Source organism: Oncorhynchus mykiss, chromosome 11 (genome assembly GCF_013265735.2).
Source record: "Oncorhynchus mykiss isolate Arlee chromosome 11, USDA_OmykA_1.1, whole genome shotgun sequence".
NCBI classification, from domain to species: Eukaryota; Metazoa; Chordata; class Actinopteri; order Salmoniformes; family Salmonidae; genus Oncorhynchus; species Oncorhynchus mykiss.
Window position 1 is genome coordinate 26711918 of NC_048575.1, and position 144179 is coordinate 26856096.

Consider the following 144179-nt stretch of genomic DNA (forward strand, 5'->3'; position numbering starts at 1 on the left):
AAGTCGAGGATCGGTAGGATAGTCAGTTTTACTGGGGTAAGTTTGGCGGCGTGAGTGAAGGAGGCTTTGTTGCGGAATAGAAAGTCCACTCTAGATTTGATTTTAGATTGGAGATGTTTGATATGAGTCTGGAAGGAGAGTTTACAGTCTAGCCAGACACCTAGGTACTTATAGATGTCCACATATTCTAGGTCGGAACCATCCAGGGTGGTGATGCTAGTCGGGCGTGCGGGTGCAGGCAGCGAACGGTTGAAAAGCATGCATTTTGTTTTACTAGCGTTTAAGAGCAGTTGGAGGCCACGGAAGGAGTGTTGTATGCCATTGAAGCTCGTTTGGAGGTTAGATAGCACAGTGTCCAAGGAAGGGCCAGAAGTATACAGAATGGTGTCGTCTGCGTAGAGGTGGATCAGGGAATCGACCGCAGCAAGAGCAACATCATTGATATATACAGAGAAAAGAGTCGGCCCGAGAATTGAACCCTGTGGCACCCCCATAGAGACTGCCAGAGGACCGGACAACATGCCCTCCGATTTGACACACTGAACTCTGTCTGCAAAGTAGTTGATGAACCAGGCAAGGCAGTCATTAGAAAAACCGAGGCTACTGAGTCTGCCGATAAGAATATGGTGATTGACAGAGTCAAAAGCCTTGGCCAGGTCGATGAAGACGGCTGCACAGTACTGTCTTTTATCAATGGCGGTTATGATATCGTTTAGGACCTTGAGCGTGGCTGAGGTGCACCCGTGACCAGCTCGGAAACCAGATTGCTCAGCGGAGAAGGTGCGGTGAGATTCGAGATGGTCAGTGATCTGTTTGTTGACTAGGCTTTCGAAGACCTTAGATAGGCAGGGCAGGATGGATATAGGTCTGTAGCAGTTTGGGTCCAGGGTGTCTGCAAAGCATCCCAACAGTGCACTGTACACCTGTCAACTTTCCTTCAATTCACAACTGTCTAACTGGAGAAAGTGTCCTTCTGTCTTATTAGGACTATATGTAACTCATGTATATTTACATTCTACATTTTAGTCTTTTAACAGACACTCTTATCTAGAGCAACTTACAATTAGTGACGAAATCGGCAGTTATCAGCAGCAACTGTCTTTTTACTAGAGAAATGCGTATTGTATCCCCTTAGAGTCTAAAGGCTCGAGGCTGGGTTTCTACTAAGCTAACATATGGAATTGTTTTAAGATGGTCATATCAAGGATAATTAGCTATTTGATTTTGAATCCCTGTAGTTATAAAAAAATATATATTAAAAAAACAATTTGATGAAACATTGAATTTGGCCTTACTGATATTAGCCAATAGAAACGCATTGAATAACAGATTAATTCATGGAAAAACAGATAGTCTAAATTTAAATCAAAAGTAAGTATCTTTTGAAGTGTCTGTCCTATATCTGAGCGATCTAAGGAAATGTAAAAATCTTTTCTTTTTTTTTCTTCTAGACATTTTTTTTTTTTTACGAGTGAATTACCCCTATACCTTTTGCATGCCTTATCCACTTCCATTCATTTTTCGGTAAGTACCAGGTTACCTTCAGACTAAAGGTAACCTGGTATATGTACACACAGTACAACTATACATACAGTACAAAGATTTTTAAAAGTGATATATATATATATATATAGTGTTGGCGTATATATATATATATATATATATATATATATATATATTAATTAAATACGCCAACACTTGTATACAACTAAATCGTAGACTGTATTTTTCTCTTTCTCAATGGAGTAACTGAATAAGGAATGACCTGCGGATGAGTAGTGAATTGACTGTGACTTTTCGCAGGAGGAGAAAGTAGCTCCCGTTGCCAACAAGACAATTGTTGCGGTGTCTACGCTGGGTAGCGGATCACGACGGGGATTCTGAAGAGGATACGTTTACTGTATGTATGTTGCCTCGGAAATAAATCACGCCGATAAGGTAAATATAATTGTATGAATCCTGTTTTTCATCCGTTCTTGATTACTCTCCAATACGTCTATGCATTTTCCACATGAGTGAAGGACTTGGATGATGAATATCTCAATGACAGTTCGACTTCTACTGAAGGGACTGGTATAACTCATGTCATGAAAACACCCCCTTCTAGAGGTCTTCATGGATCCACCTGTACCCGAATCCCCGGGACCCGAGCGGGTCCAGATCCAGAATGACAAATATTGTCAAGGGTCTGATCTAATATGATTGGGTATATGTCATTTTAACCAACTTCTCCGGAAGGACCCGTACAGATCCGAACTTGACTGCTGCAGTAGAGAGAGAGAAAAGTGATGGGTGACTCTTTTTGAAATTATATTTTTGGTGAACGTCAGAACCGAATCGCATTGGTGAAAGAACCGTTCATTTTTTTTGCGTGCTGCTTATTAAGCTCTAAACAAAATAATGATCTAAAGAGGGTGAATCCTCCGCAGAAACAATAGACAACAGGGAGAGCGCACCAATCTGGTCCACAGTGATTTCTTTCTGTGCGTAAAAGAAATGTGCATGCCATTTAATCATTTGGCCAGGTAAATATGCATTTGAGCATGCATTTCACAATCTGACATAATGGTAGCCTTTTTAGCTTTACATTGGGGCTTAAAAATGGTTGTCAAGGTTCTAGGTCGATTCTTAAGCATTTTGAGAGAAGAGCTGTTAAGCATTTTGAAGGAAGAGCTGTTTGGGAGCCAAATGAGCTAGCTCTTTTACGTAAACGAAGCCAAACGAGCCGGAACACCGAAAATATTCAGAATGCGCATTGCTGAGAGCGGCAATAGGCTACGCCGCCGTGTGTGGCAAAAGTTAGGAGATATCTCATCAATGGAAGATGGAATTAAAAGTTAAAGGAGGAGGATAGGCTACAACGACCAAGAGCCAACAGGTAGACTTCTACTTAATATTCTGGAGTAGCCTCAATTAACTAGCTTCTCCCAGTTTGATGCAGTCATGACAGGTACTATGTAATCATATTGGATGATAGTCACAGTAGTAGCCTACACACACAGCACGGCCCTGCTAGAGCGTCGCCACGTTCTACCTCTTCTCTTTCGCGCTTGATCAGCTATGGTTAATAAAGTAGTCTATCTAAAAAAAAATAACCTTTCTGCAGCTTCCCTCACTCGGATCGGACTTGGTCCAGCCAGGTCTATACGGAACGGCTATATCCGTTCGGAACGGGTCTCTATATTTAAAACATCTATTTATGCATATTAGCTCCGGATGGGAAAGCCCCAGGTCAATTTCGGACCGGTGAAGGCCTCTTCCTCGCTTACCACCCAATGTAACACTCCCATTCTAATGTAAAACAAAACAAAAAAACACACGCACACAATTAAAGCTGCAATGTGTCATTTATTTTGCGACCCAACAAAATTCACATAGAAATGCGTGTTATAAATCTGTCATTCTCTTTGAAAGCAAGTGTAAGAAGCGGTATATCTGTCCTAAGATAGCTATTTCTATGCTTCCCATTCTTAAGTGTCTTTTAGCGTCTTTTACTTTTTACCTACTGGAAATACAATATTTTTGGTTATGTAAAATTATATTTCACAGCGGTTTACATGGTACATCTTTTTCTGTACACTATACTTACTTGTTTTGTCACTAGCAGAAATTAGGAAAACTATTAGAATTTTTGCAAATAAGAAATGGCGAAGCGATTTCTGCATAGTGCATCTTTCACTCAAAATAATGTTTACGACCACAAATAACAATTACTGTAGCGACCCTGTGTTTATAAACGTGGATATCGACTTTGCTACTTCAGTATGCTTTTATGGCACCGTAGATGCCACGCAATGGCACAGGCCATAAGGTTGAGGGTTTGCTGACCATCACGGACGAGCTCACTCTCCCTGCCTGTTTCATTGAGAAGGGTGCAACTGCAGCGCGCAATTTGGGGCGTTCCTGCATATGGACATTCCTGCATCTGCAGGAACCCCTCTTTATACTTCTATTTGTCCATTTTCTAAACTATGACTCCAGTATATAGGCAGGGGGCAGAGGTGCATGCATGAAGATGACATGCTCGGGGTCCTTCATGCACAAACCAATGGTGTGCTCGAGGTGAGGTGGGGGTTCATGCAGGAACCAATGGGATGCTCGAGGGCTGCAGTTGCACACTTTTGGTTTCATTAGACCTACACTACGATCAGAGCTGGCTGCAGACAATGATCAGCTAGGGGGAAATCAGATTTTCAACATTTTGATGTCATATTTATAATTATATAAAATATATTTAATGAATTTTCCAACAACAGGTTTATGTGCCAATTCACCCCACATCCAATAAACTAAGCATACCAACTTTGGGCCCTTCAATATCATGGTTTGCGTTTTCAACACCACAATAAATAGAAGACAGACAGAAAATACTTCCCTCCCTACCTTGTAGGCCTACCCACTATCGAAGGCTTGGCTTGACAATCCCTGAATGTCATTCATCTTTCTGGTGTTTTGTAACAGATGTCTCTTTCCATTCATCAAATGTCCGCTGCACAGTTTGGATTGAATAATTGATTACATTTGTCAGTTTAAAAAAAAAAAACGGATTCACACGGCACGAAGACTTTTAAAAGTGACCGGGATTGCACAATAAAGCCGGAGACTTATTTCCATTGTGGTCCCTATTTTCTTTACATACAGTCATACAGATACAGAGATACAGACAAAAATAGGTTCCACTGTTCACACATTAGCCAGCTTTTGACATTCTTTTTAAAAGTGGTTATGTTTGGCTTTGAGTTGCTGTGGTAGTTTGTTCCACTCAACAGCGCCAAGATATATAAAAATGTGTTCATACCAGATAGATTCTCATATTTAAAACAGAGAATATTAGAGTCTCTGGCTCTGGTGTTATGCTGGTGGACATCTTTAAGAAATGTAAAATAGTTGGATAGGTTCCTTTTTTTCCCCATAGATAGCCAGCCTAGCTGCTTAAAACGCTCAACCTCCAGATGAGTATGAGGGGGAAGTTTACGTACAATTCTTACAAGCTGTCACGCCCTGACCATAGAGAGCCTTTTTATTCTCTATTTTGGTTAGGTCGGGGTGTGACTAGGGTGGGTAATCTAGGTTGTTTTATTTCTATGTTGGCCTGGTATGGTTCCCAATCAGAGGCAACTGTTTAGCGTTGTCTCTGATTGGGGATCATATTTAGGCAGCCATTCCCCCACTGTGTTTTGTGGGGTCTTGTTTATGTGTAGTTGCCGGTGAGCACTCCATAGCGTCACGTATCGTTTGCTTTTTATTGTTTTGTGCCTTTCACGTCAATAAATATGTGGAACCCATATCACGCTGCGCCTTGGTCCGAATGTTATTTTGACGATCGTGACACAAGCTTGTTTTGGCTGGTCCGCAGCTTATTCTTTAGACGTTTGGGGCTGCTGGTGAACCATGATGTGCAGCCATAATCAAAGTGACACTGGACTAGCACACTTGCCAGAGTCTTGAGGGTGTCTTTAGCTATTGGCGATAGATGTTCATGTTAATATTGTAAAATCTGCATAAAAACAATAAGTGCACTTCTCCCGAAGTCGGTCCCTCTCCTTGTTCGGGCGGCGATCCACTTTTCATTTTCCATTTGTTTTGTCTTGTGTCTTTACACACCTGGCTTCACTCAACCAAATGACTTGTTTATTATTTAACCATCTGTTCCCATGTTTATTTTGTGAGTGATTGTTTTTTGTAATTCGGTCCGTGATTGTGGGCTATCATTGTTGCCTTATATATTTTTAATTTTTTGAGTAAAGTACTTTGATTACTCATATCTACTGTCCTGCGCCTGACTCCCTACACCAGCTACACATAGGACCATTACAGGTTTCCATCGCATTTTCAAGTCTAGGCCTACTAATTGTTTTGTCATTGAAAATGTTGCGTCGGTATAGAGAATGTGCCCACTCTGGTAATGGCACGTGCCCTCTAGCCAACAGCTCACAGATACAGTAAGGGTAAATGCCTACATGAGATTATTATGGACAAAAGTTCAAATTTTACTTGTTAAAGCATCAATCATCATGTCACCAGAATAAGACCCTCGATATTTATTGAAAGGAACATCATCACCATGCACTTTCACCACCCTGTGAAGTTCATCATAACACAACATATCATCGTGTGACTTCAAGTTTACTTCGATATTCGATATGATGGTTATTATATCAATATTTGCGCACAAAAGCGGTTCCAACGCTATTTTATGTGTGGTATGATTGCTAGTTAGCCTATTGCGGATCTGAAAAAATGATCCACCAACCACTATTGTGTTAGGGCGGCAGATTGCCTAGCGGTTAGAGCGTTGGACCAAAAGTTAGCATACGGAAAAGTGTAGTGCACCAGGGAAGTACCAAAACACCTTGATATAGGGGCAAGTGCATTCAAACAGGTGGGGAAATTTGGTTAGGATGGAAGAGAATGTATAGTAGAAGGCCTGCAAAAGAGCAAATGTAAATCAAGGGAAAAAACACTGTGCCCAATAAAAAAAACACACAACCCTCCCCAAAGCCAAAAAAAGTTAGGCAACCCTCCCTTATTTTGGACACGCCCACCCCAGTACATTTCTAACTGTCCCTTATCCAGATTTCTAGTTTTTCACAGACAGAGACAGTAGGATCTTGGCAGTCTTCGAACGTGGACCAGAATAAATATTTTGAGTGGAGAGGAGAGGGAATATTTGTTCCAGATGGATCTCAATCTGTCTTCTTTTTGAGCGTTGATGGAAAGGTTGAGTGTTCATAATCACTAATACAGATAAATATTGTTTGGGACAAGATATTGTTGTTAAATAGTGTTCCCGAACTTCATTTAATCTGACAATTTTGCGTTATTTTTCCTATTCAACAACAAACATGTAATTGTCATGTTTCCTGTAATGTTGATGTTGGACGTTTTTGTACATGCATTGCCTAGGTTACCTTGCTTGAGACCCTACAGTGGGCTCAACTCTAGGGCCACAGATCTATAATAGATAATATACACTATAATTGTTCACGTTTGAGGTATGAAGAAATCAGCTTCTTAGAATCTTATACAAGTTGGTCTCTGTCAAATTGACAATAAGGATGCTATGGACTAAAGACATGCAGCTGCTTCTGTTTATGGTCATCATCACGTTATCTAATGTGTGGTGGTATTGATCCTTGAGGGAGAGGTTTGTGTGTGTGGGGGGGGGGGGGGGGGGGGAGTAAACGTCTTGATGATATGTGTTGGCGTCATGACCTAAAGATAACATCAGGGCTAGGTGTGTCCCAAAGAACAACACAGCCTCTCTCCCTCCCTCTCAAATCAAATCGAATTTTAGTATTGGTAGCCATTTGATTAGGTGTTCAGGAGTCTTATAGGGAGTAGAAACTGTTTAGAAGCCTCTTGGACCTAGACTTGGCGCTCTGGTACCGAGTACAGGAGGGGACTGAGCACGCACCCCTGAGGGGCCCCTGTGTTGAGGATCAGCGTGGCGGATGTGTTGTTACTTACCCTTACCACCTGGGGGCGGCCCATCAGAAAGTCCACGATCCAGCTGCAGAGGGAGGTGTTTAGTCCTAGGGTTCTTAGCATATTGATGAGCTTTGAAGTCACTATGGTGTTGAACGCTGAGCTGTAGTCAATGAATAGCATTCTCACATAGGTGTTCCTTTTGTCCAGGTGGGAAAGGGTGGTGTGGAGTGCAATAGAGATGACATCATCTGTGGATCTGTTGGGGCTGTAGTCAAATTGGAGTGGGTCTAGGGTTTCTGGGATAATGGTGTTGATGTGAGCCATGACCAGCCTTTCGAAGCACTTCATGGCTACAGACGTGAGTGCTACGGGTCGGTTGTCGTTATGGTGGTCTGCTTAAAACATGTTGGTATTACAGACTCGGACAGGGAGAGGTTGAAAATGTCAGTGAAGACACTTGCCAGTTGGTCAGCGCATGCTCACAGTACAAGTCCTGGAAATCCGTCTGGCCCTGCGGCCTTGTGAATGTTGAACTATTTAGAGGACTTGAGGACTTGTGAGGCGTCTGTTTCTCAAACTAGACACTCTAATGTACTTGTCCTCTTGCTTAGTTGTGCACCGGGGCCTCCCTCTCCTCTTTCTATTCTGGTTAGAGCCAGTTTGCGCAGTTCTGTGAAGGGAGTAGTACACAGCGTTGTACGATATCTTCAATTTCTTGGCAATTTCTCGCATGGAATAGTCTTCATTTCTCAGAACAAGAATAAACTGACGAGTTTCAGAAAAAAGTTATTTGTTTCTGGCCATTTTGAGCCTGTAATCGAACCCACAAATGCTGATGCTCCAGATACTCAACTAGTCTAAAGAAGGCCAGTTTTATTGCTTATTTAAACAGAACAACAGTTTTCAGCTGCCCTAACATATTTGCAAAATGGTTTTCTTAAAATCAATTAGCCTTTTAAAATGATAAACTTGGATTAGCTAACACAACGTGCCATTGGAACACAGGAGGGATTGTTGCTGATTATTGGCCTCTGTACGCCTATGTAGATATTCCATAAAAAAATCTGCCATTTCCAGCTACAATAGTCATTTACAACATTAACAATGTCTACACTGTATTTCTGATCAATTTGATGACATTTTAATGGACAAAAAATGTGCTTTTCTTTCAAAAACGAGGGAATTTCAAAGTGACCTCAGAATCTTGAATGGTAGTGTATATATACACACAAATACATACATTTACACCTACAAAACGTACATATACTAATACAAAACTTTCAAAAAATATTACCCTCCAACCCAACCCCATTTGGAGAAAAGTAGTGAACAACAATGCTTAGGCCCGTATTTCCAGCTTATACATACTAAATACATTTTATGGACACAGTCTATTTTACTGCAGTTCTATTCTATTTGTTTTTACTCCTGTCCTTCCTCTATCCTCAACCTCTACCATCTATTTCTGATGTCCATCTGGTTTGATTTCTATTTGCCATATCTTTCAAACTGTCTTTCATGAAAGTTCTTAACCTTTACAGCTTTATTGGTATACGAAACTGATTCTTAAGTTAAGTTACTAATGGAGTTTAAGATGCAACTCCTTAAAAGCAATAATGTGTCTTCGATAGGGGTTAGACAGTACCAGTGTGTTGGTCTACATATCGTTCTGTCCACTAGTCCCATTCCCTCTGACAGTGGAGGACTTGAAGAACATTCCTGTCACCAGCTGCTAATCTTCATAGAATAGAAGCAGCCCTTTTGTTTTTCTAACTTGACCCCTCGCTGGCATTTTACAGGCATAGTTTCAGACATAATGGTTCCCTGGAACTCTGTGCTGGGCCAACAGAGGCTGTGGTTTTGGTTCTGTCCAGAGATCACAGATGTTTATTCTATCTGGGACAAAGGGTTTGCAGGGCCGTTTGTACAAATCGCTGTTGTGTGAAATTCAACTACTTTGCAGAAGGTTTTAGCGAAAGCAAAAGGCTGCCTTAATCTCTTCCTCTAAGACATTTGTGTCACGACTTCCTCCGAAGTCGGTCCCTCTCCTTGATTGGGCGACGTTGTGCGGTCAATGTCACCGGTCTTCTAGCCATCGCCGATCCACCTTTCATTTTCCATTTGTTTTGTCTTGTCTTCCCACACACCTGGTTCCAATTCCATTCATTACATGTTGTGTATTTAAACCTCTGTTCCCCCCATGTCCTTGTCCGGTATTGTTTATTGTAGTGCTTGTGCACGTTATGTCTGGTGTGCGTCGGGTTTTGGACCCATTCATTGATTGTTCTGGTTTTCGATGTTTTTTTATTATTAAACTGCACCGTTGGAAACACAGTTTTTTCTCTCCTGCGTCTGACTTTTCTGCCGCCAGTACGCACCCCTTACAATTTGTTTTGTCAACAACTCATCAATAACTGAATTATAGGCCGTCAGTCAGTCAGTCAGAGGCCCTAGTCCATCTGATCTAATCTGGGAGTTGAAGACTGGCTGTCTGTCCTGCTAGGCTCTATATAGAACATGATGGGACACACACACACACACACACACACACACACACACACACACACACACACACACACACACACACACACTAGGTAACAAGGAATGCTTCACTCAACACCATACAGTACTAACTGACAGAACTTTTTTCTCAACATGTACTGTGCTGAGAATGCACCAGCACTCTTTCTTACAAAAATTGTTTTACAAAACATACTCATACAAGCGACAACATTCAGACGTGCACAGCACCCTCAGGGCAGTAACTGTGTAGTGTTAGCTGTCATTGACAGGCCAGGGGTATATATTTTGGTAATTTGACATCTTCCCACCACTGTAAAATGGGGGAGAATTCCTCTTGAGCTTCCTCATCACTAGCCCTTCTATCCTTAATGTTAACCATGTGCATTGATGTTAGGACAGCATGCTGGTGATTAACAGTTCTGTGTTGGATGGATGGCCTCAGTAGAGAGACAATGTAGAGGATTGTCCTGTAGGCTACCAGCTGAAGTCTGCATCCCAAAGGAATAGGATGCCAATTAGGATGAGTCTCTACTCAACTCGCTAGGGTTGGTATGTCGTACTGAGACAGGAAGTTTCTAGTAAATTCTCCACATTGGTGCACTCTCAAACCCCTTCTCCACCTTAAGGGACTGTGTCATGGATGCTGTGCTTATCTCTTCTCCATTAGCGTAGTAGCATTGTCCCCTCCCCTCCCCCCATGTCTTCTGTTTAAGCTGTACCACTAAACATTGACGCTGATTTCTCTCTAGGCTGTAAACAGCCTGGTTATAATGGGAGGTAATAAACTATCTGATGGCAGGGAGGTCTGCTATTCTCAGTGTGTCACAGGATAACAGTCAGGAGCTAATTCAATAAAACAACCTCTCACATGGCATTCTTCTTCCTTCACTAGCCTGCAGTCCCCCCCCCCCCCCCCTCTCTCTCTCTCTCTCTCTCTCTCTCTCTCTCTCTCTCTCTCTCTCTCTCTCTCTCTCTCATTACCTCCTTCTCCATCACCCTCCCTCCTTCCCTTCCTACCTCCCTCCTGTAAATAGCCGAGCTAGGCTCTATAGGGTCAAAAGTCTTCCTGCAATGTATATCGATCCCCATCCGGTACACACACACAACCTTTGATGACTCAGGTCAATGAATCATTCTCCGTTTTACACTCAGTCAACCCTCCTTAACGACAGGGAGACTAAATACACTCTGACTTCCCTGGCTAAACGGACCATTAGAGAACCACAGCTTACATGGGACCATAAGGAGAGTAATGGCCCATGTCATGAGTTAATAAAGTTACTGATTATATCTATAATATATAGGCGTCCAGACCATGTGACCACCTGACCAGGAAGAACTCTAAGCCCTAAGGCTATATCAGTTAACTGGTCCTTTTTGTCAAGGGAAGGAGGAATGTATTCAATAGGTCACCATGCCTAATGGATTCTATGGTACTACATATGTAAATACATCCACAATGTCTGTCTTCTATGGTACAAGAAATGTAAACAAAAACACAGTATTCACCTCCATCTTTACTGTATCCCCACACATTTTATTTTTTTCAGATGGACCTGAAACTACTTCTGATTTCAACGTTGTTAGGATTCATTTGTTACAGCAGTGCTCAGCAAGGTAAGATTATTCTCCATCTTATCTCAAGTTTCTGATTTACTTACTGTAACTTCCACCTTGTTAGACCAAATCAACCCTCAACAGTAACACCAGTATTCTGTATCTGTACACTGACTACACAGTACATCATCTAATCATAATATATTTCTACTAAACCGCATCATAAATGTACAGAATAGTGATTAACTGCCTGATGTCCCGTAAGGGTGAGCCGACCCCAACTGAGCATGCTGCTGTAATGTAATGATGTCATTAGCCAGAAGAAGCAGCTCCACCTACACTGTAAACCCCAATACATTTTTACTCAAATACTTCAAGTAAGTTGATCTCAAAGTCAATGAAAAGTCATTATTTCTTGAAAATGTTTAAGTTGTCCTGACTCAACTAAACAAGGCAACAGTAAACGTGTCATCCCCCATGAATGATACAGCACCCCACTTTGAGCAAATTGAGATTGTGTGTGACTAACGCATTTCAGTTAATTACTATAGCTCCCGGTTTAGGCCAATCAGTGTAACTTTCTAGATGCCGTAGCTCTGTGGCTAGACACGTCATCCACCAAAGTTTCATCAAAATCGGGCCAGTGCTGTCTGATGTGTTACAGATCCACAGCTCCCTTCCCGATTTCATCGTGGGGGACAATGAGAAGTCACATCAACTAAACGTTTTTATTTATGATAACAAAATCTACTGCAGGTAGATAAAAAAATATATGTATGTGTGTTTTTGCATGTACAGTGCATTCGGAAAGTATTCAGTCCCCTTGACTTTTTCCATGTTTTGTCACATTACAGCCTTATTCTAAAATGTATTAAATAGATATTTTTCTTAATTAATCTACACACAATACCCGATAATGACAAAGCAAAAAACTTTTTCTTTTTTTTTTTTACATTTTAGCAAATTTATTTAAAAACATAACTGAAATATCACATTTAAGTATTCAGGCCCTTTACCTCGTACTCTTTTTTTTTTTAGGCGTTAGATCAGCTTTAATATTGCAGATAGATTGTAGTTTCCATCAATGTAATTGTCTGCATAATTTCCAATCCCCCATATATTTTTGGGGTAAATATATTTATGCATATACATCCACATACCCACATATACAGTTGAAGTCGGAAGTTTACATACACTTAAGTTAGAGTCATTAAAACTCGTTTTTTAACCACTCCACAAATTTCTTGTTAACAAACTATAGTTTTTGGAAGTCGGTTAGGACATCTACTTTGTGCATGACACAAGTCATTTTTCCAACAATTGTTTACAAACAGATTATTTCACTTATAATTCACTGTATCACAATTCCAGTGGGTCAGAAGTATACATGCACTAAGTTGACTGTGCCTTTAAACAGCTTGGGAAATTCCAGAAATTGATGTCATGATTTTAGAAGCTTCTGATAAGCTAACTGACAACATTTGAATCAATTGGAGGTGTACCTGTGGATGTTTTTCCAGGCCTACCTTCAAACGCAGTGTCTCTTTGCTTGACATGGGAAAATCAAAAGAAATAGCCAAGACCTCAGAAAAACAATTGTAGACCTCAACAAGTCTGGTTCATCCTTGGGAGCAATTTCCAAATGCCTGAAGGTACCACGTTCATCTGTACAAACAATAGTACACAAGTATTAACACCATGGGACCACGCAGCCTTCATACCGCTCAGGAAGGAGATGCGTTGTGTCTCCTAGAGATGAACGTACTGTGGTGCGAAAAGTGCTAATCAATCCCAGAACAACAGTAAAGGACCTTGTGAAGATGCTGGAGGAAACAGGTACAAAAGTATCTATATCCACAGTAAAACGAGTCCTATATCGACATAACCTGAAAGGCCACTCAGCAAGTAAGAAGCCAGTGCTCCAAAACCACCATAAACAAGCCAGACTATGGTTTGCAACTGGAGAAATGTCCTCTGGTCTGATGAAACAAAAATAGAACTGTTTGGCTATAATGTCCATCATTATGTTTGGAGGAAAAAGGGGGAAGCTTGCAAGCCGAAGAACACCATCCCAACCGTGAAGCACGGGAGTGGCAATATCATGTTGTGTGGATGTTTTGCTGCATGAGGGACTGGTGCACTTCACAAAATAGATGGCATCATGAGGCAGGAAAATTATGTGGATATATTGAAGCAACATCTCAAGACATCAGTCAGGAAGTTAAAGCTTGGTCGCAAATGGGTCTTTCAAATGGACAATGACGCCAATCATACTTCCAAAGTTGTGGCAAAATGGCTTAAGGACAACAAAGTCAAGGTATTGGAGTGGCCATCACAAAGCCCTGACCTCAATCATATAGAAAATGTGTGGGCAGAACTGAAAAAGTGTGTGCAAGCAAGGAGGCCTACAAACCTGACTCGGTTACACCTGCTCTGTCAGGAGGAATGGGCCAAAATTCACCCAACTTATTGTGGGAAGCTTGTGGTTCCAATCTTCTTGCATTTAAGAATGATGGAGATCACAGTGTTCTTGGGGATCTTGAATGCTGCAGAAATGTTTTGATACCCTTCCCCAGATCTGTGCCTCGACACAATCCTGTCTCTGAGCTCTACGGACAATTCCTTTGATCTCATGGCTTGGTTTTTGTTCTGACATGCACTTTCAACTGTGGGACCATATATAGACAGGTGTGTGCCTTTCCAAACATGTCCAATCAATTGAATTTACCACAGGTAGATTTCAATGATGTTGTAGAAACATCTCAAAGATGATCAATAGAAACAGGATGCACCTGAGCTCAATGACGAGTCTCATAGCAAAGGGTGTGAATACTTGTGTAAATAAGGTATTTCTGTTTTTTATTTTTAATACATTTGCAAAATATTGTAAAAACCTGTTTTCACTTTGTCATTATAGGGCATGGTGTGTAGACTACTGAGAATATAAATATATATATATTTTAGAATAAGACTGTAATGTAGAAAAACTCAAGGGGTCTGATTTCTTTCCGAAGGCACTCAAAATCACTTTAAGTAACTGTACTCAGATATATTAAGTGCAACAGGTTTCCTCAAAAGTTGTGTAATGACATCAAACTGGGGTTTACAGTGTATGTTTCTTTGAGCATTTCTTTGAGCATAGTAGTGAAGACATCATGCAACTATGGAACAGCGGAATATTCCATTCTGTCTCTGGCTCAATTTACTGTTCTCTCTGAGCCACACAGTTTTCCAAATTACACAATGTGTACACTCTGGCTTATTTCCTGGTTAGGTTTTAGGAGTCTATGATGAGTTTGAAAAGAAGCAATCTTTGTTTTTCCATTCCAGAAGGGAACGAGTGCATCAAGGCTATTGCTAAATCCTGTGGGGAGTGTATTCAAGTGGGAGTGAAATGTGGCTGGTGCATGGACCCAGTACGTGGATATGAATTTGCCAATAACATTGTTACTGCATTGATGCTACACAACCGTAATATTAACTGACTCAGCGTTACAACTTGCAGGTGTATGCAAATCATTGAAAGAATGATCTAAACTGTTCTTTGGAATTTTAAACACTAGTGTGTCAGGCAATATTGTTTGTAACCTTTATAACCTGCTTGGGAGAGTAGGAAATACATTTTCAGAAAATAAGGACCTTACAGTTTGGGTGGATTTCCTCTGAGTGCCATAATGCAATGTTTCATAATACTTATACCTCCTCTCTCCCAGGGGTTCCTGAAGCAGGGTGAGGCCACATCGACCCGCTGTGACGAGCTGGAGTCCCTGAGGAAGAGAGGTTGTAGCTCCACCAAGGTAGAGAACCCCCAAGGCAGCCAACGGCCCCTGAAGAACAAGGCTGTGACCAACCGCAACAAGGGAGCAGAGAATCTCAGAGCAGAGGACATCACACAGGTCCAGCCACAAAAAATCACCCTCAGCCTCAGATCGGGTAAAAACTTAAATGGAACTGCTATGTTTAATTGGGATGCATCCCAAATGGAGCCCGTTTCACTATTTAGTGCACTACTTTTGGGTTGGGTAGAAATTGGGTGCCATTAGGGATGTATTCTTAGTTAACTTTGCTTCAGCCAAAACATCTTGCTTGACAACCATTGTTGACGCAGCGTTGCTGGGGGTCTTTTTTGTTTATCCTGCTGTTCCTCCGTGGCCTTTCACTGTTATGTTGATTAGTTACAGTAGCCTCCATTTTCTTTGAGTGTTTTAGCTATTATTATTTGGAAGGAGTGTTCCTTATACTCTTTCATGTGAAGGCCAGCACCTTATTTGACAGGGAAGGTGCACATGAATCAAGATTTCAGTGTTCACATCAATGTAAATATGCCAGAGTTAGCCAGAGTTACCCGGCTTAACCTTGCCCATTTGTCTGTGTACTGCAGGTGAACCCCAGTCTTTTAACCTGAAGTTCAAACGGGCCGAGGATTACCCCATTGACCTCTACTACCTGATGGACCTGTCCTACTCCATGAAGGACGATCTGGAAAACGCCAAGAACCTGGGAACACAGCTCATGCTGGAGATGTCAAAGATCACGTCTGATTTCAGAATCGGTGAGCTTGAGAATCAGCCTGCTTGTATGAGGATTGAGGATGTCCATATTTCTTTGAACCTCTTCTCCATTTTAAATTGATCTCTTCTGCTTTCAGTTCTGGTTGGGTGCATATTGCATAGTTATACAATGGGTGGGTCTAATCCTGAGTGCTGATTGGTTAAAACCGCATTCTAGCAGGTGTCTATTCCACAAGTTACCACGGGCTATGACTTTAAAATGACTATTTACTCTGTTCCATCTGACTGCACAATCCACTGTCTCATCAGCCCAGCCAGGCACTTTATAAACTTGATCTCCACTATGAAAAGCATCTAGACATTATCTCACATTTCTTTTAGACTAACATTTAGTTTTCATAGACCTTGCTGTCTGCCTCTCGGACATTTGCAACATTGTTTCAATATTCAAATTCCATCTCAAGCTGTCCCATAATTATGTACGTGTCGGGACGAGACAGACACAGGTAGCGTTTCTCAGCCAGTCAAAATCATGAATCAGCTTGCATCATTTTTATGGATATATATAAAGAAATGTAAATTGAAAAAAAGGTCAAACGAAAGTCTTTCCAGCTTCAGTTTAACGTGATTGTGTTAGCTGTGTTGTTGGCTAGCACCTATGCCAGGAGAAATCACGCCTCATTATCTCATTGTTATGGCTGAATCCAAATAAATGTCACTAGAAAACAGCTTATGCAAATCCAGCAAGTTTGCTGTTATTCTGGATGCACTGTTTGACCATGACTGTAAGTTACCCGTAGTTGGCTAGCTAGAAAGCAAGGGATAAAAACGTTACCAGCCAGTATGGCAATGGAACATTAAGAACGAACGACTGGGTCGCATCCATACAGAACATAAAGACTGAACGACTGGATCAACGACCAGCCGGTTTAGGTAGCAACCCTAGATTTGTGTCTGGACTAGATCTTGTGGAAGGGTGACAGTACGAATGAATTCATTAAAAAAAAAACATTTTTAATGAAGATCTGTCAATCATTATTTGAATATGTTGGTAACCCCTGGTATAAAAGTGATGATGCCCTCAAAGCCGGTGTTGAGAGGATATATTGCCAATAACAACACCCGTGCCAATATATCCTCCAAACACCATTGTACTACAATACCCATAATGCCCATAAAGATTTCCGGTTTGATCTTAGTATAGACGTTTTGAAGCTAACAAATTGGTGTCCCGTCTCCCTAAAAATACAGTTTATGTATGGGATGGATCTCTTCTTCTTCTAGGTTTTGGTTCCTTTGTAGAGAAGAAGTTGCTGAACCCCTGTACTGGGGACCAGAACTGCACCAGTCCCTTCAGCTATAAGAACCTCCTGACGCTGACCAGAAATGGACAGGAGTTTAACACCCTGGTTGGTCAACAGCAGATCGATGGAAACCTGGACTCACCAGAGGGAGGCTTCGATGCCATCATGCAAGTGGCTGTGTGTGGTGTAAGTAATATGTTTTATATCATATTTAGGGATAGTTTCCCGGACATAGATCAAGCCTAGTCCAGGACTGAAAATAATTCTCCATTGAGCTTAGTTTATACTCCAGGACTAGGCTTGATATCTATCCAGAAATCCAGCCCATAAAGTTCCAATAATACTTTTATCAGGGCTTTATATTGCCTTTCTCATGGTACCAGACCTCAAGACCCTACTTTCATTTTAGAATGGCTGGAGTCAAGGCTTAATTTGTATATGCTTAGAGAAGTCCTTTTTATAAATGTTTGAAAGTTAATTCACTCTAGGGCGCTAAACTGCTATTTTAAGAGGGTAACCTTTCACATAGTTGTTCATAGTTTTTGATATATACTTCCTGAATCTTTTGTAAGTCTTGTAATTTTGTTCTCTGGTATTTCTGTAGGCTGTGTCCATTTTCTGTATGTGGTTAATTTGTACATGTTTTAATAGTCCTCCCTCCCTTCCCCAGGAGCACATTGGCTGGAGGAACGTCACCCGTCTGCTGGTGTTCTCCACTGACGCTGGCTTCCACTTTGCTGGAGACGGGAAACTGGGAGGAATAGTTTTGCCCAACGATGGGAAATGTCACCTGGAGAACAACATGTACACAGTGAGCCACTACTATGTATGTATGGTAATATACTATGTACATGTAATGTAATAATGCATTAATGCATTAATAATGTATTATTGTAATGCACTATGTAGTATAATAATACACTATGTAGTATAATAATGCACTGTGTATTATAGTAATTTACTATGTAGTATAATAATACACTATGTAGAATAATAATGCACTATGCATTATAGTAATACACTATGCAGTATAATAATGCACTATGTATTATAGTAATGCACTATGTAGTATAATAATGCACTATGTAGTATAATAATGCACTATGTAGTATAATAATACACTATGTAGTATAGTAATGCACTATGCAGTATAGTAATGCAATATGTAGTATACTATTACACTATGTATTATAGTAATGCACTATGTAGTATAATAATGCATTATAGCAATACACTATGGAGTATAATAATACACTATGGAGTATAATAATACACTATGTAGTATAATCATGCACTCCTATGTACTGTATGTATTGTGACTTTTCTTTCTAGTCTTCTGTGTGGTCTGTATTTTGAATTTGACAAGATTTGAAGGGAATGGGCTACTTGCCCTTAGTGATGTCTTCAAAGGGCTTGCCTGATACCTGTACTTCCTCATTGTCTCCCTGTAACAGGACCACCCCTCCATCGCTCACCTGGTTCAGAAACTTAGCGACAACAACATCCAGACGATCTTTGCCGTCACAGAGGAGTTCCAGCCTGTTTACATGGTCAGTTGTGTGTGTGCGTGCGTGCGTGTTTGCGTGCGTGGACGTGTGTGTGGAAAACATTTTATTTTTATCAATTTCCTGTGCTTGTCTGTTGTAGGTTAGAAGAAGCCCAACTCTTTGAAGAGCAGTATCTGCTCCTTGTTACCAGTAGCATCTCTTTGGATCTCTGGTTGTTCCCCAAATGGCACCATGTTCCCTAAAAAGTGAACTACTTTTGATGAGATCCCTATGGGCCCAGGTCAATAGTACTGCACTTTGTGGGGAATAGGTTTCCATTTGGGTAGCAGCCTTTGAATGTTCCCTGCTGCCCTCTAGTGCTTTTCAAGCCAATTAGAAGTCTGCCTGGAGTTCCGTAATGACCTTTTATCATATCCCCATCAGTCCAATGTTTGGACAATATTTGCAATCTGTCAACCTCGGTAGAATGGCGTTCTCATTTAGTTGATTACACGATGCGTCCCAAATGGCACCCTATTCCCGATATTAGTAGTGGATTATGTAGGGATTGAGTGCCATTTGGGACGCAGCCTTGGATCTCTGAATTTATAACCTCACAACACTTCAAAAAGTTGTAACTTTAGATTGACTTTACCACTATGTGATGCAGACCACAATCAAACTACTCAGCAATCTTAACGGGTCAGGCAAAACATGACAAAACTGTTTTGCTCTAGACTTTTCTGGTGAGTATTTAGAGATTGACAGGATTCCAATTGACATACTAGTGATGATCATACTACATGATCATTTAGTGTATTGTGTTTTCTCTCTCAGGAGTTAAAGAATCTAATTCCTAAATCTGCAGTGGGGATACTCTCTGCTAACTCCAGCAACGTTATCAACCTCATTATTGATGCCTACAATGTAAGTATAGATTGGATTGGTTTAGTTACTGGAGAAGATGCACTTCTGCACACTAACTTTCATCCTTAAAATAGTTGGCAAAACCATGCTGCTGCTACTGTTAAGTCATCACATTTCTCTTTCTGAACTGATCTTTCTATGGGAATAGTAAAAAATATGCATTTCTGCTTTTGTAAAACTGAAGCCTACTGAAAGTGTTGTATATAGTGTACAAAGGGCTAATTGTTGTTCTTTATGTGCTAGTCTCTTTCCTCAGAGGTGATTCTGGAGAACAGCAAGCTACCAGAGGGAGTGACCATAATGTATCAGTCTGTAACGATTCTCTTCTTGTGAAGTAGAGGCGGACCAAAGCGCAGCGTGGTGGTTGTTCATTGTAATTTATTGACGACACTATACATGAACAAACTAACGAAAAAACAAGAAACGTGAGAACTCAAAACAGCTCTGTCTGGTGCAAACACAAAAACAGGAACAATCACCCACAAACACACAGTGAAACCCAGGCTACCTAAATATGGTTCCCAATCAGAGACAATGACGAACACCTGCCTCTGATTGAGAACCATATCAGGCCGAACATAGAACTAGACAAACTAGACATGAAACATAGAATGCCCACTCAGATCACACCCTGACCAACCACAACATAGAAATATACAAAGTAAACTATGGTCAGGGTGTGACAGTACCCCCCCCCCAAGGTGCGGACTCCGGCCGCAAAACCTGAACCTATAGGGGAGGGTCTGGGTGGGCATCTGTCCGCGGAGGCGGCTCTGGCGCTGGACGTGGACCCCACTCCATAATAGTCTTTGTCCACCTCCTTAGCGTCCCTAGATAGGTGACCCTCCTAAGAGACAGCTCGGGACAGAGGGACAGCTGCTCGGGACAGAGGGACAGCTGCTCGGGACAGAGGGACAGCTGCTCGGGACAGAGGGACAGCTGCTCCGGGCGGAGGGGCTCTAGCGGCCCCTGGCTGACTGGCGGCACTGGCGGCCCCTGGCTGACTGGCGGCCCCTGGCTGACTGGCGGCACTGGCGGCCCCTGGCTGACTGGCGGCGCTGGCGCTGGGCTGACTGGCGGCACTGGCGGCCCCTGGCTGACTGGCGGCACTGGCGGCCCCTGGCTGACTGGCGGCACTGGCGGCCCCTGGCTGACTGGCGGCACTGGCGGCCCCTGGCTGACGGGCGGCACTGGCGGCCCCTGGCTGACGGGCGGCGCTGGCGGCCCCTGGCAGACGGGCGGCGCTGGCGGCGCTGGGCAGACGGGCGGCGCTGGCGGCGCTGGGCAGACGGGCGGCGCTGGCGGCGCTGGGCAGACGGGCGGCGCTGGCGGCGCTGGGCAGACGGGCGGCACTGGCGGCGTTGGGCAGACGGGAAGCTCCGATGGCGCCGGGCAGACGGGAAGCTCCGGCAGAGGCGCCGGGCAGACGGGAAGCTCCGGCAGAGGCGCCGGACAGGCGGGAGGCTCCGGCAGAGGCGCCGGACAGGCGGGAGGCTCCGGCAGAGGCGCCGGACAGGCGGGAGGCTCCGGCAGAGGCGCCGGACAGGCGGGAGGCTCCGGCAGAGGCGCCGGACAGGCGGGAGGCTCCGGCAGAGGCGCCGGACAGGCGGGAGGCTCCGGCAGAGGCGCCGGACAGGCGGGAGGCTCCGGCAGCGGCGCCGGACAGGCGGGAGGCTCCGGCAGAGGCGCCGGACAGGCGGGAGGCTCCGGCAGAGGCGCCGGACAGGCGGGAGGCTCCGGCAGAGGCGCCGGACAGGCGGGAGGCTCCGGCAGAGGCGCCGGACAGGCGGGAGGCTCCGGCAGAGGCGCCGGACAGGCGGGAGGCTCCGGCAGAGGCGCCGGACAGGCGGGAGGCTCCGGCAGAGGCGCCGGACAGGCGGAAGGCTCCGGCAGCGACGGAGAGGAGGAAGGCTCTGGTAGCGCCGGAGAGGCGGGAGACTCCGGCAGCGCTGGAGAGGAGGAAGGCTCTGGACGGATGGGCCGGAGAGACAGCCTGGTACGGGGAGCTGCCACCGGAGGGCTGGGGTGTGGAGGTGGTGACGGATAGACCGGGCCGTGCAGGCGCACTGGAGCTCTTGAGCACCGAGCCTGCTCAACCTTACCCGGTTGAATGGTCCCGGTCGCCCTGCCAGTGCGGCGAGGTGGAATAGCCCGCACTGGGCTATGCAGGCGAACCGGGGACACCGTGCGCAAGGCTGGTGCCATGTAAGCCGGCCCAAGGAGACGCACTGGAGACCAGATGCGTAGAGCCGGCTTCATGGCACTTGGCTCGATGCCCACTCTAGCCCGGCCGATACGCGGAGCTGGAATGTACCGCACCGGGCTGTGCACCCGCACTGGGGACACCGTGCGCTCCACAGCATAACACGGTGCCTACCCGGTCTCTCTAGCCCACCGGTAACCACAGGAAGTTGGCTCAGGTCTCCTACCTGGCGTAGCCATACTCCCTGTTAGCCCCCCCCCCAAGAAATTTTTGGGGCTGACTCCCGGGCTTCCATCCACGACGCCGCGCTGCCTCCTCATACCAGCGCCTCTCCGCTTTCGCCGCCTCCCGTTCTTCCTTGGGGCGGCGATACTCTCCTGGCTGAGCCCAAGGTCCTTTACCGTCTAATTCGTCCTCCCATGTCCATACCTCCTCGCGCTGCTCCTGCTGCTGCTTTTTCCTTTGCCCATTACCACACCGCTTGGTCCTGTTGTGGTGGGTGATTCTGTAACGATTCTCTTCTTGTGAAGTAGAGGCGGACCAAAGCGCAGCGTGGTGGTTGTTCATTGTAATTTATTGACGACACTATACATGAACAAACTAACGAAAAAACAAGAAACGTGAGAACTCAAAACAGCTCTGTCTGGTGCAAACACAAAAACAGGAACAATCACCCACAAACACACAGTGAAACCCAGGCTACCTAAATATGGTTCCCAATCAGAGACAATGACGAACACCTGCCTCTGATTGAGAACCATATCAGGCCGAACATAGAACTAGACAAACTAGACATGAAACATAGAATGCCCACTCAGATCACACCCTGACCAACCACAACATAGAAATATACAAAGTAAACTATGGTCAGGGTGTGACACAGTCACGCTGCAAGAACGGAGTGACTGGTGAGGGAGAGATGGGAAGAAAATGCTCCGATATCTCCATCGGTGACGAGGTGAGAAACCAAAACAACATGACATTGAATGTTTTCTATTCCAAATACATATGTATTTATTTTAGATTTTTTTAAAATCTTTCTGGTTCAGTTATTTTAGCTTTCTGATCAAGTAAATATAATGTTTTCAGTATCTGTAGGTGTCTGAGTTGTCAAGGTCATTGTTTTTATTACAAAATGTGATTATTATGCCTTATGTGTGAATGCATCCCTTCATCCCTGATCTGTAGGTGTCTTTCACCATAAGCATCACAGCTAAGCAGTGTCCTAAAATGGGCAAACCAGAGACCATCAAGATCAAACCCCTAGGGTTCAATGAGGAGGTGGAGATCACTCTGAACTTCATCTGCGAGTGTGACTGTCACAAAGATGGCATTGAGAACAGTGACATCTGCCACAACGGCAACGGGACTTATGAATGTGGAGCCTGCAGGTAAGGCACTTGTGTTTCACTAGCAGAAGATCTTAACTCTTTATTCACCTTCCATATTGTAATAATTTCCATGGCATAGAGATACATCATGATATTTGATACCGTATATACAGTGCATTCGGAAAGTATTCAGACCCCTTTACTTTTCCACATTTTGTTACGTTACATCTTTATTCTAAAATGGATTACACATTTTTTCCCCCTCATTAATCTACACACAATGCCCAATAATGACAAAGCAAAAACAGGTTTTTAGAAATGTTTTACATTCATTAAAACAAAAAAACAGATACCTTATTTACATTAGTATTTAGACCCATTGCTATGAGACACACAAAATTGAGCTCAGGTGCGCCCTGTTTCCATTGATCATCCTTGAGATGTTGACTGGACATGATTTGGAAAGGCAGACACCTGTCTATATAAGGTCGCACAGTTGACAGTGCATGTCAGAGCAAAAACCAAACCATGAGGTGGAAGGAATTGTCCGTAGAGCCCCAAGACAGGATTAAGTCGAGGCACAGATCTGGGGAAGGGTACCAAAAACGTCCAGTGAAGGTCCCAAAGAACACAATGGACTCCATCATTCTTAAATGGAAGAAGATTGGAACCACCAAGACTTTTCCTATAGCTGGCCGCCCAGCCAAACTGAGCAATCGGGGAAGAAGGGCCTTGGTCATGGAGGTGACCAAGAACCCGATAGTCACTCTGACAGAGCTCCAGAGTTCACCTGTGGAGATGGGAGAACCTTCCAGAAGGACAACCATCTCCGCAGCACTCCTCCAATCAGGCCTTTATGGTAGAGTGGCAAGACAGAAGCCACTCTTCAGTAAAAGGCACATGACAAGGCTTGGAGTTTACCAAAAGGCACCCAAAGGACTCTCAGACCATGAGAAACAAGATGATCTGGTCTGATGAAACCAAGATTGAACTATTTGGCCTGAATCCCAAACGTCACGTCTGGAGAAAACCTGGCAGCATCCCTTCGGTGAAGCATGGTGATGGCAGCATCATTCTGTGGGGATGTGTTTCAGCGGCAGGGACTGGGAGACTACTCAGAATCGAGGGAAAGATTAATGGAGAAGAGTTCAGAGAGATCTTTGAAATTATTATTACATTTACAAGAATGTCTAAAAACTGTTTTTTGGTTTTGTCATCATGGGGAATTGTGTGTAGATTGATGAGGGGGGAAAAACTATTGAATCCATTTTAGAATAAGACTGTAGTGTGGAAAAAGTCAAGGGAATACTTTCCGAATGCACTTTATAATGGGCCATTAGCATGTGACTGTTTGTATGTGAATATTTTTACATAGGCAGTCTTTTATGCAGTCCTCCCTTGTTGTTAATAACATTACATTTCCTTTATTATCTGTCAGGTGCAATGAGGGCCGTATTGGTAGACAGTGTGAGTGCAGCACCAACGAGGTGACCAGCGAAGACCTGGATAAGAGATGCCGTAAAGACAGCGGTACAGACATCTGCAGCAACAACGGAGACTGTGTGTGTGGAACCTGTGAGTGCAAGAAGAGAGAGAACCCAGAGGAGCGCTACAGCGGGATGTTCTGCGAGTGTGACAACTTCAACTGTGACCGCTCCAACAACAAACTCTGTGGAGGTACGCGAGTTCAGTTCATTGGATGATCAATAAAGATTTAGCTTGCTGTGAAATGACGGTCAAGACCTGTGTTACATCTGAAGACCTGTGGAACATATTCCTCAGAACACAAACTACCTCTAGTGTTTGTGGCATAATGGGTGATTTCCCAGTTAAATTAGAGATCAGTTGATAAAATCAGACATGGCCTTTTACGAAATTAGATTTCCCGTGTTCAATTTAGCTTAATTTCATCTCTAATCTAGAATATTATCTATAATATGAAATTATGTTTGAACTATAGAGGATCATCTCTGACCCTGTGTGTTGTGTTGTGGCAGGACATGGTCACTGTGAGTGCAGGGTGTGTATATGTGATGCCAACTGGATTGGCAGTGCCTGTGACTGTTCTCTGGACACCACGACCTGCCTGGCTTCCAACAAGCAGATCTGTAACGGACAAGGCACCTGTGAGTGTGGCACCTGCAGGTGTACTAACCCAAAGTTCCAGGGCCCCAGCTGTGAGATCTGTCCTACCTGTCCAGGGGTCTGCGCAGAACACAAGTGAGTTGAATAAAGGAATGAATTAATTGTATTTGTTTATTTTATTCTGTTTTAACTATGCAGAAAACAACAATATACAACGAGTTTATTTCCAAAATGCTCTTCATGCGTTTTTACATCAGAAATTATTCCTTATGTGTGTGTAAAATATTACTGTTCTCTGATGTTTTTATTCATAGATTTTAGATGAAAAATGTTATTTTTTTGTAAACCACAATGCAAAATGTATGCTTTAGTCTCAGGTCCTGTCTGTCCATTGTTTAGCATGAATGGAATGTTCGTATCCTGTATATTTGACTGCGATACATTGCATTCGGAAATTATTCAGGCCCCTTGACTTTTTCCGCATTTTGTTATGTTACAGCCTTATTCTAAAATTGATTAAATGTTTTTATTTCCTCATCAATCTACACACAATAATCCATAATGACAAAGTTTTTTTAGCACATTTATTGAAGATAAAAACTGAAATCTCGCGTTTACGTAAGTATTCAGACGTTTTACTCAGTACTTTGTTGAAGCACCTTTGGCAGCGATTACAGCCTCAAGTCTTTTTGGGGATGATGCTACAAGCTTGACAAACCAATATTTGGGGAATTTCTCCCATTCTTCTCTGCAGATCCTCTCAAGCTCTGTCAGGTTGGATAGGGAGCATCGCTGCACAGCTATTTTCAGGTCTCTCCAGAGAGGTTTGATCAGGTTCAAGTCCGGGCTCCGACTGGGCCACTCAAGGACATTAAGAGACTTTTCCCGAAGCCACTCCTGTGTTTTATTGGCTGTGTGCTTAGGGTTGTTGTTCTGTTGGAAGGTGAACCTTAGTTTCAGTCTGAGGTCCTGAGCTCTCTGGAGCAGGTTTTCATCAAGGATCTCTCTGTACTTTGCTCCGTTCATCTTTCCCTCAATTCTGAATTGTCTCTGTGTCCCTGGCAAAAACATCCCCACGGCATGATGCTACCACCACCGTGCTTCACCAGGTTTCCTCCAGACGTGAAGCTTGGCATTCAGGCCAAAGAGATCAGTCTTGGTTTTATCCGACCAGAGAATCTTGTTTCTCATGGTGTGAGTGCTTTGGGTGCTTTTTGTCAAACTCCAAGCAGGCTTTCATGTGCCTTTTTACTGAGGAGTGGCTTCTGTCTGGCCACTCTACCATAAAGGCCTGATTGGTGGAGTAGTGCAGGGATGGTTGTCCTTATGGAAGGTTCTCCAATCTCCACAGTGGAACTCTGGAGCACTGCACCAATCAGGCCTTTATGTTAGAGTTGCCAGACGGAAGCCACTCCTCAGTAAAAGGCACATACAGTGGGGAGAACAAGTATTTGATACACTGCCGATTTTGCAGGTTTTCCTACTTACAAAGCATGTAGAGGTCTGTAATTTTTATCATAGGTACACTTCACTTCAAAAATCCAGAAAATCACATTGTATGATTTTTAAGTAATTCATTTGCATTTTATTGCATGACATAAGTATTTGATCACCTACCAACCAGTAAGAATTCCGGCTCTCACAGACCTGTTAGTTTTTCTTTAAGAAGCCCTCCTGTTCTCCACTCATTACCTGTATTAACTGCACCTGTTTAAACAAAACACACCTGTCCACACACTCAATCAAACAGACTCCAACCTCTCCACAATGGCCAAGACCAAAGAGCTGTGTAAGGACATCAGGGATAAAATTGTAGACCTGCACAAGGCTGGGATGGGCTACAGGACAATAGGCAAGCAGCTTGGTGAGAAGACAACAACTTTGGCGCAATTATTAGAAAATGGAAGAAGTTCAAGATGACTGTCAATCACCCTCGGTCTGGGGCTCCATGCAAGATCTCACCTCGTGGGGCATCACTGATCATGAGGAAGGTGAGGGATCAGCCTAGAACTACACAGCAGGACCTGGTCAATGACCTGAAGAGAGCTGGGACCACAGTCTCAAAGAAAACCAGTAGTAACACACTACGCCGTCATGGATTAAAATCCTGCAGCGCACACAAGGTCCCCCTGCTCAAGCCAGCGCGTGTCCAGGCCCGTCTGAAGTTTGCCAATGACCATCTGGATGATGCAGAGGAGGAATGGGAAAAGGTCATGAGACAAAAATAGAGCTTTTTGGTCTAAACTCCACTCGCCGTGTTTGGAGGAAGAAGAAGGATGAGTACAACCCCAAGAATACTATCCCAACCGTGAAGCATGTAGGTGGAAACATCATTCTTTGGGGATGCTTTTCTGCAAAGGGGACAGGACGACTGCACCAACTTGAGGGGAAGATGGATGGACATGTATCGCGAGATCTTGGCCAACAACCTCCTTCCCTCAGTAAGAGCATTGAAGATGGGTCTTGGCTGGGTCTTCCAGCATGACAACGAACCGAAACACACAGCCAGGGCAACTAAGGAGTGGCTCCGTATGAAGCATCTCAAGGTCCTGGAGTCTCCAGACCTGAACCCAATAGAAATCTTTGGAGGGAGCTGAAAGTCCGTATTGCCCAGCGACAGCTCTGGAACCTGAAGGATCTGGAGAAGGTCTGTATGGAGGAGTAGGCCAAAATCCCTGCTGCAGTGTGTGCAAACCTGGTCAAGAACTACAGGAAACGTATGATCTGTACCAAAGGTTTCTGTACCAAATATTAAGTTCTGATTTTCTGATGTATCAAATACTTGTCATGCAATAAAATGCAAATGAATTACTTAAAAATCATACAATGTGATTTTCTGGATTTTTGTTTTAGATTCCGTCTCTCACAGTTGAAGTATACCTGATACAAATTACAGACCTCTACATGCTTTGTAAGTAGGAAAACCTGCAAAATCGGCAGTGTATCAAATACTTGTTCTCCACACTGTATAAACCCACTTGAAGTTTGCCAAAAGGCACCTAAAGGACTCTCAGACCATGAGAAAGAAGATTCTCCGGTCTGATGAAACAAAGATTGAACACTTTGAATGCCAAGCTTCACGTCTGGAGGAAACTTGGCACCATCCCTATGGTGAAGCATGGTGGTGGCAGCATCATGCTGTGGGGATGTTTTTCTGCGGCAGGGACTCGGAGACTAGTCAGGATCAAGGGAAAGATGAACATAGCGGCAGGGTAGCCTAGTGGTTAGAGTGGTGGACTTGTAACCAAAAGGTTGCAAGTTCAAATCCCCGAGCTGACAAGGTACAAATCTGTTGTTCCCAGCAGGTAAGGTCTGCAGCAGGTCTGGGACAGGTAGCACGTCCGGTAAACAGGTCAGGATTCACAGTTGAAACTGGAGCAGCAGCACGGCCAGGTGGACTGGGGACAGCAAGGAGTCATCATGCCAGGCATTCCTGGGGCATGGTCCTGAGAGAGAGAGAGAGAGAGAGAGAGAGAGAGAGAGAGAGAGAGAGAGAGAGAGAGAGAGAGAGAGAGAGAGAGAGAGAGAGAGAGAGAGAGAGAGAGAGAGAGAGAGAGAGAGAGAGAGAGAGAGAGAGAGAGAGAGAGAGAGAGAGAGAGAGAGAGAGAGAGAGAGAGAGAGAGAGAGAGAGAGAGAGAGAGAGAGAGAGAGAGAGAGAGAGAGAGAGAGAGAGAGAGAGAGAGAGAGAGAGAGAGAGAGAGAGAGAGAGAGAGAGAGAGAGAGAGAGAGAATACTTAAATCCACACAGGACACCGGATAAGACAAGAGAAATACTCCAGATATAACAGACTGACCCTAGCCCCCCGACACTACTAAACTACTGGAGGATGAGACAGGAGGGGTCAGGAGACACTGTGGCCCCATCCGATGATACTCCCGGACAGGGCCAAACAGGCAGAATATAACCCCACCCACTTTGCCAAAGCACAGCCCCCAAACCACTAGAGGGATATCTTCAACCACCAACTTACCATCCTGAGACAAGGCCGAGTATAGCCCACAAAGATCTCCACCACTTCACAACCCAAGGGGGGGGGCGCCAACCCAGACAGGAAGATCACGTCAGTGACTCAACCCACTCATGTGACACACCCCTCCTAGGGACGCCATGGAAGAGCACCAGTAAGCCAGTGACTCAGCCCCTGTAATAGGGTTAGAGGCAGAGAATCCCAGTGGAGAGAGGGGAACCGGACAGGCAGAAACAGCAAGGGCGGTTCGTTGCTCCAGAGCCTTTCTCTTCACTCCTGGGCCAGACTACACTCAATCATATGCTTGACTGAAGAGATGAGTCTTCAATAAAGACTTAAAGGTTGAGACCGAGTCTGCGTCTCTCACATGGGCAGACCATTCCATAAAAATGGAACTCTATAGGAGAAAGCCCTGCCTCCAACTGTTTGCTTAGAAATTCTAGGGACAATTAGGAGGCCTGCGTCATGTGACCTTAGCGTACATGTAGGTATGTACGGCAGGACCATGTAATGCTTTGTAGGTTAGCAGTAAAACCTTGAAATCAGCCCTTGCCTTAACAGGAAGCCCATGTAGGGAGGTTAGTCATGTGACCTTAGCGTACATGTAGGCAGGACCAAATTGGAAAGATGATCAAATGTTTTGGTTCTAGTCAGGATTCTAGCAGCCGTATTTAGCACTAACTGAAGTTTATTTAGTGCTTTTTATTTAGCCGGAAAGTAGAGCATTGCAGTAGTCTAACCTAGAAGTAACAAAAGCATGGATTCATTTTTTTGCATCATTTTTGGACAGAAAGTTTCAGATTTTTGCAATGTTACGTAGATGGAAAAAAAGCTGTCCTTGAAACAGTCTTGATATGTTCATCAAAAGAGAAATCAGGGTCCAGAGTAACGCCGAGGTCCTTCACAGTTTTATTAGGTCTAGGAGCACGAGGACAGATGCAGAGCCTCGGTCTGACACCATTAAAAGGTAATTTACCACCTTCACAAGTGCAGTCTCAGTGCTATGATGTGTTCTGAAACCAGACTGAAGCATTTCGTATACATTGTTTGTCGTCAGGAAGGCAGTGAGTTGCTGCGCAACATCTTTTTCAAAAATGTTTGAGAGGAATGGAAGATTTGATATAGGCTGATAGTTTTTTACATTTTTTCTGGGTCCAAGTTTGGCTTTTTCAAGAGAGGCTTTATTACTGCCACTTTTAGTGATTTTGGTACACATCCGGTGGATAGAGAGCCGTTTATTATGTTCAACATAGGAGGGCCAAGCACAGGAAGCAGCTCTTTCAGTAGTTTAGTTGGAATAGGGTCCAGAATGCAGCTTGAAGGTTTAGAAGCCATGATTATTTTCAGCATTGTGTCAAGAGATATAGTACTAAAATACTTGAGTGTCTCCCTTGATCCTAGGTCCTGGCAGAGTTGTGCAGACTCAGGACAACTGAGCTTTGGAGGAATACGCAGATTTAAAGAGGAGTCCTAAATTTGCTTTCTAATGATCATGATCTTTTCCTCAAAGAAGTTCATGAATTTATTACTGCTGAAGTGAAAGCCATCCTCTCTTGGGGAATGCTGCTTTTTAGTTAGCTTTGCGACAGTATAAAAAATACATTTCGGATTGTTCTTATTTTCCTCAATTAAGTTTGGAAAAATAGGATGATCGAGCAGCAGTGAGGGCTCTTCGATACTGCATGGGACTGTCTTTCCAAGCTAGTCGGAAGACTTCCAGTTTGGTGTGGCGCCATTTCCATTCCAATTTTCTGGAAGCTTGCTTCAGAGCTCGGGTATTTTCTGTATACCAGGGAGCTAGTTTCTTATGACCAATGTTTTTAGTTTTTAGGGGTGCAACTGATTCTAGGGTATTGCGCTTGGTTAAATTGAGTTCCTCAGTTAGGTGGTTAACTGACTTTTGTCCTCTGACGTCCTTGGGAAGGCAGAGGGAGTCTGGAAGGGCATCAATGAATCTTTGGGTTGTCTGAGAATTTATAGCATGACTTTTGATGGTGCTTGGTTGGTGTCTGAGCAGATTATTTGTTGCGATTGCAAACGTAATAAAATGGTGGTAGTCCAGGATTGTGAGGAAAAACATTAACATTTATTCCATGGGACAAAACTAGGTCCAGAGTATGACTGTGGCAGTGAGTAGGTCCAGAGACATGTTGGACAAAACCCAACCCTGAGTCGATGATGGCTCCGAAAGCCTTTTGGAGTTGGTCTGTGGACTTTTCCATGTGAATATTAAAGTCACTAAAAATTGGAATATTATCTGCTATGACTACAACGTCTGATAGGAATTCAGGGAACTTAGTGAGGAACGCTGTATATGGCCCAGGAGGCCTGTAAACAGTAGCTATAAAAAGTGATTGAGTAGGCTGCATAGATTCCATGACTAGAAGCTCAAAAGATGAAAACGTCGGGGGGTGTTTTGTAAATTGAAATTTGCTATCGTAAATGTTAGCAACACCTCCGCCTTTGCGGGATGCATGGGGGATATTGTCACTAGTGTAACCAGGAGGTGAGGCCTCATTTAACACAGTAAATTCATCAGGCTTATGCCATGTTTCAGTCAGGCCAATCACATCAAGATTATGATCAGTGATTAGTTCATTGACTATAACTGCCTTTGAAGTGAGGGATGTAACATTAAGTAGCCCTATTTTGAGATGTGAGGTATCACATTCTCTTTCAATAATGGCAGGAATGGAGGAGGTCTTTATTCTAGTGAGATTGCTAAGGTGAACACCGCCATGTGCTCAACCTAGGTCGAGGCACAGACACGGTCTCAATGGGGATAGCTGAGCTGACTACACTGTGCTAGTGCAGACACCACTGCACGCGGGCAGGCTGGCTAACAGCCTGGTTAAACAAACACATGGTTGTCATTGATCAACCCTGTGCCATGATTAGATAGTGAAAATACACACCAATCTCTTTCAGAATTTCTGAAAACAATAAAAGCTACTTTACCAATATTTCTGAAAATGTACTGTGTATATATAGCAATTTGGATTGAAACTCTTCATATGCTGTATTTGTCAAACCCTGATCTGTTTCACCTGTCTTGTGCTTGTCTCCACCCCCCACCAAGTGTGCTATTTTTCCCCATTATCCCCTGTGTGTTTATACCTGCGTTTTCTGTTTGTCTGTTGCCAGTCTGCCTTGTTTTGTCAGCTCTTACCAGCGTGTTTCCCATTTCTCCTGTTCACAAGTTCTTGTTTTCTAGTCTTCCCCGTTCCGACCTTTCTGCCTGCCCTGAACCTGCCTGTCGGTCTGTCCCTTTTTGACTCTGCCTTGGACTACGAACCTCTGCCTGCCCTCGACCTGTCCTTTTGCCTGTCCCTTGGTGGTCCTAAGTCATGATAGTATTTCCTTCTGGGAATGTTATGGGTGGATTACATAAAGGTTTGTTGTGATGGTTGAAATTAATTCTGCTTTTTATTTTTGTTAATCTGAGGGACCGGTTCCTTGTCTCTTTCCTCAGCCTGAGTTTAATGCCTCTTAACCTTTTAAAGTAGGCATAAAGAGATGTCTTCCTTTATCCGTCTTAACCTCAATTATTATTTTGACCTTTGTTTACTTTCTTCTGATAATTCCAAGATAGGGGACCAATGAAAAATCTAGACACAACTGTGATATCTAAAACCAGTAGTGGTGGCAAGGGTACAGCATTGTCCACTACAAACACCTGCATGTGGAGTGGAACCTCAATATCCAGCTTTCTTGCATTCCAGTAGACTAGTGAATATGTCACGAGTTTATCAAGCATCACAATGCGAGACTACCTCCGCGTGTTACTCCATCTGTACAGAGTTACATGTCGATGTCCTGTCTTCCACAGGGAGTGTGTTCAGTGCAGGGCCTTTGGGACGGGGGAGAAGAAGGACACGTGTGAGAGAGACTGTAGCTACTTCAACCTGATCAAGGTGAAGAACAGGGACAAGCTGCCTCAGCCAGGACAGGCCTTCCCCCTGATGCACTGTAAGGAGAGGGACGCCAACGACTGCTGGTTCTACTACACCTACGCTGTCAACAAAAAGTCAGAGAAGGAGGTCCATGTGATGGAAACACTAGGTGAGAGCATATTACATACAGCCTGCTATGTCATTGTGACTGAGGATATTACATACAGCCTACTATGTCATTGTTACTGAGCATATTACATACAGCCTGCTATGTCATTGTGACTGAGCATATTACATACAGCCTGCTATGTCATTGTGACTGAGGATATTACATACAGCCTACTATGTCATTGTGACTGAGCATATTACATACAGCCTGCTATGTCATTGTGACTGAGCATATTACATACATCCTACTATGTCATTGTGACTGAGGATATTACATAAGGCCTACTATGTAATTGTGACTGAGCATATTACATACAGCCTACTATGTCATTGTGACTGAGGATATTACATAAGGCCTACTATGTAATTGTGACTGAGCATATTACATACAGCCTACTATGTCATTGTGACTGAGGATATTACATACAGCCTACTATGTCATTGTGACTGAGGATATTACATACAGCCTACTATGTAATTGTGACTGAGCATATTACATACATCCTACTATGTCATTGTGACTGAGGATATTACATACAGCCTACTATGTAATTGTGACTGAGGATATTACATAAGGCCTACTATGTAATTGTGACTGAGCATATTACATACAGCCTACTATGTAATTGTGACTGAGGATATTACATACAGCCTACTATGTCATTGTGACTGAGGATATTACATACATCCTACTATGTCATTGTGACTGAGCATATTACATACAGCCTACTATGTAATTGTGACTGAGCATATTACATACAGCCTACTATGTAATTGTGACTGAGGATATTACATACAGCCTACTATGTAATTGTGAATGAGGATATTACATAAGGCCTACTATGTAATTGTGACTGAGCATATTACATACAGCCTACTATGTAATTGTGACTGAGGATATTACATACATCCTACTATGTCATTGTGACTGAGGATATTACATAAGGCCTACTATGTAATTGTGACTGAGCATATTACATACAGCCTACTATGTCATTGTGACTGAGGATATTACATACAGCCTACTATGTAATTGTGACTGAGCATATTACATACATCCTACTATGTCATTGTGACTGAGGATATTACATACAGCCTACTATGTAATTGTGACTGAGGATATTACATACAGCCTACTATGTAATTGTGACTGAGCATATTACATACAGCCTACTATGTCATTGCGACTGAGGATATTACATACAGCCTACTATGTCATTGTGACTGAGGATATTACATACAGCCTACTATGTAATTGTGACTGAGCATATTACATACATCCTACTATGTCATTGTGACTGAGGATATTACATAAGGCCTACTATGTAATTGTGACTGAGCATATTACATACAGCCTACTATGTCATTGTGACTGAGGATATTACATAAGGCCTACTATGTAATTGTGACTGAGCATATTACATACAGCCTACTATGTCATTGTGACTGAGGATATTACATACAGCCTACTATGTCATTGTGACTGAGGATATTACATACAGCCTACTATGTAATTGTGACTGAGCATATTACATACATCCTACTATGTCATTGTGACTGAGCATATTACATACATCCTACTATGTCATTGTGACTGAGGATATTACATACATCCTACTATGTCATTGTGACTGAGGATATTATATACATCCTACTATGTCATTGTGACTGAGCATATTACATACATCCTACTATGTCATTGTGACTGAGGATATTACATACATCCTACTATGTCATTGTGACTGAGCATATTACATACAGCCTACTATGTCATTGTGACTGAGCATATTACATACATCCTACTATGTGATTGTGACTGAGGATATTACATACATCCTACTATGTCATTGTGACTGAGCATATTACATACAGCCTACTATGTCATTGTGACTGAGCATATTAAATACAGCCTGCTATGTCATTGTGACTGAGCATATTACATACAGCCTGCTATGTCATTGTGACTGAGCATATTACATACAGCCTGCTATGTCATTGTGACTGAGGATATTACACACAGCCTACTATGTCATTGTGACTGAGGATATTACATACATCCTACTATGTCATTGTGACTCAGGATATTACATACAGCTTACTAGGTCATTGTGACTGAGCATATTACATACAGCTTACTAGGTCATTGTGACTGAGGATATTACATACAGCCTACTATGTCATTGTGACTGAGGATATTACATACAGCCTACTATGTCATTGTGACTGAGGATATTACATACAGCCTACTATGTCATTGTGACTGAGGATATTACATACAGCCTACTATGTCATTGCGACTGAGGATATTACATACAGCCTACTATGTCATTGTGACTGAGGATATTACATACAGCCTACTATGTCATTGTGACTGAGGATATTACATACAGCCTACTATGTCATTGTGACTGAGGATATTACATACATCCTACTATGTCATTGTGACTGAGGATATTACATACAGCCTGCTATGTCATTGTGACTGAGGATATTACATACAGCCTACTATGTCATTGTGACTGAGGATATTACATACAGCCTACTATGTCATTGTGACTGAGGATATTACATACAGCCTACTATGTCATTGTGACTGAGCATATTACATACATCCTACTATGTCATTGTGACTGAGGATATTACATAAGGCCTACTATGTAATTGTGACTGAGCATATTACATACAGCCTACTATGTCATTGTGACTGAGGATATTACATAAGGCCTACTATGTAATTGTGACTGAGCATATTACATACAGCCTACTATGTCATTGTGACTGAGGATATTACATACAGCCTACTATGTCATTGTGACTGAGGATATTACATACAGCCTACTATGTAATTGTGACTGAGCATGTTACATACATCCTACTATGTCATTGTGACTGAGCATATTACATACATCCTACTATGTCATTGTGACTGAGGATATTACATACATCCTACTATGTCATTGTGACTGAGGATATTATATACATCCTACTATGTCATTGTGACTGAGCATATTACATACATCCTACTATGTCATTGTGACTGAGGATATTACATACATCCTACTATGTCATTGTGACTGAGCATATTACATACAGCCTACTATGTCATTGTGACTGAGCATATTACATACATCCTACTATGTGATTGTGACTGAGGATATTACATACATCCTACTATGTCATTGTGACTGAGCATATTACATACAGCCTACTATGTCATTGTGACTGAGCATATTAAATACAGCCTGCTATGTCATTGTGACTGAGCATATTACATACAGCCTGCTATGTCATTGTGACTGAGCATATTACATACAGCCTGCTATGTCATTGTGACTGAGGATATTACACACAGCCTACTATGTCATTGTGACTGAGGATATTACATACATCCTACTATGTCATTGTGACTCAGGATATTACATACAGCTTACTAGGTCATTGTGACTGAGCATATTACATACAGCTTACTAGGTCATTGTGACTGAGGATATTACATACAGCCTACTATGTCATTGTGACTGAGGATATTACATACAGCCTACTATGTCATTGTGACTGAGGATATTACATACAGCCTACTATGTCATTGTGACTGAGGATATTACATACAGCCTACTATGTCATTGCGACTGAGGATATTACATACAGCCTACTATGTCATTGTGACTGAGGATATTACATACAGCCTACTATGTCATTGTGACTGAGGATATTACATACAGCCTACTATGTCATTGTGACTGAGGATATTACATACATCCTACTATGTCATTGTGACTGAGGATATTACATACAGCCTGCTATGTCATTGTGACTGAGGATATTACATACAGCCTACTATGTCATTGTGACTGAGGATATTACATACAGCCTACTATGTCATTGTGACTGAGGATATTACATACAGCCTACTATGTCATTGTGACTGAGGATATTACAGTGAAAAGGGAGGTTATTTGTTTGTCTATTAAGTCGTTTTGTGATTAGAGCTAGGAGTTTTTGACCTGACTAGGAAAAATTCTAGGCTCTACTTGTAGTTTTTCCTAGTCAGCTTACAGGGTCAGGTAAAGTTCCTGGGCCTATATATAAGGCAAATCAGGAAGGACTTTATTGTAAATAAGCATTTGTTCTTACAGTAACTGACTTGCATGGTCAAATAAATAAATAAAAGTTGGGATAACTGAATGTTCCTGCCTGTGTTCCAGACTGCCCTACGGGCTCTGACATCATCCCCATTGTGGGCTGGCGTGGTGGCGGGCATCGTGCTGATCGGCCTGGCTTTGCTTCTCATCTGGAAGCTGCTCATGATCATCCACGACAGGAGAGAGTTCTCCAAGTTTGAGAAGGAAAAGATGAATGCTAAATGGGACACGGTAAGGGAGTGGAGATGATAGATACAGAACCAGGAAGCCATCTTGGAGAACTATTCGTTATGGCCCATAATGGGGATGATGATGATGTACTTTTGCAGGTCCTAGTTTGTATTCTCCCTGAATGTAATTTCAGTAGGTTGATTGAGATGTGGAAAACTGGTGTTATAGATATGGCCACTGTGTGAATCTCTTACACAGAGAACAGACTCCTGAAGGAACACAGAATTGGAAATATTTGACTCTCTCTCAACCTTTGATGACTATGACAGACCTGTTGCTTTTGACGATGACTTCGTAAGATGTCACACACATTTTTCCACAGTCCTACCCAACAGTTTGTTTAAAATGTTCATAAAACCCTGTAGTTTTAAGTAATCTCTGTGCAAAATACAGCTATGAAAAAAGGAAGCCTTTTTGGAATGCGAAGATCTGGACACACGTGTCTTTTCATGGGAGTGGCTACAGCAGCTTAGTTTGTTCTGTGTTATGCTTCAACCTAGTGGCGTGTTATCCACACAGCAGGAGAGGTTCAATTCCAGACAGCTGGCAGGGTTTGAAATGCTTAATGATTCAGCTCATCCTGATTACTCCCAGTCAGACCCGCCACATGTGATAGCCTCTCTGGTCTGGTGACATGGGCAGGGCACTGAGGCTTCTGGACCCTCTCATTATGGTACATGGAGAAGACACCAGACCTAAATGACTGTATGAGAGAGCAGACTGACCTGACTTGTTACATATTAAAGTGGAATATAACCAGCACTGTAAGATGATTTTCAAAGGGAGATGATTAACCTCCGAGTCCTGGATCCTGATGTAGAAACACCCCTTTTTCAGAGGATTCATTTTTTTCACTTCTTTGTCATATCATTGTTTCGTTCCTTCTCATTTGTCTTCACCCATGCTTTTCATTTCATTCTCTGTTTCCTGTTCTTGATTGTCTGTCCCACTCTCTCAACCCATAGCAAGAGAATCCCATTTACAAGAGCCCCATTAGAAAGTTCCAGAATCCAAACTATGGACATAAAGATGTGGTTCTATAAGTTTGTATTTACTTTCCCTCTCCTCTGTTTTCCTGCATGGGATTCCTGTTTGTTTATATGTATGTTTGTCAACTTACTGTAAACTGTCACTTCTTCATCCATCTCATTATTTCTGTCTTTCATTTGGTCTCTTTGAGCCAAATAAGACAGTTGATGAAACTGTGCAGAATGATCCATATGAGGGGATATTAAAACCCACAATATCTATTGTTTTGTTGGTCAACACAAGCTGTCTTGTCTGTTAGTAGTTTAAATGGAGTTAAGTATTAACAGGTGGTCACGTGTAGGCCCAGTACACTTCAGTTTAAGTCTAGTATTTATATCATATTTAATGCTACAGTATGATGGAAATGGCATGTTGTGACTGTGACATTTGTTGATATTTCTTCTAAAAGTGTTCCCTGGATGACAACACAAATGCTCACTCACAATGACAGCAACGTATCCAGGTGAAAGCACAATCAGTTGGAAAGATCTGTCCAAAGAATGCTTCATAATCATTTGATATTCTAAATGGATGGCTCTGATTTTGCTGTGGTGTTTTTTCCTAATAAATTGTCTCAGGTTGCAGCTGTTGTCATTCGACTGACATGTTATGTGACAGACATTATGACTGACTGTACATTACAATTCTAACGTTTTCTCCTTGTTTCTCTTGTGCCTTCCAGGGCGAAAACCCTATCTACAAGCAGTGGTGACCCCTTCATTCAGGGCAGGCAAAGCTCCACCTATTTGCCTGTTTTACATGTTATTTTGGCATTAATACATGTCACATATCAGTTTGCAAACAATGTACAGAAAATTGTCATTGAGTTAATAAAGCTGCATACAAACATGGTCTCTTTTTTGGTTTCTTGAGTAAGGCAGCTCCAAAATGTTGGTGCTTTCTGTGGTGGTACGGCAGGCAGTGGAAAATACGGAACGTAGGGTTTGGTAATGTTTTCCAGTTGTGCAGTGATTGGCTCAGTGTTCTGTCACTCATGGTGAGTGACAGAACAAAATCTACGGGTAGAGCTCAAAAATTCAAGCCCCTTGGGTGCTGTCATAGAGTTACATTAGAAGTGCGCATCCAAGAAGGCTCAAGGTCATTGGCCACAAATAAAATGACTTCAAATCACGTTACATCTACAGTAGCTTTGATTGGACTGATCATGTCAACATCACACTTTCTAAATCTTAGCTAGCAAGCTAGCAGTCATCATCATGAATCAAGTTGACAATCTACTGGCAAAACCTTTTCAATCCTTGTCATAATGAAGAGAAATTAGAGAACGTATCGGTGGTCATTGGCTATTGGACAAACATTTCACAAGTTGGAAATTGCACATTCAACAATGAGTGGTTTGGAGGGAATCAGTGGCTAACTGCAAAGCATTGCAAAGCAATGACTAGCCTGCTATTCAGTTGAGTGGGTGTGTGGTCCAAGTCTGGGTTTAAGGGTCTCTTTTCCAAGCTTGAAGGATAAACATTCAACATTGGCATAATTGTCAATCATAGAAAACCATTGGTTGATTCTAAACTTAAACTTACTCAGATAACATAATGCATGAAGAAGTGCAAATAACTTTTACATTGTTTTAAAAGTGATCATTGCACTATTGTGTTTCATGTTGATCAATGTAAAAAATTGTGAAATTTGTTCTAAAGACATACCGATACAAGTTTGTTTTTGAAATCACAGGGCTGATGACACAGTCAATTACATGGCACCCAACCTTTGGTTGATGCATGCAATGTCTGAGCAGGGGAACAGGACCAAAGTTAACCCGGTACCTCGGTTGAACCGGAACACAGACAAATACGATCATCCAATTGAAAAGCTGCAGCAGCCAATCGGAACAGCGAACAAATTTCATTCAAAATCAAGTGGGAAGACAAGGACACTATAGACAATTCAAACTCTCAAACCAATGTAGGTAGGTTGGCTAGGGTACAGCACTTACCTTGGTCGTGTTCCTCTGCCCAGACATTGCTGATGCAGGTCAGATCTTACAACGCCTGGATAGGTATTTTACATATCAGCTAACATTATGTTATAGCAATGTTGTGCCAGACTGCACAGTCGATGACGTGGCACCCAACCATTGGTTGCGCAACCTTTCTCTGTTGAAAGGTTCTTCAGCTTGTGTCCATCAGCGATCAACCTTTTTGCCTTGTCTTGCAGTCAGCAAAAAGGTGTAATAAAATAAATATTGAAACTGTGTTTCCAAAACATGAGTCACGAATATTTGAGAAGGGTGCAATTGCAGCCTGCATTTCGGGGCATTCCTGCATCTGCAGAAACTCCTCTTTATACTTCTATTGGTCTTGGACTCCCGTACACAGTTGGGAGGCGGGGGCGCTCCAGTACAGTAGGTGGCGGTAATGCACCTTATCGTTGGATGCAAACTGGCGATAAACCCCACAGAAGCAGAGGTGGAGGTTGACACGGTAGCTAGCTAGCTAGGAAAACGGTATGCAAAGGAATCTCAATTGCATACTATTCGCATCCTCTCTCCTCTCTCCTCGCATCCTTTTCAAAATCCATTGGAGGAGAAGGTCAGAGGGGAGGGACCTCTGGCTTGCTCATCAAATCAAATCAAAATCAAATTTATTTATGTAGCCCTTCATACATCAGCTGATATCTCAAAGTGCTGTACAGAAACCCAGCCTAAAACCCCAAACAGCGAGCAATGCAGGTGTAGAAGCACGGTGGTTCGGAAAAAAATCCCTAGAAAGGCCAAAACCTAGGAAGAAACCTAGAGAGGAACCAGGCTATGAGTGGTGGCCAGTCCTCTTCTGGCTGTGCCGGGTGGAGATTATAACAGAGCATGACCAAGATGTTCAAATGTTCATAACTGAACAGCAGGGTCAAATAATAATAATCACAGTATTGTCGAGGGTGCAGCAAGTCAGCACCTCAGGAGTAAATGTCAGTTGACTTTTCATAGCCGATCGTTAAGAGTGAGCGAGGAGTATGGCGGGCCACAAACTGCATAGTACAACAATGTGCAGAACGTCATCTCGGGAACTCAGAACTTGCCGAGCTTTGTCACGTATAGGCTATTGCAGCAGACGACCACACTGGGTTCCACTTCAAGCAGCTAAAAACAAGAAGAACTGGCTCCAGCGGGCACACGATCACCAAAACTGGACAATTGAAGAGTGGAAAAATATTGCCTGGAACATAACAGCGAGTTCAATTTACTTGAGTGGCCTGCACAGTCCCCAGATCTCAACCCAATAGAAGATCTTTGGGATGAGATGGAACGGGCTGTTCACAGCATGAATGTACCTCCGTCCAATCTGCAGTGACTGCATGATGCCGTCGCGTCGGCATGGACCATCCCTGTGGAACATTTCCAACACCTTGTAGAATAATGTAGAATTCTGGCTGTTCTGCAGGCAAAGGGGGGTCCGATCCGGTACTATACTGAACAAAAACATAAACGCAACATGCAACAATTTCAAAGATTTTGTTGAGTTACTGTCGGTCGCCCCCACCTGTCAGGCAATGTTTTCCTGAAGTTCTGTTAACGGTAGCGAGAGCAGGTGTTCGGCAGGTGCAATAGCAAAGGAAGCTAGCATACAGACAGTGAGTCTCGTGGCCTTATAAAGCAGGCATTGAGGCATTTACAGTAGTTACTGTTCAATTGAACGTTAGAATGTGCAAAACGAGTGACCAAAGCAACTTAGAGCGTGGTATGATCGTCGGTGCCAGGCACGCCAGATCCAGTATCTCAGAAACGTCCGCCCTTCTGGGCTTGTGTCTAGTGTTTACTGAAAATGGTGCACAACCAAAAAACATCCAGGCTGTTCTGGAGGCAAAGAAGGGTCCGATCCGGTACAATTCTGAACAAAAATATAAGCGCAGCATGCAACAATTTCAAAGGTTTTGCTGAGTTACAGTTCATATATGGAAATCAGTCAATTTAAATGAATAAATTATGCCCTAATCTATGGATTTCCTATGACTGGGCATGGGCGAAGCCATCAGTGGGCCAAGGAGGGCATAGGCCCACCCACTAGGGAGCCAGACCCAGCCAATCAGAATTAGTTTTGTCCCACAAAAGGGCTTTATTGCAGACATAAATACCCCGGTAGTCCAGTGTCCCATTGTGACATAGGTACCAGCTCATAGACCGCCATCTTTGGGGGACGCACAGCCCGAACACCCACCTCCCCCCAATTAGCCTACCAACCAAAAAATCTACCGGTACACATCTGTTCAATTGAATGTGTTGACAGTTGGAGAAATAAAATGAGCTGCACTGACAATTTGAAAGTATGAATGCCAACGGTCCAATATTCTAGAAGACTGCTGTGCATACACACCTTTGTTACTCTGATAGACCCTTAAGACTGATCCACACTGCCAAAAGCAACACGTACGTCACTGTGGGGGCTTGAGTCTGACTACTGAATGTCTTTCTGTATATGTTTCTCATGATTTCCATGGGATTGTGACCTGGGTCATTGTCAATTGCCTCTGTAGTAGTTTGGCTTCAAAATCCAGACAAGATGGCAGGTATTCATTTGTGTTTTTACTATGCAAAAAGTAGGATTAAAGAATAGACCAACTAAATCAGGACTTTTCAAAAAGCAACAATAACTTGGCATATGTTGCTGTTCCCCTGTGCAATGACTGAAAGGGCCACAAGGAGACTCAACAGAGTAAAAACATGTAAGTTTAAAGGAAAAATGTATAAACAACTATATCATTATATTTTTGCCTTTGATTCATTCACTATGACACAATGCTGAATTACAGCTCATAATAATCTGTGCATATACTGTAGGTGTGAATTTGCATTGGTGATAAATTAGATATGATAAAAAGGGATGTAGATAAGACTCAAACTAAACTCAGAAAAAAAAGAAACGGCCCTTTTTCAGGACCCTGTCTTTCAAAGATCATTCGTAAAAATCCAAATAACTTCACAGATCTTCATTGTAAAGGGTTTAAACACTGTTTCCCATGCTGGTTCAATGAACCATAAACAATTATTGAACATGCACCTGTGGAACGGTCGTTACGACACTAACAGCTTACAGACAGTAGGCAATTAAGGTCACAGTTATGAAAACTTAGGACACTAAAGAGGCCTTTCTACTGACTCTGAAAAACACCAAAAGAAAGATGCCCAGGGTCCCTGCTCATCTGCGTGAACATGCCTTGGGCATGCTGCAAGATGGCATGACGACTGCAGATGTGGCCAGGGCAATAATTTGCTATGTCCGTACTGTGAGACACCTAAGACAGCGCTACAGGGAGACAGGACAGACATCTGATCGTCCTCGCAGTGGCCGACCACGTGTAACAACACCTGCGCAGGATCGGTACATCCGAACATCACACCTGCGGGACAGGTACAGGATGGCAACAACAACTGCCTGAGTTATACCAAGAACCCACAATCCCTCCATCAGTGCTCAGACTTTCTGCAATAGGCTGAAAGAGGCTGGACTGAGGGCTTGTAGGCATTTTTAAAGGCAGGTCCTCACCAGACATCACCGGCAACAACGTTGCAACAACGTTGCCGCTGGACCAGACAGGACTGGCAAAAAGTGCTCTTCACTGACGAGTCGTGGTTTTGTCTCATAAGGGGTGATGGTCGGATTTGCGTTTATCGTCGAAGGAATGAGCATTACACCGAGGCCTGTACTCTGGAGCGGGATCGATTTGGAGGTGGAGGGTCCGTCATGGTCTGGGGCAGTGTGTCGCAGCATCATCGGACTGAGCTTGTTGTTATTGCAGGCAATCTCAACTCTGTGCGTTACAGGGAAGACATCCTCCTCCCTCATGTGGTACCCTTCCTGCAGGCTCATCCTGACATGACCCTCCAGCATGACAATGCCACCAGCCATACTGCTCGTTCGGTGCGTGATTTCCTGCAAGACAGGAATGTCAGTGTTCTGCTATGGCCAGCGAAGAGCCCGGATCTCAATCCCATTGAGCACGTCTGGGACCTGTTGGATCAGAGGGTGAGGGCTAGGGCCATTACCCCCAGAAATGTCGAGGAACTCGCAGGTGCCTTGGTGGAAGAGTGGGGTAACATCTCACTGCATCTCACCCCCCCCCCCTTTGTTCAGGGGCACATTATTCAATTTCTATCAGTCTCATGTCTGTGGAACTTGTTCAGTTTATGTCTCAGTTGTTGAATCTTGTTATAATCATACAAATATTTACACATGTTAAGTTTGCTGAAAATAAATGCAATTGACTGTGAGAGAACATTTATTTTTTTGCTGAGTTTATAAGAAGGAAATGAGAGCCAGAGTCTTCACGTCTGCATACCAGATAGCTTCAGGCATAGATTGTTTCCCAAGCTCAATCCTTGGCCTGCAAACTTGGCCACAGGTACTAAACACCTGGCAGTTCTTATGGATGTGCTTGGTTGGCTTTAGCTGATAAAAGATACTGCCTGGGGTTCATTTTCTATCTATTTATCCTGTATTTCGTTTGGAAGAAAGTTCCACAAGGCCTACTGTTTAGATATTTAAATACAATTTTTATTTTTATTTTTATTTCACCTTTATTTAACCAGGTAGGAAAGTTGAGAACAAGTTCTCATTTACAATTGCGACCTGGCCAAGATAAAGCAAAGCAGTTCGACACATACAACGACACAGAGTTACACATGGAGTAAAACAAACATACAGTCAATAATACAGTATAAACAAGTCTATATACGATGTGAGCAAATGAGGTGAGATAAGGGAGGTAAAGGCAAAAAGGCCATGGTGGCAAAGTAGATACAATATAGCAAGTAAAACACTGGAATGGTAGATTTGCAATGGGAGAATGTGCAAAGTAGAAATAAAAATAATGGGGAACAATCAAGACCTGATAATGTTCTTGATGAAAGGAAATCTGATGACAAACAGTTGATTACTAAACATAGACAATAAAATCCATCCCCTTGTAGTTGAATAAAGTTTTATAAAGAGTTGTATAAATTATTCTCTAATGTGACTAAAATTCTGTACAGTACAACATTTCCACAGTTGTGAATTATTATCATAGTCATTCAAGAGCCAGGAAGGATAGGTCAACATCTGGAATTGGGAGTGGACAATATGTACTGTAGAGTAGTTGCATGATTGGGCAAGGGGAATACAATATGGCAGTGATTAAGGAACTGTAATGACCCTGATGAGAGTGCTGAATGAAAATAAAGACGAAGAACAACATTCCTCTGGAAATAGATCCCAGGGATTAACCTCTATGGGATCAGTCTAAAACTTTGCACATACACTGCTTCCATCTAGTTGCCAGAATCTAAATTGCGCCTGGGCTGGAATAATACATTATGGCTTTTCTCTTGCATTTCAAAGACAAAGGTACAAAAAAGTTAACGAAAAAAACAACTTTTTTCCTTTGTTTTATCTTTTACCCAATCTAATGTGTTACATTCTGCTACATTCATTTCACATTTCCACAAACTTCAAAGTGTTTACTTTCAAATGTTATTAAGAATATGCATATCCTTGCTTCAGGTCCTGAGCAACAGGCAGTTCGATTTGTGAATGTCCTTTTTGGTGAACATTGAAAAAACCGGGTCCTATCCTTAACCTCTTAGTAGTTAGGGTGCATTTTTTCAACTTTTTGATAAAAAGCGTGCAAAATTTCAACGTCCTGCTACTCATGCCAGGAATATAGTATATGCATAACCCTAACCCTAACCCTAACCCAACACTTTGGTTGGATGCAGGGGCTACTTAGTGATTTGGAGGCTCCAGTCAGAGGCCAGTCTGACGCCCACCCCACCCCACCCGTCCTATTGGTGCTCATACAATACAGTGTATATGGGTTCCCAAACAATATATGGGTTTTATAGTGAAGACATGTAAAATTGTATTACCTTTTAATGTGTCATGAACACAACCAGTCATGATGTTTTCAGCTGACTATCAAACAAATCCCTTCAAAAAGTAGGTTACAGTAGGATGCACGTTCATCCAAATAATTCCAGCATCCGAACAGTGCACTGTGCACCCTCCAACTTTCCTTCAATTCAATAGAGGCTGAAACTGTCTTACTGAAGAAAGCATCCGAGCGAGCGAAACAGCGTCTTTCTGTCTTACTAGGACTGTATGTAACACATGTATATTTACATTTTAGTCATTTAACAGACGCTCTTATCTAGAGCAACTTACAGTTAGTGATAAAACATTGATTTTGGCCTCACTGATATTAGCCCATAGAAACGTATTGATTAACAGATTAATACATGGAAAAACAGAAATTTGTCTGAAATGAAATCAAAAGGAACTATGTTTTGAAGTGGCTGTCCTATATCTGAGAGTAATAAGAAAAATCTGGAAAATAAAATAAACAATTCAGTGGAATTACCTGCATACCTTTTACGTGGGAATGCCCTGTACCGGATACTTTCAGACTAGAGATATATGTACACACAGTACAAATATACACACAGTACAAATCTTTTTGAAAGTGACCAGGATTGCGCAATAAAGTCAGGGACTTTTTTCCATTGTGGTCCCTCAAACGGAGAACACCATCGTGTTCGTGAGAGTTTCACCTTTCCATAGAGTAGAGAAGACCAATTTTCGGGAATGTCATCCTGTCTGACAATCCGGTTGTCGCTAGTTACCACAGCCACAAAATAATTTACTTTGGCCATATTGTAAAAATGTGTTTTCTAGCAGAATATATATATATATATTATTCTTTTTCCCAGCTCAGGAGGCTCCTTGATGATGTGAGGCCTGAGGCAAGCACTTTGCCTAATGGTAACGCCAGTGGTTGTTTGACTGGAAAGTTCACCAATGTCTTCCATCCTGAAGAATAAATATTTTCTTAATAAAGAAAAATAAATTAAATACAAGAAGTATAGTTGAATACAAAATAACTTTCTTGCTTGCATTTTATTTTGGTCAAATCCAACCAAAACACATTTGGTAAGGAGCAAGGTGACCAGTCAAAGTACATTTTTCTAACATAAACAAATGAAAGTGGTGATTGAACAGTGAAAAGAGGCTGGACTGGGTTCAAACCCAAAACCATGCAGAACAGCAGTACAATTACAGGTAGCCAATTAAGTTGCTGTGTGAGTGTGAGTAGTCCAAATATGAGAAAGAATGAATCGCCCTTTGATTCTTTATACAGTAAGGTTTTCTGTAAAGCACAAACAGTGTCTTTGTGTCCCAGTCAGACCTGGGCAGCTTCAATGGAGCCTGTGTGGGTACACCCTAACCAGACTCTAACATCCACATGGAAACTGTTGTCAACCCCTCAGTCAGTCCACTCAGCAATATGTATTATAGCAGTACTAGATGTCAGCAATTCTCCCAAGAACCTCTTGCAAAGTCATTTAAAAAAAGCATACAATGTCCATTAAAAAGAGGGTAACCAATAAGGGATATAGACTGAACATGACCCTAAAAGGAAACACATCACAAACCCATCCATACATGACAAATGTATCTGATAAGAAGAGGCTATTCCAGTGTTAGCTTTGGTAGAACGTTCATTATTCTCGTGCATGTCATAATATTCACTGTAATAGAATATGGGCGTATCTTAAACGCATGACGTCATATGGAATTTCCTGTGGAGGCGGGGCTTAGCTTCAGAGGAGAGTCCTGCGGACTAATTTTGAAAATAAAAATAAATTCACGCGGCCAGGGGAATATTCTAAATATATATATATATATATTACATTTGATATATATATATATTACATACGCCAACACTTTTTTTACAACTAAACAGCATTTTTCCCTTTCTCAATGAAGTAACTGAATAAGGAGTGACCCGCGGGGGAGTGAATTGACCGTGACTTTTCGCAGAGGAGAAAGCTGTTACCAACAAAGCAATTGCTGCTGTGTCTACGGTGTTTAGAGGATCACAACGGGGATTTTGAAGAGCATACATTTATTTACGTATGTTGCATCGGAAATAAATCACGCCGATAAGGTAAATATTTATATTTTAATAATTGTATGAATCCTGTTTTTCATCCGTTATTGATTTACTCTCCAATAAGTCTATGAATTTTCCACATGAGTGAAGGACTTTTATGATGGATATTTTAAGGACAGTTCGACATTTACTGGGGGGTGGTGGTGTCAAAAAAAAACACCCCTGTCTATAGAGGTCTTCCTGGATCCACCTGTACCCTGATACCCGGGACATGAGCGGGTCCAGATCCAGAATTATAAATATTGTCACAGGTCTGGATCGGATCTGATATGATTGTCATGGGTCTTGGGTATATATAATTTTAACTGACTTGTCCGGAAGGACCCATACACATTGGAATGCGACTGCCGCAGTAGAGAGGGAGTAGTGATCGATGGCTCTTTTTGAAAGGATCTTTTTGGTGAACGTCAAAACCGAATTGCATTTCCTTTGGCTCCCAGATTTGCATACTCTTACTACTGCTTTTAGGCTCCAACGTTTTTTCTGCAGATAAATGACAAAATAATTCCTTAAAGAGGGTGAATCCTCACTGCAGAAACAATAAACAGCGGGAAGAACGTGTCAATCTGGCCCACAGTGATATTTACAGTGTGTAAAAGTAATTTGCATGCTATCTAATCATTTGGTAAGGTAAAAATGTACATTGGAGATTTACATTTTTTTCATGGTTCTATGTAGATTTTTAAGCATTTTGAATAAAGAGCTGTTTGGGATCCAAATGAGCAAGGTCTTCTACGCAAACAAAGCCAAATGTTTCGGATCACCTAAAAGACTCAGAAGGCCCATGGCTAAGAGAGAGAGAGAAATAAATTGTATCATTTGTGATACTGCTCTTGCTTTTCAGGAAAGTGGCGCATGTACAGTTGAAGTCGGAAGTTTACATACAGCTTAGCCAAATACATTTAAAATCAGTGCTTCACAGTTGGGATGGTGTTCTTCAGCTTGCAAGCCTCCCTTTTTTTCCTCCAAACATAACGATGGTCATTATGGCCAAACAGTTCTATTTTTGTTTCGTCAGACCAGAGGACATTTCTCCAAAAAGTACGATCTTTGTCCCCATGTGCAGTAGCAAACCGGCTGTTTTTTTTATGGCGGTTTTGGAGCACTGGCTTCTTACTTGCTGAGTGGCCTTTCAGGTTATGTCAATATAGGACTCGTTTTACTGTGGATATAGATACTTCTGTACCTGTTTCCTCCAGCATCTTCACAAGGTCCTTTACTGTTGTTCTGGGATTGATTTGCACTTTTTGTACCAAAGTACGTTAATCTCTAGGAAACACAACGCTTCTCCTTCCTGAGCGGTATGATGGCTGCGTGGTCCCATGGTGCTTATACTTGCGTACTATTGTTTGTACAGATGAACGTGGTACTTTCAGGCGTTTGGAAATTGCTCCCAAGGATGAACCAGACTTGTGGAGGTCTACAATCTTTTTTCTGAGGTCTTGGACAATTTCTTTCATGATTTTCCCATGATGTCAAGCAAAGAGGCACTGAGATTGAAGGTAGTCATTGAAATACATCCACAGGTACACCTCCAATTGACTCAAATGATGTCAATTAGCCTATCAGTAGCTTCTAAAGCCATGACATCATTTTCTGGAATTTTCCAAGCTGTTTAAAGGCACAGTCAACTTAGTGTATGTAAACTTCTGACCCACTGGAATTATGATACAGTGAATTATAAATGAAATAATCTGTCTGTAAACAATTGTTGGAAAAATGACTTGTGTCATGCACAAAGTAGATGTCCTAACTGACTTGCCAACACTATAGTTTGTTATCAAGAAATTTGTGGAGTGGTTAAAAAACGAGTTTTAATGACTTCAAACTAAGTGTATGTAAACTTCCGACTTCAACTGTAGCTTGTTGTTGGCCAATCATAAGTCATCAAAGTGGCAGCAGGCTACAGCCGTGTGTGGCAAAAGATAGGAGATATCTAATCAACGGAAGATGGAATTAAAATGATTGAATTAAAAGTTAAAGGGGGAGAGGATAGGTTACAACGAACAAGAGCCAACAGGTAGGCTTCTACTCAATATTCTGAATGGAGTTGTTGTTTGTAAATGTGTAGCACGAGAAAGCACATGAGGCCTCAATTAGCCTAGCTAGCTAGCTTAACTAGCTTCTCTCAGTTTGATACAGTCAGGACAGGTACTACGTAATCATATTGGATGATGAATAACCCAGCTATGGCAGCTATTATTCTACTATAGTGTGAGTCGGCCTGGTTGTTTGCTGTCTCTCCCTCCCTTCTCCATGTCACTTACTCACAGTAGTAGCTGAAAACACAATATTTTTGGTTATGGGAAATATATTTCACAGCGGTTTAGACGGTACAATGATTCTCTACATCAGTAGTTCCCAAACTTTTTATAGTCCCATACCCCATCAAACATTCAACCTCCAACATCCAACCTCCGGGGGGGGGGGGGGGGGGGGTCATGACCTAAAGATAACATCAGGGCTAGGAGTGTCCCAAAGAACAACTCAGCCTCTCTCTTTCTCTCCCTCTCTCTCTCTCTCTCTCTCTCCCACCTGATAAAGTCAATGTCATTTTATTCGATCGCCCACCTATCCTGTCTGCTCACAAACACTGTAGCGTCTGGCTTGCAGACATCAATAGCTCTTTATAATGTCAATATCCAGGGAGAATCCAATATCCACAGCAGAAGTCGTCCCCCAGAATAAGTAATCCATTTATTCTCAGGGAAGATATAATGTGTGTGCGTTTTCAATAACCTTGTAAATACGGGCGTCCGAGTCAAGCTGACTTCTCGGTGTTGCTAGAGTTTAATTAAGGGGATAGAGCTGTGGGAGGGATGGAGGGAGAGGGGAAGGAGGGATGAGGAGAAGGGGGTAGGGCTAATTGAGGGAGAAGAGGAGGAGGTGTGTGTGTGTGTGTGTGGAGGTAGGAGACGGTAGGTGGGATACGCTATGTTGCGGAGTTACCAGCTGAATGGATGTGACCTTCAACGCCAGATAACAGTGGTTGAAGAGCTGGCTTCTCATCTGATTGACAGGAGACCCCACCCTGCCGTTCTGGGGTACGTCTGACACAGACCATATGTGTTCTTCTGTCCCTCTGTGGTGGAAGTGATGAATCGGCTGTTACTCAAACACATTGTTTGTACTGAACGGGGCGATTTGTGTAGAAAACAAGTAGTACAATGACTGCCTGTTACAACCATTATGTTACCCTGACCCACAACAAGGAGTAGTATGAGCCCGTAACAAAGAGAGGCCACAGATGATCACAGTGTGGTTATCAGGTTTTGTTTGTCAGTAAATCACTGTCTGCTCTAACTAGCACATCATGGAATTCCCTAAGGACTTTCCTCAACCGTGTGAGAGTGGAAAAATAAGAGCTCATAATTAGACCTCATCCTGATTATCACAAGATTATTCCAGTCTAATTATGAAATCATCTTGTGCTGATGTTAGGAATCAAATGTGCTCTATTGCAAAGTACAGTACCAGTCAAAAGTTTGGGCACACCTACTCATTCCAGGTTTTTCTTTATTTGTACTATTTTCTACATTGTAGAATAATAGTGAAGACATCAAAACCTGTGGCGGTCCTCATGAGAGCCAGTTTCACTATTTCATAGTGTTGATGTCTTCACTATTATTCTACAGTGAGTGGGTGTGTCCAAACGTTTGACTGGTACTGTATATGAATGAGATAACGCTATGTAAACATTATAGTCGTTGATTACTGTGTTTAGCACATAGGATTACATATAGTCTTGAATTATAGGATCTCTATGGTCAAGCCTATATCAGATTCAGTTTCAGTCTTTCAAAAGTCTCTGTTTTCGAGGATGGATTTGTCATTCTTTAAGTTGAAATTGCTTTTTGGTTTTGGTTAAACCTGCTCAGTAGTTTATATGGAGGTTTGCCCTCCCACTCCCCTCGACCCTCAGACTCAGAGGCACTTTGTGATTTCATGGCAACTCCACATCCAGGTCTAAAAACAGCATCAAAGCCACATACAGGAATGGGGTGGTTTAGGCTTTTCAAATTGTGCCCTATTCCCTATGTAGTGCACTGCTTTTGACCGGAGCCCGATAGGAGTGCCATTTGGGATGCAGCCTTAGTTTAGGTGACCTCTGCAATGCTACAAGAGGTTGGTGTTGAAAACGGGACAAACTCCTTATATTGTTGGTAAATAGTAGATTGGGATGATCTGAGGAGGCTGACAATGATGATTGTTTTTATTAGCAACTGTGAAGACAGCCGGCAAAAGAAAGTAACGAACACTACCGATCAAAAGTTTGGACACACCTACTCATTCAAGGGTTTTTCTTTATTTTTACTATGTTCTACATTGTAGAATAATAGTGAAGACATCAAAACTATGAAATAACACATGGAATCATGGAGTAACCCAAAAAGTGTTAAGCAAATTGAAATATACTTTATATTTGAGATTCTTCATAGTAGCCACCCTTTGCTTTGGTGACAGCTTTGCACACTCTTGGGGTTTTCTCAACCAACTTCATAAGCTAGTCACCTGGAATGCATTTCAATTAACATGTGTGCCTTGTTAAAAGTTATTGTGAACCCAACTGTGGTTTGTAACTACTATGATTTCCTGTTGTAGCCTATTCAATTGTAGACACTTTGTTACCACATTTCGAGTTTGAATCACTTATCAATTCATAATGAAAATTGATATCAGTAAAAACACCATTTGATAACTATTTGATAGGTTACTATGTGAACTTTCATTATCCTCCCTCATGAAAATAGAAACTATCTGAAAGATACTTTGTTGGTTTTTGGTAATGGAATTTCAAGGCACAAGGCAATGTTTGTTAAACTTACAGAATGCAGAAATAATGATCCAGAACTAAATGTAACAGTATAGCTTCCCGTCCCTGTAACGGTTTTCTTTATGAGAAGGAGAGTCGGACCAAAATGCGGCGTGTAGATTACGATCCATGTTTATTGTGACTATAGCAACACGAATCTAAATACAAACAGTGCAAAATAATAAACGTAAATGAACGTAACGAAAACCTAAACAGCCTATCTGGTGAAAAAACACATAGACAGGAACAATCACCCACAAACACACAGTGAAACCCAGGCTACCTAAATATGGTTCCCAATCAGAGACAATGACGAACACCTGCCTCTGACTGAGAACCATATCAGGCTGAACATAGAAATAGACAAACAAGACATGAAACATAGAATGCCCACTCAGATCACACCCTGACCAATCAAAACATAGAAAATACAAAGTAAACTATGGTCAGGGCGTGACAGTACCCCCCCCCCAAGGTGCGGACTCCGGCCGCAAAACCTGAACCTATAGGGGAGGGTCTGGGTGGGCATCTGTCCGCGGTGGCGGCTCTGGCGCTGGACGTGGACCCCACTCCATGACAGTTTTAATCCCCCTCCTAAACGTCCCTAAATAGGTTACCCACCACAATGATAACATGGGACAGAGGGACAGCTCGGGACAGAGGTAACTCGGGACAGATGGGTAGCTCAGCCCTGAGAGGAAGCTCAGCACTGAGAAGAAGCTCAGCACTGAGAGGAAGCTCAGGCAGGTAGTAGAAACTACCAGAACCTGGCTGGCTGGCGGTTTCAGCAGATCCTGGTCGACTAGCAGATCTGGAAGAATCTGGTCGACTGGCGGATCTGGGAGAATCTGGTCGACTGGTGGATCTGGGAGAATCTGGTCGACTGGCGGATCTGGAAGAGTCTGGTCGACTGGCGGATCTGGAAGAGTCTGGTCGACTGGCGGATCTGGAAGAGTCTGGTCGACTGGCGGATCTGGAAGAGTCTGGTCGACTGGCAGATCTGGAAGAGTCTGGTCGACTGGCAGATCTGGAAGAGTCTGGTTGACTGACAGCTCTGGCTGCTCCGTGCTGACTGGCTGCTCCATGCTGACTGGCAGCTCTGGCTGCTCCATGCTGACTGGCAGCTCTGGCTGCTCCATGCTGACTGGCTGCTCTGGCTGCTCCATGCTGACTGGCTGCTCCGGCTGCTCCATGCTGACTGACTGCTCCATGCTGACTGGCGGCCCTGGCTGCTCCATGCTGACTGGCGGCCCTGGCTGCTCCATGCTGACTGGCGGCCCTGGCTGCTCCATGCTGACTGGCGGCTCTGGCTGCTCCATGCAGACTGGCAGCTCTGGCGGCTCCTTGCAGACTGGCAGCTTTGGCGGCATCCTGCAGAAAGGCAGCTCTGGCGGCTCCTTGCAGACTGGCAGCTCCTTGCAGACTGGCAGCTCCATGCAGACTGGCAGCTCCATGCAGACTGGCAGCTCCATGCAGACTGGCAGCTCCTTACAGACTGGCAGCTCCTTGCAAACTGGCAGCTCCTTGCAAACTGGCAGCTCCTTGCAAACTGGCAGCTCCTTGCAAACTGGCAGCTCCTTGCAAACTGGCAGTTCCGAACAGGCGGGAGACTCCGGCAGCGCTGTAGAGGCGGAAAGCTCTGACAGCGCTAAACAGGCGGGAGACTCCGACAGCGCTGAAGAGGAGGGAGGCTCTGGCAGCACTGGACAGGCGAGGCGCACTGTAGGCCTGATGCGTGGTGCTGGCACTGGTGGTACTGGGCCGAGGACACGCACAGGAAGCCTGGTGCGGGGAGCTGCTACCGGAGGGCTGGGGTGTGGAGGTGGTACTGGAAAAACCGGACCGTGCAGGCGCACTGGAGCTCTTGAGCACCGAGCCTGCCCAACCTTACCTGGTTGAATACTCACGGTCGCCCTGCCAGTGCGGTGAGGTGGAATAGCCCGCACTGGACTATGCAGGCGAACCGGAGACACCGAGCGCAAGGCTGGTGCCATGTAAACCGGCCCAAGGAGACGCACTGGGGACCAGCTGCGTAGAGCCGGCTTCATGGCATTAGGCTCGACGCTCAATCTAGCCCGGCAGACACGCGGAGCTGGAATATACCGCACCGGGCTATGCACCCGCACTGGAGACACCGTGCGCACCACTGCATAACACGGTGCCTGTCCGGTCTCTCTAGCCCCCCGGTAAGCACAGGGAGTCTGCCCAGATCTCCTACCTGGCATAGCCATACTCCCTGTTAGCCCCCCCCCAAGAAATTTTTGGGGCTGCCTCTCAGGCTTCCATCCGCGTCGCCGTGCTGCCTTCTCATACCAGCGCCTCTCTGCTTTCACCGCCTCCATTCTTCGGTAACCTTCCTCGCACTGCTCCAGCGAATCCCAGGCGGGCTCCGGCACTCTCCCTGGGTCGGCCGCCCACCTGTCAATCTCCTCCCAAGTAGTATACTCCATACTGTACTCCTCCTTGGGCTGTTCCTGTTGTTTCTTCTCCCGCTGCACCTTAGTGCGGCTACACTCCCCTGGTTTAGCCCAGGGTCCTCTCCCGTCGAGGATTTCCTCCCATGTCCAGAAATCCTTATTGCGCTTCTCCTCGCGCTGCTCCTGCCTGTTGACACGCTGCTTGGTCCGTTGGTGGTGGGTGATTCTGTAACGGTTTTCTTTATGAGAAGGAGAGTCGGACCAAAATGCGGCGTGTAGATTACGATCCATGTTTATTGTGACTATAGCAACACGAATCTAAATACAAACAGTGCAAAATAATAAACGTAAATGAACGTAACGAAAACCTAAACAGCCTATCTGGTGAAAAAACACATAGACAGGAACAATCACCCACAAACACACAGTGAAACCCAGGCTACCTAAATATGGTTCCCAATCAGAGACAATGACGAACACCTGCCTCTGACTGAGAACCATATCAGGCTGAACATAGAAATAGACAAACAAGACATGAAACATAGAATGCCCACTCAGATCACACCCTGACCAATCAAAACATAGAAAATACAAAGTAAACTATGGTCAGGGCGTGACAGTCCCTCTCCTCGCCCCAATCTGGGTTCGAACCAGGGACCCTCCTCTTTCCCTAATGTATTTATCTATTTATTTCGCTCCTTTGCACCCCATTATTTCTATCTCTACTTTGCACATTCTTCCACTGCAAATCAACCATTCCAGTGTTTTACTTGCTATACTGTATTTACTTTTTTTTTGCCTTTACCTCCCTTATCTCACCTCACTTGCTCACATTGTATAGAGACTTATTTTTCTACTGTATTATTGACTGTATGTTTGTTTTACTCCATGTGTAACTGTGTGTTGTTGTATGTGTCGAACTGCTTTGCTTTATCTTGGCCAGGTCACAGTTGTAAATGAGAACTTGTTCTCAACTTGCCTACCTGGTTAAATAAAGGTAAAATAAAATATATTTGGGTTGATGTTTCTGGTAGATGTTTTCTAAGACCCCTTTTTCCATCTGTTTAACCAGGAATCAAAGTCTTTGCTTATTCTAAATTTTTGCGATGTAAAATGGTTCAACAATTTATATATGCCTTCACTTCTCAAAAAAATATAGACTCTTCGCTTCATTTGACACCCAATTTGACATGCTCCTTTTACATGCTCCTTTTACATGCTCCTTTTACATTTGACATGCTCCTTTTACATGCTCCTTTTACATGCTCCTTTTACATTTTACATGCTCCTTTTACATTTGACATGCTCCTTTTACATGCTCCTTTTACATGCTCCTTTTACATTTGACATGCTCCTTTTACATGCTCCTTTTACATGCTCCTTTTACATTTTACATGCTCCTTTTACATTTGACATGCTCCTTTTACATGCTCCTTTTACATGCTCCTTTTACATTTTACATGCTCCTTTTACATTTGACATGCTCCTTTTACATGCTCCTTTTACATGCTCCTTTTACATTTTACATGCTCCTTTTACATTTGACATGCTCCTTTTACATGCTCCTTTTACATTTGACATGCTCCTTTTACATGCTCCTTTTACATTTGACATGCTCCTTTTACATGCTCCTTTTACATTTGACATGCTCCTTTTACATGCTCCTTTTACATTTTACATGCTCCTTTTACATTTTACATGCTCCTTTTACATTTGACATGCTCCTTTTATATGCTCCTTTTACATGCTCCTTTTACATGCTCCTTTTACATTTTACATGCTCCTTTTACATGCTCCTTTTACATTTGACATGCTCCTTTTACATGCTCCTTTTACATGCTCCTTTTACATTTTACATGCTCCTTTTACATGCTCCTTTTACATTTGACATGCTCCTTTTACATGCTCCTTTTACATGCTCCTTTTACATTTGACATGCTCCTTTTACATGCTCCTTTTACATTTGACATGCTCCTTTTACATGCTCCTTTTACATGCTCCTTTTACATTTGACATGCTCCTTTTACATTTGACATGCTCCTTTTACATGCTCCTTTTACATGCTCATGCTCCTTTTACATTTGACATGCTCCTTTTATATGCTCCTTTTACATGCTCCTTTTACATGCTCCTTTTACATTTTACATGCTCCTTTTACATGCTCCTTTTACATTTGACATGCTCCTTTTACATGCTCCTTTTACATGCTCCTTTTACATTTTACAGGGTCCTTTTACATGCTCCTTTTACATTTGACATGCTCCTTTTACATGCTCCTTTTACATTTTACATGCTCCTTTTACATGGAAATGAATTTATTTCCCCAACGATCCCTGGAGAAAGTAGTGTAGTAATGACTGCTTACTGTTTGCTGCCTGCAGAGATTTCACCCTGCTGTTGGAGGGAGAAATGGAGGCCCTCTTGTTCAAGTGTTGAGCCTGCAACCTAATGCCAATTTTACAGCGTTAACCGGCCTAAAGGTGTCCACAGCTGACCGTATAAAGCTAATGACTGTAGCATTACAAGTCTGATTAGAACACTACTTTAACTTGGCTGTCAGGAGAAAGCCAAGCAGTAAGTCCTCAACCTAGACCTAATAGAGTGAGTTGAGTTTTCACATGGGCTGCGTTCTGTAGGCCTAACACTTGTACAAAACAGCTTGACAATGCACTTAGTGAAGGTATCTTTGCCCTCAAAGGCTCACGTAACACAGAACTTCTGTTATTACTGGTATTAGACAGCTTTAGTAAATGAGTCCGTAGCTCAACTGGGAGCACGGTAGTGGGCAGTTAGCAGACTTTCCTACAGCAGGCTGAGGGACCTCGTTAAAGCTCTGAGCGTCTGTTTTGATCCTACTCCAACACCAAGGCTCTGAGAGCCTGATCAATCACTTCTCACTGTAAATATTTACTTGTTATAATGGTCGTCTTTTTCGCTGTGATGTTTCTACTAGCTATCCAAGTTATTATCTACTAGCTATCCAAGTTATTATCTACTAGCTATCCAAGTTATTATCTACTAGCTAAGGATATGCAATGTTTGGTTGTGGTATCTCTGAATATGCTTGTTGCGGTATTGCCGTGTTTTCCCAGGCCTTAAATGATTTGGGATGGATAGATTTAAAGGAGCAGGTCAGACACAGTCAATCCACATAGACAATCATGTGGCGTTACTGGCTCCCCTGGCCTCCCTTCCTCCAGAGGCTCTCTCTCCTATAACCCTAAAACATAGCTGTTAACTCTTATGGTGTTGATTACCATAGGAGTCATCTCCCCTGCAGTCTCGATGCAGCTTCCACAGAGGCTGTTGGCTGTGTCTGCTACTCAGCCACTACTGAAGCTTTCTCCTCTCCACCTTAAAGCTTCGTGTGAGTGTGCGTGTGTGTGTACTAGCTTCCCTGGATTGCTACTCTCCTCTCCAGCGTCCACAGAGGCTGGCCTCCCTGCAGTTGTATCTCCACGTTATGCGCCGGCCTTAAAGGGGGATTTGGCCCGTTTCCAGGCAGCACGCCGGCTGGCTTCCTCTGTGATTGAGATGAGCTTCCTGTGTTCCAACAAAGGAAGGGCCAACTCAGCAAACCAACGCTTAGGGATACGACTCACTGTACTCCTGCCAGACCTGGGTTCAAATACTATTTGAAATCATTTTTAACATGCTTGACTGAGCTTGCCTGGCTTAATTAACCAATAGAATAGTATTTAATTAATTTCAAGTAGTATTTGAACCCAGGTCTGACTACCGCTGCTGCTGCCTGTCTGAACTCCAGCTCAGAGAGCAAGCCCCTAGGCTTATAGTATTCATCTCCCCTATTTTATCTCTCAGTGCAGCTGAACTCATTAATATCATAGCCCAGCTGTTCATCGGGTGAATCTGGGGTCGTGTGCAACAGGAAATATTTTGTATGGAAGTGATTGGTGGCCGTTAGCTAAGATTCATATTAAATGTCTCTCTCTTCCCCCTTGCCTGAATAATGCTCATAGGCCTAGTCTGTGAGACTGTTGATTATTATCTGAGTGTTAACCATGTGGATGAGTCAGAAATAGTTAGTTTTCAACACAGTGACAGCCATGTTTCACACTCACCCCATATTTGAGAATATATGATATATGATATATTGTGCTTTAAACCTGACTCATGAGTAGGGGGGGGGGGGGGGGGGGGGGGGACTTAAGGAAAGCTTTGACTATGTACAGACTCAGTGAGCATAGCCTTGCTATTAAGAAAGGCCGCCATAGGCAGACTTGACTCTCAAGAGAAGACAGGCTATGTGCACACGGCCCACAAAATTAGGTGGAAATTGAGCTGCACTTCCTCACCTCCTGCCAAATGTATGACCATATTAGAGACACATATTTCCCTCAGATTATACAGATCCACAAAGAATTAGAAAACAAACCCAAGTTTGATAAACTCCCATATCTACTGGGTGAAATACCACAGTGTGCCATCACAGCAGCAAGATTTGTGACCTGTTGCCACAAGAAAAGGGCCTAACCTATATTTGTTTATTTATTTTCCCTTTTGTACATCATTACAACACTGTACATATACATAATGACATTTTACATTTTTTAATTATTTTATTTTTTATTCTTTTGGAACTTTTGTAAGTGTGATATTTACAGTAAAAAATGTATTGTCTATTATCTATTTCCCTTGCTTTGACAATGTAAACATGTTTCCCATGCCAATAATGCCCTTAAATTGAATTGGAATTGAATTGAATTGAAATTGAATTGAGAGAGTGATTCATGAATTGAGAGAGTGATTCATAAATAGAGCAAGAAAGGGGAGGGAGAGAGATGACTTATCTTGCAACTGATTTATATTTCAGCATCATTTCAGTTGAGATGTATTTCCTGTTTGTCAGGGGTCTGCGACTGTAGTAAACCAGAGTGTTTTTCCTTTTCCATTCTCTATTGTCACAACAGGAGAATGAGGAAAGCACAACCCGAGTCTCTATACGCTTCCCAAATTGCCCTCTATTCCCTATATAGTGCACTACTTTTGACCAGTGCTCTGGTCAAAAGTAGTGCACTATATAGGGAATAGGGTGCCATTTGGGACGTAATCTCTCTCTCTCTCTCTCTCTCTCTCGCTCTCTCTCTGGAGCACTGTCATAGTGGAGTACTGCCAAGTTCTCTCTCTGTTTTACCCAGAAAAGCAGCTAGCTTAGCGTTTGTGATTGTAATGTTACTGTTGCTGCTGCTGCTAGGAAGTATTTGCTGACATGTAGATATTTCTAAAGGAAGGAAGCCCCTAAACAAATAAAGCCATTCACTCAGTTGTGACTAAGACCTGCGAGTGCAACTCAATCTGAATCTGATGCTCAGCCGTTTTAACAATCTACACTAGACAGGAAGAGATTGTTTAACCCATCTGACTTTATACACAGTTGGTCTGCGTTTTTATTTATTTAACCTTTATGTATTCAGGAAGTCCTATTGAGGTCAGAAGACCTCTTTATAATGGCGATCGGGCCAAGAGGGCAGCTCAATAAAAATAACAGGGAGAGTGGTCAGAGTGGGCTGTGTATTTTTAGAAGGAAATGGGTGGTTATCATGGGAAATTATTAGGTAGGGGGTAATGCTGGGTATTGACAGGGACCTCACGATACAAGATTATCACGATACTCAGGTGCCGATATGACAGAGGTACTCTAGAACTATTTGAGAAGGTCCGGTCACACAATTTTTCTAGGTGGCAAAGATCCGGATGGATAATGTCATTTATTGGCGTGGTAATGAACCCCCACCTCACAACCCATGCTCCCCCAAACTGTTCACACCCCTCTTGTTGATAGAGATTAAATGTTGCCGTTTCAGAGCAATTTTCCTGCATTTCTATGCATTCTTTCATGTCTTGTGTGTTTATATGATATTTAGAATTTTTCTGGTCCGTATTGACCCCGTTCTGGATCCGTTCCGTAGTCCGCCAGTTGAGTACGGAGGCAATATGATATGTATGTATTCAATTCTGTGATTTTATTGCTCCTCAATGTAACATATTGCTCACAATATGTCTGCTGCAGAGAGACACGAGAGAGCATGACGAGCAAAACGAGTTTTGATCCGTCTTGGAAATTAAAGTGCTGATAACAAATTTGAGTTTTGGTGCATGTAAAGCCAACTAGCTCAAAAACAATATTGTGATGTTGGCAAAACAATACGATATATCGTCAAAAATAATATTCCGATATGTAACTGTAACGATTTTTTTCTCTCTCTCATCACTGGTAGGATAGGGGGTGGGGAGGGAGGTTGTGGTAGAAGGGAGGGGGCATGAAAGCTGGTGCCTGTCCAAATATGGCAGCTCTACTCCGCTCAGGAACATCGCTGTTCCTGAGCTGTTAATGGTGCAGAAGGAGATGGCTGCCGTTTTACGATCCCATAACCAATTTTTCTATTGTATATGGGTTTTTTTGTTGCATTATTTGTAACTTTGTACATAATGTTTCTGCCACTGTGTTTTATGACCGAAAAGAGCTTCTAGATATCAGGACAGTGATTACTCACCCCGTACTGGAGGAATACTATTTCTTCAACGAGTCGGACAAGGCGTCATTTGCAGAAGAAAGAGACGGAGGTATCGAGGACGAAGGCCCGGTGCCTTGTAAGGACCCGACGCCGAGAGGGTCATCTACCTTTACCATCGGTCCTACTAGCCAACGTACAATCAATCAATAATAAAATAGACATATATCCTACCAATGGGACATTAAAAACTGTAATATGTTACGTTTCACCAGGTCGTGGCTGAACAACGACATGAATAGCATACAGCAGGCGGGTTTAAACTTTTTTGACGGGATAGAACAGCGGCCTCTGGTAAGACGAGGGGTGACGGTCTATGTATATTTATAAACAACAACTGGTGCACAAAATCTAAGTAAGTCTTGAGGTTTTGCTCGCCTGAAGTAGAGTATCTCATGATAAGCTGTAGACCACACTATTTACATAAGCAAACAGGAAAACGCTCATCCAGAGGTGGCATTCCTAGTGGCCGGGGACATTAATGCAGGGAAACTCAAATCCGTTTGACCTAATTTCTGCCAGCATGTCACATGTGCAACCAGAGGGGGAAAAAAATCTGGACTACCTTTACTCCACACACAGAGACACGTATAAAGCTCTCCCTCGCACTCCATTTGTCAAATCATTACAAGCAAAAACTAAAGCAGGAAGCACCAGTGACTTGGTCAGATGAAGCAGATGCTAAGGTACAGGACTGTTTTGCTAGCACAGACTGGAATATGTTCCAGGGTTCTTCCAATGGCATTGAGAAGTGCACCACATCCGTCACTGGCTTCATCAATAAGTGCATCGATGACGTCATCCCCACAGTGACTGTACATACATACCCCAACCAGAAGCCATGGATTACAGGCAACATTCGCACTGAGCTAAAGACTAGAGCTGCCGATTTCATGGAGTGGGATGCCCTCCGACGAACCATCCAACAGGCAGAGCTTCCCAGTGACACGAGCCTACAGACAAGCTAAATTCGTTCTATGCTAGCTTCGAGGCAAGTAACACTGAAGCATGCATGAGAGCATCAGCTGTTCCGGATGACTGTGTTATCATGCGCTCCGTAGCCGATGTGAGTAAGACCTTTAAACAGGTCAACATTCACAAGTCCGCAGGTCCAGATGGATTACCAGGACGTGTACTCCGAGCATGCGCTGACCAACTGGCAAGGGTCTTCGCTGACATTTTCAACCTGTCTCTGACTGAGTCTGTGTAATACCAGCATGTTTCAAGCAGACCACCATATTCCCTGTGCCCAAGAACACTAAGGTAACCTGCCTAATTGACTCCCGACCCGTAGCACTCACGTCTGTAGCCATGAAGTGCTTTGAAAGGCTGGTCATGGCTCACATCAACACCATTATCCCAGAAACCCTAGACCCGCTCCAATTTGCCTACTGCCCCAACAGATCCACAGATAATGCATTCTCTATTGCACTGAACACTGCCCTTTCCCACCTGGACAAAAGTGGGAGGTCAGAGACCTGGCCATGTGTGGCAGGACAACAAACTCTCCCTCAATGTGATCAAGACAAAGGAGATGATTGTGGATTACAGGAAAAGGAGGACCGAGCACGCCCCCATTCTCATCCAAGGGGCTTTAGTGGAGCAGGTTGAGAGCTTCAAGTTCCTTGGTGTCCACATCACCAACAAACTATCATGGTCCTAACACACTAAAACAGTTGTGAGGGCACGACAAAGCCTATTCCCCCTCAGGAGACTGAAAAGATTTGGCATGGGTCCCCCTTTCAGGGTGTGTTGGGGGTTTCAGGGTGTGTGTGTGTGTGGGGGGGGGGGGTTCAGGGTGTGTGTGTGTGTGGGGGGGGGGGGGGGGTTCAGGGTGTGTGTGTTTGACAGTATATCCTATCACCTGGAGGGTTTTAAGGAATCTGCACTGTGCTGTCTACAGACCAGTGATCTATGTCTAATTTTGGACATAGTTTAGGTTTACTGAAGATCTCAGATTTATGTTGCCCTCCAAAAGGGGAAATACTTGAGAAATTTGGTTGTTTAGTCAAGTTACCATATCAGTCTCAGTCCCTCCCTCCAGCCCATTGGCCCTGTGCTGCATATCTGCCCAGTGAAAGATCTGGCCAGAAGATACTAATTCTTAAGTTATGTGTACGGTTCTCATCTTCAATAAGGGGTTGGACAGTACCAGTGTGTTGGTCTACATATCGTTCTGTCCACTAGTCCCTTTCCCTCTGACAGTGGAGGACTTGAAGAACATTCCTGTCACCAGCTGCTAAGCTTCATAGAATAGAAGCAGCCCTTTTGTTTTTCTAACTTGACCCCTCGCTGGCATTTTACAGGCATAGTTTCACACATAATGGTTCCCTGGAACTCTGTGCTGGGCCAACAGAGGCTGTGGTTTTGGTTCTGTCCAGAGATCACAGATGTTTATTCCATCTGGGACAAAGGGTTTGCAGGGCCGTTTGTACAAATCGTTGTTGAATTTCACACAACTACTTTGCAGGAGCTTTTTAGCTAAAGCAAAAAAACAACTCATCAATAACTGAATTATAGTCAGTCCGTCAGTCAGTCAGAGGCCCTAGTCCACCTGATCTAATCTGGGAGTTGAAGACTGGCTGTCTGTCCTGCTAGGCTCTATATAGAACATGATGGGACACACACACACACACTAGGTAACAAGGAATGCTTCACTCAACACCATACAGTACTAACTGACAGAACTTTTTTCTCAACATGTACTGTGCTGAGAATGCACCAGCACTCTTTCTTACATATATTGTTTTACAAAACATACTCATACAAGCGACAACATTCAGACGTGCACAGCACCCTCAGGGCAGTAACTGTGTAGTGTTAGCTGTCATTGATAGGCCAGGGGTATATATTTTGGTCATTTGACATCTTCCCACCACTGTAAAATGGGGGAGAATTCCTCTTGAGCTTCCTCATCACTAGCCCTTCTATCCTTAATGTTAACCATGTGCATTGATGTTTGGACAGCATGCTGGTGATTAACAGTTCTGTGTTGGATGGATGGCCTCAGTAGAGAGACAATGCAGAGGATTGTCCTGTAGGCTACCAGCTGAAGTCTGCATCCCAAAGGAATAGGATGCATCCCTACTAAACTCGCTAGGGTTGGTCTGTTGTACTGAGAAAGGAAGTTTCTAGTAAATTCTCCACATTGGTGCACTCTCAACCCCCTTCTCCACCTTAAGGGACTGTGTCATGGATGCTGTGCTTATCTCTTCTCCGTCAGCATAATAGCATTGTCCCTTCACCCATTTCAATCAATCAATCAATCAAATGTATTTATAAAGCCCAATGTCACAAAGTGCTATACAGAAACCCAGCCTAAAACCCCAAACAGCAAGCAATGCAGATGTAGAAGCACGGTGGCTAGGAAAAACTCCCTAGAAAGGCAGAAACCTAGAGAGGAACCAGGCTCTGAGAGGTGGCTGTGCCGGGTTGAGATTATAACAGTACATGGCCAAAATGTTCAAACGTTCAATGATGATTAGCAGTGGTTGTCAGTTGGATTATCATTGCCGAGCATTCAGAGTTAGAGACAGCAGGTGCGGTAGAGAGAGAGTCAAAAACAGCAGGCCCGGGACAAGGTAGCACGTCCGGTGAACCGGTCAGGGTTCCAAAGCCGCAGGCATAACAGTTGAAACTGGATCAGCAGCACGACCAGGTGGACTGGGGACAGCAAGGAGTCATCAGGCCAGGTTGTCCTGAGGCATGGTCCCAGGGCTCAGGTCCTCCGGGAGGGGAGAGGGAGAGAATTAAAGGGAGCATACTTAAATTCATAAAGGACAAGACAGGAGAAATACTCCAGATATAACAGACTGACCCTAGCCCCCTGACACAAACTATTGCAGCATAAATACTGGAGGCTGAGACAGGAGGAGTTGGGAGACACTGTGACCCCGTCCTACAATGGCCTCAGACAGGGCCAACCAGGCAGGCCATAACCCCACCCACTTTGCCAAAGCACAGCCATTAGAGGGATATCTTCAATCCACCAACTTACTACCCTGAGATAACAGCTTCTGTTAAAGCTGTACCATTAAATAGAGTTGAAACATTGAGGCTGATTTCTTTCCAGGCTATCTGTAAAAGGCCTGGTTATAATGGGAGGTAATAAACTATCTGATGGCAGGGAGGCAGAGGTCTGCTATTCTCAGTGTGTCACAGGATAACAGCCAGGAGCTAATTCAATAAAACAACCTCCTCTCACATGGCATTCTTCTTCCTTCACTAGCCTGCAGTCCCCCCCCCCCCCCCTCCCCTCTCTCTCTCTCTCTCTCTCTCTCTCTCTCTCTCTCTCTCTCTCTCTCTCTCTCTCTCTCTCTCTCTCTCTCTCTCTCTCTCTCTCTCTCTCTCTCTCTCTCTCTCTCTCTCTCTCTCTCTCTCTCATTACCTCCTTCTCCATCACCCTCCCTCCTTCCCTCCCTACCTCCCTCCTGTAAATAGCCGAGCTAGGCTCTATAGGGTCAAAAGTCTTCCTGCAATGTATATCGATCCCCATCCGGTACACACACACAACCTTTGATGACTCAGGTCAATGAATCATTCTCCGTTTTACACTCAGTCCCCAGCTCAACCCTCCTTAACGACAGGGAGACTAAATACACTCTGACTTCCCTGGCTAAACGGACCATTAGAGAACCACAGCTTACGTGGGACCATAAGGAGAGTGATGGCCCATGTCATGAGTTAATACAGTTACTGATTATATCTATAATATGTAGGCGTCCAGACCATGTGACCATCTGACCAGGAAGAACTCTGGGCCCAAAGGCTATATCTGTGATGTGGTAAGGTTGGACCCAGGTGCAGAGAAGAGGCCAGACGAGGAATCAGTGGTTAAGGATAAACACACCTCTTCTAACAAGGACACAATTATGAAATAATAAGAGACACCTGAGTCCATTAAAAGTCTCTAGGGTGCCTCCCAGATGGCGCAGTGGTCTAAGACACTGCATCGCAGTGCTAGCTGTGCCACCAGAGATTCTGGGTTCGAGCCGAGGCTCTGTCGCAGCCGGCCGCGACCGGGAGGCCCATGGGGTGGCGCACAATTGGGCCCAGCGTCGTCCGGGTTAGGGAGTGTTTGGCTGGCAGGGATATCCTTTTCTAATCGCGCACTAGCGACTCCTGTGTCGGGCCAGGCACAGTGCATGCTGACCCACATTGGTGCGGGCTGGCTTCCGGTTTGGATGTGCATTGTGTCAAGAAGCAATGAGGCTAGGTAGGGTTGTGTTTCGGAGGACGCATGGCTCTCAACCTTCGCCTCTCCCGAGACTGTATGGGAGTTGCAGCGATGAGACAAGACAGTAACTACTACCAATTGGTTACCACGAAATTGGGGAGAAACAAGGGGTAAAAAAAATATCTTGGGCGGTCAGGAGAAACCAACGACAGTAGCGGAGCAGGCGACATCATCGAATGAACGCCTCATCTGATGGCACCCCTGCTTCAGCCTCTTGTTCAGGAACCGGGGGGTCCTGGTAAGTCCGTGTAGTTGAAAGACATGGATAATCATGAGATCAGGGGTCTCCTTCGCTGAAGGCAACTTGGGTAAGGCGATGAAATGGACTGCCTTGAAGAACCGATCGACGACCACCAGGATAGTGGTAAGCCCTTGAGATGGAGGTAACCCTGTGATAAAGTCTACAGACAGATGAGACTAGGGCCGGCTGGGGATGGTTGGAGCAACCCGACCGGTCGCTGACGTGAAGATTTGCTTTAAGAACAGATGGAACAGGCTGCAACAAAGGATCTCATATCCTCCATCATGTTGGGCCACCAGAATTTCTGCCTCAGGAACTCCAGTGTCCGATTAACCCCTGGATGCCCAGTTAATTTAGATGAGTAGCGCTAGCCAGGATTACCCTACATTGGTTCCTCCTTTAAAAGTTGTGAGCTTGCACCATGGGACTTAGAAGTACCCAGCGTCATGGCTTCATTACTCCAGACCACCACAAGGGGTCGTTAGAGCACTCATTATGCATTTGGGTCCCAAGGTTTTTACATGACCAATCAGAGTGGTTCCAATGACGAACTTTGACACGAGCCACCCTTGCCTTGTAGCGTTCTACAAAGATGGACAAGAAAACATTACGGTGGAACCAGATGTAAGTTGTCATAATGAGTTCATCAAAAAATGTACAATTGAGGAATATGTTAGTTAACGTAGAGACAAACTTAATGCATGTTTTTTGGTCAGAGTTCATTTATGAAAATTGCTATTTAGCAAGCCAGCCAGCTAGCGTTAGGAGAATGAATTTGTAATTCATGTTTCTTTTAGGGACTCCTGAGAACCGGCACTCCTGGGGCGGCAGGGTAGCCTAGTGGTTAGAGTGTTGGACTAGTAGAAGGTTGCAAGTTCAAGCCCCCGTGCTGACAAGGTACAAATCTGTCGTTCTGCCCCTGAACAGGCAGTTAACCCACTGTTCCTAGGCCGTCATTGAAAATAAGAATTTGTTCTTGACTGACTTGCCTAGTTAAATAAATGTTTTTTAAAAAAAAGCTGTTGTTTTGTGAAACAGTGGATGTTAACAATCTAACTAGCTAAAGCATTTACTGCAAATTGAATGTACAATTGTGTCAGCTTTCCTTGCAATGCAGCTGAAGTAACAGAGCTAACTATTTACTTTCTTATTGTGTAGTGGAAGATAAAACTGTATGCCCATCTATGAACCTCAGCTATCATAGTCGTATCAACGTCAAATCTGAATGATATTAATGAAGCCTATGATAGAGTAGAATATAATGACTTTGTGTCAAGGATGCAACTCCTATATACACACACGTACTGTAGATATTACCACACATGAGATTCCCACATTGTAGCCTGTACATTGAATATATTCACTGATCATGTACTCTTCCTTGGCAAGTAAAGGTGCGATTCAGGTATGAATCTCAGACATTCTTTTTCAGTCATCAAACTCCATTATTTGAATGATGCTGTGCCTGCATTACAATTATATAGTGTTTAACACTCCTGCTCCTGGGACGTCAATGATTACACATTAACTATGCAATAGACTAGAAACATGATTGATTTGTAATTCATATATATACAGAAAAACTCTGCATATCTAACGCCATCTGTTAGAATCTGAGGACACAGGATAGATTGTATTACAATGAGATACTTCATTTCAACCAGTGGAGAATGTGAAACGCTTTATTGAAAAAGTTCATTATCCAGGTGTTATAAATACATTATTATGATAATTGTAATATTATAAATACAAGTTCAATCTGTACTTCAATGCACATATGGTGTGCATTATAAAATGAGGAAGACCGTCAAGGTGGGGAGAGAGGTGTAGAAGACAGAAAGGGAAAGGTAAGAACAGCAGCAGACAGCATAGGATTCATGAATTACAGTGCTACCCTAATATTCTCTCAGTTCATCAAAATTGTGGTGTCTCCTAACCAACCGTGGGACCCCTGTTGGCCCGAAGGTTATCTTAAGAGCAGGTGAGGTGGCGATGACGGGACTGGCTTCCTCTCTCACATCAAAACATACCTGCAGACGAGTGACAGAGAGAGCATGATTAAGCCCCTTTTATTTTAATTTATTCTTATTTCAATGTAAAGCATCTTTAATACTTCCTGTTGACCCGACCAAGTGACATCTCACCTATGATCATGATGTGCCCTCTGCCAGCCTGTTCAGATGCAAAAGGGGTTCACCAAAACAGCTCATATAACCTAAAGGATTTAGGGAGAAGGATGAAGTGAAGAAGAGAGGCTGTTATTGTGTGTGGTCTCATCTGGTGTCCACACTAAGTGGCTACAGAGTACTTTATGCTGAAAAACAAACACATGCGGATAAACAATAGAAGATACTGTATGTGACGCAGACACCTATTGGAGTGTACCTGAAACATTTAAATATAGGGGGCTGTGTGTCTCAGCACTTGGTTATTGCAAGGCTAACCCCCAGGGAAATCATGACTTGGCAGCAACAGAGTCCAGTGAAAATGGCTGTGTTCATGTGGTGTAAATCTGAAAATTAGCAGCTGACAACTTAAAGGTCTATTAATTAAATGCATGTAAGACAGGTTCCATGTACAACAAGACAGGCATAGATGGAGAAAAACACAGAACACTTTAATTACCTCTGGTTATGGATACTTTTGCCAGCAATAAAGCTTCCACGGCCTGTTCCTCGGACAGTGAACATCTGGCAATATCTACAGTTTCGACCATTTTCGAGTGCCCGCTTTGACTTCCTTTGTCGGGAAAAAAAAAAAGTTGCTTTCAGAACAATTATTTTTAATTAAAAAATAAGTTTTACTCGACAAAAAGAAACAAATGTACCTCCATAGCATATAATAATTTGCCTGTGAATAACCATACCTTCATATAAACGTGCTACTGTATGCAGAATTCTTGACACACAACCGAAGATACTGCCATATCCTGCCAGCACACCCACAAGAGAGCCACTCACGAGCAGAATGATGAGGGCTAATAGCTGAACAATAGACTATTCAACCTTTACTAAAGAATCGTCTAATAGCTGAGCTAGGTGTGAAACCCCCCCCCCCCCCCCCCCCCCCCCTATCACAGACCAGATGGGTAGCTTGCTACTCAATGTAATAAAGTAATGACTTTTCAAATAAGTTGCCTTTACAAGTTTTATGTTGGCTGACAATTTGTTAGCTACACTGTCCTTTACGAACCACATAGCATATCATTAAGCTTTCAGAACCGGTATGTTAGCTAGCTACCTAACGTGAGTAGTTATACAGCAAACTTGGCAGTATATTAACTATAGGCTATCTAACTACCCAAAATATATTGACTTGATTATTCTCATCTTTCTTAGCTTAGCTAAATGGTAGTCGTTGTGCTCTCTCAATGGACATTCGGGTGCTTTTATAAATTCGCTCTGGCTATCTATAGGCTGGACAATAGAACTAGTTCAAATTCACCCAAGGCTGAAAAACGGCTTAAAAGAACGTTGGCTAAACTGGAACACTATTACGAGCCCAAAGCAAATTGATGGAATCGAACGTTCTGTTTTGACTGGAATGATGCTTAAAATTCCATAAAAAAATGTATCCCTTTTTATTTTACCACTACAATCTGTTCGTCGGAAAAAACTGGAAACAAACTACTTGTGTAGAAAGTAAACATCCACACCTCGATGGTGTCAACTGTGCTTATGTCCACGTAATGAAAAAGTATGGAGAATTATTATTTTTAGACCATTTCTGGTCTACCGATCGATGACAAACGAGCTCGCTGCCCGTACTTACATAATTACAAAGAGGAGATTATTCTCCGGATTCAAATGGTGCCCGTGTAACAGTTTTGCTTCCGCCCCTTTCCTTGCCCCTACCTGGGCTCGAACCAGGGACCCTCTGCACAGACAACAGCCACCCTCGAGGCATCGTTACCCATCGCTCCACCAAAGCCGCGGCCCTTCGAGAGCAAGTGGAACAACTACTCAGGGTTTCAGAGCGAGTGACGTCACCGATTGAAACACTATTAGTCTTGTGCTGATGGTTGTCCTAGTGGAGGGTTGCGGGTAGTAACAGATGGTGACTGGTTAGCTGGGAGGTAACTGCACTGCTCGTCAGGGTCTCCCCCTGTCCTGGCGAGCCCGGATGTTTCCTGTCAGCTCTGGGCAGGTAGCACGGAGATGGCAGAGACAGCGGCCTTCACTCATTTGACTGGCACGCTCCTGTGGACTCAGACGTGTGCGACCCAGCTGCATGGGATCCTTTATGCTGGGCTCAGTGGGCTTTGGGAGCTCAGGAAACCGGAATGCTGGAGTGGTGTCAAAAGGGCGCTGTTGTCAAACCTGATTACTCAAGGTTCTCTCCCAGTTCCCGAGCGGCCAGTTCATCTCTGATGGAGTTAGACAGACCCTGGTGGAAAGCGGTAACCAGTGCCTCAGTATTCCACCCACTCTCGCTGGCGAGGGTGTGAAACTCAATTGCGAAGTCAGCCACTGGTCTGGCCAATTAGCGAATGTTGAACAGTCGGCTGGCCGCTTCTTGTCTGCCGACTTGTTGGTTAAAGACTCGTCGCAGCTTGGCAGTGAAGGCTCCTAATGGATCTGCAAGATGGTGGCTGCTGTTGCCACGCTGCCGTTGCCCACGCCAGGGCCTTGCCCGAGAGTAGAGAGATGATATAGGCGATCATGGCCCGATCGGTTTGGAACGAGGAGGACTGTGGCTCGAACACCAGAGAACACTGTGTGAGGAACCCCTTGCATCCTCCCGGGTGGCCGTTATACCGCTCGGGGTCTGGCGTCCTGGGTTCCCAGTGCAGGTTCCCTGGAGTAACCACCAGGCAACATCTGTAACACTGGGCATTGGCTCCTCCTGGGGTGGGGGCATGCCATGGTTGGAGGGACTCAGCAAGTGCCCGAAGTGTCCCGGAGATATGGGAGAGCTGTTCTTGCTGCCGTCCTGACAGTGCTCCTTGGTGAGCTACCACTTTCCAGATCTGGGGGATCTCTGCTGGGTCCATGTTGTGGCAGAAACTTGCTGTGACGTGGTAAGGTTGGACCCAGGTGCAGAGAAGAGACCAGACAAGGAATCAGTGGTTAAGGATAAACATAATATTTTACTGAGATACGGTAGCCACATTATCACAGCACACTTGAAAAAACAACAAACGCCAAGTCTCAAACGCACTCAAACACACACAGCAAACAATTCAAGTTTCTACAAAGGACTGCAGAAAACACACCTCTTTTAAAGGGACACAATCATGAAATTATAAGACATATAAAAGTCTCTAGGGCGGAAGCATGACAATATCAGTTAACTGGTCCTTTTTGTCAAGGGAAGGAATAATGAATGCATTAGATCGCCAAGCCTCATGCATTCTATGGTACTACAAATGTAAATACATTCACAAAACCAAATGCCTTCTGTGGTACTGAAATGTAAACAAAAACACAGTATTCACCTCCACCTTTACTGTATCTTCACACATGTTCTTTTTTTCAGATGGACCTGAAACTACTTCTGATTTCAACGTTGTTAGGCGTCATTTGTTACAGCAGTGCTCAGCAAGGTAAGATTATTCTCCATCTTATCTCAAGTTTCTGATTTACTTACTGTAACTTCCACCTTGTTAGACCAAATCAACCCTCAACAGTAACACCAGTATTCTGTATCTGTACACTGACTACACAGTACATCATCTAATCATAATATATTTCTACTAAACCGCATCATAAATGTACAGAATAGTGATTAACTGCCTGATGTCCCGTAAGGGTGAGCCGACCCCAACTGAGCATGCTGCTGTAATGTAATGTCATTAGCCAGAAGAAGCAGCTCCACCTACACTGTAAACCCCAATACATTTTTACTCAAATACTTCAAGTAAGTTGATCTCAAAGTCAATGAAAAGTCATTATTTCTTGAAAATGTTTAAGTTGTCCTGACTCAACTAAACAAGGCAACAGTAAACGTGTCATCCCCCATGAATGATACAGCACCCCACTTTGAGCAAATTGAGATTGTGTGTGACTAACAAATTTCTGTTAATTACTATAGCTCCCGCCTTGGGCCAATCGGTGTAATTTTGTAAATGCCGTATTTCTATGGCAAGACACATCATTCACCCAAGTTTTGTCACCAGTGCTGTCTGAGATATCGAGTATGACGTACGAACGAACAGACGCAGACAGATCCACAGTTCCCTCCCCGATTTCATCGTGGGGGACAATGGGAAGTCACATCAACTAAATATTTTAAGTTATGATAACAAATTTACTTTTTTCCCAGCATGCTCTACTGCAGGTAGATACAAAAAATATATAATTAATATCTGTGTTTTTGCATGTACATTGAGGGATTGATTGATTAATTGTATGCTGCACAAAGATAAATTATAGAGAGATATACAGTGCCTTTCGAAAGTATTCAGATCCCTTGACTTTTCCCACATTTTTAGATTACAGCTTTACTTTCAAATTGATTAAATCGTTTTTCCCTCATTTATCTACACACAATACCCCATAATGACAAAGCAAAAACATGTTTTTATAAATTTTTGCTAATTTATTCAAAGTAAAAGAATATATATTATATTTACATAAGTTCATTTACATATTGCTCTGACACGCACTCTCAACTGTGGGACCTTATAGACAAGTGTGTTCCTTTCCGAATCATGTCCAATCAATTGAATTTACCACAGATGGACTCCAATCAAGTTGTAGAAACATCTCAAGGATGTTCAATGGAAACAGGATGCACCTGAGCTTAATTTCGAGTCTCGTGGCAAAGGGTCTGAATACTTATGTAAGTAAGGTATTTCTGTTTTTTTATTTGTAATAGATTTGCTAACATTTCTACGAACATGTTTTCACTTTGTCATTATAGGGTATTGTGTGTAGATGATTTTCTTTTTTTGAATCCATTTTAGAATAAGGCTGTAACGTAAATGTTGAAAAAGTTAAGGGGTCGGAATACTTTCCGAAGGCACTATGTAATCGTATACAAATGTAAGCAAGGTTTGAAATGATTAAGTTTTAGTAAAATATTATATCAGTTTTGGCTTCTTGCAGTCAATTTGCAGTATAAAAATGATTTTTAAATATTTTCTGGCCCTCTGATCATCCTCTCAAAAATAAAATCGGCCCAATGCTGAACTATTTGATGAACCCTGCCTTCAAATCAAACGTTATTTGTCACATTCACCGAATACAACAGGTGCAATGCTGTGAAATGCATACTTACAAGCCCTTAACAAACAGTGCAGTTCAAGAAAGCGTTCAGAAAATATTTACCAAATAAACTAAAGTAAAAAATAATAAAATGTAACACAATAAAATATCAATAACGAGGCTATATACAAGGGATACCAGTACCGAGTCAATGTGCGGAGGAACAGGTTAGTCGAGGTGATTTGTATATATAGGTAGGGGTAAAGTGACTATGCATAGATAATACGTAGCGGGTAGTAGCAGTGTAAAAACTAATGGGGGGGGTGTCAATGTAAATAGTCCGGGTGGCCGTTTGATTAATTGTTCAGCGGTCTTCTGGCTTGGGGCTAGAAGCTGTTAAGGAGCCTTTTGGTCCTAGACTTGGCACTCCGGTACCGCTTGCTGTGCGGTAGCAGAGAAAACAGTTTATGACTTGGGTGACTGGAGTCTTTGACAATTATTTGGGCCTTCCACTGACACCGCGTAGCATATTCAATGGGAAGAAAAAGTATGTGAACCCTTTAGAATTACCTGGATTTCTGCATAAATTGGTCATAGAATTATAAATGATCTTCATTTAAGTCACAACTATAGACAAACACAGTCTGCTTAAACTAATAACACACAAACAATTCAAATTTTTCATGTCTTTATTGAACACGCTGTATTAACATTCACATTACAGGTTGGTAAAAGAATGTGAACCCTTGGATTTAATAACAGGTTGACCCTCCTTTGGCAGCAATAACCTCAACCAAACATTTTCTATTGTTGCGGATCAGACCTCCACAACAGTTAGGAGGAATTTTGGACGATTCCTCTTTACAAAACTGTTTCAGTTCCACAATATTCTTGGGATTTCTGGTGTGAACTGCTCTCTTTATGTCATGACACAGTATTTTAATCGGGTTGGGGTCAGAAATTACTGGGCCACTCCTGAATGAGTATTTTCTTCTGTTGAAGCCATTCTGTTGTTGATTTACTTCTGTATTTTGGGTTGTTGTCCTGTTGCATCACCTAACTTCTGTTGAGCTTCAATGCAAAATGTCTTGATTAACTTGGGAATTCATTTTTCAGTCGACGATAGCAAGCTGTCCAGGTCCTGAGGCAGCAAAGCCGCCCCAAACCATGATGCTCCCTCTACCATAGTTTACAGTTGGGATGAGGTTTTGATGTTGGTGTGCTGTGCCTTTTTTTTTCTCCACACATAGTGTTGTGTGTTCCTTCCAAAAAACACAACTTTAGTTTCATCTGTCCACAGAATATTTTGCCAGTACCTCTGGAACATCCAGGAGCTCTTTTGCGAACTTCAGACGTGCAGCAATGTATTTTCTTTGAACAGCAGTGGCTTCTTCCATGGTGTCCTCCCATGAACACCATTCTTGTTTAGTGTTTAACGTATTGTAGACTCGTCAACAGAGACGTTAGCATCTTCCAGAGATTTCTGTAAGTCTTTAGCTGACACTCTAGGATTCTTCTTAACCTCATTGAGCATTCTGCACTGTGCTCTTGCAGTCATCTTTGCAGGACAGCCACTCCTAGGGAGAGTAGCAACAGTGCTGAACTTTCCATCTATAGACAATGTCTTACCGTAGACTGACTTTTAAAGATACTTTTGTAACCCTTTCCAGCTTTATGCAAGTCAACAATTCTTTATCTTAGGCCTTCTGAGATCTCTTTTGTTTGAGGCATGGTTCACATCAGGCAATGCTTCTTGTGTATAGCAAACTCAAATTTTGTGAGTGTTTTTTAAATCGGCCAGGGCAGCTCTAACCAAAATCTCCAATCTCATGCCATTGATTCGACTCCAGGTTAGTTGACTCCTGACTTCAATTAGCTTTTGGAGAAGTCATTAGTCTAGGGGTTCACATACTTTTTCCAACCTACACTGTGAATGTTTAAATCATGTATTCAATATAGACAAGAAAAATACAATAATTTGTGTGTTATTAGTTTAAGCACCTTGTGTTTGTCTATTGTTGAGACTTAGATGATCAGATAAAATGTTGTCAAATTTATGCAGATATCCAGGTAATTTCAAAGGGTTCACATACTTTTTCTTGCCACTGCAGGTCCTAGATGGCAGGAAGCTTGGCCCCAGTGATGTACTGAGCCGTACGCACTACCCTCTGTACCACCTTACGGTCAGTTGCCGAGCAGTTGCCATACTAGGTGGTGATACAACCGGTCAGGATGCTCTCGATGGTACAGCTGTAGAACTTTTTGAGGATCTGGGGACCCATGCCAAATCTTTTCAGTCTCCTGAGGGGTAAAAGGTGTTGTCATGCTCTCTTCACGACTGTCTTGGTGTGTTTGGACCATGATCGTTTGTTAGTGATTTGGACACCAAGGAACTTGAAACTCTCGAGTCGCTCCACTACAGCCCCGTCAATGTTAATTGGGGCCTGTTTGTCCCGCATTTTCCTGTAGTCCACAATCAGCTGCTTTGTCTTGCTCACATTGAGGGAGAGGTTGTTGTCCTGGCACCACACTGCAGGTCTCTGACCTCCTCCCTGTAGGCTGTCTTATTGTTGTCGGTAATCAGGCCTCCCACGGTTGTGTTGTCAGCAAACTTAATAATGGTGTTGGAGTCACGCAGTCGTGGGTGAACAGGGAGTACAGAAGGGGACTAAGCACGCACCTCTGAGGGGCTCCAGTGTTGAGGATCAGCGTGTTGCCTACCCTTACCGCAGGGGGCAGTCCGTCAGGAAGTCTAGGATCCAGTTGCAGAGTGAGGTGTTTAGTCTCAGGGTCCTTAGCTTAGTGATGAGCTTTGAGGGCACTATGGTGTTGAATGCTGAGCTGTAGTCAATGAACAGCATTCTCACATAGGTGTTCCTTTTGTCCAGGTGGGAAAGTCGGTGTGGAGTGCGATTGAGATTGTGTCATCTGTGGATCTGTTGGGGCGGTATGCAAATTGGAGTGGGTCTAGAGTATCCAGGATGATGCTGTTGATGTGAGCCATGACCAGCCTTTCAAAGCACTTCATGGCTACCAACATGAGTAATCATTTAGGCAGGTTACCTTCTCTTCCATGGGCGCAGGGACTATGGTGGTCTGCTTGAAACATGTAGGTATTACAGACTCAAATCAAATCAAAGTTTATTTGTCACGTGCGCCGAATACAACAGGTGTAGTAGACCTTACAGTGAAATGCTTACTTACAGGCTCTAACCAATGGTGCGGGAAAAAAAAAGTGTGTGTGTGTGTTTAGGTAAGTAAGTAAAGAAATAAAACAACAGAAAAAATACATTTAAAAATAAGAGTAGCGAGGTTATATACAGACACCTGTTAGTCAGGCTTATTGAGGTAGTATGTACATGTAGGTATTGTTAAAGTGACTATGCATATATGATGAACAGAGAGTAGCAGAAGCATAAAAAGAGGGGTTGGCGGGTGGTGGGACATAATGCAGATAGCCCGGTTAGCCAATGTGCGGGAGCACTGGTTGGTCTGGCCAATTGAGGTAAAAGAGGGGTTGGGGGGGCACACAATGCAAATAGTCCGGGTAGCCATTTGATTACCTGTTCAGGAGTCTTATGGCTTGGAGATAAAAACAGTTGAGAAGCCTTTTTGTCTTAGACTTGGCACTCCGGTACCGCTTGCCATGTGGTAGTAGAGAGAACAGTCTATGACTGGGGTGGCTGGGGTCTCTGACAATTTTTAGGGCCTTCCTCTGACACCGCCTGGGGTAGAGGTCCTGGATGGCAGGCAGCTTTGCCCCAGTGATGTACTGGGCCGTACGCACTACCCTCTGAAGTGCCTTGTGGTCAGAGGCCGAGCAATTGCCGTACCAGGCAGTGATGCAACCGGTCAGAATGCTCTCGATGTTGCAGCTGTAGAACCTTTTGAGGATCTCAGGACCCATGCCAAATCTTTTTAGTTTCCTGAGGGGGAATAGGCTTTGTCATGCCCTCTTCACGACTGTCTTGATGTGTTTGGACCAATCTAGTTTGTTGTTGATGTGGACACCAAGGAATTTGAAGCTCTCAACCTGCTCCACTACAGCCCCGTCGATGAGAATGGGGGCGTGCTCGGTGCTCCTTTTCCTGTAGTCCACAATCATCTCCTTAGTCTTGGTTACGTTGAGGGATAGGTTGTTCTGGCACCACCCGGCCATGTCACTGACCTCCTCCCTATAGGCTGTCTCATCGTTGTCGGTGATCAGGCCTACCACTGTTTTGTCATCAGCAAACTTAATGATGGTGTTGGAGTCGTGCCTGGCCATGCAGTCATGGGTGAACAGGGAGTACAGGAGGGGACTGAGCACGCACCCCCGGGGAGCTCCAGTGTTGAGGATCAGCGTGGCAGATGTGTTGCTACCTACCCTCACCACCTGGGGGCGGCCTGTCAGGAAGTCCAGGATCCAGTTGCAGAGGGAAGTGTTTAGTCCCAGGATCCTTAACTTGGTGATGAGCTTTGAGGGTACTATGGTGTTGAACGCTGAGCTGTATTCAATGAATGAACAGCATTCTCACATAGGTGTTCCTTTTGTCCAGGTGGAGAAAGGCAGTGTAGAGTGCAATAGAGATTGCATCATCTGTGGATCTGTTTTGGCGGTATGCAAATTGGAGTGGATCTAGGGTTTCTGGGATAATGGTGTTGATGTGAGCCATGACCAGCCTTTTGAAGCACTTCATGGCTACGGACGTGAGTGCTATGGGTCTGTAGTCATTTAGGCAGGTTGCCTTTGTGTTCTTGGGCACAGGGACTATTGTGGTTTGCTTGAATCATGTTTGTATTACAGACTCAATCAGGGACATGGTGAAAATGTCAGTGAAGACACCTGCCAGTTGGTCAGCACATGCCCGGAGCACACGTCCTGGTAATCCGTCTGGCCCCGCAGCCTTGTGTATGTTGACCTGTTTTAAAGGTCTTACTCACGTCGGCTACGAAGCGCATGATCACACAGTCGTCCGGAACAGCTGATGCTCTCATTCATGCCTCAGTGTTGCTTGCCTCGAAGCGAGCATAGAAGTGATTTAGCTCATCTGGTAGGCTCGTGTCACTTCCCTTTGTCGTCTGTAATAGTTTGCAAGCCCTGCCACATCCGACGAGCGTCGGAGCCGGTGTAGTATGATTCAATCTTAGCCCTGTATTGATGCTTCGGCATTTTTGGCCGCCGATTTGCGATTAAATATTTTTTTATATACCTTTATTTAACTAGGCAAGTCAGTTAAGAACACATTCTTATTTTCAATGACGGCCTAGGAACGGTGGGTTAACTGCCTCGTTCAGGGGCAGAACAACAGATTTTCACCTTGTCGGCTCGGGGGATTCAATCTTGCAACCTTACAGTTAACTAGTCCAACGTAATAACGACCTGCCTCTCTCTCGTTGCACTCCACAAGGAGTCTCCACAGGAGACTGCCTGTTACGTGAATGCAGTAAGCCAAGGTAAGTTGCTAGCTAGCATTAAACTTATCTTATAAAAAACAATCAATCATAATCACTAGTTAACTACACATGGTTGATGATATTACTAGATATTATCTAGCGTGTCCTGCGTTGCATATAATCTAACTGAGCATACAAGTATCTAAGTATCTGACTGAGCGGTGGTAGGCAGAAGCAGGCGCTTAAACATTCATTCAAACAGCACTTTTGTGCGTTTTGCCAGCAGCTCTTCGTTGTGCGTCAAGCATTGCGCTGTTTATGACTTCAAGCCTATCAACTCCCGAGATGAGGCTGGTGTAACCGAAGTGAAATGGCTAGCTAGTTATTGCGCGCTAATAGCGTTTCAAACGTCACTCGCTCTGAGCCTTCTAGGAGTTGTTCCCCTTGCTCTGCATGGGTAATGCTGCTTCGATGGGGGCTGTTGTCGTTGTGTTGCTGGTTCGAACCCAGGTAGGAGTGAGGAGAGGGACGGAAGCTATACTGTTACACTGGCAATACTAAAGTACCTATAAGAACAGCCAATAGTCAAAGGTTAATGAAATACAAATGGTATAGAGGGAAATAGTTATTATAGGACTACAACCTAAAATTTCTTACCTGGGAATATTGAAGACTCATGTTAAAAGGAACCACCAGCTTTCATATGTTAATATGTTCTGAGCAAGGAACGTTAGCTTTCTTACATAGCACATATTGCACTTACTTTCTTCTCCAACACTTTGTTTTTGCATTATTTAAATCAAATTGAACATGTTTCATTATTTACTTGAGGCTAAATTGATTTTATTTATGTATTATATTAAGTTAAAATAAGTGTTCATTCAATATTGTTGTAATTGTCATTATTACAAATACATTTTAAATGGCCGTTTATCTGCTTTTTTGGTCCTCCAATAATCATTATCGGTATCGGCGTAGAAAAATCATAATCGGTCGACCTCTTGTATGTATGTACAGTCACTGTGGGGAAGACGTCCTCAATGCACTTATTGATAAAGCCAGTGACTGATGTGGTGTATTCCTCAATGTCATCGGAAGAATCCCGGACTCGGTCAGTGTCATGAACCGGCTCAAAGCCCGTAACAAAGGGAGACAACGTGGCGATAAGGCGTAACAAAATATATATTTATTAACTAAAGCAACTAAGGAAAAAATACAATGGTGTGTGTAATCAGTAATCAGTAGTGTAAGTGAGTGTTTTGCATGCATGAATGTGATAATGCAGGCTGTTGAAAGGTGCCAAAGCAAACAAACAAAAAAAAAGGCCACCAAGACCCACAACACAATCTACAAAGGTGTCTGCATTGAGAGAGTCTCTTCCATGAATGTGGAAGAGGTCTATTTATCCTGGGAGACACCTGGCCCAGGTGTTTCCCATGAAGCTGATGACCCTCCCAACTCCGCCCACCGGCATCCTGATAAGGAAACAAGAACAAAGACAGAATACGGCAGACAGAGTGGGAGGGTCGTCACAGTCAGGGAGAGATTGAATATGTCAGTGAAGACACTTTCCAGTTGGTCCGCGCATGCTTTGAGTACACGTCCTGGTAATCCCTCTGGCTCTGCAGCTTTGTGAATGTTGACCTGTTTAATAAAGGTCTTTTTCACATCGGCTACCGAGAGCCAGAACAGCTGGTGCTCTCATTAATGCTTTAGTATTGCTTGCCTCGAAGCAAGCATAACAGGCATTTAGCTCGTCTGTTAGGCTCGCGTCTGTAATAGTTTTCAAGCCTCACCACATCTGAGAAGTGTTAGAACCTGTATTGATGCTTTGCCTGTTTGATGGTTTGTCTGAGGGCGTAGCGGGATTTCTTATAAACGTACGGATTAATGTCCCGCTCCTTGAAAGCGGCAGCTCCAGCCTTTAGCTCGATGTGGATGTTGCCTGTAATCCATGGCTTCTGGTTGGGATATGTACATACGGTCACAGTGGGGACGACGTCGCCGCTGCACTTATTGATGTAGCCGATGATTGAGGTGGTATACTCCTCAATGCCATTGGCTGAATCCCGGAACATAGTCCAGTCTGTGCTATCAAAACAGTCCAGTAGCGTAGCATCCAATTCATCTGACCATCTCCGTATTGAGCAAGTCATTGGTACTTCCTGCTTTAGTTTTTGCTTGTAAACAGGAATAAGAAGGATATAATTATGGTGAGATTTGACAAATGGAGGGCAAGGGAGAGCGTTGTATGCTTCTCTGTGTGTGGAGTAAATGTGGTCTAGAGATGTGAGATGCTGGTAGACATGAGGTAAAACGGATTTAAGTTTGCCTGCATTAAAGGCCCCTGCCACTAGGAGCGCTGCTTCTGGGTGAGCATTTTCTTGTTTACTTATGGCCTTATACAGCTGGTTGAGTGCAGTCTTAGTGCCAGCATCAGTCTGTGGTGGTAAATAGATGGCTACAAATAATATAGATGAGAACTCTCTTGGTAGATAGTGTGGTCTACAGCTTGTCATAAAGTATTTTACCTCAGGCAAGCAATACCTCGAGACTTCTTTAATATTAGGCATTGCGCACCAGCTGTTATTGACAAATAGACACGCACCCCCGCTCCTCGTCTTCTCAGACGTAGCTTCTCTGTCCTGCCGATGCATGGAAAAATCTGCCAGCCATATATTATCCGTGTCGTCGTTCAACCACGACTCGGTGAAACATAAGATGATACAGTTTTTCATGTCCTGTTGATAGGACAGTCTTGATCGTATATCATTCATTTTGTTTTCCAATGATTTCATGTTGGCCAATAGAACGGATGGCAGTGGAGGTTTACACACTCGCCTACGAATTCTCAGAAGGCAGCCTGACCTCCGCCCCCTTTTTCTCTGTCTTTTCTTCACGTTCCCGAGAAAGCAGTATATCCTTCGCGTCAGACTTGGAAAAAATCTTTGTTCAGTTCGAGGTGAGTAATCGTTGTTCTGATGCCCAGAAGTTATTTTCAGTCATAAGAGACGGTAGCAGCAACATTATGTACAAAATAGGTAACAACGGCCAAAAAATAACGCCAAAACAACGCCAAAAAAATAACAAAATAGCACAGTTGGTTAGAAGCACGTAAAACGGCAGCCATCTCCTCTGGCGCCATTCTATAAAATCTGAGATATGTAATGTATTGTCATAAAGAGTTTAATTATAATAATAACATTCACCTAGGAACTCACTTGGTGAAGGCCAGAGGACTCACTCGAAAAGGCAAGGCACACTGGGAAATTATATTGGAGGTGTGGCTTAGTGGGGGCATTGCAACATTTTTTCAAGCTGATACAATTCAAATCTGAACCCCCCTACAGGGTAACAGTTACTCTATTGTTTTGAGTAAGGACTACAAATCACTTTAAGTAACTGTACTCAGATATATTAAGTTCAACAGGTTTCCTCAAAAGTTGTGTAATGACATCCCCCTGGGGTTTACAGTGTATATTTCTTTGAGCATTTCTTTGAGCATAGTAGTGAAGACATCATGGAACTATGGAACAGAGGAATATTCCATTCTGTCTCTGGCTCAATTTACTGTTCTCTCTGAGCCACACAGTTTTCCAAATTACACAATGTGTACACTCTGGCTTATTACCTGGTTAGGTTTTAGGAGTCTAATGATGAGTTTGCTTCTTTTCAACCTTTGTTTTTCCATTCCATTCCAGAAGGGAACGAGTGCATCAAAGCTAATGCCAAATCCTGTGGGGAGTGTATTCAAGTGGGAGCGAAATGTGGCTGGTGCATGGACCCAGTACGTGGATATGAATTTTCCAATAACATTGTTGCTGCGTTGATGCTACACAACCTTAATATCAACTGACTCAGCGTTACAACTTAAGAAATCTAAACTGTTCCTTGGAGTTAAAACACTAGCATGTCGGGCAATATTGTTTGTAACCTTTATAACCTGCTTGGGAGAGTAGGAAATACATTTTCAGAAAATAAGGACCTTACAGTTTGGGTGGATTTCCTCTGAGTGCCATAATGCAATGTTTCATAATACTTATACCTCCTCTCTCCCAGGGGTTCCTGAAGCAGGGTGAGGCCACATCGACCCGCTGTGACGAGCTGGAGTCCCTGAGGAAGAGAGGTTGTAGCTCCACCAAGGTAGAGAACCCCCAAGGCAGCCAACGGGCCCTGAAGAACAAGGCTGTGACCAACCGCAACAAGGGAGAAGGAAAACTCCGACCAGAGGACATCACACAGGTCCAGCCACAGAAACTCACCCTCAGCCTCAGATCTGGTAAAAACTTAAATGGAACTGTTACTTTTGATTGGGATGCGTCCCAAATGGAACCCTTTTCCCTATTTAGTGCTCTACTTTTAGCTCTAGTCAAAAGTGGTGCCTTATGTTAGGAATCGGTTGTCATTAGGGATGTAGTCTTAGTTAACTTTGCTTCAGCCAAAACATCTTGCTTGACAACCATTGTTGACACAGCGTTGCTGAGGGTCTTTTTTGTTTATCCTGCTGTTCCTCCGTGGTCTTTCACTGTTATGTTGATTAGTTACAGTAGCCTCCATTTTCTTTGAGTGTTTTAGCTATTATGATTTGGAAGGAGTGTTCCTTATACTCTTTAATGTGAAGGCCAGCACCTTATTTGACAGGGAAGGTGCACATGAATCAAGATTTCAGTGTTCACATCAATGTAAATATGCCAGAGTTAGCAAGTCAGTAGTCCCCGGCTTAACCTTGCCCATTTGTCTGTGTACTGCAGGTGAACCCCAGTCTTTTAACCTGAAGTTCAAACGGGCCGAGGATTACCCCATTGACCTCTACTACCTGATGGACCTGTCCTACTCCATGAAGGACGATCTGGAAAACGTCAAGAACCTGGGAACACATCTGATGCTGGAGATGTCAAAGATCACGACTGATTTTAAAATCGGTGAGCTTGAGAATCAGCCTGGTTGTATGAGGATTGAGGATGTTTATATTTATTTGAACATATTCTCCACTTCAAATTGATCTCTTCTGCTTTCAGTTCAGGTTGGGTGCATATTGCAGTTACACTGTACTACAATACCCATAATGCCATGTGTAAGATAACCGGTTTGATCTTAGTAAAGATGTTTTGAAGCTAACAAATTGGTGTCCCGTCTCCTTAACTATACAGTTTAAATATGAGATGGATATCTTCTTCTTCTTCTCTAGGTTTTGGTTCCTTTGTAGAAAAGACAGTGATGCCTTACATTAGCACCACCCCATCCAAGCTGCTGAACCCCTGTACTGGGGACCAGAACTGCACCAGTCCCTTCAGCTACAAGAACGTCCTGAAGCTGACCAGCAATGGACAGGAGTTTAACACCCTGGTGGGACAACAGCAGATCTCTGGAAACCTGGACTCACCGGAGGGAGGCTTTGATGCCATCATGCAAGTGGCTGTGTGTGGTGTAAGTAATATGTTTTTATATCATATTTAGGGATAGTTTCCCAGACATAGATCAAGCCTAGTCCAGGACTGAAAATAATTCTCCATTGAGCTTAGTTTATACTCCAGGACTAGGCTTGATATCTGTCCAGAAAACCAGACCATAAAGTTCCAATAATACTTTTATCAGGGCTTTATATTGCCTTTCTCATGGTACCAGACCTCAAGACCCTACTTTCATTTGAGAATGGCTGGAGTCAAGGCTTAATTTGTATATGCTTAGAGAAGTCCTTTTTATAAATGTTTGAAAGTTAATTCACTCTAGGGCGCTAAACTGCTATTTTAAGAGGGTAACCTTTCACATAGTTGTTCATAGTTTTTGATATATACTTCCTGAATCTTTTGTAAGTCTTGTAATTTTGTTCTCTGGTATTTCTGTAGGCTGTGTCCATTTTCTGTATGTGGTTCATTTGTACATGTTTTAATAGTCCTCCCTCCCTTCCCCAGGAGCACATTGGCTGGAGGAACGTCACCCGTCTGCTGGTGTTCTCCACTGACGCTGGCTTCCACTTTGCTGGAGACGGGAAACTAGGAGGGATAGTTTTGCCCAACGATGGGAAATGTCACCTGGAGAACAACATGTACACAGTGAGCCACTACTATGTATGTATAATTATGCATTATGGTAATGCACTATGTAGTATAATAATACACTATGCATTATAGTAATACACTATGTATTATAATAATACACTATGCACTATAATCATGCACTATAATAATGCACTGTGTAGTATAGTAATACACTATGTAGTATAATAATGCACTGTGTAGTATAATAATACACTATGCAGTATAGTAATACACTATGCAGTATAGTAATACACTATGCAGTATAATAATACACTATGCAGTGTAATAATACACTGTGTAGTATAATAATACAGTATGCACTATAATCATGCACTATAATAATGCACTGTGTAGTATAGTAATACACTATGTAGTATAATAATGCACTGTGTAGTATAATAATACACTATGTAGTATAGTAATACACTATGCAGTATAGTAATACACTATGCAGTATAGTAATACACTATGCAGTATAATAATACACTATGCAGTGTAATAATACACTGTGTAGTATAATAATACACTATGCAGTATAGTAATGCACTATGTAGTATAATAATACACTATGCAGTATAATAATACACTATGCAGCATAGTAATGCACTATGCAGTATAATAATACACTGTAGTATAATAATGCACAGTGTATTATAGTAATGCACTATGTAGTATAATAATGCGATATGTAGTATAATGATGCACTCCCATGTACTGCATGTATTGTGACTTTTCTTTCTAGTCTTCTATGTGGTCTGCATTTTGAATATGACAAGTTTGAAGGGAATGGGCTACTTGCCCTTAGTGATGTCATCAAAGGGCTTGCCTGATACCTGTACTTCCTCATTGTCTCCCTGTAACAGGACTACCCCTCCATCGCTCACCTGGTTCAGAAACTTAGCGACAACAACATCCAGACAATCTTTGCCGTCACAGAGGAGTTCCAGCCTGTTTACAAGGTCAGTCAGTTGTTCCATTACACTGTTTGTGCAATCTTAATGGGTCAGGCAAAACATGACAAAACTGTTTTGCTCTAGACTTTTCTGGTGAGTATTTAGAGATTGACAGGATTCCAACTGACATACATGAGTACATGATCATTTAGTGTATTGTGTTTTCTCTCTCAGGAGTTAAAGAATCTCATTCCTAAATCTGCAGTGGGGATACTCTCTGCTAACTCCAGCAACGTTATCAACCTCATTATTGATGCCTACAATGTAAGTATAGATTGGATTGGTTTAGTTACTGGAGAAGATGCACTTCTGCACACTATCTAACTTTCATCCTTAAAATAGTTGGCAAAACCATGCTGCTGCTACTGTTAAGTCATCACATTTCTCTTTCTGAACTGATCTTTCTATGGGAATAGTAAAAAATATGCATTTCTGCTTTTGTAAAACTGAAGCCTACTGAAAATGTTGTATATAGTGTACAAAGGGCTAATTGTTGTTCTTTATGTGCTAGTCTCTTTCCTCAGAGGTGATTCTGGAGAACAGCAAGCTACCAGTGGGAGTGACCATAATGTATCAGTCACGCTGCAAGAACGGAGTGACTGGTGAGGGAGAGATGGGAAGAAAATGCTCCAATATCTCAATCGGTGACGAGGTGAGAAACCAAAACAACATGACATTGAATGTTTTCTATTCCAAATACATATGTATTTATTTTAGATTTTTTTTTTAAATTCAGGTTCAGTTATTTTAGCTTTCTGATCAAGTAAATATAATGTTTTCAGTATCTGTAGGTGTGAAGGTCATTGTTTTTATTACAAAATGTGATTATTATGCCTTATGTGTGAATGCATCCCTTCATCCCTGATCTGTAGGTGTCTTTCACCATAAGCATCACAGCTAAGCAGTGTCCTAAAATGGGCAAACCAGAGACCATCAAGATCAAACCCCTAGGGTTCAATGAGGAGGTGGAGATCACTCTGAACTTCATCTGCGAGTGTGACTGTCACAAAGATGGCATTGAGAACAGTGACATCTGCCACAACGGCAACGGGACATATGAATGTGGAGCCTGCAGGTAAGGCACTTGTGTTTCACTAGCAGAAGATCTTAACTCTTTATTCACCTTCCATATTGTAATAATTTCCATGGCATAGAGATACATCATGATATTTGATACTGTATATATAATGTGTTTAAATCTATTTCTATTGGCCATTAGCATGTGACTGTTTAAGTGCATTGCATCTGTTTGCATGTGAATATTTTTTACATAGGCAGTCTTTTATGCAGTCCTCCCTTGTTGTTAATAACATTACATTTCCTTTATTATCTGTCAGGTGCAATGAGGGCCGTATTGGTAGACAGTGTGAGTGCAGCACCAACGAGGTGACCAGCGAAGACCTGGATAAGAGCTGCCGTAAAGACAACGGTACAGACATCTGCAGCAACAACGGAGACTGTGTGTGTGGAACCTGTGAGTGCAAGAAGAGAGAGAACCCAGAGGAGCGCTACAGCGGGATGTTCTGCGAGTGTGACAACTTCAACTGTGACCGCTCCAACAACAAACTCTGTGGAGGTACGCGAGTTCAGTTCATTGGATGATCAGTAAAGATTTAGCTTGCTGTGAAATGATGGTCAAGACCTGTGTTCCATCTGAAGACCTGTGGAACATATTCCTCAGAACACAAACTACCTCTAGTGTTTGTGGCGTAATGGGTGATTTCCCAGTTAAATTAGAGATCAGTTGATAAAATCAGACATGGCCTTTTACGAAATTAGATTTCCCGTGTTCAATTTAGCTTAATTTAATCTCTAATCTAGAATATTATCTATAGTATGAAATGATGTTTGAACTATAGAGGATCATCTCTGACCCTGTGTGTTGTGTTGTGGCAGGACATGGTCACTGTGAGTGCAGGGTGTGTATATGTGATGCCAACTGGACAGGCAGTGCCTGTGACTGTTCTCTGGACACCACGACCTGCCTGGCTTCCAACAAGCAGATCTGTAACGGACGAGGCACCTGTGAGTGTGGAACCTGCAGGTGTACTGACCCAAAGTTCCAGGGCCCCAGCTGTGAGATCTGTCCTACCTGTCCAGGGGTCTGCGCAGAACACAAGTGAGTTGAATAAAGGAATGAATTAATTGTTTATTTTAATCTGTTTTAACTATGCAGAAAACAACAATGTACAACAAGTTTATTTCCAAAACGCTATATTGAAAAAAATGCACATTTGTGTTTTTACATCAGAAATGATTCCTTATGGGTACCTTCATGTGTGTGTAAAATGTTACTGTTCTCTGATGTTTTTAGTCATAGATTTTAGATGAAAATGTTTCATTTTTGTAAACCACAATGCAAAATGTATGCTTTAGTCTCAGGTCCTGTCTGTCCATTGTTTAGCATGAATGGAATGTTCGCATCCTGTATATTTGACTGTGATATGTGGTTGTCTCAACTAGCAATCCTAAGATGAATTCACTTACTCTTATCAAAAGTGATTAACAGTATCTGCTAAATGACTAAATGTTTTTTTTTAATTACACACATCTCATATTACTGTATAGATTTCTGATGGCACAAATGTATCATTTGAACAGTTCTTTTAAAAAAAACATGATTATTTGTCTCTCTGAAATGAAACCATGATTTTTTTTAAACAAACACATGGTTGTCATTGATCAACCCTGTGCCATGATTCGATAGTGAAAAAACACACCAATCTCTTTCAGAATTTCTTTAAACAATAAAAGCTAACGTTTCTGAAAATGTATATGTAGATTTTTTTTTTAAAAGTATTATTATTTGAGGGACCGGTTCCTTGTCTCTTTCCTCAGACTGAGTTTAATGCCTCTTAACCTTTTAAAGTAGGCATAAAGATATGTCTTCCTTTATCTGTCTTAACCTCAATTATTATTGTGACCTTTGTTTACTTTCTTCTGATAATTCCAAGAAAGGGGACCAATGAAAAGTCTAGACACAACTGTGATATCTTAAAACCAGTAGTGGTGGCAAGGGTACAGCATTGTCCACTACAAACACCTGCATGTGGAGTGGAACCTCAATATCCAGCTTTCTTGCATTCCAGTAGACTAGTGAATATGTCACGAGTTTATCAAGCATCACAATGCGAGACTACCTCCGCGTGTTACTCCATCTGTACAGAGTTACATGTCAATGTCCTGTCTTCCACAGGGAGTGTGTTCAGTGCAGGGCCTTTGGGACGGGGGAGAAGAAGGACACGTGTGAGAGAGACTGTAGCTACTTCAACCTGATCAAGGTGAAGGACAGGGACAAGCTGCCTCAGCCAGGACAGGCCTTCCCCCTGATGCACTGTAAGGAGAGGGATGCCAACGACTGCTGGTTCTACTACACCTACGCTGTCAACAAGACAGAGAAGGAGGTCCATGTGATGGAAACACTAGGTGAGAGCATATTACATACAGACTGCTATGTCATTGTGACTGAGCATATTACATACAGCCTGCTATGTCATTGTGACTGAGCATATTACATACAGCCTGCTATGTCATTGTGACTGAGCATATTACATACAGCCTGCTATGTCATTGTGACTGAGCATATTACATACATCCTACTATGTCATTGTGACTGAGGATATTACATACAGCCTACTATGTCATTGTGACTGAGCATATTACATACAGCCTGCTATGTCATTGTGACTGAGCATATTACATACAGCCTACTATGTCATTGTGACTGAGCATATTACATACAGCCTACTATGTCATTGTGACTGAGCATATTACATACAGCCTACTATGTCATTGTGACTGAGGATATTACATAAGGCCTACTATGTCATTGTGACTGAGGATATTACATACAGCCTACTATGTCATTGTGACTGAGGATATTACATACAGCCTACTATGTCATCGTGACTGAGGAGATTACAGTGAAAACGGAGGTTATTTATTTGTCTATTGAGTCATTTTGTGATTAGAGCTAGGAGTTTTTGCCCTTACTAGGAAAAACTCTTGGCTCTAATGGTACTAGGGCCTAGTACTCCGGCCGGAAGTTCTTCCTGGTCAGCTTACAGGGTCAGGTAAGGTTCCTGGGCCTATATACAGTGCCTTGCGAAAGTATTCGGCCCCCTTGAACTTTGCGACCTTTTGCCACATTTCAGGCTTCAAACATAAAGATATAAAACTGTATTTTTTTGTGAAGAATCAACAACAAGTGGGACACAATCATGAAGTGGAACAACATTTATTGGATATTTCAAACTTTTTTAACAAATCAAAAACTTAAAAATTGGGCGTGCAAAATTATTCAGCCCCCTTAAGTTAATACCTTGTAGCGCCACCTTTTGCTGCGATTACAGCTGTAAGTCGCTTGGGGTATGTCTCTATCAGTTTTGCACATCGAGAGACTGAAATGTTTTCCCATTCCTCCTTGCAAAACAGCTCGAGCTAAGTGAGGTTGGATGGAGAGCATTTGTGAACAGCAGTTTTCAGTTCTTTCCACAGATTCTCGATTGGATTCAGGTCTGGACTTTGACTTGGCCATTCTAACACCTGGATATGTTTATTTTTGAACCATTCCATTGTAGATTTTGCTTTATGTTTTGGATCATTTTCTTGTTGGAAGACAAATCTCCGTCCCAGTCTCAGGTCTTTTGCAGACTCCATCAGGTTTTCTTCCAGAATGGTCCTGTATTTGGCTCCATCCATCTTCCCATCAATTTTACCCATCTTCCCTGTCCCTGCTGAAGAAAAGCAGGCCCAAACCATGATGCTGCCACCACCATGTTTGACAGTAGGGATGGTGTGTTCAGCTGTGTTGCTTTTACACCAAACATAACGTTTTGCATTGTTGCCAAAAAGTTCAATTTTGGTTTCATCTGACCAGAGCACCTTCTTCCACATGTTTGGTGTGTCTCCCAGGTGGCTTGTGGCAAACTTTAAATGACACTTTTTATGGATATCTTTAAGAAATGGCTTTCTTCTTGACACTCTTCCATAAAGGCCAGATTTGTGCAATATACGACTGATTGTTGTCCTATGGACAGAGTCTCCCACCTCAGCTGTAGATCTCTGCAGTTCATCCAGAGTGATCATGGGCCTCTTGGCTGCATCTCTGATCAGTCTTCTCCTTGTATGAGCTGAAAGTTTAGAGGGACGGCCAGGTCTTGGTAGATTTGCAGTGGTCTGATACTCCTTCCATTTCAATATTATCGCTTGCACAGTGCTCCTTGGGATGTTTAAAGCTTGGGAAATCTTTTTGTATCCAAATCCGGCTTGAAACTTCTTCACAACAGTATCTCTGACCTGCCTGGTGTGTTCCTTGTTCTTCATGATGCTCTCTGCGCTTTTAACGGACCTCTGAGAATATCACAGTGCAGGTGCATTTATACGGAGACTTGATTACACACAGGTGGATTGTATTTATCATCATTAGTCATTTAGGTCAACATTGGATCATTCAGAGATCCTCACTGAACTTCTGGAGAGAGTTTGCTGCACTGAAAGTAAAGGGGCTGAATAATTTTGCACGCCCAATTTTTCAGTTTTTGATTTGTTAAAAAAGTTTGAAATATCCAATAAATGTCATTCCACTTCATGATTGTGTCCCACTTGTTGTTGATTCTTCACAAAAAAATACAATTTTATATCTTTATGTTTGAAGCCTGAAATGTGGCAAAAGGTCGCAAAGTTCAAGGGGGCCGAATACTTTCGCAAGGCACTGTATATAATGCAAATCAGGACGTCATTGTAAATCAGCATTTGCGCTTACAGTAACTGACTTGCCTGGTTAAATAAATAAATACAAGTTGGGATAACTGAATGTTCCTGGCTGTGTGTTTCCTGCCTGTGTTCCAGACTGCCCTGAGGGCCCTGACATCATCCCCATCGTGGCTGGCGTGGTGGCGGGCATCGTCCTGATCGGCCTGGCTTTGCTTCTCATCTGGAAGCTGCTCATGATCATCCACGACAGGAGAGAGTTCGCCAAGTTTGAGAAGGAAAAGATGAATGCTAAATGGGACACGGTAAGGGAGTGGAGATGATAGATACAGGACGCAAGAAGCCATCTTGGAGAACTATTCGTTATGGCCCATAATGGGGATGATGATGATGTACTTTTGCAGGTCCTAGTTTGTATTCTCCCTGAATGTAATTTCAGTAGGTTGATTGAGATGTGGAAAACTGGTGTTATAGATATGGCCACTGTGTGAATCTCTTACACAGAGAACAGACTCCTGAAGGAACACAGAATTTGAAATATTTGACTCTCTCTCAACCTTTGATGACTATGACAGACCTGTTGCTTTTGATGATGACTTTGTAAGATGTCACACACATTTTTCCACAGTCCTACCCAACAGTTTGTTTAAAATGTTCATAAAACCCTGTAGTTTTAAGTAATCTCTGTACAAAATACAGCTATGAAAAAAGGAAGCCTTTTTGGAATGCGAAGGTCTGGACACACATGTGTCTTTTCATGGGAGTGGCTACAGCAGCTTAGTTTGTTCTGTGTTATGCTTCAACCTAGTGGCGTGTTATCCACACAGCAGGAGAGATTCAATTCCAGACAGCTGGCAGGGTTTGAAATGCTTAATGATACAGCTCATCCTGATTACTCCCAGTCAGACCCGCCACATGTGATAGCCTCTCTGGTCTGGTGACATGGGCAGGGCACTGAGGCTTCTGGACCCTCTCATTATGGTACATGGAGAAGACACCAGACCTAAATGACTGCATGAGAGAGCAGACTGACCTGACTTGATACAGTACCAGTCAAAAGTGTGGACACCTACTCATTCAAGGGTTTTTCTTTATTTTTCACGATTTTCTACGTTCTGGAATAATAGTGAAGACATCAAAACTATGAAATAGCACATATGGAATCATGTAGTTACCAAAAAAGTGTTTAACAAATCAAAATATATTTGAGATTCTTCAAAGTAGCCACCCTTTGCCTTGATGACAGCTTTGCACACTCTTGGCATTCTCTCAACCAGTTTCATTAGGTAGTCACCTGGAGTGCCTTGTTAAGTTAATTTGTTGAATTGATTTCCTTCTTAATGCATTTGAGCCAATCAGTTGTGTTGTGACAAAGTAGAGGTGGTATACAGAAGATAGCCCTATTTGGTAAAAGACCAAGTCCATATTATGGCAAGAATAGATCAAATAAGCAAAGAGAAACGACAGTCCATCATTAGTTTAAGACATGAAGGTCAGTCAATCCGGAAAATTTCAAGAACTTTGAACGTTTCTTCAAGTGCAGTCTCAAAAACCATCAAGCACTATGATGAAACTGGCTCTCATGAGAACCGCCACAGGTAAGGAAGACCCAGTTACCTCTGCTGCAGAGGACAAGTTCATTAGTTACCAGTCTCAGAAATTGCAGCCCAAATAAATGCTTCAGAGTTCAAGTAAGACACACCTCAACATCAACTGTTCAGAGGAGACTGTGTGAATCAGGCCTTCATGGTCTAATTGCTGCAAATAAACCACTACTAAAAGATACCAATAAGAAGAAGACTTCCTTGGGCCAAGAAACACAAGCAATGGACATTAGACCAGTGGAAATCTGGAGTCCAAATTTGAGGTTTTTGGTTCCAATCGCTGTGTCTTTGTGAGATGCAGAGTAGGTGAACGGATGATCTCCACAAGTGTGGTTCCCACCATTAAGCATGGAGGAGGTGGTGTGAAGATGCTTCGCTGGTGACACTGTGGGTGATTTATTTAGAATTCAAGGCACACTTAACCAGCATGGCTACCACAGCGTTCTGCAGCGATACGCCATCCCATCTGATTTGCGCTTAGTGGGACTATCATTTGTTTTTCAACAGGACAATGACCCAACCCACACATCCAGGCTGTGTAAGGGTTATTTGACCAAGAAGGAGAGTGATGGAGTGCTGCATCAGATGACCTGGCCTCTACAATCACCTGACCTCAACCCAATTGAGATGGTTTGGGATGAGTTGGACCGCAGAGTAAAGGAAAAGCAGCCAACAAGTGCTCAGCATATGTGGGAACTCCTTCAAGACTGTTGGGAAAGTATTCCAGGTGAATCTGGTTGAGAGAATGCCAAGAGTGTGTAAAGCTGTCATTAAGGCAAAGGGTGGCTACTTTGAAGAATCTAAAATATATTTTGATTTGTTTATCACTTTTTTTGTTACTACATGATTCCATATGTGTTATTTCATAGTTTTGATGTCTTCACCATTATTCCACAATGTAGAAAATTGTTTTAAAAAATTAAAAAAACGTTGAATGAGTAGGTGTGTCAACTTTTGACTGGTAACGTATAAAAGGGGCATGTACCCAGCACTGTAAGATGATTTTCAAAGGGAGATGATCAACCTGGGGCGGCAGGTAGCCTAGTGGTTAGGGCGTTGGACTAACAAGCTGCAAGATCAAATCCCTGAGCTGACAAGGTAAAAATCAGTCTTTCTGCCCCTGAATAAGGCAGTTAACCCACTGTTCCTAGGCCGTCATTGAAAATAAGAATTTGTTCTCAAGAGACTCGCCTAGTTAAATAAAGGTACAAATTTGTAAAAACTTGGATCCTGATGTAGGATTTCAGAGGATTCATTTTTTCACTTCTTTGTCATATCATTGTTTCGTTCCTTCTCATTTGTCTTCACCCATGCTTTTCATTTCATTCTCTGTTTCCTGTTCTTGATTGTCTGTCCCACTCTCTCAACCCATAGCAAAAGAATCCCATTTACAAGAGCCCCATTAGAAAGTTCCAGAATCCAAACTATGGACATAAAGATGTGGTTCTATAAGTTTGTATTTACTTTCCCTCTCCTCTGTTTTCCTGCATGGGTTTCCTGTTTGTTTATATGTATGTTTGTCAACTTACTGTAAACTGTCACTTCTTCATCCATCTCATTATTTCTGTCTTTCATTTGGTCTCTTTGAGCCAAATAAGACAGTTGATGAAACTGTGCAGAATGATCCATATGAGGGGATATTAAAACCCACAATATCTATTGTTTTGTTGGTCAACACAAGCTGTCTTGTCTGTTAGTAGTTTAAATGGAGGTAAGTATTAACAGGTGGTCACGTGTAGGCCCAGTACACTTCAGTTTATGTCTAGTGTTTATATCATATTTAATGCTACAGTATGATGGAAATGGCATGTTGTGACTGTGACATTTGTTGATATTTCTTCTAAAAGTGTTCCCTGGATGACAACACAAATGCTCACTCACAATGACAGCAACGTATCCAGGTGATAGCACAATCAGTTGGAAAGATCTGTCCAAAGAATGCTTCATAATCATTTGATATTCTAAATGGATGGCTCTGATTTTGCTGTGGTGTTTTTTCCTAATAAATTGTCTCAGGTTGCAGCTGTTGTCACACGACTGACATGTTATGTGACAGACATTATGACTGACTGTACATTACAATTCTAACGTTTTCTCCTTGTTTCTCTTGTGCCTTCCAGGGCGAAAACCCTATCTACAAGAGTGCTGTTACGACAGTGGTCAACCCCAAATATGAAGGCAAATGATGGAGCTTGAAAAACACTGTATGCAAATATAGTGAGAGGGATAGTGGCATGGGAGGGGGGATTCATTGTATGTATTTTGTAATTTCTTATTTTCGTTGCTTCAGTATTATAACATTACATTTGGCCAATACATTTGGTATGTTTACTAACATTTTATTTTCTATGCATTTTCTTTTTTTAAGTACAGTTATGTGTATATACTTTTAAGATTATTTCCTTTCTTGAACCACTGTTTGAAATGAAGGTTTTTGCCACAGAACTGGTATGGGCAAAGGGTTTTACCTTTCAAAGACAACATCTGTACTCCAAATGGCACCCTATTCCCTTTATAGTGCACTACTTTTGACAAGGGCCGGTGGGGCTCTGGTAAAAGTAGCACTATAAAGGAGATAATAGGATGCCATTAAGGAAGCAGAAATAGACAATACCCATATGGACACAAAGAGCTCTCATTCTCTACATGGACTTGATGTTAATGTGTTATTGTCTGTCTAAATGACACCCTATTCCCTTTATAGTGCACTACTTTTGACGATGGCCAATGGGCTCTGATCAAAAGTAGTTAACTACTGTATATAGGAAATAGAGAAATTTGGAATGAAGAAATCGAGTTTCTGACAGGACCTGAGGCTAAAGCATACCTTTTGCATTGTGGTTATAAAGTATTTTTTTCAGCCAAAGGGTACAGTATATATGTAGTAAACACATTGATTTGTGTATAAAATAGTCATCCATTAAGCAGGATTACAAGAATCTGGATATATCATTGAGAGCAGTTTAAAGATGAATTTAGCACATCCTTCACATAATTGTCAATCATAGAAAACCATTGGTTGACTCTAACCTTGTCATCAGATAACATATCATGCGTGAAGAAGTGCTATTACATTGATGTTTTAAAAGTGATCATTGCACTATTGAGGAGTACAAGTTTGCATTGCGAAAGGACTGAAAAGACTAAGTATACATTGTCATAAGACTGTCATCAAGTCTATTTTAAAGGGATTGAAAACCACTTGTTTTAATGGGATAAAATAATCTAAATCAATGAATTACACAATCAATTGACATGTCTTTATGTGACAAAATTTGAAGTTTAATTTATTTTTAGTATAATAGTTCTACTCTAAAATATTTCAGTATTCAACCTCAGGTCATTCTTTCTGTGCTCATTCCAAGCAAAGCCAAATATGGCTTCATTGCAAAGCCTTCCCGTTGGGCACAGACGTCAATTCAACATCTATTCCACATTGGTTCTATGTCATTTTGATGAAACGACGTGAAAACAACGTTGATTCAACCAATGTGTTTCATGTTGATCAATGTTAAAAATGGTGACCTTTGTTCTGCAATCACTGGGCCTTTCATCTGTAACAGTGTTTGTGTGAAATCAGTATTGAAGTAAAAGGCCTCTTGGAGTGTGTTTTTAAAATACTAAAATCTCTCAAAATACCACATCTTGTTTTTAAAGTGCCTTTTTAAACTGGAAGTGTGCAAAAGTCTCCAGTGTTATTCCAGAATTCTAAAAAGTTTGGACACACATGTCAAGTGTGTGCAGGATGAGGAAAAATGTTTTTGAAGATTCGGAGGGTGTACAAATGCTGCAATTGTGGTGGGAATCACATTCTTGAGTCCCCCGGGGTGCCCTGTCAGGGTGAAGGAGGTCGAGGTAGCTGTCCAGCGGGTCTCCTATGTGGAGGCAGTGGAAATTGTTGGAGGAAATGGAGATGAGGATGACATGGTAGTGGATGCCCCGCAGCTTGCTGAGAAAGTTGTTCATCAGTTAAAGGATCCTGAAACACTGATTGTTAAGTAGTGGATTTTGTTGCGTTTAATTGTGCTGGTGATTCATTGTACTGGCCAAACAACCAAGAAATCTAAGAAACTGGACATTGTGAAACCTAAAAGGTTTTTGGATCTCCAGGACTTCACAGCCAAGACATTGCAGGGAATATTATCTGAAGATGTTCCCCCCTCTCAGGCCCCAGAGGCTGTGTAGAGATCTGAGTAGGAAGACAGACTGTTATATTTTTGGTTTTGTTGACGTTTTTTCCTCTTTTTCGGAGTTAAAGCGTCAGTTTTCACCCCACTCAGTAGGTGGCGGCAATACACCATAATAGGATGTAGTCCACTGTAAAACCCCACAGAAGAAGTATTATTATTCTCCAGCCTAGTGTAGGATCAGATAGGGCCAAGTAGCGGAATAGTGGTGAGGTTTTTAATGGGTGTAGGGTTAGTTGGTAGGGCAATTTTCTTCCTTTTTCTGTTACAAAGTCTAATGAATTCACACTCCATAATAGTAGGCGGAAACACAGGGCTAGATAAGACAACGTTTACTAATAGAGCCCCACAGTGGCCCTCTCATAATACCCCAAAAAAACCTAGCGGTCAGACAGGGAAATAGTTCTAATATTTTTTTCCACTATTTATTCTTCCTATAGGGGATTTTAGAAATGCTGAAAATAAAGACAATGTTGTGTGTAGGCTTACCCTGGTGTGACGTTTTGATAAATGTGTAAATCTCTTTCGGACAAGGTGACTTTTATCAATACATTCGGCTCTATTTAATTTATGCTAATTAGCATCAAAGTAGACTACAAATCCCTGCAAGCTCCAGCACGTAATCTCTAGCTTTCACCTTTGCAAACAGGTATTGTTTAAATTTCAAACTTGCCCAAAACAGCTGACAGAATTGTAAACTTAAAGAAATGTAGCCAATTTATTCATTACTACATTTAGCTAACATTAGATAGTTAATCCAGAGATTCTTACCTTTGCCTCGATTTGCCAGTCTCATCCAGATCATCATGGAATTTGTAGTTCTGTATGATACCCACATAAGTAGGTGATTAGCATTTTATTTTTTTATTTTTTTGGGGGGGGGGGGTTGTGAATACAGGCAAATATATTGATGAAGGGCATGTTGTCTGAGAGAGATTTACAGTTATCAAAACGTCACGCCAGGTTAGGCCTACATGAAACACCGCCCTCATTTGAAGTGTTTCTAAAATACCCTATGTAAAAAATCAATGGTGGAAAAACGATTGGAACCATTTCCCTGTTAGACCGTAAGGTTGCATGACTCATGCTGTGGCGCTCTATATAGGGAGGTTGTGACCTGCCTCACTCCAGTACAGTAGGTGGCGGTCCATGGCTCTTTGAGGTGGTTGCGATCCGCCAATACAAATTTAAAGAAGAAGTCTCATTAGCTAGTTGACAACTGTTCTAGGGTGTATTTTTACAACTCTCAGTTGAAGTACAAGTATAGTCTATAGATCGCATAGGAAGATGGAAGACGACGTTTTAACAACACTGAAAATATTAATAATTGGAGAAAGTGGCGTTGGGAAGTCCAGGTAAGAAAGCTGGTAGCTAACAGTAGCTGGAACGATTAGCTAGGAGCCCAGTTGTCTCGTTAAAAAATGACCATGTTTTCGTGCTGTGTCTGTTAACCAGATAGCTTGAGTGTTAACCAAGCAAAAAAAACAACATATGTTGTTAGATCATAGTAAAATGGCTAATGTAACACAATCTTTTGCTGTGCCACATCAGCTAGCTAACGTTATCTAGCTTACGATGTAGAACGGGTGACGTAATCGATGTGATGAGTTGGAGGTGTTGCAACAACAAGGATGGCTGCAACGAGTTATTTTCACACAGCTAACGTCTAAATATGCCTTTTATTAGTCACTTCGGTAGGAGTGAGTTCTGTAAGATCACATTAAAAACCATCATTTTGATTGTAGTATACAAATAACTAAGTTAATGCTTTAATAGCAGGTAACCTAGTGGTTAGAGCGTTGGGCCAGTAACATAAAGTTTGCGAGATCGAATCCCTGAGCTGACAAGGTACAAATCTGTCGTTCTGCCCCTGAACTGTTCCTAGGCCGTCATTGTAAATAAAAATGTGTTCTTATGTTCTTAACTGACTTGCTAAGTTAAATATATATTTTTATAGGAAAAGTGTCAGTGAAGTTATCAATTTGAGTGTAATTCAATTCACGGGTTATTTTAGATTAATCTAATCCAGACTGGACTGGACATTTGACACCTCCAATATGACAGCAAGGTTTATCTAGGCCTATGCCCTGAGTGAGACCCAGTGAGTCTAAAAGGCCTATGTCAAGGCCAATGCCTTAGCAATAGCTAAAGAGTTTGGCCAACTCAGCGGAGAGAGTTGGAATCTTAATGGGTGCCATGATGGCAACAAGTTCCAAGAATAAATTCTAGAAATATGGCAAAGTAGGATGTTACTGTCATGGAATGTTACCAAGCTGTGTATATCTCTGGCTTTAGTCTCTAGACTGCTAGAAAGAATGCTGGTATGTCTGAGTGAGCTTTGAACCATCAAATAGTAGGGTTATGTTATATTACTAAAGCATGAGGACTAGTGCACCTGCACTGCCCGACCCAGCAGTCAGATGTACTTTTCATATAAGGCCTTTGGTTCAGACCAGACAGCCTTCAGTTTCTCAAAATAATCAAATAAATGTGTTTTTTAATTGAAGAAAGACCGGCAGACTCACTGCAACTCCCGAGTGTCGCAGCAGTCTAAGGCACTGCAGTGCAAGGGTCCACTTGGTTAGAATCCAGGCTGTGTGCAAGAGTCCACGGTTCAAATCCAGGCTGTATCACATCCGGATGTGATTGGGAGTCCCATAGGGCGGTGCACAATTGGCCCAGTGTCGTCCGGGGTAGGCAGTCATTGTAAATGAGAATTTGTTCTTAACTGGCTTGCCTAGTTAAATAAAGGTTACATTTTTAAAAAATAAACTGGATATTCCTTCCACCTGACTGGCCAGAGACACTCCCAAAATGCATCTGCATCAAGGGACAAATAGTTATTTTCTAAGATTTTAAGCCTTTTCAAGCCTTTTTTTGTATTTAACGAGATTAGCAATGAGATGCGAAGGGTCTTTAAAAAAAAGTTTTTTTTAACCTTTATTTATCCAGGTCGACTCAATTCTTATTTACAAGGACGCCCTGTAATTTCTTCCTGGAACTTATGATGCCATCATTGCACCCATTTAAGATTCTAACTCTCAGCTGTGTTGGCCAAACTCTTTATCTATAGCTAAGGTCTTGGCATAGGCCTAAGATATATCAGGCTCAGGACACAAAGGCCTAGCTAAACCCTGCTGTCATATTGGATGTGTCAAATGTTCCATTTGGATCAAATTCATCTAACACCTGAATTGACTGACTCAAACACTTTTCCAAATAAAACAGGAGCTTAAATATTTGTATACTATCAGCAAAATGATTGTTCTGATTTATTATTACAAAACTCACTTGTACGGAAGTGACTTAAGGCATATTAAGATGTTAGCTGTGTGAAAATAACTATGCAGTCATCCTTGTTGTTGCAACACTAACATTAGCTATTGGTATGAATAATGTTGGCCAAGGCTAGTGTTTCATCTGCCCATTTTGGGTTACTGCCTCAACCTTAAATTTTTAAATATTGTTAAAATGTAATGGCATATGATTACTCAATCTTCATTACTGACATTATGTCTATATATATATCATTTATTGATTAAATAAAAGCATGATCTCATTCTCAAATATCCCCCCTCTCTTCCTAGGTCTTCAAATCATTAGAAATCTCTCTGGCAGAGAATATGGGTTTTATTTTACCGGGCAAATTGGTCTGTTGCACTGCGATTGTGCTATTATGTAGGCTAAGTAACAACATTGCTACTGAGGTATCAGGATACTGACATAAAACTATGACCAGTCATTCTTCTGACATTCCATCTGATAAATCATTTCCATGTGGATGAAGAAAATGAGTGTATGGTTGAATAAGAAAATTAGAGTATCGGGCTATTATCTGTGCTGGGGTTGACTGGAAATAAGGATTAGCTAGCTACATCATTAGCCCTGTGATTCAGTTCTTAGCACTTGATTAGTGACTCAACTGAACCCTGACCCTCTGAACACCAACCGATGATGTCATCTGGTTGTTAGTGTATTTAATATGTAGGATAATAGCTATGTGCTCATGGCTATTTGCCTTTGTGGAAGTTGCCCTCATTTCAAATGTGTTATACAGTACTGTAAAAACGACACCATTGTAATTGTGCAAGGCTAAAATGGAAATGATACAAATTATAAAGTATTTGTCCTTTTCTCTTTTGCAGTCTTCTCTTGAGATTCACAGATGACACATTTGATCCAGAACTAGCAGCAACAATAGGTAAGACCTTCTGAAGGCAGTGTCACTAGCCCTCTATAACCCACACACATAATAGTCAGTATCATTAGTATCATCTTGTTTTAGTGACAGCTCCACTGATTGATCCCGGATTAGCTAGGACTAGGAGCCCTTGTTGTCTCATTAAAACATGCCCAATAATTAAAGACAAACAGTGAGCACACACAAACAGTACTGGACAGGACCCGTCTTATCTGAGCTAAGCACAGAGTAGCTCGACCTGGTCAGTCCTGTACTAGGCTCATATGGGTATCAACAGTATGAACAGACCAGGTAACAATAACTAACTCACTGTTATTCTGAATGAAAAGTATAGCTAATATCCCAACTATTTCAATAATCTACTTTCTAAATTTAACGGAATGAATTTGAGATACAGCCCGGTTTACAGTGAGTGAGTTAATTCAACTGGTGGTGAAATGCATGGTTTGGGAAATGGAGAATTCCTTTTCTTCCAGGATCTGCAAATGATATCAGAATTCAAAACTGTATTAAACATTAGACTCTTCAAGGACACCCCTATTATTTCTTTTAGGTAGCCTTGAGACAGTTAACATCCAGGAGTCTTAGTGAAAGACAGGCTCAAAATTCATAGCGCTATTGATTACTTAGAATGGGAGACACAAACGGAATAGTGTTGTTTTTTTTTCTACAATAAGAAGTTCTTATAGCTGACTGCACAATGTCGTCTTTGTTAAAACAACCATACGTGCCTGTGGAATCCCAGAGAGAAAGTTCGACGTAATAAAATAATTTTTCTGGTAGGCATGCCTCGCTCCTATTTTACTTGGCCAACTCAATATCTTTGCCAAACAGATGTCCCCGTAGAAGTTTAGCTATACTCCCCACATTGACACAAGTCCCTTGTGATTTGTGGTCTGAAAACCACTGGTATCCCTCAATTCCTGCTTGCTCCTTTCTTCCTTTGTATAAAGTAAAAAGTTAAATCTACACTTGTCAATATCTGTCATATTAGCATAAGCATACCGTGGTCTCTTATTTGAGTCTTGCTGTAATTCTGTGCCAGCATGTTACAAATCTGTATCGGAACATGTGGTTTGTAGCACCCCTTTGACATTTAAACAGAGCCATCCAAATAAAACTACCTCCCTATCATCCAACTACTTTCTCTCTTAAATACTGCGATAAGACACTTCGGGCTCAGGTGTACCGGTACTCATTAATAAATACAGAGACTCAGATTTGAGGACACGGGTTGTCTGGGATCAGTTAAAATGCTTTGACACTACTGTTTTGGTGCATGTGGTTGTTGTACTTAGTGTGCTGTCTGTGTGAGTTATCAAGCGTTCTACAGCGGGTGGCTCTAATGCGGATTGGTTAAAACCGCATTCCAGTCGGTGTATATTCCACTAATTACCATATGCGGCTAAATCTATTATATTAAAATGACTACTTACTTTGTTCCGTCTGACTGCGCAATCCACTCTCATCAGCCCCCACCAGGCACTTTCTAAACTTGATCTCCACTATGAAAAGCATCTAGACATTATCTCACATTTCTTTTAAACTAACATTTAGTTTCAACAGCTGAGATTTGTATAAACCTTGCTGTCTGCCTTGCCGTCTGCCTCTCGGACATTTGCAACATTGTTTCGATCTTCAGCTGTCCCATTAATGGACGTTTCGGGACGAGACAAACACAGGAAGGCAGCGTTTCTCAGCCAGTCGAAATCATGAATCGGCTGGCATCATTTTTATCGATATATATCTATACAAAGAAATGTAAATTGGGGAAAAAAGGTGAAACGAAGTGCAGCTAGTTTGTGGTCTTTCCTGCTTCAGTTTGAAGTGAGTGTGTTAGCTGTGTTGTTGGCTAGCTCCTCTGAACAACAGTGTCCTGACAATTAAGCACATTTTCTAAGCCAGGCGAGATCGCACTTTTTGACGTGACTGTAAGTTACCCGTAGTTGGCAAGCTAACAAGCAAGGGATAAGAACGTTGTCAGCCAGTGTGGCAATGGAACATTTAGAGTCGCGTCCACAGATATAGAACAAAAAGACTGAGCGACTGGGTCTCTAGCAACCAAACCGATAGAACGAACGACCAGCCATCTTGGGTAGCAACCCTAGATTTGTGTCTGGACTAGATCTTGTGGAAGGATGAAATGGTATCCATAAATTCATCAAAATAACATTTTTTTTAATGAAAATGTCAATCATTATTTAAATATGTTGGTAACCCATTGTATACAAGTGATAATGCCCTCGAAACCGGTGTTGGAGGATACATTGGCTCGGTTTGCCGGCCCTCGACTTCGTTTCGGACCTATCACCCATGCCAATGTATCCTCCAAACACAGGCTTCTCGCGCATTATTTTAAATCCAAACCGCATCATTTAGTGGGTTGCAGGGTTGAAGAAAATATCTCCATCACGTACCTTTTTATTAATTAACAAACCATGTTTAAGTGAGTTGCCGATTCCGGTTTCTGTCAGACGTACTCGGGACGTTTCAGGTCGCCCATAAAGAGTTTAGTCCGCTGCACAACAGCCCTACCTTGACTACACCACAGTGATTGTCAGTTATTATTGGCTTGGTGATGTATGAACCAGATGCTGCATTATGGCAATGACTGTACTGTTGTCTACACTGTAGTGGGTGCTAAATACCATGGTCCGTAGGGATAAACAAAGAGCGAGAGGACATGCTTGACACTCTTTTGGGTGTAAGGAGGAGGGCAGGGTGAGGAGATGAGTCCCTCTTGTCTTCACTCTGCTCTGTTTTGGCTCTTGTCTGGAGCCTGGTCCAGACATAAAAACAACCCCATCTTAAGCCTACGTTTTTCCTGATAAATCTTTCAGTGTGTGCTAAAACTATGGACAAATACGTCCAGCCAAACCCTTCATGCTATGTGCGCTGAAAGAAGCCATAGAGATTTACTCGTCATGTGTGACGAGCACGGCGCTTTTATTTTGAAGAAAAGGGGATTTCAAAGAATGAATCATGGCACTTCTGAGCGACAACACAGGTGGAGTTTTTTTTGTTATAGGATTTTGCTATATTTTTATCTTTACATATTCAACCACATATTCCCCACACAGTTTTAAATCAGGACTCGCATCAAAATTTAAGTGCACAAAGCTCCGCCCCTCTCTGACTAGTGAAAATATCCGATTTAGTTCAGACATGCATTGTGTGGTACATGTAGGTCTAAGTTCTGTATGTTTTGACCATTTTTAAATGAGTCAAGTTCATTTGTCTTCTTGATTCATATTCTTGGGGCAAATGACCTGTGTGATGACTCAAATCACCAGGCACACATTTATGATGAAGACGTCATCTTTGATTGGGGGGTGCGTTCATAAATTCACTCTGGAGTGCCAATGAGCGCTCAGGGTATTTGTACATTCAGAGCGTTGTCGGATTGTCTGTTTTGCAAATGCTTTCAGAGCGCACACTGGACGCTCTGACCTAGGAATAGGATTGATCCGAGTGTTCTGACTTCACAACGGCATTCAAGCCCCCAAGCAAACTGGCTAACGTTGTCTAGTTTGTTAGCTACTTCCAGACACAAATGAGAACACCTCACTCTGAGCATTTTACTCTCCCTAGACGGGCTGGTTATGCTGTTTTCATGTTAACCAGAGCTTGGTAACTGTGCTGCTGGCAACAAATGAATTACGCTTTTTGCCAACATTTACCAACATCGGCCATATTCAACGGGTGTTGAGCATTTGTAAAATGCTGCACTCTGGCACTCACAGGCGAGAGTGCTCTGAAATCTGAAGATAGCCAGAGTGAATTTACGAACGCACCCTGAATGTGTGTTTCTCTTTGTTTCTTACGCAGGCGTTGATTTCAAAGTGAAGACCATCTCAGTGGATGGGAACAAGGCAAAGTTGGCAATATGGGTAAGTAGTCCACTATACACACACACACCCACCCACACACACACACACACACACACGGTCCCTTTCAAAACTGACTGGAAAATTTTGGAAAGGAGTTAGTATGAGGTGTGGGCCTACGTTATTGTTGTCGACAACTCCTAGGGATGGCTAGTAAAAAAAAATATCTAATTGCTTAACTTCCACTTAACAAATGATTCACTTAACCTCCACAAGATGGTGCTGATGTACATCATTCTGAGCACCAATGACAAATGGCTGTCAAATCTCTCTTTATGCTTTAGTCCTTGTCCTCCATCACTTTTTATGGTTCTGTCTTAGTCACACCACCATATTTTCCTCCCCATGTGTCCAGAGCCTGACAGCGGAGAGGGTTATGGCTGTGTTATGTGTCCAGAGCTGTTGTGTTTTGATGTGCCCAGGGCTTTAATGGTTATGGTTATGTTTTGCAGGACACGGCTGGCCAGGAGCGTTTCCGAACCCTGACACCTAGTTATTACCGCGGCGCGCAGGGAGTCATCCTGGGTGAGCAAACAACTTCATCATTCAGACCTCTACCCCTTTAGACACATTCAGCCACTGTAGGTCCGGACAGCCACCATAAAGACGGATGGCTTTTCATCCTGTCCTCTTCCTTACTCTCTGGAACTGACATTATTGCTCTTAACGCTAGAGCAGACATCCTCCAGAGCCTACAGTATACCAGGAGGCTGTGATAGTGTGGCTAACACCATGGATGCAGTAGACCTGGCTTTGTAAACAAGTGTTGTATTTCCTCATCAGTTTTAGTCCGTTGGCTAAGTGTCCGATTTTGGGTGAATTGTGGCTTTTGTCATATAGAGATGGCGCATTTCACACACATTCCTAGTAGTAGCAGAACCAGTGTTGTTACTCTATACTTTGTGTTGATACACAGGACTACTTTTTGATAGAACACTAACACATTCTTGTGATGCGGGGGGGGGTTGAAACACGGTTTTAAAGGTCAAAGGTCCCGCCCTCAGTTACAGTATGTCCTGCAGTCATCTGCTGACAGAGATACAATGTTTTTGACCGAGCACCTCACCCCTTGTCTCTTCCTCAGTGTATGATGTAACACGACGGGATACTTTCACCAAGCTGGACAACTGGCTCAATGAGCTGGAGACGTACTGCACAAGGAATGACCTTGTCAAGATGCTGGTCGGGAACAAAATTGATAAGGTGAGTCCGTTTGTTTGTGTACAGTGTGTCATTTAGGCTAGAATTGTGCTATAATCAGTGGTTAATGTTTGTTGATACTTAATAGGTAACAAGGCTTTTCACCCCCCCTCATAGAATCAACACATTCTATGTACAGGGAATTTCTTGTTTTTCAGTTATCCTCTATTCATTGTATTGACTTACCCCAAACCAATATCCTATTTTTCTTGATTTTCTATGTTTAGATCATACCCCAGTATTTCCCCTTTATTATTTTATTCAAAATGTATTATATTGTATATAAAACTCGTAGTAATGCATCTGACTACACAACGTAGTCTTTGTTAAAACAACCATGCCTACCTGTGGACCCCCCCCCCCCAACCCCCTCCTGCTACCCTTGCCACCACTACTGAAAAGAAATCCTGGGGGAACCACTGCGCTGGTGTATATTTGAAACATTCTTCAGTACTTGGTGTAGTATGTTCCTAGTTTACAGATTGAGCTGGAATGTAATGTGAGGCCTCCCAACCTGGTTGGGCTGAGAGAAGAGGGCTCGTCACATTTTAACATATCCCGAGCCCATGTGAAAACACTCGCATGTTCAACCAAATGTTATCTCTGGGTTTAGTTCCCCGCGTCTGTGTTTAAAAAAACAAATAAAAAAAACAACAACAACATTGTAATTAGATTGAAATGTATCGTGCTGCCTCTGTCGTCTTCCGCCATAGTAGGTCCTTTGTTTGTTGTTTCTTAACCCTGTAGGAGAATATAACATTAGTAGATATCATGTACATTACTGGTCTTTAGCTGTGGTACTGACTGGACTCTCCTACACTATATGTACAAAAGTATGTGGACACCCCTTGAAATTAGTGGATTCGGCTATTTCAGACACCGATTGCTGACAGGTGTAAAATAAAAAAAATTAAAAAATGCACACGGCCATGCAATCTCCATAGACAAACATTGGCAGTAGAATGGCCTTACTGAAGAGCTTAGTGACTTTTAACGTGGCACTGTCATAGGATGCCACCTTTCCAACAAGTCAATTTGTAACATTTCTGCCCTGCTAGAGCTGCCCCGGGCAATTGCAAATGCTGTTATTGTGAAGTGGAAACGTCTAGGAGCACAAAGCACGTAAAAATCATCTTTCGTTGGTTGCAACACCTACCACCGAGTTCTAAACTGCCTCTGGAATCAATTTCGGCAGAAGAACTGTTCAACAGGAGCTTCATGAAATCGGTTTCCATGGCCGAGCAGCCGCACACAAGCCTAAGATCACCATGCGCAATGCCAAGCGTCGGCTGGAGTGATGTAAAGCTCGCCGTCATTGGACTCTGAAGCAGTGGAAACGCGTTCTCTGGAGTGATGAATCACGCTTCACCATCTGGCAGTCCGAGGGACGAATCTGGTTTTGGCGGATGCCAGGAGAACACTACCTGCCTTAATGCATAGTGCCAACTCTAAGGTTTGGAGGAGTAATGGTCTGGGGCTGTTTTTCATGGTTTAGTGAAATCTTAACGCTACAGCATAAAATAACACTAGACGATTCTGTGACTCTTAGTGGCAACAGTTTGGGGAAGGCCCTTTCCTGTTTCAGCATGACAATGCTCCTGTGCGCAAATCGAGGTCCATACAAAAATGGTTTGTCGAGATCAATGTGGAAGAACTTGACTGGCCTGCACAGAGCCCTGACCTCAACCCCATCAAACACCTTTGGGATGATTTGGAACGCCGACTGCGAGCCAGGCCTAACATCAGTGCCCGACCTCCCTAATGCTCTTGTGGCTGAATGGAAGCAGGTCTCCGCGGCAACGTTCCAACATCTAGTGGAAAAGCATTCCAAGAAAAGTGGCGGCTGTTATAGCTTAAAGGGGGAACCAACTCCATATTAATGCCCGTGATTTTGGAATGAGATGCTGGACGAGCAGGTGTCCACATACTTTTGGTCATGTAGTGTATGCTTCCCGTGTACCCAGCCCATTCACAGTAGCTGACAGGTAAACTGGACAGACCTCTTCTTTGTTTTAGGAAAACCATGAACTAGACAGGAACGAAGGCCTGAAGTTTGCAAGAAAACATTCCATGCTGTTTATAGGTAAGTCGGGAGCTGGGAGGATTCCCCTCTCGGATGCGACTCAGGGCATGAGTTATGGCCCACCGTTATGCGGGGGAAACAGCGTTTTTAAATACCTGTCATACCTGGACTGGAATGTCTGCCTGCTTCTATTCTTAGCCTTCTCTTTTTAATATCCTCGAACATCTTTCACTTTGTCTAAACCCCTCCACTTATGTGGACAAAGTTGTCTGATTTAGTTTGAAATAAGCAATTTAATGACTTAAACCATTTTTTTTGTGTATTGTTACCATATTTTTGCCTTTATTTAGTATAACATATTTTAGATAATTTGAATGATAACCACGTGATAAATATACACTGTGTTAAAGAGCAGTGGGACCAACACTCATACGTAATTGACTCGGAACAGAAGTTTATTCTGCCATTCCAGAGGCACCACTGATTTAGGAACCGTGTCAACTACTTTATTTTCTTTCCAATTTAAGAAACAACCATTTTGACCACTTTCATTTTTACATTTCCGTCATTTAGCAGACGCTCTTATCCAGAGCAACTTACAGGAGCTATTAGGCTAAGTGCCTTGCTCAAGGGCACATCAACAGATTTTTCACCTAGTCAGGGATTCGAACCAGTGTCCTTTTGGTTAGCTGGCACAACGCTTTCAACCGCTAGGCTATCTGCCACCTTCATAAGATAAACTTTGTGTATGAAGTCTTTGTCCGAGTCTTTTGTTATTCCAATCAGCAATCAGAACAGAAATAACTTCTACCAATCAATAGATACGGCTATTTTGAGCAACTTGTTCAAATTGTAGCACTCGGAGAGCACATTCTAGCTAAGCAATAACGCACAAGAGGCTGTGATAAACATAGTCCCAGGTAAATGACGTTGTTTGGTCCGACACGCAGCGGAGGCACACAATGTTCAGGAGAATTACCCTGTCTAGTTTCAGAGAAATGCAGCTGTGGAGGTCAGAAGCTAGATGACATGAAGGAGCAGCCAGTCTCTGACAGTTGTTATGTCTGTATCCCTTCTTCCTCCTCTCCCCCTCTCTTTCTCTCCTACTTCCCCACCCCCCTTTCTCTGGGCCAGAGGCCAGTGCTAAGACGCGTGATGGGGTCCAGTGTGCGTTTGAGGAGCTGGTTGAGAAGATCATCCAGACCCCTGGACTGTGGGAGAGCGAGACGCAGGGCCGAGGGGTCCAGCTGGGCCGGCAGGACCAGGCTGCAGGGGGTGGCTGTGGGGGTTACTGCTCCCTGGTATAGACCCACACTACATTCACATGCAACGCGCGCACATACGAAGCATAGACACTCATATACACACACATACGAAACGCACCCCACACACACTCACTTGAAAGACACACCCAACCAAACACTCACACTGATGGCTGATGTCCTGCGATGAGGACTATGAAAGCTATAGTTTTCAGACTATTTCCCTACATCAGCCCCTGAGGTGTGGAGTGAGGCAGGGCTGCTCCTGACCAGCACCCTCTGCTCACTGGCTGTGATCATTCATAGGGATGTTGCCGTTTGCACACTTCCTGTTATCATGGCTATAATTCTGTTTTAAAGGTACTGTCGGTCTTTCTGAAAATGAAATTAGTGTATGACTTGGTGGAATAGTGAGGTGGGGCACAGTACCATGGATAGCAGATGGGGGTATTATTTTCATTTAGAAAATCATTTTCTATCACCTGTTCTCACAATTACGGTTGTATCGAGTTTTGTTTGTCCTCCCCCCTCAACACTTTTTCTTTGTAGAATCCCCCCCCCCCCTATTTTCTCTCCTTTAACACTTTGTTCCCCATAGCAAGGCAAGCTAGTGTGTGTTGACAGCTAGTGTGTGTTGGCTGCAGGGATGATTCTCCAGCGTGTGCATCTACCCAGTGTGATCATGCAACCTTGTTCTCCAGTGCTCGTCCTCCTAACAGCGCTGCAGTTGATTTTCTTGTCAGGCCAAGCCTTCGTGTATTCTCTCTCTCTCTCTCTCTCTCTCTCTCTCTCTCTCTCTCTCTCTCTCTCTCTCTCTCTCTCTCTCTCTCTCTCTCTCTCTCTCTCTCTTTTTGTCTCTCTTCCACAAGCTGCCTCTTTTGTTCTAAAAATTATACAGTCACCATGTTTTTGGAACTAAGTTTTACAACTTTTCCTCACTTGGACTCAAAACTTTCAGCATTTTCTTGAAGGGTTCATAAATCAAACAGATTGGCACAGGAGGGTTGGCTATCCATTGTGTGTGTTATGAAAAAGAAACTAAACGAACCAACGCTGCATGTTTTGTTGGTTGTTCTAATGGGCTGTGACCAGCCTGGTTATCTGCCACTCGGACAGTTAAATATTAATATCAGTATCAGCGCTAGCGTCAGTCTTGCTTCAGCTTTTGCATAATGCATCCCTATATGGAAAAAAGACCCAACGTTTTCTATATTAAAGAATACATTGAGTCATATGGGTGTTGGCATTGAAATCAAAGAAGGTGTAAGACCTGTAAAAAATGAGTTTTGCAATGCTCTGTCTCCATGTTCCATGTCCTTAGACCTTGCCTGTAGTTCTTGAGAGCCAGGAAGAATGTGTTGGGAAATGTAGTTTTGGGTGACCGTACCTATGGTATATTTGTCAGGAGTGACACGGATGCCTTTACAGTATGTCTAATCAGAATATAATTATTTCTTATCCTTAATTGCATGTAGAATTCTTTTTAATTTTTCATGTTTGTTCTATAAATGCCTTGCAGAGACAGTTGCATTGTGTCCCAAAATGGCACCCTATTAACTATATAGTCCACTACTTTCAACCACCCTGGTCTAAAGTAGTGCACTATATAGAGAATTAGGTTGCCATCTCGGACACAAACTTGGACTGTATGAACCACACATACACAACAATTGAGTTAAATGTACCTTCATCCAGGACCTTGCACACAGGGTTTCGAGTAGACTGCATAGAGATGTTTTATTTGTCCTGAATGAACTAGACGTCTGCTTTATGATTGAAATGACAGAGACTTTTAACTCTTGAACTTGGTTCTTTTCTGTTTATATGTGACAGCATATAAACACATTGTAAATTCATGTGTGTGTTACTTACTTATGAAAATATGTATCATTCCTGTGTGGATTGTAAAATTTGAATGTATACATACTATTATAAAACCGCCCTCTGTATTAAAGTGAATAAAGTCATTTTTAAAGGATTCTGAAGTTAATGCTTATTCCTGCCCGAGCTAAGGAGCCCTCGCCTATTGTAAAACAAAGGGCCAGATCCTGTTAACTTAGTATAAATCTTCACACAGTACTTGTACTTCACCTCATCTGAGAAGTCTTCACAGAAAACGACCTAGACTACTTACCATGTTGGAAATGTCATCCTTTGGTGAGAACTGAAAAATGGTTTCTCTTAAAAGCCTGTTTTTGAATTCCACACGTTTACAGATCGTCCTCCTTACAGCTCCCTGTGATTTCTAAATCATCCTATGGGCAGCTGGTCAGGAAACCCCCACTAGTATTTTTGCCTTGGTGCGGTGGCTTTGACTGGGATGTGCATCAGTCCTGTGTCATTATGAAAGGGCTGGCTTAACCCACTACCCTCAGTCTTTCCTTGCTGTTAATCTGAAAACACAGACCTACAACATAACTGAATGTCTGTAGCATCAACAGACCTAACCACCACATTGTTATATTGAGAATCTGCTTCATTACACAGACCAGAGGTTTGTCAGTGCAGGAAATGCATTAGAAGGAACATTTTCCCAGTGGATTCTCAACCACCACCAACCCAAAACTCAAGACTTGGGTTCAAATACTTCAGCTACATTTGATTGAGCCTGCCTGGCGCAATGGATCTAATCGACTAGCACACGGTGCAATCTCTGCTCATCTTGCAGACCTCAATCTAAATGCTCAAAGTTATCTGAAACTAAATAAATACTATTTGAACCTAGGTCTGACAATTGACCACCAGTGGGATATACAGTGCTTTTGGAAAGTATTCAGACCCCCTTGACTCTACATTTTGTTACGTTACAGCCTTATTCTAAAATGGATTAAGTTTTTTCCCCTCATCAATCTACACACAATACCCCATAATGATAAAGCAAAAACAGGAAAATCACATTTACGTAAGTATTCAGACCCTTTACTTCAGCAATTACAGCCTCAAGTCTTTTTGGGTATGACACTACAAGCTTGGCACACCTGTATTTGGGGAGTTTCTCCCATTCTTCTCTGCAGATCCTATCAAGCTCTGTCAGCATGCATTGTCAACTGTGGAACCTTACATACCTTTACATAGACAAGTGTGTTCCTTTCCAAGTCCTGTCCAATCAATTACATTTACCACAGGTGGACTCCAATCAAGTTGTAGAAACATCTCAGGGATGATCAATGGAAACAGAATGCACCTGAGCTCAATCTCATAGCAAAGGGTCTAAATACTTTAGTAAAATTATTTGTTTTAATTTTTTGTAAATTAGGAAAAAAATATTTGATCAATTTTTAGAATAAGGCTGTAATGTAACAAAATGTGGAAAAAGTCAAGGAGTCTGAATACTTTGCGAATGCGCTGTATGCCACTGCCTGCCACCTTATGGTCACGTCCCATTGCCTTCTCTTTCCACTTAACACTATACAAATTTGTACTAGCAATAGTATAGTATTATAACAGTATGTCGAAGTCCCAAATGGCACCCTATTCCCTACATAGTGCACCACCTTTGACCAGGTTGTGGCAGGTAGCCTAGTGGTTAGAGCGTTGGGACAGTAACCGAAAGGTTGCTAGATGGAATCCCTGAGCTGACAAGGTTAACAGCAGTTAGCCCACTGTTCCTAGGCCGTCATTGTGAAGAAGAATTTGTTCTTAACTGACTTGCCTAGTTTAATAAAGGTTACGTTAAAAAATATGTGTCGCAGAAAATGTGTAGTCAGTCAGGTTTTTAAGGGACTGGAGTGAGACAGTCTGAGTGGCCAGCCGGGCTAAGCTAACAGAGTGGGTCTGTGTCTCATTAGCACGGGCTCCTCTCCGCCAGGCCGTATGGGTTTTGGGTTAGCGCTAGCTCAGACGAGCCTCTCAGGAGAGCCGTCATGCTGTCATGTGTAAAAATGTTACGAGACGTCGGGCATCGTTTCATAAGGTGTCGGGTTCCCAGACGTCACTCAGTTTGTCATGCTCGTTGTCGGTCTGCTATCAGTTAATTGTTTTGCCATGCTGACCAGAAGAAAGAATGGGGGAAGAGAACAATTGAAAGGATCACGCTCTCTGTTACTGATGCTGGGAGAGATCTGAGTTACCGGGGGCCTTAAGGCTAATAGGTTAACCATGAGGATAGCCTCCTCTCCGCTCGGCGCCCAGAAAGTGTTGTGTGTGGAAGTGATGGGGAGCACTGGTGAGTCGACATTGCAACAGGCCTTGTCTGAAAAGCTACTCCCTCCACACTATTGTGCCAACTTCAATCAAGCCGTATGTACCGTGCTGGCTCTGATTCACATTGTCCCTTGCAACACAGTTCCAGTAGTTGGGTAGCCAGGCCGGAGCAGTACGGCTTGGTTCGGCTCAGCTCAGTAGTGTGAAAAGGGTGGTCTATAAGCAGGGCTGGGGAGTAACTGATTACATGTAATCTGATTAAAAACTTATTTTTTAACTAATTTGTTATGTTACCAGCAACAATATTGTAATCAGATTACAGATACTTTGAAGAACTAGCTGATTACTTCTTGGATTACTTCGCAATGTTTGCGAGAAACAAATACATTATGACACTTGTGCACAAGTTTTTAAGTTTGTTCCACCTCAGCGAGTCAGAGACCACTATGATGACACAGCAAATATGTTTGATAGTTACTTTTTGTCTTCTAGGTTAAGGGAAAAACAATCCAAAAGTAAGTAATCAGATTACTGAGTTTAAGTAATCAACAAGTTATGTTACTGATTACAATTTTGGACTGATAACTTAAACGGATTACATTTAGAAAGTAACCTACCCAACCATGCCTATAAGGCACCTGTGCGTCTGCAAACTTTTCAAGTGTTAATGTTCTGAAGTGAGGTAGAGGAAAATGCTCCTCCATCCCTCCATCCTCCTTCCCTACCCTCTGAAGTCAGTAAGCTCCAGCTTCAGCCAAGCTCCCTGGCCTTCTCCTCTCTTAGGTTACCCCGTGTACGTCCCAAATGGCGCCCTATTCCCTATATATTACAGTACATTTGACCAGATCCCTAATGGGCCATGGTCAAATGAAATGCACTATTAAGGAAATAGGGTGTGATTTGGGAAGCAACCTCTCTCTGTACCAGAAGCCTCTGAGGTAATGCAACCAACAGCCCCAGGACTGATGAGACTGTCAATGCAGGTGGAAACACACTAATTAGGTTGAATCTCCTGTTTAGATTGTCGTGTTACACTCTGTCACCTGTTATTTCATCAGGAGCTTCTTATTTCACAATTTCAGTGGTCCCTCGGAGATGTATGGCCCTCCTTTTGTCCTATAATACTACTCCTTCACTCCCTCGATCTTCTCTACCCCCTCTCACACTCTTTCTCTACCTCCCTCTCTCTTTCTTTACCTCTCTCTCTTTCTTTACCTCTCACTTTCTTTCTCTACCTCCCTCTCTCTTTCTGTACCTCCCTCACTCTTTCTTTACCTCTCACTTTCTTTCTCTACCACCCTCTCTTTCTCTCCCTCCCTCTCACTCTCTTTCTCTACCTCCCTCTCTTTCTCTCCCTCCCTCTCACTCTCTTTCTCTACCTCCCTCTCTTTCTCTCCCTCTCACTCTTTCTCTACCTCTCTCTTTCTCTACCTCTCTCTTTCTCTACCTCCCTCTCTCTTTCTCTACCTTCCCTCTCTTTCTCTACCTCACTCGCTTTCTCTACCTCCCACTCTCTTTCTCTACCTCCCACTCTCTTTCTTTACCTCTCACTCTCTTTCTCTACCTCTCACTCTCTTTCTCTACCTCTCACTCTCTTTCTCTACCTCTCACTCACTTTCTCTACCTCTCACTCACTTTCTCTACATCCTCTCTCTCTTTCTCTACCTCTCTCTCTCTTTCTCTACCTCCCTCTCTCTCTACCTCCCTCTCTCTTTCTCTACCTCCCTCTCTCTTTCTCTACCTATCAATCTCTTTCTCTACCTCCTCTCCATCTACCTCCCTCACTCTCTTTCTCTACCTCTCTCTCTCTTTCTCTACCTCCCTCTCTTCCTCTACCTACCTCTCTCTTTCTCTACTTTCCCCTCTGTCTCTTTGTATCTCTCACTCTCTTTCTCTACCTCCCTCTCATTCCAGATCACAGTCTCCTGGTTTTTGAAATTGTGTCCTGAAACAGTATGAACAGAGAAATTGTTGATGTTGACATAATGTTAAGACAGGGTTATAGTAGTGTAAGGCCCACTGAAGTTAGATTCTGTCCTCCTCAGAAAGGTGTGATCATATCCTCTGAGATACCAGGCCTACAAGATCACTTATCAATCAGACTGGAGCAGCCCCATAACTGAATAATCCCTGACCTTTTGTGAGTAGGAAACCTCTACCCCTGCTTGGTGCGAACCCTTGGCCTAATTTCGTGTATTCAATTTGACTTGTAACTCAGTTGTAATTGAGTTTCCTCGCGATTTGAAACTAAGTGATTGTATTGTAACCTATATTTGTTATTTGGGAAAACACAGACTCCTATGTAAAGGTCCCTAAAGAAAGCAAGGGAGAGGGACTCAAGTGATTCCACACCCATACAGCGGAAGCTCCTTTCTCTACAGGGCAGTCTTTCATCTTGGCCTCAGGTTACTGTGTTAATAAGCACAGGGCTCAGAGAGGGACTGACCGGGGCGCGCGCGCACACACACACACACACACACACACACACGTACCACCCCACCATCCTGTGGAAACCAAATGAAAGGATGAGTACCACCATTCATCATCCATCTACCCATAATTCCCCTGTTTATTGCGCTCCCCGCTCCACTCTCCTGTGGCATATTTCTGGCATACTCCGGCTCTCCCCAGAATTCTTTAGCTGTGCTGTCATTCACCCACACCACCCGACCGCTTGTCACAAAAAGCCCTCCGGTCAGATCTGGACTCGTGCTACTATAACATGGAAGCAAATATCCATACAGGCCCAAGCTTATTGGATTCTATAATAAACTAATCACATTGTGTCAACATGGGCTGGGTGTAAGCTTTCCACATGCCTGAAACCCTTTTTTCATCCATGTTTTACTGCTATGCTTCTATCTCGACCCGCCTTGAAAAAAATATATATATTATTAAACTCCCTTTGGTCTACATGATTGGCATGTATAGAAACAAATTCATTATTTTGTATAAATAATCCTGCTCTGTGTTATAATTGCGCTGCTTATTTTCCTTTGCCAGGATGATCTGGTTTTCAGGGCTGTACTAGTGAATTCATTACAAACCACAAAGACCAGAAGTCCCTGCAGTTTGACTGGCATTGATGAGGCGTGTAGGTCTGTCAGGGTGGGGAGGATACAGGGTTACTTTCCCTCAAACATTGAATAGGTGTGCCACCTTGGACAGAATCGGGGGTGTTTAAGAGAAGCAGTAGAAAGTATTGACCCGACCAAGTAGTTCAATGGCAGTAAACCCTTGCCACTTAATTTGAGTTGGTAGTTCTGCCACTTTTGTTGGTTGCTTTGCCATTTTTTGCAGGGTGTTTTGCACAGCATAGTGCCTTTGCCCTGTAGCTTACCTCTTACTTAATGTATGTTTTCCCAACATGTCTGTTCCATTGTGCTCAGGATGTAACCTGAGGTTACGTTTATTACCCTGAACCACAGGAAGCTCAGGTTCTTTAAGATGTACGGCGGACAATTGAAATTGAAAACACAGACGGGCCCCCGACCTCAACCTCTACCTCTTTCTCGACTCCCACCCTCCCACTGGCCAAGTAGAATATCTCTCTCTCCCTTTCTCTCACTCTCGCTCTCACTCTCTCTCCCTGTCTTCCTCTCTCTCTCTCTTTCCCTCTCCTTCTAAGTAGAATACAGCCTTTGCTCTATAAAGAAACTATAGATGAGTTTCACATAGACAGACACATCAAAAGTACTGTACATGAGTTTTGCTTGATCTAATCCCAGTCAACATCTTGTATCCACTTCTTTTGGGTAATTCATTTCACTCAGATTCAAAAGGAAAACAATAGTCTATCTGACTAATCTTGTAACCCAGAACCAACATCTATGTTAACAGTCACGCAAAACTCTGAAAAACATTGCTGAGTTCCAAATGGAACACTATTTACCTTTACAGTGCACTACCATTTGGGCTCTCGTCAAAGGTAGTGCACTATAAAGGATAGTGCCATTTGACACACAGGCATAGTGAAGTGTATGCGATCTACATGTTTCGTTTAGTTCAGGTCATGCTACCACTAAGTCACTCTCTGATGCAGAGAAGGTTCTAGCTTTGATGTCTTGTTCGTTAAAGCTCCTTGAAGATCGAGACATGACCTTGAAGATCGAGTTCACCTCACCCACTACACTACTATACTGTTGAATGAAGGCGTCTGAAATCCATTCAGAGATTGCCATAAGAAGCTATTCCCAACATTAGAAATGTATGCAACATTTCTAAGTGACCACAAACTTTTGAAAGGTAGTGTACAGTTGAAGTCGGAAGTGTACATGCACTTAGGTTGCATTGACTTTTGGCAAGCCGGTTAGGACATCTACTTTGTGCATGACAAGTAATTTTTCCAACAATTGTTTACAGACAGATTATTTCACTTATAATTCACTGTATCACAATTCCAGTGGGTCAGTCAACACTAAGTTGACTGTGCGTTTAAACAGCTTGGAAAATTCCAGAAAATGATGTCATGGCTTTAGAAGTTTCTGATAGGCTAATTGACATCATTTGAGTCAATTGGAGGTGTACCTGTGGATGTATTTCAAGGCCTACCTTCAAACTCAGTGCCTCTTTGCTTGACATCATGGGAAAACAAAAATAAATCAGCCAAGACCTCAAACATTTTTTGTAGACCTCCACAAGTCTGGTTCATCCTTGGGAGCAATTTCCAAACGCCTGAAGATACCACGTTCATCTGTACAAACAATAGTACGCAAGTATAAACACCATGGAACCATGCAGCCGTCATTCCGCGCAGGAAGGAGACGTGTTCTGTCTCTTAGAGATGAACGTACTGTGGTGTGAAAAGTGCAAATCAATCCCAGAACAACAGCAAAGGACCTTGTGAAGATGTTGGAAGAAACAGGTACAAAATAATCTATATCCACAGTAAAACGAGTCCTATATCAACATAACCTGAAAGGCCGCTCAGCAAGGAAGAAGCCACTGCTCCAAAACCGCAATAAAAAGCCAGGCTGCACATGAGGACAGAAATTGTACTTTTTGGAGAAATGTCCTTTGGTCTGATGAAACAAAAATAAAACTGTTTGGCCATAATGACCATCGTTATGTTTGGAGGAAAAAGGGGGAGGCTTGCAGCCGAAGAACACCATGCCAACCGTGAAGCACGGGGGTGGCAGCATCATGTTGTGGGGGTGCTTTGCTGCAGGAGGGACTGGTGCACTTCACAAAATAGATCACGAGGAGGAAAATGATGTGGATATATTGAAGCAACATCTCAAGACATCAGTCAGGAAGTTAAAGCTTGGTCGCAAATGGGTCTTCTAAATGGGCAATGACCCCAAGCATACTTCCAAAGTTGTGGCAAAATGGCTTAAGACAACAAAGTCAAGGTATTGGAGTGGCCATCACAAAGCCCTGACCTCAATCCTATAGAACATTTGTTGGCAGAACTGAAAAAGTGTGTGCAAGCAAGGAGGCCTACAAACCTGACTTCGTTTCACCAGCTCTGTCAGGAGGAATGGGCTGAAATTCACCCAACTTATTGTGGGAAGCTTGTGGAAGCCTACCCAAAACATTTGACCCAAGTTAAACAATTTAAATGCAATGCTATCAAATACTAATTGAGTGTATGTAAACTTCTGACCCACTGGGAATGTGATGAAAGAAATAAAAGCTGAAATAATCATTCTCTCAACTATTATTCTGACATTTCACATTCTTAACATGAAGTGGTGATCCTAACTGACCTAAGACAGAGAATTTTTACCCGGATTAAATGTCAGGAATTGTGAAAATCTGAGTTTAAATGTATTTGGCTGGTGTATGTAAACTTCCGACTTCAACTGTATGTGGACACCCCTTCAAATGAGTGGAGTCGGCTATTTCACACACCCGTTGCTGACACGTGTATAAATTTAGTAAACAGCCATGCAATCTCCATAGACAAACATTTACAGTAGAATGGCCGTCATAGGAAGTCACTTTTCCAACAATGACCATCGAGTGGTCATTCTTCCCAGAAGAGTGGAGGCTGTTATAGCAGCAAAGGGGGGACCAACTCAATATTGATGATGCCTATGATTTTGGAATGAGATGTTCGACAAGCTGGTTCCACATACTTTTGGTCATGCAGTTTATGTTACGTTTTGTATGATATGTTGGATGTCCATCAACTGTTTCATATTATGAATTACAATTCGTATTATATGTTACGAATTTACTAAATGTACAACATGTTATGAATTTGCAAAACGTACAACATTTTACGAATTTTCTAAATGTATGATATGTTACGAATTCTAGCTAGGTGGCTTGGTTACTAACGTTAGCTACAGTGCCTTGCGAAAGTATTCGGCCCCCTTGAACTTTGCGACCTTTTGCCACATTTCAGGCATCAAACATAAAGATATAAAACTGTATTTTTTTGTGAAGAATCAACAACAAGTGGGACACAATCATGAAGTGGAACAACATTTATTGGATAATTCAAACTTTTTTAACAAATCAATAACTGAAAAATTGGGCGTGCAAAATTATTCAGCCCCCTTAAGTTAATACTTTGTAGCGCCACCTTTTGCTGCGATTACAGCTGTAAGTCGCTTGGGGTATGTCTCTATCAGTTTTGCACATCGAGAGACTGAAATGTTTTCCCATTCCTTCTTGCAAAACAGCTCGAGCTCAGTGAGGTTGGATGGAGAGCATTTGTGAACAGCAGTTTTCAGTTCTTTCCACAGATTCTCGATTGGATTCAGGTCTGGACTTTGACTTGGCCATTCTAACACCTGGATATGTTTATTTTTGACCCATTCCATTGTAGATTTTGCTTTATGTTTTGGATCATTGTCTTGTTGGAAGACAAATCTCCGTCCCAGTCTCAGGTCTTTTGCAGACTCCATCAGGTTTTCTTCCAGAATGGTCCTGTATTTGGCTCCATCCATCTTCCCATCAATTTTAACCATCTTCCCTGTCCCTGCTGAAGAAAAGCAGGCCCAAACCATGATGCTGCCACCACCATGTTTGACAGTGGGGATGGTGTGTTCAGCTGTGTTGCTTTTACGCCAAACATAACGTTTTGCATTGTTGCCAAAAAGTTCCATTTTGGTTTCATCTGACCAGAGCACCTTCTTCCACATGTTTGGTGTGTCTCCCAGGTGGCTTGTGGCAAACTTTAAACAACACTTTTTATGGATATCTTTAAGAAATGGCTTTCTTCTTGCCACTCTTCCATAAAGGCCAGATTTGTGCAATATACGACTGATTGTTGTCCTATGGACAGAGTCTCCCACCTCAGCTGTAGATCTCTGCAGTTCATCCAGAGTGATCATGGGCCTCTTGGCTGCATCTCTGATCAGTCTTCTCCTTGTATGAACTGAAAGTTTAGAGGGACGGCCAGGTCTTGGTAGATTTGCAGTGGTCTGATACTCCTTCCATTTCAATATTATCGCTTGCACAGTGCTCCTTGGGATGTTTAAAGCTTGGGAAATCTTTTTGTATCCAAATCCGGCTTTAAACTTCTTCACACCAGTATCTCGGACCTGCCTGGTGTGTTCCTTGTTCTTCATGATGCTCTCTGCGCTTTTGACGGGGGGAGACTATCACAGTGCAGGTGCATTTATACGGAGACTTGATTACACACAGGTGGATTGTATTTATCATCATTAGTAATTTAGGTCAACATTGGATCATTCAGAGATCCTCACTGAACTTCTGGAGAGAGTTTGCTGCACGGAAAGTAAAGGGGCTGAATAATTTTGCACGCCCAATTTTTCAGTTTTTGATTTGTTAAAAAAGTTTGAAATATCCAATAAATGTTGTTCCACTTCATGATTGTGTCCCACTTGTTGTTGATTCTTCACAAAAAAATACAGTTTTATATCTTTAGGTTTGAAGCCTGAAATGTGGCAAAAGGTCGCAAAGTTCAAGGGGGGCGAATACTTTCGCAAGGCACTGTAGCTGGCTAACGTTTAGGGTTAAGGTTAGGGTTAAGTATAGGACTTAGGTTAAAGGGTTAGGGGAAGGGTTCGCTTAAAGGGTTAAGGTTAGGGGAAGAGTTAGCTAACATGTTGAAAAGTAGTAAGTAGACTAAGTAGGAAGTAACTTCTGGCGCCGACATAGAAGGCCGCCTCGCTTCGCGTTCCTTTTTACAACAACCATCCGAGCAGCTGCCTGTTCAACCCACTATCATCCAGAAGGCGAGGTCAGTACAGGTGCATCAAAGCTGGGACCCAGAGACTGAAAAACAGCTTCTATCTCAAGGCCATCAGACTGTTAAACAGCCATCACTAACATTGAGTGGCTGCTGCCAGCATACTGACTCATCTCTAGCCAGTTTAATAATGAAAAATGTATGTAATAAATGTATCACTAGCCACTTTAAACAATGCCACTTTATATAATGTTTACATACCCTACATTACTCATCTCGTATGTATATACTGTAGTCTATATCATCTACTGCATCTTGCCTATGCCGTTCGGCCATCGCTCATTCATATATTTTTATGTACATATTCTTATTAATTCCTTTACACTTGTGTGTATAAGGTAGTTGTTGTGAAATTGTTAGATTACTTGTTAGATATTACTGCATGGTCGGAACTAGAAGCACAAGCATTTTGCTACACTCGCATTAACATCTGCTAACCATGTGCATGTGACAAATAAGATTTGATTTGATTTGAGTTGAAAAGTTGCTAATTAGCTCAAATGCTAAAGTTGTCCATGATGAGATTCAAACTTGTGTTAATAGACTTTTGCATTGTACTCCCACCCAACCACCTCCATTTTTGCCTTAAGTAACAATCTGTGTTATGTAACCATGCCAAACGTAACAAATACTAATTTGAGTGTCCCAGATTTACATTTACTATGTTACTTCTAGTCTATGAAACCAGGCTGTTTGTTTAGGTTATATTTATGACTGGTATTTTCGTATTCTGTCTAAGAATTTCATACAGGCGAATGGAAAAATAATAATTTCATGAATTCCTTGTCATCACATATTTAATATTTTGAAAAATATCACCATATCTGAAAGACCTCAAAGATTTATGACTCAAAAATACTAAAATGGTTGGAAAATGTTTTCATTGCACAGATGTTTATCACTTTTTAGACTAATATTGAATACAAGACGATAGATTTGGATCCAAAAAGTACATTTTATAGATGTTGTTATACTTTTATAATATTTTGGAAATCAATATATTTTGGATTTGGAATACTTTATTGATACAGTGGTATAATTTACAATAGTGGGACAGTTTACTGTGGTACTGGAGAAAAGAGACCCTGTACTTTATAGATTTGTTCCAAATGGCACCCTATTCCATTTATAGTTCACTACTTTTGACCAGAACAAAATGGAATAATAGCGTGCTATTTGGAATGCAGACTGTTAGTTAGTGGCAGATGTAGAAGCTGGAAAACTGTGTGTGTGTGCGTGCATCTGCGCATGTGTCTGCATGTATGTGTGTGTATGCATGTGTGCGTGTGTTGTTTGTGTAGGAGTGTGTGTGTTTTGTAATGGTAACAGCCTCGCTCGGGGCGGGGGCCTTTAGGCTTGGCTGTTTTGTCTACTTCTCACCCACCTCAAGGCCGTAATGTGGAGGACGTTAGTAACCTGCTGGGCCTGAGCCTGGCTTAACATAGACTGGCACCGGCTCTAAAAACTCTCCACATCTAATTTTACATCAGCTTTCACAAACAATATGTTCAGACACACACACACACACTCCTGCCCCTCCTAGGTAAGCAGATACAGTAACAATGGTTTAGGTTCCCCACAGTGCCGGATTGGGGCTTGGGGCCCGCCTTGGCTCCTGGCTACCAACGTCAAGGTGTGTGTGTGTGTGTGTGTGTGTGTGTGTGTGTGTGTGTGTGTGTGTGTGTGTGTGTGTGTGGTGTGTGTGTGTGTGTGTGTGTGTGTGTGTGTGTGTGTGTGTGTGTGTGTGTGTGTGTGTGTGTGTGTGTGTGTGTGTCTGTGCATTGGCTCCTGGCTCCTCACCATACAGACCCTGAGTGGCTTCGAACTCATGCATGGTGTTGGATAGCAGCAGGCACATTTCCAAGAGTTCAAATATTTACATTCGTCCAATCAAGCGGCAGACAGTAGCGCATATATTTCAGTGAGGTCATCAGTGTGCTGCCTCCCACTCCCACCGCAGAGCTTAGGGGTTCCAGGGTACTGTAGCTCATAGTGTGCTCCCGGACACAGCCGAATCACGGAGTATAACACACACACACAGTGGACAGTTATTGATGTTGTCCCCTCCTCCTCTGTCTGTCTCTTTCCGAGCTTCAAATATTTTGAGGTAGTTGATCTTCATCTAGGTTTCAGAACTTGATCTTATCTTTTTTGGAACATTTCAGTGGTCTCTCTGTTTTCTCCTTGATTTATTTTCTCTGTCTCTTCTGTGTAAAGAACTGCAACTGAAATGACAGCCATTCAGGGGTCAGAACCAGGATACCATCATATATTTGTCTGAGAACATATGACCGGATGAGGTGCTAAAACGTTCTCTGAAACCTCATTTCCCCCACAATGTTAGTTTTATTAGGTCCATTCTAATAACAAATACCAGGCATGTATTATAACAGTATAACACATGGACTACATTCTCAAAAGGTACATAAAAGACTGTTAGAGATCATTGGTTAGATTAGGTTTGTGGGGTTCTGTGTATGGGTGTCATATAATAAACCTACCTACAGTAGAACTTTATATCTATAACTGAGGACTCCTCTGTAGGAGATGAGCGGTATATGATGATTAAATAGCAGTCATTTAAATAGGACCCAGTGACGCAAAACTCAACCCTGACAAACGCCAGAGCATCTGGGTCTGGGATGACATGTAGTACATGGGGATGTGATGTCCCAAATGGCACCCTATTCCCTATGTAGAGCCATACTTTTGACACGAGCCCTACGGCCCGTGGACTAAAGTAGTGCACTTGACAGAAAATAGGGTGCCACTTGGGACGCAACCATGGCTGTCCAACCGTCTGGGCATAAGTCCTAAGTAGATCACTCTCAGGCCTTTTATAGATTTGGCCTGCAGACAGACACATAGACAGACAGACACACAGACAGACAAAGCAGTAGCCACTGGAATACAACGGAAACTTGTAAAGAGATCAATTCAATGTTGATTCAATGAAGCGGCTTAATCAATCACACTCTTTAATACAATTGAAACCCTCGAGACTCTTATAAACTCAGCAAAAAAAGAAACGTCCCCTTTTCAGGACCCTGTCTTTCAAAGATAATTCGTAAAAATCCAAATATCTTCACAGATCTTGATTGTAAAGTGTTTAAACACTGTTTCCCATGCTTGTTCAATGAACCATAAACAATTAATGAACACGCACCTGTGGAACGGTCGTTAGGCAATTAAGGTCACAGTTCTGAAAACTTAGGACACTAAAGAGGCCTTTCTGCTGACTCTGAAAAACACCAAAAGAAAGATTCCCAGGGTCACTGCTCATCTGTGTGAACGTGCCTTAGGCATGCTGCAAGGAGGCATGAGGACTGCAGATGTGGCCAGGGCAATAAATTGCAATGTCTGTACTGTGAGACGCCTAAGACAGCGCTACAGGGAGACAGGACAGACCGCTGATCGTCCTCACAGTGGCAGACCACGTGTAACAACACCTGCACAGGATCGGTACATTCGAACATCACACCTGCGGGACAGGTACAGGATGACAACATCAACTGCCCGAGTTACACCAGGAACGTACAATCCCTCCATCAGTGCTCAGACTGTCCGCAATAGGCTGAGAGAGGCTGGAATGAGGACTTGTAGGCCTGTGATGTCCTCACCAGACATCACAGGCAACAACGTTGCCTATGGGCACAAACCCACCGTCGCTGGACCAGACAGGACTGCTAAAAAGTGTTCTTCACTGATGAGTCGCGGTTTTGTCTCACCATGGGTGATGGTCAGATTCGCGTTTATCGTCGAAGGAATGAGTGTTACACCCTCATGTGGTAACCTTCCTGCAGGCTCATCCTGACATGACCCTCCAGCATGACAATTCCACCAGCCATCGTTCTGTGCGTGATTTCCTGCAAGACAGGAATGTCAGTGTTCTGCCATGGCCAGCAAAGAGCCAGGATCTCAACCCCATAGAGCACGCCTGGGGCTTGTTGGATCGGAGGATGAGGGCTAGGGCCATTCCCCCCGGAAATGTCGGGGAACTTGCAGGTTCCTTGGTGGAAGAGTGGGGTAACATTTCACAGCAAGAACTGGCAAATCTGGTGCAGTCTATGAGGAGGAGATGCACTGCAGTACTTAATGCAGCTGGTGGCCACACCAGATACTGACAGTTACTTTTGATTTTGACCCTCTCTTTGTTCAGGGGACACATTATTCCATTTCTGTTAGTCACGTGTCTGTGGAACTTGTTCCGTTTATATCTCAGTTGTTGAATCTTGTTATGTTCATACAAATATTTACCCATGTTAAGCTTTCTGAAAATAAACGCAGTTGACAGTGAGAGAACATTTATTTTTTTGTATTTCCAGCTGCTCTATACAGTACTCGCTTTATTGGTTCATTTGCACGTATATCCTTAATTTTCTGCTGACCCAACCTGACCTGGGTTTTCATTCAATGTCTCCATTATCAAATGAGTTTATAAGGTGGTTGATGAGCAATGCTTCTTGATAGGTAAGCTCTCTGTGAACACACTCCTAAGTTGGGAAATATTGAACATATTGTCGGCTGGATGAAACATTTCAGGGCAGTAAATAAGAATGGCCTTGCAGAATGCATCGTAAGAGTGCGTGCAGAGTGCGTGCAGAATGCATCATAAGAGTGCGTGCAGAGTGCGTGCAGAGTGCGTGCAGAATGCATCGTAAGAGTGCGTGCAGAGTGCGTGCAGAGTGCGTGTTTGCGTGCGTGTTTGCGTGCGTGCGTGTTTGTGTGTGTCCAGTGCCATAATAGTAGATCTACTCCCTCTCAATATTGCTAATAGTATTTCATAGAAAACTACCCTGGGCATATGGTCTGGACACATGGAAGCCTTTGTGTATAATTTGTTCATGTGCCAGTCAATGAGATGTGATACCCTGTACATGCAGATATGTGATTCAAGCAGGGAGAGTCAAACTGCGTCCATCAACAAAGTATCTTTGTGCTTCCAAACACAAACGTGTTAACGCGAGAGGACCTTACATGTCCCGTCCCAAATAGCACCCTATTCCCTATATAGTGCACTACTTTGACCAGGGCTCTGGTCAAAAGCAGTGCATTGTAAGTGAACAGGGTGTTGTTTGGGACGGGGCCACAGTCTCCCCGGCCATCCTCGTCCCTGCCAAGCCACATTCCTACGGCAGCTGCCATTTTTTTTTGTTCTACATCTGTTGCATTGACGTGGTTTCACTTGACTGTAGTCAGGAATTTATTCAACTTTTCTCTTAAGAAATATTACAGACAGAACAGAAACATAGACCCAACCTTTTTTCTCTCTTCTTTTCCTTATTTGTGATCCCACAGCTGTCATTATATTATGAGGGGTTATGCTACTGCTACTGCTGGACTGGTGTCTGTGGGACATGGACAATGTTTCTGACCTAACACAACTGTCTGTGGACATGGAATGGAGCACATGATTTGAAACTGTAGCAGAGAACCATTATACAAGACAGAGAAGATGTAATCCTGAAGAATAGGCAGAACTGGGAATAACTATTACATGGGAAGTTGAGAGAATGAGGAAAGTACACTGAACTCAATTATTGGTCTTGCTGAGGGCATATACCTTAGAAAATGACATTCAACAACCAAGTTCTACTGAGTTATAGCTGTTGTTTATTAGGTACACCCATGTAGTACCAGGTCAGACCCCCCCCCCCCCCCCCCCCCATTGCCTCCAGAACAGCCTGAATTCTTCAGGACATTGATTCTACAAGCCAGAAATGTTTTTTAAACCTTTATTTAACTTGGCAGGTCAGTTAAGAACAAATTCTTATTTACAATGACAGCCTGGGGGTTAACAGGGTTAACTGCCTTGTTCAGGGACAGAACGACAGGTTTTTACCTTGTCAGATTGGGGATTCGATCTTGCAACCTTTCGGTTACTAGCCCAACGCTCTAACTAGGCTAGGCTACCTGCCGCCCCATCAGCACGACGCAACAGGAACTGGGATTCATCGGACCAGGCAATGTTTTTCCACTCCTCAGTTGTCCAGTGTTGTTGATCGTGTTCCCACTGGAGCGGCTACTTCTTGTTATTTAGCTGATAGGAGTTGAATCCTGTGTGATTGTCTGCTGCAATAGCCGTTCCATGACAACGCTGAGTTGTGTGTTTCCGAGATGCCGTTCTGCACATCACTGTTGTACTGCACTGTTATTTGTCTGTTTGTGGCCTGCCTGTTAGCTTGTATGATTCTTGCCATTCTCCTTCGACCTCTGTCATCAACGAGCTGTTTTCACCCACAGGACTGACGCTGAATGGAGGTTTTGAGTTTGTCTCACCGTTCTCGGGAAACCTTATAGACACTGCCGTCCGTGAAAAGCCCTGGAGGGCAGCCGTTTCTGAGATACTGGATCCGGCGTGCCTTGTACCAACAATTAAACAACACTCAAAGTTGCTTTACGCCACTAATTTGCCCATTCTAACATTCAGTCGAACAGTAACTGAATGCCTCGATGCCTGTCTGACTGCTTTATATAGCAAGCCACGTGACTCACTGTCTGTAGGAGCGATCCATTTTTGTGAAGGGGGTAGTGTACCTAATAAACTGGCCATGGAGTATACATAGTCTTAAGACCTTGGGCCAGCTTGGTGAGGTGAAGACAATAATTGGGCCAAAGTGATCATCGTTTATGAAAGGAGATACTGTAAGAGCAGCCAAACCATGTTGTTAAGAGTCTTAGGAAGTCAAATGATCAATAATGTGGGTTTAGCCATCTGCTGTTTGTTGGCAGGATGTGTATGTGTGTGTGTTCCTGTTTGCATGCCTATGTGTGTGTGCTCATGCGTGTGTGCTTGCGTGCATAAATTGGCTATTACCCCCAATCCCATTGGAAGTTGGGTTTGTTTGTAGCAGCTGTTTCGCCAGGTCCGTCTCAGGAGAACAACAGCAGGTTAGTTATAAAGAGGGGATTATGGAGGTTTGGAAACAGCTGAGGGTTAGGAAAAAGGTTAGGAAAAAGCTAACCCTGCCTTTTTCTTGCAATGTTACAGACCTTTGTGTGTGTGTGTGTGTGTGTGTGTGTGTGTGACTGTGGACATGTTTATCTATACTTATGGGGACCAGAAGTCCCCACAAGAATAGTAAACTAACAAAAGTTTGATCAACTGGGGACATTTTCTTAGTCCCCACAAGGCTAAATGCTATTTCTAGGGGGTTTAGGGTTAAGGTTAGAATTAGTGTTAGGGTTCAAATTAGGTTTAGGGTTAGTTTTAGGATTTGTGTTAAAACGGCTAGCTTCAGTCAGCTGATTCTAGCCATCCTTTATGGTAAGTTCTAGTCGGGCAGCTTAGTCTCCTATTCAGAGGACCCCCACTTTTGTTAGTGTCTTATTGGTCAAGGTCATGCCAAATACTTATTACCACATCTCGTTCAGCTTATCAGCAGCCTTGATTCCTGGGACTGTGTGGTCAGAAATGTGCTTTCCCCATCCCGAAGAGCATTTCCACAGTTTCCTCTCCTGCTGAACTTTTGTGGACTGAATCCCTGTGGACTGAATCCCTGTATGCCTGATGTTTAATTGTGCGTGCATCTAAACGTAAATGCCTTGAGATCTGCGTCATGTTATGTTGAGCTACAATTTGTGGTATATTGTGTTCAATTACCATGCGTTGATCTTGTTAGCTAACTCCCGCTAGTGTTAGCACTACTGGTAACATTTTGCATTGAAATTAGCATTTTATACATTGTGTTAGCTAATCCAAGTTTATCATTTTAAAAGGCTAATTGATCATTAGAAAACCTTTTACAATTATGTTAGCACAGCTGAAAACTGTTCTGATTAAAGAAGCAATAAAACTGGCCTCCTTTAGACTAGTTGAGTATCTGGAGCATCAGCATTTGTGTTTTCGATTCAGGCTCAAAATGGCTAGAAACAAAGAACTTTCTTCTGAAACTCGTCAGTCTATTCTTGTTCTGAGAAATTAAGGCTATTCAATGCAAGAAATTGCCAAGAAACTGAAGATCTCGTAGATCTGAAGATCTGTGTACTACTCCCTTCACAGAACAGAGCAAACTGAAAGAGGAGTGGGAGGCCCCAGTGCACAACTGAGCAAGAGGACAAGTACATTAGTGCCTAGTTTGAGAAACAGACTCCTCACAAGTCCTCAACTGACAGCTTCATTTAATAGTGCCCGCAAAACACCAGTCTCAACGTCAACAGTGAAGAGGCGACTCCAGGATGCTGGCCTTCTAGGCAGAGTTGAAAAGAAAAAGCCATATCTCAGACTGGCCAATAAAAATAAAAGATTAAGATAGGCAGAATAACACAGACACTGGACAGAGGAACTCTGCCTAGAAGAGTCGCTTCTTCATTGTTGAAGTTGAGATTGGTGTTTTGTTGGTACTATTTAATGTAGCTGCCAGTTGAGGACTTGTGAGGCGTTTGTTATATAATGATCATCTCAAAGAGTTCAGTGGGGCATTGAGGGCAAATAAAGGCCATTTGCATTACAACACTTTATAGTCTTTATAGTGGACAGTAGATGCTGATATTTAGTTATGAGTGGTTTGAGGTAAAGTATCTCTCTCTCTCTCTCTCTCTCTCTCTCTCTCTCTCTCTCTCTCTCTCTCTCTCTCTCTCTCTCTCTCCCCCCTGTCTCTCTCTCTCTCTCTCTCTCTCTCTCTCTCTCTCTCTCCCCCCTGTCTCTCTCTCTCTCTCTCTCTCCCTCTCTCCCTCTCCCTCTCCCTCTCTCTCTCTCTCTCTCTCTCTCTCTCTCTCTCCCTCTCCCTCTCCCTCTCCCTCTCTCTCTCTCTCTCTCTCTCTCTCTCTCTCTCTCTCTCTCTCTCTCTCTCTCTCTCTCTCTCTCTCTCTCTCTCTCTCTCTCTCTCTCTCTCTCTCCCTCCTGGTGTTTTGCTCGTTCTTGATCTCCTCACTTGTGACCATTTCTCAAGTCGAAACAACCCCAACCCTCCACCGCATGACCTAACAAGTCCACTCAACCTTTTTGTTTTAACTTGACATGATGTATCATTTCCACCCCTTTGTTTAAGACCAATGCGTTCAAAAGACTCAGCCATTCTAACAAAACACCTGATAATTCATCTAAAACGCCGCTGTTTGGCCGAAAATAGCAATTTTGTGTTGTTTCTTAAAAGTCAAACTTTTTTTCTCAACGTTTCTCGTGGTTTTTGGAATGTTTATTATGAACAATAAAGACAGGACATGTTGCTACTGCCTTAGGTTAGCTTACTGAGCAGCAGATTTAGAAACGAGTTACCGCCTCACATCAGCATTGGAACCAGGAGAAGAGTTGAACATCTGTGGCTTTAAAACAATAACAAAATCATGGAGACAAAACAATTCCAGTATTCATCCCTCATACTCAGACCAATAGAAAATACCTTAGGGAAATAATCCATTAAGCAATGTAATATAACAAAATAAACCTTTTCAGTGTTTTACTCTTAACAGTCATCCTGCCGCATTAGTTTAAGACATGGATCAAAATCAATGTAACTTTTCTCATTCCTATAGAAAACTCAGGAAGTGAAGTATCACACTGAGATAACAATTCATATATTACATAATTCCTTTATGATTCTCAATGAACTCTTCATGTATTATAGTAAGGAGTCTTTGGCTCTGTGTGATTCACTTGATGTGATTCTGTAATTCTGTGATATGTGGCTCGCATACATCGCACCAAATGTGGATCTGCTGATCGCTCAGCACGCTGTGTTTTAGGGAGCACCTGCTGTACGAAGCAGATTTTTGCGGGTGTTAACATCTCAGTGTTGAGGTTAACAGTGTTGTGCGCGTTATATATTTGAGTGTCGATTCTAGTGGGGTTAACACCAGCGGGATTGAAATTGACACCACCAACGGTGAATAAATGTGTTAACCAGGTGGTGGTGTTGTTACTCGACAGTGTTGAGTTCATTTCCGTGAACTCTCTCAGAGTTAGGGTTGCTTTTTAGATGAGCTTGTTTTAATATCTATGTTTCTGCATGCCGCATCGATTGATTAATTGATCTTGTACTACACAAAGATAAATAGCATACATTTTTCTAAACGAGTCCACTTTTTTCACCCTTTATTGAAGCGGCCGTGCCAGTTTAGATGGCTCAGGAAGTCTCTTATCTCTCTTCCCTACCTTGGCATGTCATTCTAACTGCAGATTGCGGGGGATTAAAAGTTCCAATTGTTGGCTATCCTAACTCTGGCTGGATTCCAATAGGAAATACATAACACTTTGCAAGCCAGCATAATATGATTTGCCAATGTGGCCTGCAAACCAGGAGTGTCAGACTATTGTGTTAGGGTAAAACTAACTGTCGAAGTATGGTATTGTCAAAAACAAATTCTGTATTTTCATAAATAGTTACTTTATTAGGATAACATCTTCACTTCTGCACTCACTTGGTGAGCTACAGGACTGAAAGCCTTCGAATGCGAACGCAGTCATGCGTGGTATTGGTACATCTAAAATTCACTCGAAAGGCTCCCTGGGAAATAAATATACAAATAAGGCTTTACACCAGATAGAAAACAACACCCAACAATGAGTCAGTGTGACACCACAGGTGTTAATTCCCTAACAGTGAGAAAGTGTAACAACAGCTTTAATAAAGAGTTAACTTAAGTTGGAATTTGCAACCATCTTGGGGTGTTAGTTTATCAATACTTTGAAAAATGTTAGTTTAACACTTATAATTATATAATTACTAATAAAGTATTACATTTAGCACTTTGGGTGTTAAAATTCCGATCGAAAATTTGTTGCGTAAACATCTGACTGCCGACTGTACACACTCGGTTTGCAAATTATGCTCGGAGGTGCTAAGTACTCTCGGCCAGCAAACGCTATTCGTGTGTCTGAGCCCTTATATTTAGTCTTTAGGTAAGTGCATAACAGTCTGTTTCAACAGTTTAAAGACTTTGTCTATGTCCCAATTTGACTCCCTATTCCCTATTTAGTGCACTACTTTTGATCAGGGCCATGGGACTCTGGTAAAAAGCAGTGCTCTATATAGACAATAGAACCATTTGGGACACATCCTTGAAATGTCATCACCCTTTTTAACCCATTGACTCCTGTGTGTCTTGTCGACACTCCTTATCATGAGAGCTGAGACTCCTACAACAGTATCCGTGTGACCTTACATGGCTTTGTTAGCTTCCTCACTTTTATATGATGTAAAAACGCTTAAAAAGGCACATTGAAAAATGGCAAAACACCCATGCAGCAGAGGAGGCTGCTGAGGGGAGGACGGCTCATAATAACGGCTGGAACGGAGTAAATAGAACGGCATCAAACACATGGAAATCATGTGTTTGGTGTATTTGATACCATTCCACTGATTCCTCTCCAGCCATTATCATGAGCGCATCTTCCCCAATTAAGGTGCCACCAACCTCCTGTGACATGCACCTGCAGTTGATCAGTACCGGTCCCATTGCTAAGTTGCAAAGCCGGACAGTTTTAATCAATCAATTCGTTGAGGAATTTCTGAATAACAAACTGAATACTTGTTTCTTCAGATTTGTCTCCAAGCATAATGTGTATGAGTGGAAACACAACAAGGGCTGCGTCCCAAATGCCACTCTATTTCCTTTATAGTGAATTTATTTTAGCCAGAGCCCTATATAGGCAATACAGTGCCATTTGGAATGCAGAGAAGGACTGACTCTACTGAACGTACTGTTGAAGCATCCTCTCCTCTCCTCTGCAAGGTAACTAATTACTTCAGTGTGGTGAAGGTTAGAGTCCCTCATCAAATAAGAAATACTATACAATTTGTTTTTAAATGATTTTCAGGAATAAAGTCTTTGGTTCTTGGATTTCATCCCGTGTGGTTTTCCTCTGAGTTCCATTCCTTTTCTGGCTGGGTAAAAACAAGGTGATCTGGAGTCTGTCAAGTAAAGTTGTCTGCCAAGCGCCTAACATCTCTTCACTTGTCCGTCTCTCGATCGTGCGCTCCGAGATAACAGCTCTTAGTTCCGCAACGCTTTTCAAATCTTTCAGCAAATGCTAGTCTTCAACTTCAAATCCTCCAGACAAACACCAAATCTGAGTCCCAAATGGCACCCTATTCCCCACATAGTGCACTACTTTTGACCAGAGCCCTATGGGTCCTGGTCAAAAGTAGTGCACTATATAGGGAATAGGGTGCCGTTTGGGACTTATAAGAAAAAAAGAAAACATGATGGAATATCGCTTAATATTTTCGATGGAAACTATTGCTCAGATGTGGATGTTTGCCAGGCCACTTAATGAGAGATGAGAACAGAGAGACGGGTCAAAACACCTGATAGAATTATTTTGGGACGTGTCCGGGATAGCTGCCTGAGAGACAAGAGAGAAAGGGAAGGGGGGATGGAGCGAGGGGGGATGGATGGAGGGAGGGAGGGAGGGAGGGAGGGGGAGAGAGAGAGCGCTGTGCTCCAGTTGGCTCAGGGATCCAGTACATCCCCAGTGGTCCCTTGCTGAGCCGCTGGCCCCTCAAAGAGCCCTGGCCTGATTGGTCCTGACTGATAGATGGACCGTGCGGCGAAGGGCTTTCCAGGGCCAGGCAGCATCATGCAGTTTGTGGTGCTGTGTTCACTGCCATTGGCTTGGGAAGGACTCCGTTGGACTCTATGTTTCTGTATACTCTCTCTCTCTGCCTCTGTATGTTTCTCTGTCTCTCTCTCTCTCTCTTACTTTATGTCATCTCCCTGTCCCTACCTCCCCTCTCTTCCCCTCTCTCTCGCGCGCCGTCCCTGGAGTGAGAGGGCCTTGGCTCCGCGGCAGGGCTCAGGATAGGGTGGCGAGCAGAGCGATGGCATGGTAGAGGCATTAATAGAAGCTAAAGAGGAGAGGCGAGGAGAGGGTGTAGGCCCTGCCGCCAACGCCAAATCCTGAGGACAAGGACACACCTAGCGTCTCTTGCCACGAATTCACGCTTCCTCCAACTTCACTGTGGAGGGGAGACAAACTTTACTGCATGATCCCTGCACAAAGGCTTGGTTGTGCACACTGTATCAAAAGCATTGTACAACTACAACGCCACAGTTAGTCACTGTGATCTGTATAGAGAAACCAGATCTCCATTAGTCCATATTGTAATAAGTCGATTTGCAGAATGCACAAAGAACACACAACTGTCTTAAGGCACTGTTTGAGAATCCCAATGAAGTAAAAAAATACCACTGATACCAAACACAGGGGCCCAGTTCAACTGCAAATCTGCGGCGACAGAGACATCCCACTGATGTATACAGTGAGCTGTAAAAGAGGGGTTGTCTGATTTGTTGGTTTAGCTCTGAAAATGCTCTTTAGAAAGCCACACCCCTCCTGTATTGTAAATAAACATGTCTCACATTGGGAGCTGTTTGTGTTTCTGCTGTTGAATCATGGTTTGCATCCCAAATGGCACTCTATTCTGCACTACTGCACTACTTCTGGGGCCCTGGTCAAAAGTAGTGCACTATACAGGGAAAAGCATGCCATTTGTGACCTAATCATCGGAATTAAGACCTTTAGAACAGCGTGTTTTCACTAAGGAAATTACATTACATTATTCCTACTCTAGTCCCTTAAATCTATTTCTATTTCGGGGCTTGTATGTCTTTTGGGTTTCAGTATGTACTAAACAGAAACCAAAGACAATTGCATTTAGCATAATTAATGGGGTGGCCTATTCAGAATAATTCTGAGAAGAAAGCGAAAGACGTCAACACTCTGTTTTAACAGAGGCCCAATCAGAGATGAATTGCTACATTATATTTTTGCGAGGCTTTGTGTTGCGGGAATTATCCAGTCAAACAAACACATGGCTGGGAAGGACCTCTTTAACCCAGAATGCCAAAAGTGCAGGTTTAAATGTGTTTTTAGCAGATAACAGTGAGGAGTTAATGTTGCAAAACCAAACTGTGGTGAATTCAGATTTATTTTCAAGTGCTGTTTAAAAAAATATACATTTTAATGTAACGTTTTGGTATAGTGAGGCAAGAGTTTCATATTTTTGATCAGAGTAAAAGCGAAATGAGTTTTTTTCTCATGTGTTAAAGTTGATAGAAAAATAACTCAATGGTTCAAAAATTATTCATACAAGTTTATATAATTCCCATGAATATATACTGTATATTTTTATAGAGTCCCAAATTGAGCAAAATATCAATATCATACAATTTCTTCAAAGGTTTATTCATTGTTTTGTGGAAGTAACCATAGATTAACAAAATACATGTTTACATAAAAGCAAAATCAGACAATACAATGAGATATTATGCATTTGGTCATTGGATAACAATCCAGTCTCTATCAAAATGTTTTAACTCATAACTTAACAATAAAAAAAACAGACTATTCTCACCAACTTATTTTTTTACAATCCTTAATAATTTATAGATTTTTCTAAAATATGACAAAAGTGAATTGGTTTCCGTTTGTCAGCATCTGTTTGAAAGCATGAGTTTCTGCACAGAAACAAATGTACAGTACTGGACCGAAGCCTCGGGGTACATTTAGTTTGCCGACTGATTCTGTGTCCCTACAGGGTGTACAGGTAAAACAATGGCTGTTCTGTGCCTCTGAAGCCTCAACACATTGTTACCCCCTTCAAATCAATCCCATAACTTCTCAATGACGACTTTTCTTCTCTTTCTTCCTACTGGAGAACAGAGAGTTTAAAGTGCAGCTTTTAACGGTTTGCACATTCAAGAATAAGAGTCATGGCTACAAGTAGCTTTGTTCAGCTCTTCTCAATCACCCCTTGACCACAAGCACAGTCTAGGTTGTCAAACAATGGGCCCAAACAGCACAGAGATTATTTTTTGTTTTTTAAAGTGTAGATTTTGACACATAAACAGTACCTTGAAGATATACAAACAATTAGTGAGTCGGCAGAAAATGGCTGACTAGTTACTATAACAGTCCAACTTGATTCCTCTCAGTTGTGTACTTGGCATTGGGTTGCTACAATGTAAATAACATACTTTAGAAGTATTTAAGGAGGATTCTTTCCATTCGGTCACAAAAAGGAACACAACGCGTTATGGTGAAGTAAAACTTTGATACAGCAGAACAACCACTGCGATAAACAAACGCACAATAACAAATACTTGAACAATTGCTTTGCTGGCTGACAAAGAGATAATACTGAAAAGGCTATTTATTTGTCATTTTTTTGAGCAAGTCTCTCTCTCTCTGGCTTCTTGTAAACAGCACATTGAGTGTGATTTAGAACAGCTAAGCAGGAGTGAGTGTAGGATTAAACGGCATGGTGAGCTAGGTCGGGATTCAATCAAACCCACCTTAGCAATGTTTACTCAGTGTCTTTATGTACAATATCCGTCCCGGGGAGGGGGGGGGTCGCCCTGGTCGTAGTTGTAGGTTTTTAAACATAACCCAAGACCAGTCTGTGAATTCATTTGACCATTGGAAAAATAACCACTGCATAAATACTGCAATCTGGGTTGGATTAAATTGACCTCCTAGTCTTTTTTTTACACTGTTGACGTACCTTGTTCTAAACGAAAACATGTAAGGGAGCAACACAGTACTTCATATAATACTACACTGATAACAGACAGAAAAACATCCCTTTAGTTCACAGCCCTCTTTGATTAAACAGATATAGCACTGTGCCGACTAAACCTCCCGACCGTGTGTGTGTGTGTGCGTGTGTGTGTGTGCGCGTGTGTGTGTGTGTGTGTGTGTGTGTGTGTGTGTGTGTGTGTGTGTGTGTGTGTGTGTGTGTGTGTGTGTGTGTGTGTGTGTGTGTGTGTGTGTGTGTGTGTGTGTGTGTGTGTGTGTGTGTGTGTGTGTGTGTGTGTGTGTGTGTGTGTGTGTGTGTGTGTGTGTGCACGTGAGCATGCCTGTATGCTGGTGCTAGGTCAACATTTGCTTGCGCTTTCCAGTTTAAAAACCTTGATAAGGATCCATCCCCTCTCAGAAATAAAACTCCCAAGGCCGAGCTGTGGAAAACATGATGGTGCTTGTGACTAACGACAACACAATAGATCTGCTGGTATCCTATCCATTCTAACCCTCAAGTGCTAGGTGTTAGTGTGTTTGGCTGGAGTGAACTTTATCTATATATTCACAGTTATTGTCTGTTTAGTTTCATTTAATTTAGTCACCCACTGCTTTGTGTGTGTGTGTGTGTGTGTCTTGATAAATTAGAACAGTACAGATATTATTTAAGGTCAGATAAATTCATTCACGTTGTAAGGCACATATCATGGAGGGAGGGAGTCCTTCAGAAGAAGCTTATAAGACCATATTATTTTTCCTCTTCAGATAGTCCTTTATGTTCCCAGAGGCACTCTGTACATTATTAACCACAACGGGTGTGATGCTTTGCTTCTAAAAAGGCACTTTGGCAAAAGTACAATACAAATTTCAGAGTATAAAAAAAAGAAAAGAAATTCAGATACATCAAATAAGTTAACATAACAAAAGTGTCTCGTTCAGAACTGAACAATGCAGCTAACGATGATCATGTCAACACCTGTCTAATGCATGTGATGCAGGTCAAAACACAACCCACACACGAAATAGGATGTCTTCAGTTCTGCTGCATTTTTACAGACAGAAAAAAGAGAGTACTTGTTTCTTGTTTTTGACTGTCTCTTCCGAGTGAATTTTCAGAGGGAAGGTTGGTGTTGCATAGAGAGCAGAAGGGAAGATGAGTTGGAGACACACGACTCCGTGATAGGCGCTAGTACTTCTGCACCAGAGGCACTTTGACAGTCTTTACTTCTGATATATGAGAGGACTTCTGGATGATGCAGCTGGTCGTCCCTGATCCACCGCTGTCCTTTCCCTGCGCCAGGTTAGTCAAGGCCATGGCTGCGTTGATCTCCTTCCAGTACGTCTCGTCTTTGCCCCGTACCTTCTCCTTCTGAACACCCCCACTGAACATAACACACAGAGAGACAACGAACGCAGAGTTAGAGAGATAAACGAACACAGAGAAGAGAGAGAGAAGAGAGAGATGAACGAACACGGAGCAGAGAGAGAGAGAAGAGAGATGAATGAACACAGAGAAGAGAGAGAAGAGAGAGATGAATGAACACAAAGAAAACAGAGAAGAGATGAACGAACACAGAAAAGAGAGAGAGAGATGAATGAACGAACAGAGAGAAGAGAGAGAGAGAGAAGAGATGAACGAACACAGAAGAGAGAGAGAGAGAGAAGAGATGAACGAACACAGAGAAGAGAGAAGAGAGAGGAGAGATGAATGAACACAGAAGAGAGAGAGAGAAGAGAGAGATGAACGAACACAGAAACAGAAGAAAGAGAGAGATGAACGAACACAGAAAAGAGAGAAGAGAGATGAATGAACACAGAGAAGAGAGAGAGAGATGAATGAACACAGAGAAGAGAGAGATGAACGAACACAGATGAGAGAGAGAAGAGATGAACGAACACAGAGAAGCGAGAAGAGAGAGAGATGAATGAACAGAGAGAAGAGAGAGATGAATGAACACAGAGAAAAGAGAGAGAGAGGAGATGAACGAACACAGAGAAGAGAGAAGAGAGAGAGAGATGAACGAACAGAGAGAAGAGAGAGATGAACGAACACAGAGAAAAGAGAGAGAGAGAAGAGATGAACAAACACAGAGAAGAGAGAAGAGGGAGATGAACGAACAGAGAAGAGAGAGATGAACGAACAGAGAGAAGAGAGATGAACGAACAGAGAGAAGAGAGAGATGAACGAACACAGAGAAAAGAGAGATGAACGAACAGAGAGAAGAGAGAGAGATGAACGAACAGAGGGAGATGAACGAACAGAGAGAAGAGAGAGATGAATGAACAGAGAGAGAGAGAGAGAGATGAACAAACACAGAGAAGAGAGAGAGAGATGAACGAACAGAGAGAAGAGAGAGAGAACAAACGCAGAGTTGAAGGAGGAGAGGGAGCTCTACAAGTAGTTAATAATCATAGAAAGAGAAAGAGAGAAAAATCGATGTCCGAAAGAGCATGAAAGCATACAGAAGGAATCTGTAAAATACACTCACTTGTCACATTTACTTGATCCATGGTCCATGGTTTCTGAAAGCACAACAGAAAAAGAGGTTCATTTAACGAGGTACACCTTGGGGTCAATGAGGATTAATTAAGGACCTAGTTTGAGGGCTGGTGAGGAGTGCATGGGGGTGTGTGTGTGGGGTCAAATCTGTGCTGCAGTAACATGTGTTTCTCTGTTTCCACTTCTGATTCAGATGCTAAACAAATAGTAGCCATGTAATAATGGACCAATCTTAACTAAAAAGGCACCGTTAACACTCACATTTTGACATGAATAACACAACTGTACTTTCTTCAATATTTGTTTTATATCAAACTGCATATACTTGGTATTTTCATTTGGAAACAAACTGGACTGAGAAAATGTGATAGAAATGAGAAAATAGGAATAAAAACGAGACAGGGAGAAAGGGGGAATAGAGAAAAAGCTAAGTAATTAAGAAAGAGACTTAACTTCCCACATTCAGACACAGGAGCTGTTTATATCTCATAGAAAAAGCATTGGTCAGGAATAAAACAGCGAAGTCAGCAAACAATGAAAGCTATCAGTTCAACCAGTCTGTTTAAAACCAGGTCCATCTAATGTTCTGTGTTCTCACCAGCCAGACCCTTAGGTAGAAGGGCAGTTATGGTGGTGTGTGTGTGTTGAGGTAATGGTGGCACAGCCGCAGAAGGCCTCTTGTACTCTTACCACCTGCCAAGCTGCAGAGAGCTTCGAGAGGGGGTAGTGGGTAGAGTGGTGATGTGAGGGGGGCAGGTTTGGGCTCAGGGCTACAGCAGCCTCTGCCTAGCGGTGAACTCTACCCAGTGATGATGATGACTGGCTTGGCACCCTCCATTAAAAGAGATCTGGATTTCCTGCTCATAAAGCCTCCAGGCACACCCTTCAAAAAAACATACAGCCAGGGCCAATGAGCTGCTTTAAGGAGGGAGCGTGCAAGGAGACAAAACTAAGAGGCAACCTGTGAGTGTCTGTCTGTCATTGTAAAATAAGAATTTGTTCTTAACTGACTTGCCTAGTTAATTAAAGGTAAAAAATAATAATAATTGAGCTGAGCATTAGGCAAAACCAGGCGACTGATTGGAGGTGAGGTAAGGCTCTCTTTCTCTCATTTTCAATTTAAGGGATTTATTGGCACGGAAACAAATGTTTACATTGCCAAAGCAAGTGAAATAGATAATAAACAAAAGTGAAATAAACAATAAAAAAATGTGCAGTAAATATTACACTCACAAAAGGTCCAAAAGATTACAGACATTTAAAATGTAATATTCTCTCTCTCTATCTCTGTGTCTCTCTCTGACGCCAGCTGCTTTCATTCAGGATGATTGCCCTATAGACACAGAGGCAGGGAGGAGAGACAGACGCTTGCCTCGCACCACATTTCCCGTAAAGAAAATGTTCGTAACATGTACGAGTCCCTTTAACGAGCAGCCACTTGTACCGCCACCACTGCAAATCATCGCCGACTGGGTGTTTTGACCATTTTTTTTTACGCGAATGAAAATTCAGCCACACATTTGGCGCTGGAATTTGTACCCACGCTTCTTATAGGTGGCGAGGGAAGGAGGGTCGGGTGGGGACAGAGTTATTAGGTTACTTAGAGAAAGTCAATTCTCCTACACAGCTGTAGAGCTGGAAAACCATGTCCTTGCTTCTTCCTGCAAGGGGCTCAGAACCTCATTGGCCGAAACCGGAGAAAGGACACGCGGTGCGCACCGCAGCCGTTTTCCAAAAACCTTAATCTGGAGTCTAGACAAGGAATACAGAATCCTGCAGGGCCACAGTATCCCCCCCACACACACATTAAAAAGAAACTGTAGTAAATACTACAGTAATGTCCACAAAAACACTACAGTCCACAAAACAACATTCTTTAACTGTAGTAATACTACAGAATTTAATTTTCATATACCCTGCCCATTCCCCTCCCGCATGTTCAATTTGTGCCACCCATAAGTGAGAAACCTACATACCAAGTATAGACTATATTGTGCTAGTTCAGACCCCAGGCCTATCTACCTTCCTATAAGTTGTGGGACATTTGCTCTTTCGGTATTTGTCAGGTAGGTTTCCTCAAGGAGAAAGCCCCCACTTCATGTCAAAGATAATAAAACAGAAAAACTACAGTAAATACTTCCATAATGTTCACAAAACCACTACAGTAAATGCTACAGTTTTCTTGCCGAAGGAACCCCCTCCTCATACATACCACCCATCATACAAAGTGACATTTTCACATATTTTTGTACTTTTTGACTCCAGTGACTGTAATTTCCTCATGTTAGGAGTTGAGAAATAAAGTTGACATTATTAGAAAGAAGATATTCTCCTCTTTTCTACTGA

General features: G+C 42.6%; 4 protein-coding genes and 1 long non-coding RNA gene across 6 annotated transcripts in view; 3 read left to right on the top strand and 2 right to left on the bottom strand.

Annotated features, from left to right (window-relative positions):
• Positions 1-1677: 1677 nt before the first annotated feature.
• LOC118936350 (integrin beta-1-like) lies at positions 1678-39641 on the top strand. The gene is made up of 17 exons (XM_036935246.1): positions 1678-1938; positions 11505-11571; positions 14842-14927; positions 15225-15444; positions 15893-16063; positions 17307-17512; positions 17997-18152; positions 18781-18876; positions 19651-19740; positions 19984-20052; positions 22827-22901; positions 23132-23334; positions 24713-24951; positions 25272-25494; positions 33157-33389; positions 37594-37761; positions 39473-39641. The coding sequence occupies exons 1-16, from the start codon at positions 1903-1905 to the stop codon at positions 37728-37730; spliced, it is 2307 nt and encodes a 768-aa protein (XP_036791141.1). The 5' UTR covers positions 1678-1902; the 3' UTR covers positions 37731-37761; positions 39473-39641.
• An 8758-nt stretch (positions 39642-48399) lies between these two features.
• LOC110535543 (integrin beta-1) lies at positions 48400-98047 on the top strand. Its single transcript, XM_021620606.2, has 16 exons — positions 48400-48726; positions 73451-73517; positions 84198-84283; positions 84556-84775; positions 85248-85418; positions 85685-85923; positions 86409-86564; positions 87398-87493; positions 87662-87751; positions 87999-88139; positions 88360-88562; positions 88825-89063; positions 89384-89606; positions 90684-90913; positions 93338-93504; positions 96924-98047. Exons 2-16 carry the CDS (start codon positions 73451-73453, stop codon positions 96987-96989), a joined length of 2394 nt encoding a protein of 797 aa, XP_021476281.2. The 5' UTR covers positions 48400-48726; the 3' UTR covers positions 96990-98047.
• LOC118937341 lies at positions 69694-71865 on the bottom strand. Its single transcript, XR_005034609.1, has 4 exons — positions 71744-71865; positions 70598-70711; positions 70117-70187; positions 69694-70002 (listed from the first exon to the last, which is right to left on the bottom strand). It is a non-coding gene; the product is annotated as an uncharacterized LOC118937341 (long non-coding RNA).
• Positions 98048-100108: 2061 nt separating the features above from the next.
• On the top strand, positions 100109-111905 carry rab18a (RAB18A, member RAS oncogene family). Its single transcript, XM_021620609.2, has 7 exons — positions 100109-100345; positions 103136-103191; positions 107020-107081; positions 107531-107603; positions 108163-108281; positions 110295-110361; positions 111436-111905. Exons 1-7 carry the CDS (start codon positions 100278-100280, stop codon positions 111606-111608), a joined length of 618 nt encoding a protein of 205 aa, XP_021476284.1. The 5' UTR covers positions 100109-100277; the 3' UTR covers positions 111609-111905.
• Positions 111906-137985: 26080 nt separating this feature from the next.
• LOC110536592 (homeobox protein Mohawk) overlaps positions 137986-144179 on the bottom strand; it is a 32927-nt gene continuing 26733 nt past the window's right edge. For both annotated transcript variants that reach the window (XM_036935249.1, XM_036935248.1), the window contains 2 exons: positions 141823-141856; positions 137986-140715 (listed from right to left, as the gene is read on the bottom strand). In XM_036935249.1, coding sequence (XP_036791144.1) covers positions 140520-140715; positions 141823-141856 — 230 coding nt within the window. In that variant the 3' untranslated portion in view covers positions 137986-140519. The remainder of the gene's footprint in view (positions 140716-141822; positions 141857-144179) is intronic.

What these genes read in the sequence shown, in the direction of transcription:
- LOC110535543 (XM_021620606.2), top strand. Translation starts at nt 73,451, where the DNA reads ATGGACCTGAAACTACTTCTGATTTCAACGTTGTTAGGCGTCATTTGT. An exon ending in TTACAGCAGTGCTCAGCAAG is followed by an intron (nt 73,518 to 84,197) that starts GTAAGATTATTC and finishes ATTCCATTCCAG; the next exon opens with AAGGGAACGAGTGCATCAAA. An exon ending in CAACAACAAACTCTGTGGAG is followed by an intron (nt 89,064 to 89,383) that starts GTACGCGAGTTC and finishes GTGTTGTGGCAG; the next exon opens with GACATGGTCACTGTGAGTGC.
- rab18a (XM_021620609.2), top strand. Translation starts at nt 100,278, where the DNA reads ATGGAAGACGACGTTTTAACAACACTGAAAATATTAATAATTGGAGAA. An exon ending in AGAACTAGCAGCAACAATAG is followed by an intron (nt 103,192 to 107,019) that starts GTAAGACCTTCT and finishes TTTCTTACGCAG; the next exon opens with GCGTTGATTTCAAAGTGAAG. An exon ending in CGCGCAGGGAGTCATCCTGG is followed by an intron (nt 107,604 to 108,162) that starts GTGAGCAAACAA and finishes TCTCTTCCTCAG; the next exon opens with TGTATGATGTAACACGACGG.
- LOC118936350 (XM_036935246.1), top strand. Translation starts at nt 1,903, where the DNA reads ATGTATGTTGCCTCGGAAATAAATCACGCCGATAAG. An exon ending in CACCCTCAGCCTCAGATCGG is followed by an intron (nt 15,445 to 15,892) that starts GTAAAAACTTAA and finishes TGTGTACTGCAG; the next exon opens with GTGAACCCCAGTCTTTTAAC. An exon ending in ATATCTCCATCGGTGACGAG is followed by an intron (nt 22,902 to 23,131) that starts GTGAGAAACCAA and finishes CCTGATCTGTAG; the next exon opens with GTGTCTTTCACCATAAGCAT.